The sequence below is a fragment of the Tiliqua scincoides genome, chromosome 2 (assembly GCF_035046505.1).
Source record: "Tiliqua scincoides isolate rTilSci1 chromosome 2, rTilSci1.hap2, whole genome shotgun sequence".
NCBI classification, from domain to species: domain Eukaryota; kingdom Metazoa; phylum Chordata; class Lepidosauria; order Squamata; family Scincidae; genus Tiliqua; species Tiliqua scincoides.
This window is the reverse complement of record NC_089822.1, coordinates 256,657,309-256,799,336: the sequence shown is the minus strand read 5'-3', so window position 1 is coordinate 256,799,336 and position 142,028 is coordinate 256,657,309. Positions and strand designations below refer to the sequence as shown.

Sequence of the window (142,028 nt, the reverse complement as noted above, 5' to 3'; positions counted from 1 at the left end):
TCCTTCCCTAGAAAAATCAAAAGGAAGAGAATAAAAGGAGTGTCAGGTCACTTATGAATGAGGCCCCCCAAACCTCCAGAGAAAGGCCTTGCTAAACCAGTAAGGGTGGCAGGCTGGCTTGGGCCATTTTGTTTTCTTCTTTAGTCATTAGGAAGCATAATACAAAAGAAGCAAAATCTAGGAGATGCTCACATTTCCATTCTGTCATGACACTCTCTCTCTCTTTTTTTCAGCACAGGGTCTTTGGTGCCTTAACCATGGGTCTGAAGTGATAGAAAATGAACGTATTTATTGCTATGCCTGTGAACAGGAACAATGTTTCAGAAGGGCATTCTACGTAGGTAAGATATTGTTACCCCCAATCGGCAGACTTAACTGAGAATTGGCATAGCTGAGTTGGGACTTAGATGGGGCTGCCCTCCCTTCTTCCAACTCCCTTCCGTGATGTTTACTGATCCCCTCGTTTCCAACTGCTTTCTTTTCCCATTCAGATAGCCAACGGTTTTTCTGGGTGACTGGCTGCACTCGGAGCATTGATATCAATGCATGTAACACAACAGTGACAGATCAGGATCTTGTAGTGGTTACCAAGTGCTGCAACACTGACAACTGTAATGAAAACACGCCGCCTTTCTACCACTAGTGAATAAGCCAGGCTTTCAAAAGGGCCCTGTCTGGACAAGAATCGCAACATGCCGTGTCTAACCCAACTGTACTCTGATGCATTCCACGCTCCTTCCAAATACACTCTCCTGTAACCAGCTTGAGGAACTCTGTGGCTGATTTCTTGTTGATCTGCTTCCTGGTTTTTTAAGTATCTTAAAAGCTCTTCAGTCTACTCAAAAAGTGCCTGAGGGGAGGGGGGACATGACTGAGATGTAAATTATGTAGTGGGTGGATAGAGTGGGTAGAGGAATGTTCTTATCCCTCTGCCACAACACCAGAACCAGGGGACATCCACTACAACTGACTTTTGGGAGAATTAGAACAGACAAAAGAAACTATTTCTTTACCCAATTACTTAATTAATCCATGGAATGCCTTGCCACAGGCTATTGGTGTCTAGCTTCCATGCCTTTAAGAGCAGATTGGACAGATTTAGGGAGAAAAGGACCATCACAGGCTAGAAGCCATGATGGGTACTTGCAGCCTCCTGGTTTTCAAAGTAGGCTACCTCAGAATGCCAGCTGCAAGGAGTGGCAAAGGGATTTCCTTGATGCATTCACTAGATGCAGGTATCTTGTCTTGTGTGCTCAGGGAAAGGCATCTGGTGGGCCACTGTGAGAAGCAGCAAGCTGGACTAGTTGGACCTTTGGCCTGATCCAGTATGCTCTCTGGAGCCTAGCATGGCATGGTGGTTAGCATATTGGGGCAACACAGTGACTGGACAGACTTGGGTTCAAATCCCTGATGGTGTGTAAAGCTCACTGGTTACTCTCAGCCGCACACCATCTCTTAGGTAGCCCATTAATGAAGTTAGTTCAATGGGTGCTTCAAGCAGTCGCTCAGTGCAGGTGGCATCCCAAGCCTCAGCTTGCATAAGAACATAGGAAGAGCCCTGCTGGATCAGGCCTATCTAGTCCAGCTTCCTGTATCTTACAGTGACCCACCAGATGCCTCACGTAGCACCCCACATCACAAGAGACCTGCATCTTGGTGCCCTCCCTTGTCAGCTGAACATAAGAAGAGCCTTGCTAGATCAGGCCAGAGGCCCATCTAGTCCAGCTTCTATATCTCACAGTGTCCCACCAGGTGTTTCAGGGAGCACATACGACAAAAAGAGACCTGCAATTTGTTCTTCCCATTTGCTCCCTTGTGCCTCTTCCTCCTGTATCACTCTGTGATTTGAAATCATCATCATCATCATCATAGAGTATGTGTATATATGTATACAAACACACACTGCAGTGAAAACCAAAAATCAGCGTTACTTCCAACTAATTATTCCAATGAGTAATTGAGTATTGCTGCATGGGTAACAGCCTATCCTCCATACCTACTTTACCCAGGCTTCGCGCTCTGGAGAGGACACTCTGTTCCAGAGCCACCATTCAGAGCGCGATATCATAGTCTTTCGATACTGAAGGTTGCCAACAACAAGTTCTAGCAAGTGGAAGCTCCTTGGCATCCTGGAGACCCTGGTTCTAACTAGTCGCATTAGAAACCTTAAGTACTGTTTTCCTGTTGGCTGTTTTCCTAAAGTACTTTCTGGTTTTTCATAGTTAGAACCAGGATCTCCTAAGGAGGGTTTGTGTCACTCACTTCTATGTTCTGCTCAGTGACTAACACACTGTCAGCACTAAGACTGCCACCCTATACTTGCTGACCTTGGGGTAAGACTCATTAAAGTCAGTGGGGCTTGCTTTTGAATAGACATGCCTCCTTGCCTGGGATTTTACAAAGTGCTTTGTGTTTTTCTGGGTGCTTTTTCTATCCTGCAAACACCTGCGCCTTTTAGTCTCCATCTGGAAGCAAGTTCTGAAAAGATTGTGGTGTGAAGATTAGCAGAGGTGCTAATTGTGGAAGCTGGAACTGGAAGCTGCCTGTGGGGGGATAATCACTGAACCATCCTCCAAATCTTTGGCTTTGGAGAAATGCCTCTCTTGGATGCTTTGCACTCCCTCTGCTGATTACTTGGTTCCCTCCACTCTTCAATAAACGTCCTCCGAGCAGTGACTGTTTTTCTTGTCTGGTCTATTCAGAAGGGGTGCACTGCCACCCCCCAGATCCTCCAGTTCTGCTACTGCTTGTTTTCACGATTTGCTTCTTCCCTTTTGCTCCCATGTGCCACTTCCTCCTGTATCACTCTGTGATTCAAAATAATAAGAATGTGTATATATGTATACACACACAAACATTGCAGTCAAAACCAAAAATCAGCATTGCTTCCAACTAATTATTCCAACTAGTAAAATCTAGAAACTTCCCACTGTTTTTGGAAATTCTAGTTCTAGCGAGTGGGAGCTCCTTGGCATCTCTGGAGATCCTCGTTCTAACTAGTCACACCAGAAACCATTGGCTGTTTTCCTACACTACTTACTAGTTTTTTCCTAGTTAGAACCTGGATCTCCTTAGAGGGTTTGTGTCACTCACTTCTATGTTCTGCTCAGCCCCTAACACACTTTCAGCACTAAGACTGCCACCCTAAGACTGAGCTTGGGGTGAGACCCATGAAAGTCAGTGGAGCCTGCTTTTGTATAGACATGCCTACATGCCTGGGATTGCACAGATTCAGCAGCAGAGGTGCACAACACCACATAAGCCCCTTCCTCAATCCGCCATCTCGGGTCAGAAAACAATGGGAGACTCACAGCCAGTCCTGAGCTGCCTGGTACGCGGGGCTGCAGCAGCACAGAAAATGGCTGCTGCCACATCCTGTAGGCAGCTGCCAGCGGCTCCAGTGGTGTCATATTTGATGGCTAGCAGTTGCTGCTTGGACCAAGAATGGCTGCATTCTGTGTTCTGTGGGGAGGGGAAAGTTCTCCTCATTGCCTTCCCCTGGGTAAAGAGAGTAATGCCACAATGGGGCTATTCAATTCTATGGCGACCCAAAGGTCAGCATACAGTCAATGGCTTCCATGTCGGGTGGCCAGCCCAACATGGAGGCTCTGGATCCAGTGGAGCAAAACTCTACCAGTCCTGCCTCCCTCCCATCCCACTCCCTCCTGCTGGCACAGCTCCTACTCACCCTCTCCCCACCCCCAGCCTGCCTCCTCTCTCCCCAGAATGCCTCCTCCCCGAATGCCCACCTGTCCTGCCTCCCTCCCCCTGCCTCCTCCCCGTCCTCAGAATACCTCTTCCCTGCCTCCCCCCAAGCCTTCACCTACCTCTCCACTGCTTGGCGGATCATACGACTGCTGAACGGTGGAGTTCCGGTGCTCACCTGGCACTAATACAGCATTGGCCAGCGCTGGGCTGGCACCGGTGCTAAGGCCTTCAAATGTGCCTTATGGCACGTTTCAACAGTGCGTGCCAGCAGTGAGCTGGTGTGCAGAGCTTAGGAGTGGGTTCTCAGTATTTCTGAGCACAACTCCCATCCCTCTGGCTAGCCGACTACACTCTGGCTAGCCGACTACAGAAACGCCAGCGATTCTGTAGAGTATTGAGGTTGCCTGAGAAAAAGATTGTTGCACTCTGATCCATAGTAATGTGTACCTAATAGAGGAACACAAATTCAATCTCTGGGTTCTTGGATTCTTTCTAGAGCAGCGGTTTTCAACCGCTGTGATGCAGCACACTGGTGTGCCGCGTGGCTGCCTCAGGTGTGCCGCGGGATCAGAGGAGGCAGGCAGCAGCTGCGTACGGGAGAAGCGGCTGCTTTGAGCCTCCTGCGGCAGGGAGAACAAGCCTGCTACTGAGCGCGACTCAGGCTGCAACCTGATTGTCACCTTCCTGGGAGTAAGCCCCATTGGCTACTATGGGGCTTACTTCTGAGTAGACATGCATAGGGTTGGGCACAAAGGCGGTTGTTGCCTGCCTGCGTGCTGATTGCCCAACCAGAGAAGCCCGGAGGAGCCAGGAGGTGGGAGATGCGGAGTGAGTGAGAAGAGGGAGCCAGAAGCGGGCAGGCAGGCACACAGCCAGCGAGTCTGCTGAGGCCCCCAACGTAAGGACTGGCTGGCTGAAAAGGGTTCCTGAAAGTCCCTTTTCCGTGCCAGTTGGCCTGCAATTCCCCAAAGCGACCACCCCTGCACTTTGGGGCTTTTAGAGGAAGGGCGCTGGGCCACAATCCTATTCACATTTTCCTGGGAGTAAGCCCCATTGACTATAATGGGCTGTCTTCTAAGCAGGCATGCATAGGATTGGGCTCTAGGGGTGCTATCCCATCCACACTTACCTGGGAGTTAGCCCCATTGACTATAATGGGGCTTACTTCTGAGCAGGCATGCATAGGATTGGGCTTTTGGTTGCACTCTTTTTTCTCAAATACACATGCAGGCAATTGGCATCTCTCCTCCCCCACCCCTTTCCCCAGGCATGTTTCCTCCCCCCCCCCAAAAAAAAATCTCACCATCACAGTTAGCAACTCTCTTACTGTCCCTCCCCTCACTTGTCCGCACCTTCCAAAGATACAGATTCACTGCCCCACATTCTCTCTCTCTCTCCCCCCCACCCCCAGTTTAATCCTGCACTTGTTTCAATCCCGTCTCCTCACTGCCCCTCACCCACTACGTGATCAGCCTGCCCTGTCCTTGCCAACACTTTCTGGCACTTTGGATAAGAATTTGAACAGAGGATTTTTCCTCAATTTCAGAAAGCACATACACTTCCTTCTCCATGCTTCTTGTCAATTTTTTTTTTTTGCCATGTAATGATTTAATTGTATTAATTTTATTAATTCAAGATTAACTGTAATGTAGTAATTTAATGGAAGTAAAAAAACTGGTAGTGTGCCTTGACAATTTTAGTGTCTTGTCAGAGCTGAAAAAGGTTGAAAATGGCTGTTCTAGAGAGAGTGCATCTAACATGTCTAGGAGGCTTTAAGCTCCCATGGGGCTGTATAAAATGTTTCTATGGTTTCAAACGTTGTGTGGAGACATGGAAATGTGTTTGGCACACTTGCGCATACGTTGCAGAATGGTAATATTGTTCAATCATTCTGGGCTGGTGCTCTGCATCTGTTCAAGATGCTACGTGACATGAGACTCCCAAGTCCAGTAAGAACCACATTGGGAGAAGTGTCTGGATATGTACAGTTAAATCCAGTGACATGCGGTGAAGTGAATGGCTGGGGAGGCGCTTGTGGGTGCTGCAAGGCATTCTGAAGGCTACCCAGAAGCCACAGCACCTGCATCAACACAGTGCAGGCTGAGCACTTGTTGCCACAGCTCCAGTCTCACAGCTCCTGCCTGCTGCTACAGGATTGCCACCCTACTTGCTAATGAATGTGAACATCTCTGCTTTCCCCTTCTTGTTTTCCTGCCCATCCTGTTCCTTTTTGGGGGGCTTTGACCCCTGGAGGCTTCCATGGTGTTTTGGCATCTGAAAGATTCCTGCAGTTGCCCTTGTCCTGTTCCAATCCTGTGACTGCAAGGACATGTGGGAGTCAAATGGGGGGGGGGCTGCAGCTACAGGTGACCACTCAGCACACATCTCCTGCTCTCTGCTTCCTGGACTTACTGGGTGGGAAACTTCCCAGGCTAAGGAAGCCCGGTGGGGGGGGGGGGGGAGTCATGTGGGTAAAACTTTCCCCTTCCACAGAACATAGAATTCAGCCATTCTTGGTCAAAGTAGCAAATGCTAGCCATCAAATATGACACCTATTGAATTACCAGTGAGCAGTGAATAAGCAGGGAAGAAGTCAATATATAATCATCAAGTTAAACCACAAAAGAAATGGGAATTCCAGATGACGGGGAAGGGGTGGAGAGGAGAACACCAAGCAAGCTGGCTGGTGAAAAATACCAGGCTCTGGTTGGAGCTGCCCAGGGAGGGAGCTTGATCAAGCTGGATGCAGTAACTAGCAGTGCTCAGCAGGGGGAGTCATGCAGCTCCTTGGGAGCAAAGCACACAAAATCCCCTGCTGTCTTCATTGTCTTCTCCTCCCAACTGATGTTCCCTTCCCAACTTTGAATCCGCATAACAGGAAAGGCGAGACCTTTACATGCCCCAGACAAAGGCTTCTCTGCAGTGCTGGATTTAGATTTGATGAGGCCAGAAGCTATATAAAGCTGGAAGGCTCCCGTTAAAAAAAAATCACACCAAAATTTGCTGCACAAGTCGCTTAAAAAAAAAATCTGTACACACACACACCTACCTTCTGCACACAATTTTAAAAGGCATCCACCATAAAAAATAAAAAATTCTGACTTTTTGAAGGCACCTGCAGAGTGTGAGCAAGTCTGGGCCTGCCAATGTCCCAAGAGCTGGGAAGGAGATGGGGAAGACCCCTTTCCTTCCCTGTGGCCAGTAGCGTAGCTAAAGGGGTGCAGGGGGTAGCATTTGCACCAGGCAACAAACATTAGGGGGACCACAACCTGAACTTGATACTAGTGGCCAAAATTGTGAAAACCTTGATATTTTCTAAAAATACCATCATGTTATATACCATTTAATGCAGAATACAATGAAAGAAGGACATCAGAATATCTCTATTCCATCAAACGTTATAGCCAAAAAACCAGAAAATAAAAACACAACTGCATTATGTAACAAAAACTGGATTTTCTTAACTCAAAAATGACCAATGAGACTGATTGTCTGAGAGCAAATTAGGTATTATTATGATACAGCAGGGAACCAATAAAGGCTTACTTCGGGAGGTGGCAGAGCAAGTGGGCAGCAAGCCGCTGGGGGAAGGAGATAGATTTTCCCCCATTTTCACTTTTTCCCATTCCCCTAGGGCAGGGGTGCTCACACTTTTTTGGCTCGAGAGCTACTTTGAAACCCAGCAAGGCCCGGAGATCTACCAGAGTTTTTTTACAATGTTCGCGCCATCATAACATATAACATTTATGTGTACAATGTATGTTGGTGTACCTTTCATAACCGCATGAGCCAATATTGCACAACACAACTTGCACTGCTGACACCACATCTACCTCCTCACCAGATCTTCCTCCATTCCAATACAAGTGGGGGGGGGCAGATCTCCATACCTACCAGTGCAAAATCAGGGGAAAGGTAAGTCAGCCCCAGCAGAGTCAAGGGGGCTTCATCCCAGGGATGCATGGACAGGAGAGCGGCTACTCTGCCTGTCTACTCAGGAGACAGCCCCAGTAGTGCAGCCCAAGAGCAGCCCCCAACGCAGCTCTGGCTCTAACAAGGCACCTTCCCCCCCTTCTCAGACCAGCCTCGCCTCTGCTCTCTGCCTCCATAAGAGGGGGTCAGGCAGAGGGCAGTCCTGCTGCAGAGCGCCCCTGCATTACAAGAGCAGCCCCTGACGCAGGGACTGCGGCTGAGGCTCTAACAAGTCACCCCCGGGGAGGGCTGCGCAGAGGCCATGGCTGCTCACCTCGCTCCTCACCTCAGCAGTGCTGCCTCTCCCGTGCCAGTTTGGAGAGACAGGGCTCCGCGATCGACTCATTTTGCCTCAAGATCGACCTGTCGATCACGATCGACGTATTGAGCACCCCTACCCTAGGGAAAGCCCCAAGCCCCATAATGGGGCTTCTCAAGTCTGCGCCGGCAATTTTGCTGGATCGAGGGAGGGATAAAGAGAGGATCTCTGAGTCTCCCTTCATCAAACTGGAGGATCTTCATTGGAGCTGGAAGCCCAGAAGGTGGAAATGGAAGTGCAGAGTTGAGAGGAATGTGCGTGAGAATGTGTTCTCCAATGTAAAAATGTTCGGTCCTTGCAAGAAACTCGTGAGTAAGCAAATGTGCCTTGGCTCCTGGTCAAGTCAGGCAAAGGGGAATTCATTTCAAATTCTGAGCAGCTTAGAGGAAGGGTGCTATGAAAATGAATGAATAAATTAATAATTAATTGAATAATTACGTCCTAAGGGGTGACAAAAATTTATGGGCCCTGGGTGTCAAATGACCTAGCTATGCCACTGACTGGAAGACAGTTGTCCCTTTTGATCGCATCCTGGCCTTGGCTGACAGGCTAATAGGACATTTCTCCTTTTCCTTTTAGAGCCCGATTTCATTCGCCGGCATTGCTCTGCATTTCAGCAGTGAAGAGTGGGCTCTGCTGAGTCCCAACCAGAGGCTGCTCTATGAAGAAGTCATGATGGACAATCCTGAAACTGTGATTCTGTGGTGGGGAGGCAGTCACAGAGACCTCCTCAAGGTATGGGAACATTTGTTCCCTTACCTCAGGGCTGCATTGCGGCTGAACCGGTGCTGGAAAGTTGGGTAGGACTGGGCCCTCTGTCTGATGTCTTGTCTTAGGATCCCCCAGCAGACTGTCAGTCTTCCCCCTCCCTCTGCAATAGCAACTCCAGATTCTTTTGTTAGATTTAGTCAGAGGATGCACTAACCCAAGGAAGTTGCCGTACGCAGAGGAAGGGGCTGCCCTATACCCCCCCATGCCCATCTGAGGCTACAGGGGGGAAACTATCAAACCAGGCAACAGGATCCTCACAGGTGGATGGAAAGGGATGACCCAGAGGCCCAGCAAGTAGGTACCATGAGTACAACATGGGAGAAACCCCCCTCCAACCTATGCCAGGAGCTTATTAATTAAAATAATTTAAACTGTAATTAAAATTTTAATAATGATAATGATAATAATAATAATTAAATTAATTACAGGTGTGCTGAGTGGTCACCTGTAGCTGCAGCTGCCCCCCCCCCCAATTTGGCTCCCACATCTCCTTGCAGTCACAGGATTGGAACAGGACAAGGGCAACTGCAGGAATCTTTCAGATGCCAAAACATATTTCCATGTCTCCACACAACGTTTGAAAACATAGAAACATTTTATACAGCCCCATGGGAGCTTAAAGCCTCCTAGACATGTTAGATGCACTCTCTCTAGAACAGCCATTTTCAACCTTTTTCAGCTCTCTGCACACTGACAAGGCACTAAAATTGTCAAGGCACTCTACCAGTTTTTACTTCCATTAAATTACTACATTACAGTTAATCTTGAATTAACAAAATTAATACAATTAAATCATGACATGACAAATAAATTGACAAGAAGCATGGAGAGGGAAGTGTATGTGATTTCTGAAAAGGAGGAAAAATCCTCTGTTCAAATTCTTATCCAAAGTGCCAGAAAGTGTTGGCAAGGACAGGGCAGGCTGATCACGTAGTGGGTGAGGGGCAGTGAGGAGACAGGATTGAAGCAAGTGCAGGATTAAACTGGGGGTGGGGGAGAGAGAGAGAGAATGTGGGGCAGTGAATCTGTATCTTTGGAAGGTGCGGACAAGTGAGGGGAGGGACAGTAAGAGAGTTGCTAACTGTGATGGTGAGATTTGGGGGGGATATTCCTGGGGAAGGGGGTGGGGGAGGAGAGGAGGGAAATGCCTGCTTGTGTATTTGAGAAAAAAGAGTGCATCCCAAAGCCCACTCCTATGCATGCCTGCTCAGAAGTAAGCCCCATTATAGTCAATGGGGCTTACTCCCAGGTCAGTGTGGATGGGATAGGTTGGGCAATCAGCAGGCAGGCAGGCAACAACCACCTTTGTGCCCAACCCTATGCATGTCTACTCAGAAGTAAGCCCCATAGTAGCCAATGGGGCTTACCCCCAGGAAAGTGATGATCAGGTTGCAGCCTGAGTCGTGCTCAGCAGCAGGCTTGTTCTCCCTGCTTCTCCCGCACGCAGCTGCTGCCTGCCTCCTCTGATCCTGTGGCACACCTGTATTTGAGAAAAAAGAGTGCAACCAAAAACCCAATCCTAAACTGTACACACCAGCTCACTAACAGCACGCACTGTTGCAATCATGCCATAAGGCACATTTGCAGGCCTTAGCACCGGTGCTAGCCCAGCACTGGCCAATGCTGGCTTAGCACCGGGTGAGCATGGAGCTCCACCGTTCAGCGGTTGCATGAACCGCCAAGCAGTGGAGAGGTAGGTGAAAGTTTGGGGGAAGGCGGGGAAGAGGTATTCTGAGGAGGCGGAGGTGGGCTGAGGATTTGGGGGAGGCGTACCGGGGGAGGGAGGTGGGACAGGTGGGCATTTGGGGAGGAGGAGGACTGACCTGAGCTGGTCTCCCGTTGTTTTCTGACCTGAGATGGTGGATTGAGGAAGGGGCTTATGTGGTGTTGTGCAGCTCTGCTGCTGAATCTGTGCAATCCCAGGCATGTGCAATCCCTATCCCACACAGTCTGCCAACTGATGTTCCCTTCCCTACAATGCAGGATGATGCTGGGATGGTTTGGCTTGCAAACAATGATCTGGATGGCTTTTTCTCAGTGCAGTGATGGGAACTAGAAGGCGAAACAAAGGACCCAAAGGAAGCAAGCAAAATCATACAGTAGGAGCAATAGTGCATCGTGCTTTTGCATGTTCCCTGTTCAGAAGTCACAAGATCTTGGGTGACATCATTTTCCCAAGTTCTTTGGCATCCCCCAGCAGGAGGGCTTCTTCTCTCTGCTGCTGCTGTCTTGGGTCTCACCTGGAAATTCGCCTCTGTAACTTCTGAACTGTGGTTTTTCTATTCTGTTTGTTGTATTCTTGTAGTTTATAAAATATGCACCACTGCAAATAAAGTGTGCTTTTTAAAAAATAAGTGCTATAGGTAAGGGGGTGCAGGTGGTGGCAATTGCACTGGGCAACAAGCTTGGGGTGTGGCAGCAAAAAGCTGAGTTTAGTGGCCAAAACTGTGAAAATCTTGGTATATATGAATACTACCATCATGTTATGTGTCATTGGGAAGGTAATTTAGTGCTGAATGCAGTAAAACAAACTGCTTTGGAAGGTCTGTATTCTATCAAAAGCCAATTACCCAGAAAACTATTTATTTTACTTACTTACTGACTTACTAAGAGCCCAATCCTGTGCATGTCTACTCAGAAGTAAGTCCCATTAGAGTCAATGGGGCTTACTCCCAGGAAAGTATGGATAGGATTGGGCTGTTACTTACTTACATTTGATTTCTTCCTGGAAGGGGGCTACAAAATCTTCTTTTGTCCTGGGTAGCAGATATCTTAGCTATGCCACTACCCCATTTTTCAGTTTTTTAAAAGTCTGGGGGTGACATCACTTCCAGGGCATCATTTTCATTAGCTACACCAGTGTTTTAAAGCACATCCCATTATATCATAATCATTATAACAGGCTGACAGGCAATAATACCTACCTCCCCTCTGGGGCTGGGGGGGGGGGAAGCTGTTCTGTGAATTCACAGGTCTTTGTAGTGAAACAAAAGTATAAATACTGTATATTAAACAGCCCCAAAACATTGACCATCAAACACACCTAGCCCTGGCCCATCTACATGCTCAATGATCTTGAAAAGTGAGGATTGCCATAGATCTGGCTTGGATCGCATGGCGAGGGAGTGAATGAAACATAAGAGCAAAACAAACCCCACAATTAGCTGCAAGAATAAACTGTTGAAACTTTGCAGATCCCTAATTGACTCCGAAAGCATTCCTTCAAAATCCATTAACCCATGGCTGGGCCCTAGGCTTTCAGGTGTTTTGGGCCCCTTCCGGGACTTCAGTAAGAACATAAGAACATAACATAAGAACAGCCCCACTGGATCAGGCCATAGGCCCATCTAGTCCAGCTTCCTGTATCTCACAGCGGCCCACCAAATGCCCCAGGGAGCACACCAGATAACAAGAGACCTCGTCCTGGTGCTCTCCCCAGTCTTTTACCCCACTGCAGCCTGACCCTGGTATGGTAGGTACTAGAACACAGTACATAGCCCGGTATCAGTGTTTCTCAACCAGTGGTATGGGTACCACCAGTGGTACTTGAGAAGTGTCTGGTGCCCTCCAAAATCCTATCTGCAAATAAAATGCCTTCTAAGTGACTGAAGAAGAAGAGGTCCCTCCTTTCTTTCTGATACGTTAGCTTTGTATGTGTGGGATATTTTTTCTTTTCATATATAAGCATTCAGCTGTGCCATCCAGGTTGTACTAGACAATGGGACAAGCCATTGAGTTGAACCCTTTTAAGTCCACAAACCTGTGGTTAGGCTCTCTATCCCCTGGCAGTATTTCTTCCACCTTTCCCTCCCAGAGCTTTGCACTGCCTCATCCCTGGCAGGCTGCTGAGCAAGCAAGTGCTTTCCAGGCAGGCTCTTTTTCCTCCCCTGTCCCCTAGTACATCAGCAGTAATGTGTGTGCCTAGGTTTTCTCAACTCTATGTGTGACCTGTACATAAACTTAAGAAAATCTAAAACTACCACATGATCATAGGTTTTCTAATTCAATTTCTAGGCTGATTACTGAGATGGGCTAGAGGTCATAAGAACATAAGAACAGCCCCACTGGATCAGGCCACAGGCCCATCTAGTCCAGCTTCCTGTATCTCACAGCGGCCCACCAAATGCCCCAGGGAGCACACAAGACAACAGACACAACCTGCGTCCCGGTGCCCTCCCCTGCATCTGGCCTTCTGACATAGCCCATTTCTAAAATCAGGAGCTTGCACATACACATCATGGCTTGTAACCCGTAATGGATTTTTCCTCCAGAAACTTGTCCAATCTGGACAGGTCCCCCTGGAAACATCCCCTGGCAGAGCTGTTATATGAAGTTGCCATCCTACCTGCACTCAGAAGTGAACTCCAGGAAAAAAATTGTTTGTTTGTTTGTTTGTTTGTTTGTTTGTTTGTTTGTTTGTTTGTTTGTTTGTTTGTTTGTTTAAAATTCATATATTCTTCCTGCTCTCACAGATTTCAGAACTCCTTCCCTGACTCTCATCGGACGCCATCCTCCTTTTGCAGAAATGGAAATGGCCACAGCAGAGCTGACAAAGGTATGAGGCATTTGGGGGATTGTGGTAATTTTTTGTGTATACTGGGGGCAAGGCAGTGTGTCTGTCTGTATTACATCATTTTCGGTTTTCTGCTGTTCTCAAGGATAATTTAGCTACCATCAGCAGATTCAAGTGGGGCATATACCAGGTAATGAGAGTCTGAGTAATTTTCAGTATTAGGTCTTAGGATGGTGGTGGTTTCTGTTGAGTTGAGACAGTGTCTGTAGCAGCAAGAATTGAATGGAGAGTTGTTTGCTTTTGCTTTCAGAGCCAAGTGACCTTTCAGGATGTGGCTGTGTACTTCACCAAGGGAGAGTGGGCTTTGCTGGATGCCAAGCAAAAGGCTTTATACCGAGAAGTGATGCAGGAGAATTATGACAATGTGGCCTCCCTCGGTAGAGGCTCTTTTCACACCTTGTCCTTCCCCTTCTTGTAAAGTAGTTTTTGTTTTAAAGCTGTACATCCTGCCTGTCTCCATAGCTAGGGGTGCTACCACTAATATTAGAAAACCCAAAAACATTAAACATGCAAGAAATAAAAGCAAAACAACACCACAGCTTAAATGCAGCAGCAAAAAAGACACAATTTTAATAATGACAGTGGCATTCAAAGCCTTGAGGAATGAAAACATGGGCTGGAGAAACAAATTCAACAACAAAATAAAATTAGTGTAATATGGCCACATGTCTTATTTTGGCCAGTAGTCTAGCAGCTCTATCCTGCACCAGGTATACCTTCCAAATCATCTTCAGAGTCTGTTTCATGTTGAGTAAATTCCAATAATCTAGTCTGGAAGTAACCAAGGCATGCATAACTGAGCCCAGGTTTGCTATGGCTAGATAGAAAGACAGTTGGCAAACCAGCCAAAGCTGCAGGACAGTGCTCCTGGCTACTGGTCCTCTGTGGATATCCAGAAAGTACCCCTTTCCTGACTTGGTTATCAACTATGTCAAGGCAGGGGTGTCCAAAAATTTTGGCAGGAGGGCCACATCATCTCTCTGACACTGTGTTGGGGGCTGGGGAAAAAAGAATTAATTTACATTTAAAATTTGAATAAATTTACATAAATGAATATATTAGAGATGGAACTTATATGAATGAATGAAGGTCTCGCAATAGTTCAAGGCCTATAAAAGACCTTGCACAAAGCAAGGCCAGCCTTTTCTTCACTGTCACTGCTGGATCACTGATGTGAAACAGCAAGTAGTTGAGGAAGCCCTCGTCCCACAGCTCAGGTGAGAGTCAAACAGTCGCCTTCAAAGGGAGAGCAGTTGCGTCAGCACAGGCTCCAGCAAGTCTCCAGAGGGCCAGAGGCTCGTTGGAGACTGGGGGCTCCCCACAGGTCGGATTAGGAGTCCCCAAGGGGTTTGGGCACCCCTGTTCTAAGGGTTAATGTTCTTCTGTCTCACATGCTAGTTTTCTGTATGCAAGGAAGTATTCTTAAAGAGGAGCATTCTGTCCCCACCTCCCATCTGAAGTGTTGAAGGATAAGGTTTACCATTTCTGTGCCTTGGTCTCAGTAAATTCACCCTTCTTTGTCTTTGGCTAGGGTTATTCTTCCATTACTTAAGGGAAGAGATCTGTGAGGCTCAGAAGCTGCCACAAATTCAAAAGCAGAGATCAGCCCCAAATAAAACAGCCCTTCCCTTTTCAAAGACAACTCAAACTGTAACAAGGGTTGAACAGTGATCCAAACAGGACATTTACTCCATGCATGTTTACTCCAAAGGAAAATCCCTCAATTCAGTGGGACTTTTTTCCTCAGAAGGGTGCTTTGGATTGCAGTCTTCATGCACTTGGCAAGGGGATTACAGTTATTGCTTTTGTTCCTGAACAGAATTTGCAGTTCTCAAGCCCAGCTTAATTTTCTATTTTGAACAAGGGAGCGAGCCCTGGATTTCAGATCAGGCAATTTTGGAGGAAAAGTAAGTTCCGTCCAACCATAGCACAGGTAAGAGAACAGAAAAAAAAACACCAATTGGTGTTTTGGATGATTTTGGATAAATATACCAAGATATATGATTTTGGATAAATATACCAAGATCTTCATCAGCATTTTTTGCTCCAAGATCAGTTCTTTTTTTCATACACCTGCTTCCTAACTAGGCTGACCTGGTATGATTATAAACCATCATAAAAAAAAGTGATCCAAAGGGTTCTGAACTTTTGGTTTTCTTAGGAAATGGAGATCTTTCACAGGCCACTTCAGGAAAGGAATGGATGTAGCAAATTCATGGTGTATTCATATCCTTTACTCAGAGTCTGGCAGACTGCTGAGTATAACATCAGATATAGTTGCAGGGGCAGTAGTTGTATATTAAGAACATAGTGAAAGTTAAGTATTGTATATAAGAACATAAGGACCTTGCTGGATCAGGCAAAGGGTCCATCTAATATAGCAGTATGTGCAAGTTGTTGAAAAGACTGGAACTAACTTCTACCACCACTAGATTCCAGATTGGAATATCTCCTTACATCTTCTTCTGCCTTTTGTTTGATCAGAGCTTCCTGTGACTGTCACCAAGGTGGAGCAAGAAGAAGAATCATGGCTTCTAGATCATCAACGTTTTGAGAAAAGTGAGATGTATCAAAGTTTGTGCTCAGGTGAGGAATATGTAAACTAAACCATTGTATATAGGTATAATTTTTCCAGTCCAGTTGAGAGGTCTCAGATTTGAGCCATCTCTGGCATGCTTCCTGGTGCCCTCCCCTTACTGTAGTCAAAATGGTGTGGAAAGGACTCTGCTGGATAGGACCAAAGTTCCATTTGCAGCCCAATCCCAATCACTGCTGCACCAGTGTTGTGTGTCACAAACATGCTAAGCACATTTGCAGCACCCTATGAGTAAACAGTGCTGGTGGGAAGGCCTGTGCCATCCCACTAGTGCTGCATCCAGGAGGACCACCTGACAGAGCAGGTAAGCGCTACAGGAAGTAGTGATGGTATCTTGCCTAGATGCCTTTAAAAGGAGATTGGATAAATTTCTGGAGGAAAAGCCCATCATGAGTTACAAGTCATAACAGGTATGTGCAAGCTCCTGATTTCAGAAGTAGACTACCTCAGAAGGCTAGATGCAGGGGAGTGCACCGGGATGCAGTTTGTGTCTTTGCTGTCTTGTGTGCTCCCTGAAGCATTTGGTGGGCCACTGTGAGATACAGGAAGGGCCTTTGTATGGGCCTTTGGCCTGATCTGGCAGGGCTCTTCTTATGTTAAGCTCCTGCTGAGCAGCACAGGGGTGAGAGAAGGCAGGATGGGGGCGGAAAAGTGGTATAACAGGGAGGGGAGGGGGCGATTCAGGCCCGGGAGGGGTGAGGAATCTGTGGCAGTGGCCTACACCATGTTCTATTCCAACTCCCTGGCCTGAAAACCCTACATAGTGCTTCTTAAACCTGCACCAGCAATTTCACTGAGGCAGATGTGTGTAGCCCCATTGAGCAGACTGGGGCTTGACACAGGGTGTAGGAATAAATGTTGGCCTTGCTGTGTAGGGGTGGATAGAATTGAGCTGCCTGTACCACATCCTGTTTCTCATAGAGACCCACATGATGCTTCTGGGAAGCCTAGATGCAGGACATTTAGACTGCAATCCTAACCACACTTTCCTGAGAGCAGGGCTTTTTTTGTAATGGAATGCACCGGAATGGTGTTCCGGCACCTTTTTTTCCCTCTCCTCTCTGCCCCCACCTTTTTCCCCCCCTGCCTGCACCACCCCGCCCCCTTTTTTTCCCTCCTCCTTGCCCCCACCTTTTTTCCCCTGCCTGCACCACCCCACTCTGCACTGCTGGCTAGGGAGGGATTCGAACCTCCAACCTTGTGCTCCACAGTCCAGCACTCTCTCCATTAGGCTATAGGAAAGCCTGCTGTCAAAGTGTTCAGAACTAATATATAAGGTCTTCAGCCCAGCTGGTGGCTATCAGTGCCTCAAGTATTAGTTCCAAACACTTTGAGCCTAAGACCTCTGGTGGTTCAGTGGTTAAATTATAGGTCTGTGGAGCCAGAGGCTTGGGGTTCAAATTCCACTGAGGAATAAATTTTTTTTTTTAAGGTGGGAAGGTGCTCCATGGCTGCAAAATATAAAGGTTGGTTGCTAGTTGCCAAAAGGGGGGCCAGTTGAGGCTGCAAAACTCCTCAAAGTTCAGTCCCAGGCAGGCTCTTTTTTGAACTTTTTTTTTTTTTTAAGTTCCAGTTAGGACTTAACCCACAGTTAAGCTCCTGGAGTGAGCCCCCTGCTGGAGGCTGTGGGTTAAGTCCTACCTGGGACTTAAAAAAAAAAAGTTCAAAAAAGAGCCTGCCTGGGATTTGATCTCCATGAACTCTGTAGAATTTTATCCTGTTTTCAGTCATCCCCAAAAATTTATTTATGGGACATTTCATCATTCTCTGTTCACTCCAACAGGCCTTGGGAGGATGAAAGACAAGGAGAATCTTCTGATAAATAGCAGAAAGCAAGTGGAATCCAACACAATATGGTTTAAAGGCATTTTGCAGGATGTGGAGAAGGTGGAACAGTGCAGATCAAAATGGGAGCAGAGAATAGATGGACAGAGAATAGAGAATCCAGGGAATAGATGGAAGAAAGTTTCCAGTTGTGATGGAATCAACAAAGACATCAGTCAAGCCCACATACAAAGGAGATTTCACAAATTTAGACAAAAATGCAGAAAGGGCCTTAATGAACGTAAGAGAAATAATACAGGGGGGAAGCGTTATCATTGTTTGCACTGTGGAAAATGTTTTACTGGCAATCTCAGCTTATTGATCATGAAAGAATCCATACAGGAGAGAAACCCTATACCTGTTTGGCTTGTGGGAAAAGTTTTTGGAAAAAATCAAACCTTGTTACACACGAAAGAATCCATACAGGAGAGAAACCCCATAAATGTCCCATTTGCTGGAAAAGTTTCCGGGAAAAAGGACACCTCATTAGGCATGAGAGAATCCATTCAGGAGAGAAACCCTATAAATGTTTGACCTGTGGCAATAGTTTTCAGAAAAAGTCAAACCTGAGTACCCATGAGAGAATCCATTTGGGAGAGAAACCCCATAAATGCCCCGTTTGTTGGAGAAGTTTCCGAGAAAGAGCATACCTAATTAGGCATGGGAGAATCCATTCAGGAGAGAAACCCTATAAATGTTCAGTCTGTGAAAATAGCTACCGAGATAAAGCAAGTCTTGTTACTCATGAGAGAATCCATTCTGGAGAGAGACCCTATAAATGTTTGACTTGTGGCAATAATTTTAGGAAAAAATCAAACCTTAGCACAAATGAAAGAATTTATTCAGGAGAGAGACCCTATAAATGCCCTGTTTGCTGGAAAGGTTTCCGGGAAAAAGGATACCTCATTAGGCATGAGAGAATCCATTCAGCAGTGAAACCCTACAAATGTTCAGCTTGTGAGAATAGCTATCAAGATAAAGCAACACTTATTATGCATGAGAGAATCTATTCAGGAGATACACCCTATAAATGTTTGACCTGTGGGAAAAGTTTCCGGAAAAAATCAAACCTCACTACTCATGAGAGAATCCATTCAGGGGAAAAACCCTATAAATGCTCATCCTGTGAGAATAGCTTCTGTCATAAATCAACTCTTATAAAACATGAGACGATCAATTTAGGAGACATATTCAATAAATGCTCAATCTGTGGAAAGTGCTTCGGGAAGAAATCAGCTCTTATTAAACATGAGAGAATCCATTCTGGAGAGAAACCCTATAAATGTTCAAACCGCAGGAAATGCTTCTGGAGGAAATCAGCCCTTGTTATACATGAGATAAAATTCAGGAGGAAATCACTATAAATGCTCTGTTTCTGAGAATAGCAACTAGCTAAAAGCAGCCTTATTAAACATAAGGTCATCCATTCAGGAGAGAGAACCCCCTGCAAATGTCTTTATGGCAAAAGGTTTCCAGTCAAAAACAGTTTGGGTTGAATTTTTTTTTCCTGCTCTTCTGGGTTTATTGCTAATTTGCTGAAGAATAGAAATAGGGCATGAATAGGGCATCAATTTAGGAGACACATTCAATAAATCAATTCATCAATAAATCAATAAATCAAATCAATTCATAAATTGATGAATAGAAATAGTTATCATGGTGCTGCCTGCGACACTGACCACTCCCTGGTGTGCAGCAGAGTGAAACTGCAAACAAAGCGACTGTATCACACGAAAAAGGAAGGAAGACCTCGCATTGATACCAGCAAGACCCGGGATCAGAGAAAAGTGGAGGAATTTGCACAAGTGCTTGAGGAATCTCTTCCAGGCCCGGCCAACGCAAACGCATCCAACAGATGGGAACATTTCAAGAATACCGTTTACAACACCGCCTTGTCCATATTCGGCAAGAAGACCAACAAGGCGGCAGACTGGTTTGAAGCCCACTCTGAGGAGTTGACACCAGTCATTGAGGAAAAGAGGAGAGCTCAAGCAGCATACAAGGCCTGTCCCAGTGAGCGCAACCTGCAGGTCCTCCGAACTGCTCGCAGCAAAGTCCAACAGACTGCCAGGAGATGTGCTAACGACTACTGGCTCCAGCTCTGTTCCGAGATACAGATAGCAGCTGACACGGGCAACATCAAGGGGTTGTATGATGGTATCAAGCAGGCCCTAGGTCCAACACAGAGGAAAATTGCCCCTCTGAAGTCTGCCACAGGCGAGGTCATCCAGGATCGGGCGCAGCAGATGGAACGCTGGGTGCAGCACTACTCTGAGCTATATTCCAGAGAAAATGTAGTCACCGAAGAAGCACTGAACAACATTGAGTGCCTGCCTGTGCTGGAAGAGCTTGACAGTGAACCAACCCTAGAAGAACTTCACGTGGCCCTGGACTCCCTTGCCTTTGGCAAGGCACCTGGAAAAGACAGCATCCCTGCTGAAGTCCTAAAATGCTGCAAAGAGATCATCGTCACTGAGCTGCATGAAATCCTCTGTCTCTGCTGGAGAGAAGGTGGAGTACCTCAAGACATGAGGGATGCAAACATCATCACGCTGTACAAGAACAAAGGTGACAGGGGTGACTGCAACAACTACCGCGGCATCTCTCTCCTTAGCGTTGTAGGAAAGCTGTTTGCCCGAGTTGTACTAAAGAGGCTCCAGGTACTTGCAGAGACCGTCTATCCAGAATCGCAGTGTGGATTCCGAGCCAACAGGTCCACCACTGATATGGTATTCTCCCTTAGACAACTGCAGGAGAAATGCAGGGAACAACGACAGCCACTCTTTATAGCCTTCATAGATCTCACGAAGGCTTTCGACCTGGTCAGCAGAGACGGCCTCTCTCCCCAAGATTGGATGTCCACCCAGGCTCCTCAGCATCATCAGATCTTTCCACAAGGACATGAAGGGCACTGTTGTCTTCGATGGCTCCACATCAGACCCTTTTGACATCCGAAGCGGAGTGAAGCAGGGCTGTGTTCTTGCACCAACCTTGTTTGGGATTTTCTTCGCTGTCTTGCTGAAGCAGGCCTTTGGAACTGCAACAGAAGGCATCTATCTCCGGACCAGATCAGACGGAAAGCTCTTCAACCTCTCCAGACTGAGAGCAAAATCCAAAGTCCAGCTAAAATGTCTGCGTGACTTCCTCTTTGCCGACGATGCAACTGTCACTACCCACTCTGCCAAAGATCTCCAGCAGCTCATGGATCGTTTTAGCAAGGCCTGCCAAGATTTTGGACTGACAATCAGCCTGAAGAAAACACAGGTCATGGTTCAGGATGTGGACTCACCTCCCTGCATTACAATCTCTGAGCATGAACTGGAGGTTGTCCATGACTTTGTGTACCTTGGCTCAACGATCTCCGACACTCTTTCTCTCGATACCGAGCTAAACAAGCGCATCGGTAAAGCAGCTACCACGTTTTCCAGACTCACAAAGAGAGTCTGGTCCAACAAGAAGCTGACGGAACATACCAAGATCCAGGTCTACAGAGCTTGCGTCCTGAGTACACTTCTGTACTGCAGTGAGTCATGGACTCTTCGCTCACAACAGGAGAGGAAACTGAGCGCTTTCCACATGCGCTGCCTCCGACGCATCCTCGGCATCACCTGGCAGGACAAAGTTCCAAACAACACAGTCCTGGAACGTGCTGGAATCCCTAGCATGTATTCACTGCTGAAACAGAGACGCCTGCGTTGGCTTGGTCATGTCGTGAGAATGGATGATGGCCGGATCCCAAAGGATCTCCTCTATGGAGAACTCGTGCAAGGAAAGCGCCCTACAGGTAGACCACAGCTGCGATACAAGGACATCTGCAAGAGGGATCTGAAGGCCTTAGGGATGGACCTCAACAAGTGGGAAACCCTGGCCTCTGAGCGGCCCGCTTGGAGGCAGGCTGTGCAGCATGGCCTTTCCCAGTTTGAAGAGACACTTTGCCAACAGTCTGAGGCTAAGAGGCAAAGAAGGAAGGCCCATAGCCAGGGAGACAGACCAGGGACAGACTGCACTTGCTCCCGGTGTGGAAGGGATTGTCACTCCCGGATTGGCCTTTTCAGCCACACTAGACGCTGTGTCAGAACCACCTTTCAGAGCGCGATACCATAGTCTTTCGAGACTGAAGGTTGCCAATACAAGAAATAGGGCAAGAGATTAGGCAGTGTTGCTAAAGGAGAACAAAAATATGGATGCCCTTTTTGCCATTCTGTTGATGAGTTTCTGTATTAAACCACATTTTGAGAATATACTTGACAGGGCTTCAGAGGATGCAACAATTCTTCCACCTTGGTTGGGAAACAAGAGTTTTTGTTTTATGTTTAGGTGGGTACTTTTCGCTCGGTGGAATGGATTTTTTTTTTAACTTATAATCATCTTTATAAAATAAACAAGCTTTTCCTTATAATCACTGTAGTTTTAAAGTTTTATAAGTATAAATCACTCTAGTTTTAGTGTGAATCAGGTTTCGTCTTTGGTACAGGAAGGAGGCACTTTTTGTGTCTTGTATTTACTATTTATATGGTTATGTTTCATCTGAGCTTGAAATGTTGAGGGCCATAGAGAGTGCAGTAAAATGGTCTCCTAAAATTGAAAGATCTTAGAATTAAGATTAAAGCTATGCCAGCATTTTCTACAGGGAACATTTAATTATTATTATTGGCAACCTTCAGTCTCGAAAGACTATGGTATTGCGCTCTGAAAGGTGGTTCTGGCACAGCGTCTAGTGTGGCTGAAAAGGCCAATCCGGGAGTGACAATCCCTTCCACACCGGGAGCAAGTGCAGTCTGTCCCTGGTCTGTCTCCCTGGCTATGGGCCTTCCTTCTTTGCCTCTTAGCCTCAGACTGTTGGCAAAGTGTCTCTTCAAACTGGGAAAGGCCATGCTGCACAGCCTGCCTCCAAGCGGGCCGCTCAGAGGCCAGGGTTTCCCACTTGTTGAGGTCCATCCCTAAGGCCTTCAGATCCCTCTTGCAGATGTCCTTGTATCGCAGCTGTGGTCTACCTGTAGGGCGCTTTCCTTGCACGAGTTCTCCATAGAGGAGATCCTTTGGGATCCGGCCATCATCCATTCTCACGACATGACCAAGCCAACGCAGGCGTCTCTGTTTCAGCAGTGAATACATGCTAGGGATTCCAGCACGTTCCAGGACTGTGTTGTTTGGAACTTTGTCCTGCCAGGTGATGCCGAGGATGCGTCGGAGGCAGCGCATGTGGAAAGCGCTCAGTTTCCTCTCCTGTTGTGAGCGAAGAGTCCATGACTCACTGCAGTACAGAAGTGTACTCAGGACGAAAGCTCTGTAGACCTGGATCTTGGTGGTTGGTAAAACCATGGTGGTTGGTAAAAGCGGTTTTTGTAAAGGTTTGGTTGGTAAAACATGGTTTGGTTGGTAAAACATGGTTGGTAAAACATGGTTTGGTTGGTAAAACATGGTTGGTAAAACAAAGGTTTGGTTGGTAAAACATGGTTGGTAAAACAATGGTGGTTGGTAAAAGCGGTTTTTGTAAAGGTTTGGTCAGAGATAGCTGTCAGTTGTATCTAGTTGTACATTTATTTCCCCGGCTCATCACAGTTGCTTTCCCTTACATTATTTTCTTATATCTGCTTCTCTGTTCTGTAAAATAAAAGTATGCAAAATAAATGTGATTTGTATCTCTGATCATGGTCATGTCTCGCTGACTTATCAGGTTTCGAAGAGGCTAGATCACCTGGGATGTTTGTTTTTAGTTTTTCTGTTCTACAAGTAGGAATCTTGTGGTCTTGTGGGTTCCCAGAGGCACTGTGAGAAACAGGAAGCTGGACTTAGTAGGAGCTTGACCTGAACCTCTCCCCACACCCCCACACATAAGGTAATCCATTCAGGAGAGGGATCATATAAATGTCCAATCTGAGGAGAATGTTCCCAGCAAAAGTAATGCTGATTACACATGAATCCATTTGTGAGAGTAACCCTATGTAAATGCTCAGGCTGTAGGAAATGCTTCCAATAGAAAGCAAGTCTTACTACACATGAGATAATCTTTCGGGGAGGGGGGGGAGACTATGCTCAAGATCAGACAAAATATCCAGGCATAAAGACATACAGGTGCCCAAAATACTCTTCAATCTTCCTGTTCAATGTAAATAGTAAGAGAGGCTTTGAGTTTTCCCTTCTTCACTTCAATTGTCCTCTCCCACTTCCTGTGTCTTTTGCCTCACACATGGCAGAAAATAGCTGAGGCACATAAGGAGAGAACTCTTCCAAAGCATCTGTTGCTGTTCATTCTGGGGAAGGGAAAATGAGAGAGCCTTTTCCCCCGCATCTCAGTCATTATGAGATGTTACATGAGCCATTATAAGTTAGCATAAGGGGGGCACACTGAAGATGCTAACAGATCAGGAGTTATGCTTGGGACCCAAGGTGAAGGTCCTAAACAGCCAGGCTGAGCAGCCCAGCTGGCAGTTCTCTATCCCTATTGACAGTGACCTGAAGACCAGGGTGAGCATTCACTGGAATCCTCACATAAGGTTCCAGTGCAAGGGTCCTCCCCTACTTTTGAAGAAACATGCAGGTACCTGACAGGAGAAGAGTGCAGGGATCAGTGGCTTCCAAACACAGGCTGTGTCACACTGAGGCAGTGGTGGTGGCTGCCACAAGTACAAAGTCTCTCTGTGGGTTGCCCCAAAGGAAGATGGCAGCACTAGCTTAGTCAGGAGTTTTGCCAAGCCAGGGAACTCAGAGCAACAGTGGGGCCTGCTGCGAGCCATCTCGTACCAATGTACAGAGATGCTTTATATGAAGTCAGACTGCTGTTCCAATTAGCCCAGTACTGTCTATTCCGAGTGGCACTGCCTCTCCAGGGTCCCTTCTCTGCAGAGGGTCCGCATTGTGTCAAATGCTGCTTGAAGATGGAGATCACAGTCCCGATCCCCATTGGTGTGGCGCATGACTGTAATACCATCATATGATATATCATTGGAAAGGAAATTTTTGTTGAGTGCAATGAAACAAACCATGCTGGAATACCTGTATTCTGTCAAAAGTTATGGCCAGTTAACCAGAAAACTTTTCATTTATTTACTTAATTAAATTTGATTTCATTGTGGAAGGAAGGGGGGGCTACAGAACCTTCTTTGACCCGGGTAGCAGATGCTTTAGCTATGCCACCGCCCCATTTTTCACTTTTTTAAAAGTCTGGCTGTAACATCACTTCCAGGGCATCATTTCGCACTCAGCACCGGACTACACTTTCATTAGCTACCCCTCTGCTCCAGCCCACCCTCTGTACCAACCTTTCCAAACAGTGCATCTTTCCCTACTTAGAGCCCAATCCTATGCATGTCTACTCAGAAGTAAGTCCCATTATAGTCAATGGGTCTTACTCCCAGGTAAGTGTGGACTGGAACTGCAGCCTTAGGTGCCCCCAAATGCAAGGACTCTCCCTCAAGCATTCCTTATACACGCAAAACAATTCTCGGATACAAAATTACCCTGTACAGTTTCCACAGGGTAAAAGGACAAAACGACACAGAAAAATGAGGACGGAAGTGACTTCAGGCAGCTCTTCTAAGGGAGGTGTGCTCATATGTTGCCCACACTTGGTGCTCACCGTTTTAGGGCCCGACAGGCAACCCTGAGCTGAGACCCCAAACAGCAAACTATGATCAGAGCAGACTGATGGAGCTATTTTCTCACCATCCAAGCCCAACTTTCAGAGCTGTTGCAAGGAGGACTCTCACCTAATGCAAATAATTGTCTGTGTTGCAGTGAGGCTTGGAGTCTTTGGGCTCAGGAAAGAGGCAGGCACCCCCTCCCCAACCCACCCCACTCAGCTGATCCATAGGTTCACTGTCTGCCTCCTCCCAGCCCTGCAATGCAGGATGCTGGGATGGTTTAGCTTGCAGACAATGCCAGGGATGCCATGATGGGAACTAGAAGAGGAAGAGAACAGCAGATAAAATAGCTGCAGAAGGTTGATTCTGAGCTCCTCTGGTGGGAAAGGTGAGAGACCACCAGGATAGATGAGCCCCCCTCCCCCATGGTGTATATCTTGGCATGATCTCCATAAGACTTCTGCATTCATAGTTCCCCCCCTTTTTTAAAGTGATTTCTCTTTCCCCCTTCTTTTCCCCAAAGTTTTTCTCATCCCCAAACCTCCAGAAGCATGTTCAATAGGGTAGGAATAATAAATAGTCGGTATCATTTGCATTTTGCCTTTAGACGCTAGTGCACAAACACCACCAGATTTGGCTCACCTAATTTTTCCAGGGTCTTTGGAGCCCTGGCATCCTCCAGCAGGAGATTTGTTCTCTCTCCGCTACTTTTGTTTTGCCTGGAATTTGCATCTGTAACTTGTGAGCTGCTGTTTTTTGTTTTCTATTTGTTGTATTCTTGCAGTTTATAAAGTGCATACAGCATATAAAGTATACAGCTGCGAAACAAAACACTTGTGCTCTGAAGCAGGTCCAGCATCATGTAACCTTTACCCCAACCTGGCAGGTAAGCAGGTATTATCACCTCCCCATTGCAGCTGGGGGGGCTGAACTGTACATAAGAACATAAGAAGAACCCTGCTGGATCAGGCCATAGGCCCAGCTAGTCCAGCTTCTTGTATCTCACAGTGGCCCACTAAATACCCCAGGGAGCACACCAGATAACAAGAGACCTGCATCCTGGTGCCCTCCCTTGCATCTGGCATTCTGACGTAGCCCGTTTCTAAAATCAGAAGGTTGCACATGCACATCATGGCTTGTAACCTGTAATGGATTTTTCTTCCAGAAACTTGTCCAATTCCCTTTTAAAGGCATCTAGGCCAGATGCCATCACCACATCCCATGGCAAGGAGTTCCACAGACCAACCACACGCTGAGTAAAGAAATATTTTCTTTTGTCTGTTCTAACTCTCCCAACACTCAATTTTAGTGGGTGTCCCCTGGTTCTGGTGTTGTGTGAGAGGGCAAAGAGCATCTCTCTATCCACTCTGTTCATCCCCTGCATAATTTTGTATGTCTCAATCATGTCTCCCCTCAGGCGCCTCTTTTCTAGGCTGAAGAGACCCAAACGCCTTAGCCTTTCCTCATAAGGATGGTGCCCCAGCCCAGTAATCATCTTAGTTGCTCTCTTTTGCACCTTTTCCATTTCCACTATGTCCTTTTTGAGATGTGGTGACCAAACTGGACACAATACTCCAGGTGTGGCCTTACCATCGATTTGTACAAAGGCATTATAATATTAGCTGTTCTGTTCTCAAAACCCTTTCTAATGATCCCAAGCATAGAATTGGCCTTCTTTACTGCCGCTGCACATTGGGCTGACACTTTCATCGAGCTGTCCACCACCACCTCAAGATCCTTCTCCTGATCTGGCACAGACAGCTCAGAACCCATCAGCCTATATGTGAAGTTTTGATTTTTTGCCCCAATGTGCATGACTTTGCACTTACATTGAAGTGCATCTGCCATTTTGCTGCCCATTCTGTCAGTCTGGAGAGATCCTTCTGGAGCTCCTCACAATCACTTCTGGACTTCACCACTCGGAAAAGTTTGGTGTCGTCTGCAAACTTAGCCACCTCGCTGCTCAACCCTATCTCCAGGTCATTTATGAAGAGGTTGAAGAGCACACGTCCCAGGACAGATCCTTGGCGCACACTGCTTTTCACGTGAAAATTGTGAAAATTGCCCATTGACACCCACTCTCTGTTTCCTGGTCTTCAACCAGTTCCTAATCCATGAGAGGACCTGCCCTCTAATTCCCTGACTGTGGAGTTTTCTCAGCAGCCTGTGGTGAGGGACCGTGTCGAACACCTTCTGAAAGTCCAGATATATAATGGACTTCCCCACGGGTTCTCCTGCATCCACATGCCTGTTGACCTTTTCAAAGAATTCTGAAAGGTTTGTGAGGCAAGACTTACCCTTACAGAAGCCATGCTGGTTCTCCCTCAGCAAGGCTTGTTTGTCTATCAATGATAGTGAATGGGACTTACTCCTGGGTAAGTGTGGGTAGGATTGCAGCCTAGGATTGGTAAAAATGTTCCTGCTCAGTGATCTCACTTCCGGTGGGTCGTGACAGATTCTCTTTCTAAAAAGTGGGTCCCAGTGCTAAATGTGTGAGAACCACTGCATATGTATTGCAACCTTCAGTCTCGAAAGACTATGGTATCGCACTCTGAAAGGTGGTTCTGGCACAGCGTCTAGTGTGGCTGAAAAGGCCAATCCGGGAGTGACAATCCCTTCCACACCGGGAGCAAGTGCAGTCTGTCCCTGGTCTGTCTCCCTGGCTATGGGCCTTCCTTCTTTGCCTCTTTGCCTCAGACTGTTGGCAAAGTGTGTCTTCAAACTGGGAAAGGCCATGCTGCACAGCCTGCCTCCAAGCAGGCCGCTCAGAGGCCAGGGTTTCCCACTTGTTGAGGTCCATTCCTAAGGCCTTCAGATCCCTCTTGCAGATGTCCTTGTATCGCAGCTGTGGTCTACCTGTAGGGCGCTTTCCTTGCACGAGTTCACCATAGAGGAGATCCTTTAGGATCCGCCCATCATCCATTCTCACGACATGACGAGCCAACACAGGCGTCTCTGTTTCACAAAGAGAGTCTGGTCCAACAAGAAGCTGACAGAACATACCAAGATCCAGGTCTACAGAGCTTTCGTCCTGAGTACACTTCTGTACTGCAGCGAGTCATGGACTCTCCACTCACAACAGGAGAGGAAACTGAACGCTTTCCACATGCGCTGCCTCTGACGAATCCTCGGCATTACTTGGCAGGACAAAGTTCCAAACAACACAGTCCTGGAACGTGCTGGAATCCCTAGCATGTATGCACTGCTGAAATAGAGACGCCTGCGTTGACTCGGAACCACTGCATAGAGCTGTAAGTAATTTGAACATTTGACTTTGCCTGTGCTACAATATTAGAAGTATTCTAAATACATCTTTAAATGTCTCTTTCATGTTGTCTAGTTTTTTCTCTTTTTTCTTCTCTTTTTACTGTGTTTTTCCTTTCCTTTTTCTTTTATTACGATTAAATAAATGCAAGAAAGAAAGGAAGGAAGGAAAGGAAGGAAGGAAGGAAGGTGATCCTTGAGGGACTGCAAACTTCTCTTTGCCAGGGAGGAAGTGATGAATTTGGGGCAGTCAGCCTGGGTCTGTTTTACTGTGGCTGCACACCACTCCTGCAGGGATGGCCACCCTATTGAAATGAAGGGCAACTGGACAGTCCTCCCTTCCCCTGCCGGCCCCCTGGAGGAGATGGAGTGTTGGTGCGCTCAAAGGGCTGGAGTCTCCAGCCGATGCAGCAGCCAGCCACATCCACTGGCTGCATCCATGTGCTCTGGGACGGCCAATGAATCCTCGCTTACCTCGATCGGGTCAGGGGGCGAGGAGGAGGAGGCGTTCCCGGAGGAAGGCGCAGGAGCAGCAGCAGCCACCGGGAAGTGACTTTCCCTGCGCTCAGATCCAGCCCGGTTCCTTTGACTCGATCGCGTTCCTGGGATTGATGGTAGAAGCCCAGAAGAGCATCACTGGCGCAGGTGAGCGGAGACTGCAGGAAAAACAAAGCGAGGAGGAGGAAGGGGGGGTATGATGAAGGCATACAAAGTGATGCAGGGGATGGATAGACTGGAAACAGAGATGCTCTTTTCCCTCTCCCGCAGCTCCAGGGGACATCCACTGAAATTGGGCGTTGGAAGACTTAGGACAGACAGAGGAAAATATTTCTTGACCCGGCGTGTAATTAGTCTGCGGAACTCCTTGCCGCAGGATATGGTGATGGATACCCTGGATAGAGAGATGCTCTTTTCCCTCTCACACAACACCAGAACCAGGGGACACCCACTAAAATTGGGTGTTGGGAGAATTAGGACAGTCAGAAGAAAATATTTCTTGACCCAGCGTGTGGTTGGTCTGTGGAACTCCTTGCCACAGGATGTGGGGATGGCATCTGGCCTAGCTGCCTTTGAAAGGGGATTGGACAGATTTCTGGAGGAAAAGTCCATCACAGGTTACAAGCCATGATGGGTATGTGCAACCTCCTGGTTTTCGAAGTAGGCTATCTCAGAATGCCAGGTTCCAGGGAGTGGTAACAGGATACAGGTGTCTAGTGCGCTCCCTGCAGTATCTGGTGGGCCACTGTGAGATGCAGGAAACTGGACTAGATGGGCCTTTGGCCTCAGCAGCAGCCAGCAGGGCTCTTCTTCTGCACCAGGATGCAGGTCTCCTCTTGTCTTGTGTACTCCCTGAGGAATCTGGTGGGCTTAATATGATTCAGGGCTCCTCTTGTGTAGGGAGAAATGTATGCAAGGTGTTCAGAGGAGCAAATGAGGAAGTATATGCTCCCAACTCTTCACCTGTGGCTGCAAGTCCCATGGGCAGATCTTGTGGTGGGAAGGAGGTTTTGTGGCTCCTGCTTGCAGGTGTGTGTGTGTGTGTGTGTGTGTGTGTGTGTGTGTGTGTGTGTGAGAGAGAGAGAGAGAGAGAGAGAGAGAGAGCCCACGAGTGAGAGCAAATGAGCTGACATAAAAAAAGTCTGGGAAGTTTTATTGGCATGGCAGGTTGGAGTTGAGTCAAGAATAGGGAAGGGGCTGCTGAAGAAAGGGAGATCAGAATATATTTCTGAAAAGGAAGCCTGAAAAGAGAGTGGATGAATGGGGTTGTGTGAATGATATTAAGGAAGGGATGGGAAGTGACCCTGAGATTTAATCTGCAGTAAATTGTATTTTTGGAGTATCCCACTTTATCACATGTTATTCCTCTCACCTTTCCTCCAACATGCCCAGGGCAGAGTGTATGTTCCCCCTCTGAACAGTGTGCAGTCAGAGAGATAGTGCTGTCTGAGGTTATCCATTATAGCTTCATGGCAGAGCAAGAACTGGAACCCAGGACTTCCTGAAGCTGTAGCCACTGCAAAATGCTGGCTTTCAAAGAATTTATGTATGCATTTATTTGCTTTTTTAATAGATTTGTGCATTTTGCATCTCCAAAGTTATTTGGTTGTTCAAAAAAGAATATATTTCACCCCCCTAAAGAAGATTTACCTACCATGCCTGAAAGTATTTGTGATCACCAATTCCTTCCCAATGCATATAACTGTGTTTCAGGAGCCTCTATTTGCTACTATGGCCTTTCCCTTATTTGTAAACTTTAAACAGTCTCTAATAAAAGGCTAATCTGCACTGCAACCAGGCAGGAAATCAATTTCAGACTGGGATCTCAGCATTAACTTTCTTTTGCTAATGGGAAAGATTTACAGAACCTCAGGGGATGTCAAGGAGGACATAACTCTGTTGCATTTTGCATATTCTCCTATGTAGAAGAGAACTACCAGAGCTTCAGATAAGCCCCTGACAGAGTGGGATATCAGTGTTTACTCTTTCTACTCCATATCACTGCCATTGATATGTTTGTTTCATACCCACCTCTTTGTTTCAATTTTGCATGTAGGCTCTGAGAGCTAGCAAATTGAGGACCCACTGAGGAGGAGGAAAAAGGAGAATTAAGGAAGACAAAGGAAAAAGAGGCCCAGCAGTGGTAATTATTAGTTCATCATCAGTGTAGTCCAATCTTAAACTGACAAATTATCTTGCCCTCCCCCCCAGTAAGTTTTTGGTACTGAAGAAGAAAAAGGGGAGGCGGATCTGAATGAAGTTATTTTGAGACAACTTTGTAATTTCTATTTTCTTAGCTTGTCTGCTGTGAAACTGACTAGACCCCATCAGACAAAGCGATCCTGCTCAAGATGGACTTTGTGTGCATCTACAGCAGTGGTTCCCAAGCTTTAGGAGCCCATGAATCACTGAGGCAAGAATTAGAATAGTTGTGGACTACATGCAATGCCACTGTGCGCAGTCTCCACCCTTTCTGGTGGTCCATGGGGAAGCATCTCCCAAGTGAGTCTCCCCCACAGGACCATCAGAAAGGGTGGAGAATGGAACACCCATAGCCAGCACATCGGAACCAGCTGTGGACAGTCTATTCTCCACCCTCTTTGGTGGTCCATGAGGGAGCGCTTGCTTGACAAGATGCTGGAAGTGATCAAAGGTGATTTTTTCCTGAGACCTTGCAGACCACTTCTCCTGGTCTCTATACAAGTGGTTCTCACCCATTTAACACTAGGACCCACTTTTTAGAATGAGAATCTGTCATGACTCACCAGAATATACATAGCAGCTTGTTAAAACTACAGGTCTGTAACATTTCCCCAAATGCAGTCACATACCATGGGAGCATCAAGTCTAATAGATTAAAAATAAAATATTGAAATGAATGGGGACCCACCTTAAATGGGCTCACAACCCACCTGGTGAGTCCTGACCCACAGTTTGAGAAACACTGCTCTAGACTGTAGAGCAGGGGTGCCCAAACCCCAGCTCTGGGGCCACTTGCGGCCCTCGAGGTCTCTCCATGAGGCCCTCAGGGAGCCCCCAGTCTTCAATGAGCCTCTGGCCCTGCAGAGATTTGTTGGAGCCCGCTCTGGCCCGATGCAACTGATCTCAGCATGAGGGCAACTGTTTGACCTCTCACGGGAGCTGTGGGGTGAGGGCTACCTCCACTGCTTGCTATTTCACGTTTGTGATGCAGTAGCGGCAGCAAAGGAAAGGCCAGCCTTACTTTGTGCAAGGTCTTTTATAGGCCTTGAGCTATTACAAGACTTTTATTCATTCATACAAGTTCATCTTTAATATATTCATTTATGTCAACTTATGTAAATTTATTCAAATTTTAAATGTAAATTAATTCTTTTTCCGGGGGGGGGGGGGAGGCCCACACATTGTCAGAGAGCTGATGTGGCCCTCCTGCCAAAAACTTTGGACACCCCTGCTGTAGAGTAAAGATGCTCTATCCTTTTCTTAGAAATAATTTTGATGTATCTTTTTGCAAGGCTGGTTGGTAGCTTCCTGACCTTGAAAACAATCATTTGAGCCCTCAAAACCTCTGCCAGCACTCTTTTAGCACTTCTGAGGTTTAGAAATGCAGATTGCTGTACTGGCTTTGAAATGCAAACTATGTCTTGTAGTTAATCATTGATAGCAGCATTGTGAAAAGCTAATTAACACCATTCAGGGTCACTTTGACTGCCAAAAATAAAAAAAAATGAAGCAACCTTCTTTCATACCCCAAGTGCAGGTTATCAGTTTCACTTGGGTTATAATTCCACATGGAATATATACAGGTGTGAGTCACATAGGATACATTGATTATTATGCAATTTGGTCATTAAGTGACCATTCATCCCAATCTAGTGCCTTTGTTGTATAAGCAGACACTCCCTGCCAGCTGCACAGGCTACTGAAAACAGATTGTTGCCTCTTTGCATTAACCCATTTCTGCCCAGCCCACAAGTGTACACATTTGATCCCTGTTGCATAGGGGCAGAAATAGTTTAAAAGCCTCTTTGTTGTGTAAACATACATTCTGCTGCAGGCTATGGGAGACCTGACTGCCTCCTTATGTGTATCTTTGTTGTGCTTTTGAGCATCAAGGTATGTGAATAAGAGCAAGTCACTGGAAGCCAGTCCCATTTGCCTCTAATTTCCCCCTTCTGTAATTCCAATAATATGCACAGCTGTAAATAGATAGGATTTATTAAAGGATAGAAAATAACATAAGACAGGCACTTTACTTAGGCATAGATTTAGGAATTTAAAGAGAACATACAATGCACACCAAAATTAAAATAATAAAAACTAACTCCTAACACTAAGACTATCACTCACCTAAATCTCAATCCACCAACCAGCCCTACCACGGTCAGTATCATCTATTTAGGAACAGCATGGTCAAAGCTCAGGCCAGAGAAGAACTAAGACAAAGGAGTTTCCTAACAGGTGATTCTTATACTGGAGCTCAACAGCCAATTAGAGATCAGTCGAATGTTCTAGTGGTGGACATGCAGTCAGGCCATTCACTCATGGAGGATCACCCCTCCTAACCTGAAACCTGCAACTGGAATGGATCTGCAATCAAGGTGTCCTTGGCCAATCAGCCACTCTGGGAACTGCTATCTCTTAGAGATGAGGGCCGGCTGCTCCCGCATCCCTCCCAGATGATAGCTCCTCAGGAATGTCCCAATTTACAACTTTCTCACAGCTGTGTCAGGCCAGCATGGTTCCAGGCAGTTAATATGGTTTCAGGAAGAGGCCTATACTTTGCTGTTACACAGTTTTTGCCTTTCTGTGACAAGGCCTTTTATCCTTGCCATGAAGCCCCACTGCGTATTCCACCCCTTCCCATCCCAAGGTGGCCACACACAAGCCTGCACACACCCTCGTCTCCATGATCATTGATGGCCACCCAGCCATCATTGATGGCCACCCAGCCACCAGATCATTGATGGCCACCTCTGAGGTAGAGCAGGATTGTGCAGGCACAGCCAAGTCCCAAACCGGAAGCAGCATGGTCCCATTTGCACCCGACTCAGGCAACTCCCATGGTGCTGCACCAGCAACAGTCTGCTTGCCAAGGCTCTGTCCAAGCTGCCCAGTGACACCACAGCCTCTGGATCTTGGGTGGTGGTGAGATCCCATAGCATGTTAAGAACATAAGAACATAAGAACAGCCCCACTGGATCAGGCCATAGGCCCATCTAGTCCAGCTTCCTGTATCTCACAGCGGCCCACCAAATGCCCCAGGGAGCACACCAGATAACAAGAGACCTCATCCTGGTGCTCTCCCCTACATCTGGCATTCTGACTTAACCCATTCCTAAAATCAGGAGGTTGCGCATACACATCATGGCTTGTACCCCATAATGGATTTTTCCTCCAGAAACTCATCCAATCCCCTTTTAAAGGCGTCTAGGCTAGACGCCAGCACCACATCCTGTGGCAAGGAGTTCCACAGACCGACCACGCGCTGAGTAAAGAAATATTTTCTTTTGTCTGTCCTAACCCGCCCAACACTCAATTTTAGTGGATGTCCCCTGGTTCTGGTATTATGTGAGAGTGTAAAGAGCATCTCCCTATCCACTCTGTCCATCCCCTGCATAATTTTGTATGTCTCAATCATGTCCCCCCTCAAGCGTCTCTTTTCTAGGCTGAAGAGGCCCAAACGCCGTAGCCTTTCCTCATAAGGAAGGTGCCCCAGCCCCGTAATCATCTTAGTTGCTCTCTTTTGCACCTTTTCCATTTCCACTATGTCTTTTTTGAGATGCGGCGACCAGAACTGGACACAATACTCCAGGTGTGGCCTTACCATAGATTTGTACAACGGCATTATAATACTAACCGTTTTGTTCTCAATACCCTTCCTAATGATCCCAAGCATAGAATTGGCCTTCTTCACTGCCGCCGCACATTGGGTCGACACTTTCATCGACCTGTCCACCACCACCCCAAGATCTCTCTCCTGATCTGTCACAGACAGCTCAGAACCCATCAGCCTATATCTAAAGTTTTGATTTTTTGCCCCAATGTGCATGACTTTACACTTACTGACATTGAAGCGCATCTGCCATTTTGCTGCCCATTCTGCCAGTCTGGAGAGATCCTTCTGGAGCTCCTCACAAGCACTTCTGGTCTTTACCACTCGGAAAAGTTTGGTGTCATCTGCAAACTTAGCCACTTCACTGCTCAATCCTGTCTCCAGGTCATTTATGAAGAGGTTGAAAAGCACCGGTCCCAGGACAGATCCTTGGGGCACACCGCTTTTCACCTCTCTCCATTGTGAAAATTGCCCATTGACACCCACTCTCTGCTTCCTGGCCTCCAACCAGTTCTCAATCCACAAGAGGACCTGTCCTCTAATTCCCTGACTGTGGAGTTTTTTCAGTAGCCTTTGGTGAGGGACCGTGTCAAACGCCTTCTGAAAGTCCAGATATATAATGTCCACGGGTTCTCCCGCATCCACATGCCTGTTGACCTTTTCAAAGAATTCTATAAGGTTTGTGAGGCAAGACTTACCCTTACAGAAGCCATGCTGACTCTCCCTCAGCAAGGCCTGTCCGTCTATGTGTTTTGAGATCCTATCTTTGATGAGGCATTCCACCATCTTACCCGGTATGGATGTTAGGCTGACCGGCCTATAGTTTCCCGGGTCCCCCCTCTTTCCCTTTTTAAAAATAGGCGTGACATTTGCTATCCTCCAATCTTCTGGCACCATGGCCGTTTTGAGGGACAAGTTGCATACCTTAGTCAAGAGATCTGCAACTTCATTCTTCAATTCCTTAATAACCCTTGGGTGTATGCCATCAGGGCCCGGTGACTTATTGATCTTTAATTTATCAATGAGGCATGTTACTTTAATTTATCAATGAGGCATGTTACTGATGCCATTGCCAGCCATTTCATTGGGGGAGCTGGCTACCAGCAAGTCCATGGTCAGACATTCATGTCAGATGAATAGTGAGATCATTAAAAACTGAACAGTAGTTTCCATCTGGATTTTTTTCTTCCTTTTTCCCAGTCAACTGATAACCATTTTATTCTTAGCTCCTTCTTTGTACAGATTTTTATTTCTTTTAGTCCCTTTGGTGAGAGGAAAATACCTTTTAAAGGATGTGTGTGTGTAGTTTAGCTTTGGAATTTTTCTTTTTCTCCACTCAAACTCAGGAATTTTCTGCTGGACTATAAGGAATATTCTCTTTACTTCCATGTTATTAACACTTGGTTTGTTCCTGGGGTGCTTTTACCACCCCAGCAGGTTCCCCCAGATAGAAAAGATTTTTATCCCCAGAAATGGATTGGTTAGTTTGGTAAGAATTAGAACCTGAAAAGACCTTTGCATGGGAAATAAGTGTATAATCAACCTGTTTCTTTAACAAATTAGGCACCTGTCCACAAATGAGATAAAGTGTGTTAACAACATCTTAAAAAAAAAACAAAAAACAAAAACACAAAACTGCTAAGTATTGGTAAAAAGGTACATGTAGTATGTTAATTCTGAAACAAACACTCAACTTGCCATTTCACTCAAATTTTCTGGCAAAAAATTTCTGCCGTATTGTGAAACTGACCATACATTGACCCAACAGGAACATGCAAAATAGCCTGTCTAAAGACATTCTCTCTCTGCACACACACACATATACAAAACCTGACTTTTATAAAAAAAAAATTCAGATTTTATATTTTTGCAAGGCTGGCTGCTAGCTTGAAAAGGTAGGTTTGAGCTCTCAGAAGTCCTGACAGCACTGATTAGCACTCCGGAGGCTTAGAAATGCAGATTACTGCCTTAGAAATACAGACTAGCCTTCTCTTGTGGTTAATTATTGATGGCTATTCTCAGAATGGTAGTAAGAGCTATAAAAGCTTGAGAGGAAATTGTGTGTTCCTTAGAACACCTGGGATTGCTGATGCCTACAGAAGAGTGAATTTAAGTTAGTTTTGGGAAGCAGTGGAGTTTGTGGAAGGACATCAGTGGGGTTTGTAACTCCATCATGCTTCAGAAGAACCCCTCCTGAAATCCTCCCCTTGTTCTTACTAACCCTCACAGACTGTAAAGCAACTTCCAAGGCTGCCCACCTCCTGAGGAAAGGGAGATGGCATTGCTGAGAAAGGTAGCCTGGGTTCCTATATCTATGGATCTAATTTCTGTTGAGATGGTAGAAAGGCAAAATGTACTTTATGCATATCCCAAATGCCTGTATTTCATTTTTCTGCTTGTCTCAAAGATGCCACAAAAGCTGTTTGAAGGATCAGGGAGAAAATAGTGTGGTAGCCCTAATGGATGGAGACAAATCTTCTGCTTTAGCAGTGGGAACAGGTGGATGGAAGGAGTCTGTGAGTGAGTGAATCCTTGCTGGGGCAGTAGCAGAGGATATTTATTTATTTATTTATTTATTTATTTATTAATTATCCTTCATCTAAGGAGGTCAGGGTGGTCCAGTACAGGGTCACTTGTCCTCCAATTTTATCCTCGCAAACCCCTGTGAGATGGGTAAGGCTGAGAGATGTCTGATCCAAAGTCATTCTCACAGAATCATGGAGTTGAAAGAGACCTACAAGATTGTCGTGTTCAACCCTTTGCCAAAGCAGGCTGCCACAGCTGCAGCATCCAGCCCATGAGCTTCATTGCTAAATAGAGATTTGGATTAGGACTCCAGTCCTAATCTGTCAAAATGACCACTTTGCCCCAATCCCAGGCTCTATCCTCATACTAAGTAGGGAACTCTTTGCTTTTTCCTTTAGGGCCAAGTGACATTTGGGGATGTGGCTGTGTATTTCACAAAGAACCAGTGAGCTCTGTTGACTTCTGACCAAAGAGCATTGTACCAGGCTGTCATGCAGGAGAACTATGAGAATGTGGCCTCTGTAGGTAAGGATGGCTTTTGCAGTCTCCCCCCACCTCTACTTTCGCAGGCCTCTTCATGCGTGCACTTCCTAGCCTCCTCATGCATGAACCCCCGGCAATTGACAAAACCAAGGCCAGAGGGTCTCTTTTGTTTCCTGAATTGGCTGGGGAAACTTCTAGCACATTTGAATGATAAAACATTCGAACAACACTGAAGAACTGTTGGCATGGAGATCCAGTGACATGGTGAATGTCAATAAATTTCAGTTTATGGCAGTTCCTGCTTATTGTCAATACCAACCAGATCTAAAAGGATCCACTGGCTTTGGAATTTGTGTGAAGGGATTGTTTGTATATACTAGGAACTGCGTGGCTGATCCTGATTTTGAATTCAGGTCTCATGTCTAAGTCCAGTATTCTAACCACTGCACACAACTGACTGTATCCAGTTGATAGAACAAAAAAAGTGCATTTTAGGCTCAATTTGAGTAGATTTTCAATAACTATATGAGCTATTAGAGTGTTGGCCAGGCGTGTAAGTAGCCACTTTCCACCCCTGCCCCTTCAGAAACCCATTCATTATTCTTTATTTCCTCGAGCTATCCTTTCTGCAAGCTGTTCAGGTTTAGCCTCGTAAAATGTAGAAGAACTCTGTGCAAAACACTTTGTTCAGAAGTCACCATTGACAGCTGAGCAGGGAAATCTAAACTCCCTGTTCTAAATAACAACTGGGATGACCACCTTTTTTTTTTTTTTTGCAGGACCTCCGCTGCTCATGCCCAAATTGATCTCTCAACTTCGGCGAGGAGAAGAGCCGTGGATTTCAGGTCAACCAGTCTTGGAAGAAAAGGGCATGCCTCTAAACCACAGCTCAGGTTAGAAAATGAAAATGCACACATTCCCATATGCCTCTGATGTTTTATCTTTCTTCTTGGTAGTGCACTGTCCTCTGTACCCGCTCCTGAAATTTGCCACCAGATTGCCCAACATGCTATGAATGTATGAAGCTGACCCAGATTATTGAACTTTCTAACCGGAACTGTAGTCTGAAATTTTGGGGTGAGTCGGATAATAATTTTACAAGAACCAGATTGATTCTCCATAAGGTAAAAGCTAGGGTTGGTATCCTTCCATGTGTGGAAGGGCTCCTGTATTCATAGAAAGGCCATTTTAGAGTTCGCACAAGAGGTTTGCATGAGAAAGAACATAAGAAAAACCCTCCTGGATCAGGCCAAATGCCCATCTAGTCCAGCTTCCTGTATCTCACAGTGGCCTACTAGATGTCTCAGGGAGTACATAACAAGATACTTATATCATGTGGCCACTCCCTTGCATCTGGCATTCAGAGATGGCCTCCTTCTCATGGCTTGTAACCTGTGATGGACTTTTCCTCCATAAATCTGTCCAATCCCCTTTTAAAAGTGTGTAGGACAGACACCATTACCACATCTTGTGGCAAGGAGTTCCACAGATTAATCACATGCTGGTTAAAGAAATACAATCCAAGTTCCTTGTGTTTATGCAAGGAATCCTTGCAAACAAATGGCAATCACCTTCTTCAGAGTAGGGGCTTGCATTTATTATTTGGGGGGATTCTTCTTTCTTTCTCTTGGCACCTCTGAGGACAGCTGCAACTGTAACAGAGCTCAAAACATTGATAATGTGTCCAGGGCCAGCTCCGATCAGTTGCTCCCCCCCCCAAATGCACCAGGGAATGGCCCTGTGTCAGTGTGAGAGCTTCCTTTTCACATTCTGTCGAAACCGCTGTGGCCTTCAGAGGCATGGTAAGCAAAAGGCTTTAAAAAGAAAAAAGCTTGCTTCTGCCATTTGTCCTGTGTCTTGCACAACTCAACTCATGGCAGAATCCCTTAGGCCTGACTTTCTTAATGAAGGCTGAGAATTTATAGAAGAGCCTGGAACGTGGGGAGGGGTGAGGCCACAGTCCTGTATTCAACTTCTCTGACTGGTAGGCACTCTCCAAGTTCTTGAGTAAAGTGCTCGTGTTAGATAGGACCTAGCAGGAGAGGCCCATGAACCACATTTGACTCCCAGACTGAGATTTGACACTTATAATATTCTTTTTCTATGCTGTAGATATGTCCTGTCTGATCTTGTGTTTTGACACACGGTAACCTGGATAATGAGGGTTAACCTGTTAAGAATATGTAGGCACTGTGGATTTTGCCTGACTTTGTTCTCTCGCTCTATGACTATCTCCTTCCTTTAATAGAAATCTAGATTTCTTTTTACATGGCTGGCTGCTAGCTTTCTGATCTTTGTGAGCATGGCCCATCAGACATCCTTCATTCCATTTATTCAGGCTGACCTTTCTGACTCTCTAGCAGCTGTGTGTAACTCATGCAAACTTTCCACTTAGAGCAGGGGTGTCAAACTTGTTTCATACAGAGGGCCAAAGTTAGCATTCATGATACCTGATGAGGGCCAGAAGTGATATCACTAAGCAGAAAGTGACATCGTTAAGCAGATGATAGCCAGAAACAAGCACTTTGTTCTCACATAGAAACTCATTAACTGCAAATAAGGGAAAATGTGCAAATCTTGTTCATATTTTCAAGACATAAGAGAGTCCAATTATCAAGCTGGGAGAGCCCAATTATAATAGGGGCTGGAGAAATTGCTTCCAGGGACCACATTCAGCCTGCAGGCCATATGTTTGACACCCCTAATGGAGTGATTTTCGGAGTGAAAATCACTGGAACGGAGTGAATCACTAGACCAGTGATTTTCAACCTTTTTCATCTCACAGTGCACTGAAATTGTCAAGGCACACCATCAGTTTTTTTATAATTGACAAGGCACACTGCACTGCTGGTGGGGGGGCTCACATCCCCCAATGGCTCTACTAATAAATAACCCCCCCCCCAAACTCCCACAGTACACTTGTGGACCATTTGCAGTACATCAGTGTGCCACTGTACACTTGCTGATAATCACTGGGTTAGACCAACCCTCTTTCCAAGCAATAAAAATTTCACCTCTTTTTAAGTACAGTCTGAGTTGGGTTTGTTTGTTCTTTTTTGTGCACATGGCAAATTCCATTGCATCAGTTTCTTTTGTCTGTGGGCAGGCTTTCTGGTTCTCAAATGTTGACTTGATCTCCTGGCTTCACGAAGGGGAGGAGCCATGAATTTTGGAATAGCAGGTGTTGGAGGGAAAGGAAGCTACATCAGATCACAGCTAATTCATTGCCACCAGAATAATAATGTTTTGTCCATAACCACTCAACATTGCTAATCAGGTCTTACCTCCTCCTTTTACATCTTCTGATCAGGGTTTCCTGATGTGATCATAAAGCTTGAACATGAAGAGGAAACATGGGCCCTGGATGCCAAGACATCTAAAGAAAACAAGTCCTTCCCAGATGCCCCTTCAGGTGAGCATTGTTCACTGTATTTTTTATTCTGTAAATGGTTCTGGTCACCTTTAAAATAATGTCCTGCAGCTGGAAAAGGTGGAAAGAAATAGAACCAAAATGTTCAGGGGATGGAATGCTTTTCCTATCTGAAAAGGCTAAAAGTTGGGCTGTTCAGCTTGGTTTTTTCTAATGTGGGAGGAGGGGAATCATGATAGAGGTTTATAAAATTATACACAGAGAGGAGCATGTGTGCTGACTTGAGTCAACCATTAGATATTGGGCAAAACACTGGGTTTTGATTGCACAGAAGCTGGTGGCTATCCAGCATCACACATCCTTCTCACAGCCTTCTCTTGTTCAGGGTTTCCAGAGGTGCCGATAAAGTCCGAGCCAGAAGAGGAGCCATGGATCCAGGATTACCAGGGGTTGGAAGACAATAAAGCATTGTTAGGTAAGTGCTGTTAAGATGGATGGAAGACAAAAATACATCTAGTACAACAGAACACAGCCTGGTGTCCCAACACTGTTATGAAACGTAGCAATGTGTGATACAGATTGGCCAGTCGTAGCTCTCACTATGTCTCATTGCATCTACTTTGTTGTTGTGCATCTTTCTTTGGTATCTGGGACCTAATGCCCAAGCACCAGAAATACGAAGATGCATTCTGCTGCGTAAGGCCATTGATCCATTTAGTTTCTGCAAACTTAGTAAAAACTGAACATTGAAGGAGGGGCCTGGAATATCCCAGAGGATACCCCCTCTGTGACTGCAGTTCTGCTTGCTTATCTGGCAGTCACTTTCCACAGTCTTCAGCAAAAGAAGGCCTTCTTGAAGGAGATCTACTTCTTGAACTTCTCTTTTGAATAGTGGATGTTGGGGACTGAACAGAGATTCTCAGCATGCACATGCGTAAATGCATATCTACCAATAAGTTACGACTGCTCACCAAGAAGAGGCAACTAGATGATGGTTGCACTAAGCCTGTAAAAATAAACCCATGAATAGGCATATTTTAGGTTTCTTATCCTGTTTCAAAAATGTCCAATATTCCTTCTGTAATTATCCTCTGTTTCTTCCAACAGGCATGGGGCGTGTGAAAGTGGAAAATAGTTCTTTGCTCGAAAGCACTAGGCACATGGAATCCAGTGGGACATCACTGGAAATCACCATGGAGAATGTTTCACAGTGTCCACAGCAAGACAACTTCACAGAGGTTCCAAGCAAAACACCAGTACAGCAGAGAAAACACCATGGGAGGAGAATGGTAACTATACAGTGTTTTGGGAAAGTCAAAGGCAAATTTCAAGAGGGTAGTCTTCTCACACCTGGGAAAATGCACATACCAGGCTGTGGACTTAAAACACACAGATGTAGAACACGAATCTTTCTTTGTTGAACATGAGAGAAGCCACAGTGGGGGGGGGGGGGAGAAAGCACTGTGTCTTGGATAGCTATGTTAGTCGTACATTGGCTGGACTGCACATGAAAGAACCCCCAGAAGGGAAAACCATAGTTTTGCTCCATTCATTGTAAAAGCTTCACTTATAATTTAGAGCTCATTGCATGTGACAGAATCCATTTAGGAGAAAGACTGTATGCATGCACTGTCTGGGGCAAAACATTTCAGCCAGAGGTCAACCCTAAGAGCCCAGTCCTGTCCTTTCCCCCCTTGATGGGGCAGCTGCACCAAAAATGGACACGCTATGTCCAGCAAGGGGGGGGGGGAAGCAGGAAGTTTCAGCAGGGAAAGGGGATTTAAATCTCCTTACCCCTGCATAAACCTCCCGACCCAGTGGCAGTGAGTGTCACCCTTTTTTTGGCCTTTTTTTTTTTTTACCTCAGAATGCCAGATGCAAGGGGGGGCACCAGGATGCAGGTCTCTTGTTGTCTTGTGTGCTCCCTAAGGCATCTGGTGGGCCACTATGAGATACAGGAGTCTCGCCTAGATGGACTTTTGGCCTGATCCAACCAGGCTCTTATTTTGTTCTTATGGTGATTCGTGTGTGATCCTGTGGATCGATAGCTTGTGCATGTTCCCTTGCACTCTTATTCACAAATTCACAGATCTGGAATGACTGAAAAGGGTTTATGTGTACAGTCAATTCTCGTTTTAACACGCACTCCGTTCCTGCAGATTTATTTATTATTTAGTTAACTGTATATTTATCCTGCTTTTCTCCTCCTATGGGGACCCAAAGCGGATTCACTTCTCCGCTGGAACAAAAGTGTTGTTTGTGTCGCAGCATTTGTGATCTCTTCATGGCCATGGTTCTCCATGTTGTTCTTTTGTCCACATTTTTCTTGCATGTGTACGTTGTTCTCACAGGTGTTTTTGTGGGTGTCTACATTCTTTTTTTTATGGGTCTCTCCATTGCTCTAGGAAGAGAGCAGACTTTCCCTGCCTTGCACTGAAACCGTACAATAGCTGCATTTAAAATGTAATTTTTCTCTTGTAAAGTTGCTGTGTGTTACCTGTTAAATGCTATTTTCAACAAAATGGCAACTGTCTGTGCATTCTCTGGGCTTCCAGGATGAAGGCCAAGAAGAACTGTTCAGGCTCTTGGATTCCATTCACATACAGTTCCTTTTATATTTGCATAATGTTGTTAGGAATTAAATAACAATTAATTTGCTAGAGTTAGAAATTGTTCCATAACAAAAAGTCATAACAATGTGGTATACTGGATACAAGATTGGCTCTGGATTGAGGAGATCTCAGTTCATATCCTCAATCATGAAGCTCACTGGATGAATTTAGATTGGACTGTGCTTTTCAGAACACTCCTGCCTGCTTTCAGTGAATGTGGGACAGAGAAGCTGGAAGATGCCCACTAGCCATACCCTTGGGTGCTGGTGCACCCAGTGACTGTGCCCACTCCAAGTTGCGTGCTTGCGTATTCAGGGTTTGTCTCAAAAGGCCCAAACTCTGTGCATGGAAGAGCCATCTATGTGCACAACTTTATTCCTTTCAGACCAACTCTGAATATGCACTTGCCTGGGGAGTATGGCTGGGCTGCAGGGGACAGGGCAAATGGGTGCAGTCCTGGTCTTTCCATAAGTGTGAGGGTGAACAAAAAAAGCGATAGTGATTATTCTAACCTACAGGCTGCTGTGAGAATTAAAACACATGAGAGGAGGAGGATGGATGCAGCAGTGATTGCTTTAGAAGAAGGGCACAATAAAAATGTACTAAGTATCAAGTTTTAGCATAAGTCCCTCTATTGCAGTTTACTGTATTTAAATGAGTGTTTTCAAATAGATGACAGGTGCATGATAATTTTTGGCTGGTCAATTGACCAGACTCTTTTGGTTTAGTCAAACGGCTAGTCTTAGGTTCTTAGAGTCTCTCTAGGATACTTTTGATAGTGTGTGTTGTCCCACAGAGCAGTGGTTTCTTTGGCCTATGGGAAACCTACATTACCTTGGCCTGCATTGTTTGTTTTGGCTGGTCTCCCAAAGACCATGAGTTGTTCTCATGGCTTATTAAGAAGTGGTTTATTCTGTTTCAGCACTCTATACTCTGGCTTACGATGGCAGCAAAGCATAGTGGTAATGAAAGTGTGTTAGCAAGTACTCCTAAGTAGAAACGCATTGTGATGAGCTTAATGGATAAGATTCATGTGCTTAACTTGCTTCGTTCTGGAAAATCAGTAGCATCCATAGGCAGGCAATTTGGTGTAAATGAATCAGCTGTCTGTTTGACCCACCAAAAAGGAAGATGATATTCGTAAATCTGTGTGTGAATTTGCTCCAGAAAGTGCTAAAGTGACTTCAGTGGTTTCTGATGAAGCCATGGAAAAAATAGAAAAGCAGCTTAGGAAATTGATAAATGAGATGGTTGGCCAGAAGAAAAGTGTTGTGTATACCACTAGTATAAGGCTCAAAGCCAAACACATTTATAAACATGTCACTGAAAATCAGGAAAATGTGACACCATTTTCTGTCAGTGCTGACTGGCTTGACTTGCACATTTTAAAAACAGATACAGGTTTGAAAATGTAAAACTTTCCAGTGAGGCTGGTTCAGGAGATGGGGAAGCAATTGGAGAATTTGTAAGTCCTGCCTAACCTCATCCAGGAGAAAGGGTACCTACTTGAGCAGGTATTTAACACACGTAAATCAGGTTTATTTTACAACCAAACAGGCAATCATACCTACATTTTAAAAAATGCCTCCGAAGTGCATGGCTTTAATGCATTTAAAGGTTGTGCCATCTTGCTTTTCTGCGCGAACGCTGGAGGTGACTTCAAATGCAGGCCTTTGATGGTGTACAGGGTTCAAAATCCACATGGCTTGATAAGGAAAAAATCTGAGCCACCCTCAGGAAACGGAACTGCAAAGCCTGCATGACTGCTGAGATTTTTTTTGGAACTGGTTCAAGAAACACTTCATTCCTGCAGTAGAACAATATGTCACAAGAAAGAACTTTGCATTCAAGGTTCTACTGATATTGGACAATGCGCCTGCTTGCATTCGTTAGGACTTTGAAAATGCCCACCCAAATGTTGAAGTCTTTTTCATGCCCCCAAACACCGTTTCTGTCCTCCAGCCACTGGACCAAGGCATTAGTAAGGCTTTCAAAAGCCATTATACCCAGGCGTTCTAGTGTAATGTGTGTCAGCATTTGGATGTGAACCATGTCTCCACAATAATGGATTTTTGGAAGTCCATCATCCGTGATGTGTTGGACTATGTGAAAGTAGCATGGGAAAAAGTTTCTCTGGCTACAGTAAACAATTGTTGCAAAAAACACCTGGCTGCAGTGTGTCACCAACTTCAAAGGCTTTCAAGGTGTCAATTCACAAATAGAAAACAATGGGCAAACTATCAGCTTAGCACAAAGAAATGGATGACATGCAGGATGCTGCTGAAATTGATGCAACCTGCCATCAAGCTTACCAATGAGGAATTGGATGCTATGGCTAAAGAGGTTGATGTTGACAGCGATGTTGATGATGACGACCATGATGATAAGGAAGCTGCTCTAAAAATTGTCACGCTCACCATAGCAAAACTTGAGAAGTGGGCTTCATTGTTCAACCAGGCTTTCAAGGATATCCAGATCCCTCAGTGGAACTCAGCCACAAGTTTAAATGTAAATCTAAGGGTATATTTTGTCCACATGCTAAAAGAACTGTGATGGAAATTGTGGCAAACACTGGCACAGTTCTTTATGCCAGTTGGAAAGAAAAAATTGCCATTGCCACAACCTTTAATGAGTTAAGGGATAGCCAGCACAGAGGAGGAAGCATCAGATATTGAGTTGCCCTCACTATCACCCAGCCCATAGACTTCAAGGTAAGATTCTGGGTCAAAAAATTTGTAGAGTGTATAGCAAACAGGGTCCATTGGAACCTAACCCGATTTTTCTCATAGGATCAGTGATTCATTACCTGCTGATCTAGCATCCGCTGGGTTTTTCAGAAACCTAACCCCAGCGGATAACGAGAATTGACTGTATGTACATCTAGAGATTTGGAGATGTTCCCTGCTGCATGGGAAAGTCAGATGTCCAACCATGGGAAAACTGGTGCTGGTGCCATTCTTTTGGCAAAAGGGCATGATCGCTCCACAGAATTTCTGCCTGTATCCAAAACTCTGTACTCAGGGCTATGTTTTGTTTGTTTTGCAGTCACGGGAAAGTACTTTGTTTGCCAGGAAAGCTCTGAAGAGAGTCTTTGAGAGCAGTGACAGCGAGGAAAACAATGACACCTCCTCTGGGGCAGGTGAGAATGACGAATATGTGCCAGCCACCGAAAGCTGCTCTGAACCAGAAGACCATGTTCCTTCTGAAATTTCATCTGCAACATCCACAGATGAAGAACAGCCTGTAGCTCCATCTGTACGTGGAAGAGACACACCCCACACCCAAAGTGATACAGGAGGCCACAGAAGGAGAGGTCAGGTGGCTGCAGTTGTATGTTCTGCTGGTCATCTTTCTCATGCAGCTGGAGAGAGCAATGATGGTGACATCATGAGAGGCAGAAATGGAAAGGAGTGGTACAGAAATCCACAGCCCCTTTCCCAGAGAATAGCAGGAAGCACAGGGCCAAGGTGTGACTCACTCAGAGGTTCAGTTAGGGAAATGTTTGAACTGTTTATTACAGAGGAGATTCTACACCTCATTGTACGTGAGACAAACAGAGAAGCAGAACGTGCATTCAGGCTATGGAATGAATGGAACCCTGATAAGGTCAAAGCATGGAAGGCCGTGGACCTAGCAGAGTTGAAGGCATACATTGGCCTTCTGCTCCTGGCAGGGGTTTATCATGCGCGTCACGAAACCTTGGAGGAACTGTGGGATGCATCTTCAGGGCGCCCTCACTTCAGGGCAACAATGAGCCTGAACAGATTTCGTGCCCTCACCAGGTACATCAGGTTCGACAACAAGCAAACCCGTGACAAGCGGAGAGCCACAGATAAATTGGCGGCATTTCGCAACGTCTGGACTCTGTTTGTACAGCAGCTTCCAAGATGGTTCACCCCAGGAACAGACATCACTGTTGATAAGCAGCTCCTTGGGTTCAGAGGTCGCTGCCCCTTTAGGCAATATATGCCCCGAAAGCCAAGCAAGTATGGGTTGAAGGTTTGGTGGTGCTGTGATGCTCAAACCTCATACCCCCTGAAAGGAGAGGTTTACCTGGGTAAGGAGCCAGGAGCACCTCTAGAGACTGACCTGGGTTCCCATGTGGTGACAACACTGGTTCAGCCCTGGTACCACAGTGGAAGAAATGTTGTGGGGGGCACCTTTTTCACAAGTTCTGAACTGGCCGAAGCTTTGTTAGCTAAAGACTTGACTTATGTTGGTGCCCTTCAACACAATAAGCCTGAAATCCCTCCTGAAATGCAGCCACATCCATGCAGAGAACTATTGTCATCCATCTTTGGTTTTCATGGACCGTATACGCTCGTTTCCTATGTCCCCGAGAAAGGACAAGCTATCCTGCTTCTGTCTACTCTGCACCACGACATGGCGGTGCAAGGAGATCAAAAGAAACCTGACATTGTTGCACATTATAATGCCACCCAAAGCGGGGTGGAGAATCTGGACCGCCTTACGCGGATGTACACTTGCAGACAGACAAATAATAGGTGGCCAATGGCGCTGTTCTATAACGTGTTGGACGTTGCTGCTTTGGCCAGCTATATCTTGTGGATCCACAGCCATCCGGAGCTGAAATCGAGAAATGTGAGAAGGCGCAAATTCCTGGCAAGTCTGGGGAAGGAACTGATTGACGGCCACGTGAGGAGGAGAATGCGGAATGAGCAGCATCTGAGCAAATCCATTAGAACAACCTTGACCGCTCTGGGTTATTGCTTTCCATCTCCCTCTGCAGAAACCGCCCCCAAAACTGGCCGCTGCGTCATTTGCACCAGGGCAGAGGATAAAAAAACCAGCCGGAGATGTGACTTGTGTGGGAAATTTGCCTGTAAACCCCACTCTGTCTCACAGGTGGTGTGCTCCAACTGCTTGTAGGCTGTTGCAGGGACAGGTATCTGACTAGGGGACATGTGCCCCAGACTGCACCAAAGGAAGTGTTCTTGGGGTGAAAAGTATGATTTATAGTGCACATGAATTGGTGGCAAGGACGGTGTCTCCTCACAGTTTTCAAATTGTAGAAATGACAGATTGAATTCAAAGTACTTTCTCTTGTTTTTAAGTCTTTTTTTCAATTCTTTAATAAAAGTCATATTGTGATGGTTATCTGCCCCATATATTTGCTGCTGTTAATTTTGAATTCACCAGATAGGGTTGGCAGCACCCCTAGGAGGCAGTCCTATTACACTTTCCTGGGAGTAAACTGGATTGACCACAATGGGACTCCTCTAAAGCTTAACTCTGTATGCTCCAGATAGAGCACTGGATCTCAAACTCACTGGGAGTTTGAGCCAGAAGACAAGACTTTGCGGGAGCGGGGAAAACAAGCAGTGACATGATCCTCAGGTTTGCGCTGCTGCGGGGGAGGAGGGGGCTTTGTTTTTACAGTCCCTTACCTGCTGCCAGGGTGCAGGGGATGTGGAACTCTTTGCCACAGGATGTGGTGATGGCGACTGGCCTGGATGCCTTTAAAAGGGGATTGGACAAGTTTCTGGAGGAAAAATTCATTATGGGGTACAAGCCATGATGTGTATGCGCAACCTCCTGATTTTAGAAATGGGTTATGTCAGAATGCTAGATGCAAGGGAGGGCACCAGGATGAGGTCTCTTGTTATCTGGTGTGCTCCCTGGGGCATTTGGTGGGTCGCTGTGAGATACAGGAAGCTGGACTAGATGGGCCTATGGCCTGATCCAGTGGGGCTGTTCTTATGGGAGCTCCATGCAGCTCTCTGCAGAGCTCCCTGCAACCTGTAGAAAGTTAAAAAAAAAAAAAAAAAAGCTGGCCAATGCAAATGAGAAGGAATGTGCCGATCCCTGGAAAAGGGGAAAAATGCATCCCTTTAAAATCAGTTAAAAAAACTTTTTCTTACTGTTGTAGAGAGACGGTCATGCAAGTGATCATGCCATTTGTCAGCTGAGTCAGGCAAAAGCAGAGGTTCTAATTGCTGGTGCTTCTCTACAACAGTAAGAAACTTTCAAACCACAATTGTAAAAGGATGCATTTCTTAATGTTTTTCCAACTGCTTTTATTTAATGCATTTTATGGTATCATCAGGGCATCCCAGAATCAAATCCCTGCGGATGTCAAGGCACAACCTTATTCCATTAGGAGCAGTGGGTCTTTAAATCAATTTTTTTCACTGTTTTTTATCTACACATTTTTTTTAATCCACTAGGGTTTTGGAACAAAACCTCAGCAGATAACGGGGGACGACCTGTATTTAAAGAACAGTTGGTTAGGATAAGAAAACAAGGGTAACCCCTGCTAACTGGGTAAGAGGCACTTTTCAAGTGGGTGCTTCTTTTTTTAGCAGAAGGAGAGTAACTCGCCCGCCTCACCCCAGCAGTGTTTTTTCTAGTGGCTGTCTGCTGGTTTTCTTTGCATCTTTTTAGATTGTGAGCCCTTTTGGGACAGGGAGCCATTCATTATTTGAGGCCCTAGCCTTAGAAAACTAGCATGTCAGGGAGAAGCTGTCAAGTTCAAAAGAAAGCTGGGCAATATGTCCTCCATCTGAAAAGTTGGTTTATTGGAAAGTGGTGCAAACATGGAAATAAGCAAATATGGAAAGGTTGCCTCTACAAAGGGGTATGTTCTACTTCCCAGACTCCTGAAAGGACACACATACCTGGCTCCAAACCAAATGCACATCACCCCTTCCCTCGCAGTGGGCTCCCTGTTTTGGTTTTGCCTGGTTATTTTGCAGGATGGTATATGGGGGAAAAATAATTCTGAGGCATTATCTGCCTTAGGGCGCAATCCATGTCCCTTGTACCAGCCGATGAGTGTTGTGAAAGTGCTTTACGGCCACTCTCAGAGGAGAAAGGCTGGCGCACCATGCCGATGTGGGCCCTGGGGCAGGGTGAGTTCACGCTGGTCAAGCTTGACAGGTGGGAGGGCATGGGGAGGGCAGAGAGGAGGCAGGGAGGTGTTTCAGGGTGGAGGGAGGTCGGTCAGTGGGTGGGACAGTGAGCAGCTGAGCAGGGAGTGGGAGGTGGAGCCAAGATCTGGCAGTTATGGGGCTAAAGAGGTGAGGCAGATCTGTGCAGCCTGGAGCTTCTCACAAGTGCCGGATCCTGGCCCCACCCCCTACTCACCAGCAGCCTGACCATGGGCCTGCCCACAACCCACCTTCCCCCCACCCTGAAACACCTCCTTTCCACCCTCCCCCCACCCCCAGAGCTTCCCCAGGTAACACTGTAGCAGCCCCAATGGGGCAAATCCAGTGCTCCAGGCTGCCCGAGTCTGGGTTTAGGATCCGGTACAAGTGCCGTATCCTGGCCCTGCCCCCCCACTCACCTGCAGCCCACCCATGGGCCTGCCCACTACCCGCCCTCCCCCCAGCCAGAAATACCTCTTTTTTCTCTCTACCCCCACGCCCCCAGGCCCCCTCGCCAGCCTCACTCAGCCAGCACAGGCTTACTGTTTGCACTGGCCCGCAGGGCTTCGGCTGGCCTTCCTCCTCACTCAGTGGTGCAAAGTTGCCTTATGGCACGTTTGTGACACCTCTGGCCTGGAGCAAGGGACTTGTGCTGGCCCATCTCCCTCTTGGGATTATGCCTTGAGTCAAAGCCAGCACTTTAAATCATGGCCAAAATTGTACACATGAGTGGGAAATTAACAGAGCAAGTACTTAGGCTAAATCAAGCTCTTTTGGTTCCATCTCATATCCCGCCCACCTCCCCCCCCCCCCAAGTTCCTGGTACACACACATCCAAAGTCATCCTATCACCACTGGTTTGACCTCATCTAAGATTCTGTGTACATTTAAGATGGGTGTTGGCAAAGTAGGAAATTTTCAGATGTGAGCTACAAGCATTAAGGATCTCGAAAGCAAATGCTGCTGGGAAAGCTAAAAGCATTTATGCTGTATTGATCAGTCTGAATGCAGCTGCTGCCCCACCCTAGACTTGGAAATGTGGCAGAGACAACTGAAAGCAAATAATAAGGTAATGTCATTAAGTAGCAGCAGAAATGATTGAACAAAAGCTGCAGAAATGCTTCTCCAGAGCTCAGTCAGTGCTTGAAAATGCAGAAGAGTGAATAACTTCGGAGGAACCTCTTAATTGGTGAGTTCTTGAGCCCACCTCATATACCATTCATGGTTATGTGATGGGAAAGTAGAAATACAGAGAGGGGGAGGGGAGGGAGGGTTGTGAGCCAAGTTGGAGGCTAAGGGGCAAGGAAGATTTTGGAGAACAGGGGCTCCTTTGACATTTTCTTCTGTTATGTCCAGGATCTCAAATCTCAGATTTACACCCTGGATGGAGGTTGAACTGGCACTGCTGAGTCTCTGGGGGCATTGATGTGGGGAAAAATGACCACCGTACTGGGAAACCTCAACTTGGCATCCTTGCTGTCCCTGCGGAGCAAACTGGACCCTAATAGTGAGCTTCTTTGCCTGTCTGGAGCTTGCCTTGGAGAAACTGAGACTGGTGACACCATGTGTAACAATGTCCTGCTTACCATTGCTGCTGACCAGAGTATGATGCAGTGGATCTGTGGAAAAGGCAAGTGTGAGATTGTGGTCTACTATAGCCAAGGCAATCCTGATTGTCAAGTCTATCTGGCTAAATGGGAACAATGTCTCTCCTACCTGGGCTCCTAACCCCAGGTCCTGAGCCTTGGGAACCTTCTTTGCACCCATAGCAGGCTGCGCTACTGGAGTTCTTCCATCAAATCTTCGTCATTAGCTTGCTTTGATGAAGCAGTGGAACGTTTCATAGTGGAGCCCACTGCTGTGAAGCAGGATGCCCGAATGTTGGTGGAGTGTGCTGAATGGGTGGTAGAATTGTCTCTGGTCAAGGATCCTGTGAGATCTCTGTCTTCTTAAAGGATGGTGTGCCAATGTACAACGTTCAAGTGAAGTATATGAACATGTTCTTAGCACGTGTCCAAGCAGGAATTGTGGAAATGAATTCAGAAAATTTAAGATTGGTGAGAGGGAGATTGGGAGAGGGAGTATTAAAATGTTGTTTTGACTTAGCTGTGTCAGGGTAAATCCAGGAACCCAAATGCATCCAGAAGAATGCCAAAATGCTGGTTAAGAGTAGTGGGGAAACACTTCCCATCCATCCATAAACCTTTATTGGCATCAAAAACCATGAATAACAGTAATAACAATAATAACAAGAGCCAATGCAGTGGCTATGTTACCAAAGAAAAAAATCGCAACAAGGAACTAATGAGGGGAAGGGAAACACTTCAGATGATTGCTGGGAAGGGGGAGAACCAGATCATAGTGTTCAGTCATGAAAATGGAATTTGCTATCAAGTATTCACACAGGGGTGGTGGGAGTTGCTAGCCAGGATTATGAATAAACTTCATTCGGCATGGCTGAGAGAGAAAAGTAGAAATAAGGAGTAAAAACAGACCAGCGCTTTATAGCTGGTCCTGCTTCAACAGCAATTCTCTGCCAAAGCAGGCCTTCACTCTTGTGATTCTTGTGATGGAAGGCCTTCGCTCTTGTGATTTTGTAACCCTCACCATAGCATGTGGCTCAGTGTTTTAGAGTGCGAGTCTTCAGGGCGAGGAGTTGGTTGTCCTTTTCACAATGTGTGCAGAAGGATGGCACTACAGAATAATTGATGTTTGACGTAATTTAGATGAGGTAATTCTGCATGGCAAACTGAATCTAGAATGCAGCCCTTGCCCCAAATAATTTATGCGCAGTTGTTATTAATCCTCATTTGGCTAATAACGCTTCAAAATGAGAGAGAGAGAGAGAGAGAAATTGCCTGCTTGCCTATCGGCCAACCACTCTCTAATCCTCACCTCCGTCTCCTTTCCTGTTATTCCTGTATCTTTGATGAACCTACTTTGCTTCTCTCAGAAAGTTGAGTAAAGAGAAACCTGGTCAGTGGGCGGCACAATGGTGTGAGAGCTAAGTGAGTACACTTTTATAAATTATAAACATCATTAATTGGAACCATCAGTAAACAATAGGCACTAGCCTTAACAGTATTTAAAGCTTCAGAGATTCTTATCCAAGGATATCTTGGTGGATATCAAGGATATCTTTCCCAGGCTTCAGGAAAGACATTACACACTCTGGTGGCTGTTGAAGTTGGTTGCTGGAGAAGAATTTAGAGGTGTGCAGGAGTGTTCCTAGAGCATAGCAGAAGGGACATGGGTATTGCTCAGACTGTTTGTATTCTGCTGATAGCTTGCTTTGATAACTTGAAGTTATTCACATCGTGCTTTAATAAATGGAAGTTGTTCCTCACTCACTGGTGTGTTCATTGCCTTTGTATCTAACAAAGAACCATTGCCCTGTGGCAAGACACAGGAAAAAATCAAAGAAGGCAGCCCACGGGAAACATGGTGTGAGAGAAATGGGGGAACAATCTGCATTCAATTTGGAATCAAGCATGTGAGGCCCTTCAGGAGAGTGGGAAGCAGAAGTCTTCCTGCAACAAGAACTTGGACTTGCTCACATTTGTGTATGCACCACTTTCTAACCAACATCTCAGACACAGGGCAATAATTCTTGCTTGCAAAGATCCCAGGTTAGCGTTAACATAAGAAGAGCCCTGTTGGATCAGGCCAAAGGCCCATCTAGTCTGGTTTCCTGTATCTCACAGTGGTCCACTAAATGCCCCAGATTTTTTTTTGGAATCCTGGCAAATGGAAGTCAATTTAAGTATGTGCTTTATTTCTGTGGTGAGTGTTGGTGCTTGGAGAAATCCTGGAAATTTGAGCCCATTTATTCATTCATCTAAGTTCCGTCTCTAATGTATCTATTAAATTTTATATTAAATTTTTTTTTCCAGCCCTCAACACCATGCCAGATATTTGATGCGACCCTCTGACTGAAAAGTTTGGAGATCCCTGACTTATAGTATTAAAACTTTTCTGTAAAACGGTATGCTGTGTGACACCAGCAGCAACCTCACACATCTCTTGAATGTATCCTTTTCTCTTGTGATTGATTTAATCTTGTGTTGTTTTCTTCCTCCTGGCCCCAAGCGTACAAAATCCACTGCTAATGTTGTCAGTAAGAGGCCACGTCGAGTGATAGACCTGGAAACAAAATTAAAAATGATTAAGGACTATGAAGGTGGAAAACCAGTGATGGCCATTGCTCGCCAGTCGGGCATGTCCCATTCCACCATAGCCACAATCTTGAAGAACAAGAACAAAGTGACGGAAGCAGTTAAAGGATCCGCTTCATTGAAGGCGACAAGACTAACAAAAGTTCGAGAAGGCCCCATATCAGATATGGAGAAACTTCTAATGGCCTGGATCGAAGACAAGACCCAGAAGGGCATCCCTCTCAGCACCATGATGATCACAGCCAAAGCAAGAAGTTTGTTTGCAATGTTGAAAGAAAAGGCTAGACCCGACTACGATGTGGAATTTACTGCTAGCTCTGGGTGGTTTCGACGATTCAAGAATCGTCATTCGTTGCATAATGTGAAATTGAGTGGCGAGTCTCCGACTGCTGATAAGGCAGCTGAAGAATTTGTGGAAACTCTAGATAAGCTGATTGTGGAGGAAAATTACTTGCCAGAGCAAATCTTCAACATGGATGAAACCACCCTGTTCTGGAAACGGATGCCTGAAAGGACTTTCATTCATAAGGAGGCCAAGTCAATGCCAGGTTTCAAGTCCTTTAAGGACAGGATAACAGTCTTGCTTGGGGGCAATGTCACAGGCTACAAATTGAAACCCTTTGTGATCTGGCACAACGAAAACCCCAGGGCCTTCAAGCATATCAATAAACACACACTGCCAGTGTACTATAGGAGCAATAAGAAGTCAAGGATGACGCAGCTTCTGTTCCAAGATGCCCTCCTGAATTGCTATGCCAGTGAAATGGAGAAGTACTGTTTGGAGAACAACATATCTTTCAAGATTTTGCTTATTGTTGATAATGCTCCTGGACATCCTTCTTTTATTGGTGATCTTCATCCCAATATCAAAGTGGTGTTTCTCCCTCCAAACACCACCTCTTTGATCCAACCAATGGATCAAGGAGTTATAGCAGCTTTTAAGGCCTACTACCTGAAGAGGATCTTTGCCCAGGCTATTGTTGCAACTGAGGAAGACGCTGAGAAGACACTGCTGCAATTCTGGAAGGATTACAACATTTATGACTGCCTCAAGAACCTTGCTTGGGCTTGGAGTGATGTCACCAAGGAGTGTATGAATGGCATCTGGAAGAAGACACTCAAGAGGTTTGTCCGTGACTTCCAAGGATTTGTTAAGGATGAGGAGGTTGCAAAAATCAACAAGGCTGTGGTTGAGATGGCAGACACCTTTAACCTGGGGGTGGACGAGGATGACATTGAGGAGCTCCTAGAAGTGGTTCCTGAGGAATTGACTAATGAGGAGTTGCTGGAACTGGAACGCATAGCTGAAGAAGAGGCAAGAGAAGAAAAAGAGGAAGAATCCCCCAAAAAATTCACAGTGAAGGGTTTAGCGGAAGCTTTTGCAGAACTCAACAAGCTCCTTAAAAAGTTTGAAAACATGGACCCCAACACTGAAAGGTTTTCACTAATAGAGAGGAATGTTCATGGTGCATTATCGGCTTACAAGCAAATTTATGATGAGAAAAAGAAACAAGCCAAGCAAACCACCATGGACATATTTCTGAAAAGAGTGACACCTCCTCAAGAAGAGCCCCAGGCGGGTCCTTCAGCAGGTATTCCAGAATGCATTGTTATTATAGGAGATGACAGCTCCATGTGTGCTTATTCCCCTGAAGACCTTCCAGTGGGAGAAGATGTGAAGATGGAAGACAGTGATATTGATTATCCTGACCCTGTCTAGGCCTAGGCTAATGTGGATTTTTGTGCCTTAATTTTTAACAACAAAGCTTAAAAAGTAAAAAAAAAAATCAATCAAAAGCTTATAGAATAAGGAAATAAAAATATTTTTGTACAGCTGTACAATGTTTGGTTTAAGCTGAGTTATTACAAAAGTCAAAGTTTAAAAAATTAACAGTTACAGTAATCAAAGGTTATTTTATTACTGAAGAATTTTTAAAAAATATATTAGTGTAACCTAAGTTTACAGTGTTTATAAACTCTATTGTAGTGTACAGTCACGTCCTAAGCCAGTTTTCTTCAGCTTGTCGATCATGACCCCAGTGGTGTCGCAAAGTGTCTTTTGGGGATCATCGAAACCGTTCAAAGCCTGTGCAAGAGAGGACTTGGATCCAATCTATATCATGCTTCTGCCTTATCAAAACTGAGTTCTTGATGCACAGCCTCTTCTTGCTGTCTTGCCCTGCAGCTCCTAAGGCTGGCCCTGCTTAAGCTGTTACTTCACATGGTTTTTGTGAAGGCAAGAAGTAGGGGGAAACCAAGGGTGGCAGGGGTGGGCAAATTGGGTACCAGGAAGGGGGGGATGGGATTGGTGGTGGGTCCCCAATCTCATACTTTATGTATTTAGTGGGGTTGTGGCACAAAAAAGGTTGAAGACAGCTGTCCTAAGCTTTAAACCTCATTCAGGCAAGCTCCATTCATAGTAAGTGCCTTATACTACACTCTTATGTTCACAAGATGATAAAATTGTCTAACACTGCATTTTTCAGAACATATCCCCATTGTTAAGCAATGCAAACCTGTATACGAAAAAAATAGTCTCCATAACACATTTTGTGAAAAAATACTTGGATGCAATTAAAATGATTGAACAGAGATGCTGAGTAATACTGAGTAGCACATGGTGATTCATAGTGAAGTGCAGTTGCATATTGGAAAGAATCCATTCCAGGTTTTTCAGGAACTAGAGCTTCAGATGAGCAGATATGAATGCACCAAGACATTTTGAGCTGCTTTGATATAGAGGAACCTGATACTGTCTTTATTGCCCTTCTCCATACCTTGAAAATGGGCTTTAGTAATTTGTTTCAAGGTATGCTGGAGAATGAAATGAAGGATTTGAGAATATCATTCAGCAGTACAATTAAGAGATTTGTGGAGCCAACTGCCTCCTACAACATAGAAATATATGTTGGCAACAGTAACATATTTTTATATCTTTTAACTAGGACATGAACCCTACAAGTTAAGCCAAGGCACTCAGGACAAATACGTTTATTGTAGCACAAGCACTGGTGGTCTATTTCATCAGGTGCATGAAATGTAGTTCACACTAGACAAAGGTGCACATCTATATTCACACACATTTACTTGGTTACAGAAAAAAAATATTGAACGCAGGAGATTCAAATGACAAGAAATGGAAGAGGCTTAAATAAAATGAACTTGTTTTATTGATTTCAGTGCTACTTAGAGTTTACTAATCTTTGGATACATAGATCTAAGTCTGCTTTACTTCAGGTTACACAGGAAGGTTCTGGTTCTCTTCCTGGCTAATGGTTATGAAAAGAAAAGCAACTCTGTTTTTCTCCCTTCAACCAACTTGTCTTTTCCAGTGCAATTCTGTATTTTTGATTGGGCCAAAAAGAGGATGCAGACAGCCGGTGGGCAGCCCAATCCTGAGCTTCCCAGAGCCACGAGGCGCTAAAAACGCTACCACTGTAAACAGCTACTGCTGCATCCCACAGGTGCCAGGAAGCCACCAGAGGACTTTCATCCCCCAAGGAAAGCCCACAGTGGGGCTTTTCATGTCTGTGCTGGCTATTTTGCCAGTGCAGACAAGAGAACCTCCATGTCAGGCTTTGCAGCCCAACACAGAGGACAGGATCCAGTGGAGCAGGGCTCTGCTGGTTACTCCCCCCCACCCTCCTCCAGAATGCCTCCCCCCTGCCATGAAAGCCCGCACTGCCATCTGGAGCTCTTACCTAGCTCCAGGTGGCATCCGTCCAGTGCTGGGCTAAGTGCCAACTGGTACTGGCAGGGCGCCGGCACTCCCTACTAAGATGGTAACATAAATGTTCTTTACAGCACATTTACAACACTTAGAGCCTGTGGTGGGGCCCTAAGTCACTGTGTGGACAAAACAACTCTCAATTGTTCAGTAAGAGTTTAAAAGTCAATGTTCATATAAGTACGGAGGTTGCGTTCCCAAGCCTTAGCCTTGGCCTCTCTGCGGCGGGCCTCCCGTCTCCCCAGTGTTGCTGCTCGTTCTGTCCTGGGTCTCTTGTCTCTGGGCTGTTCCACTGCACTGCTGTCATTGGCATCAAAATGGGTAACCTTGGGCTTCAGGCTTCTGGAGAACCCCAGGCCCTTCTGATCTCGTTTGAGGACGGTCTGGATAGGGAATTTGCGGCCAGTGCCCTCAGGTCCCAAGCCGGCTTCCTGGTTCCAACCCCCTTTGACCATCAGTTGGAAGCCCACATTGTTCTCGGGGATGTGGTAGCGGGTGGGGGGTAGCGGGTCACGCCGATTGAAAAGGTGAGCAGTAGACCGCTCATGGAGAGCCACCGTGTCCTCACTGTAGTGTGTCTGGCACACAGAACAATACTTGCTCTCAGCTGGTACATGCGAACTACAGAGAAGGAAAACTGATTATAGAAAGTCAGCCTGTATTCACACATATTGTAACCTTAGTAACAATCAAAGCATTGCTCATGGATACTAAAGTGAGGTGAAAGCAGAAAAGGAAACTATCTACTTCATCTTCCTGAACTGTCTCTCTGACTATCTTCCTGAACTTTACTAAAAGGATCATGCCATTCTTAGATTACTGTAAGACAAAAGGACTTTACTGATAAGGATTCTATTTGTGCAGTATATATGCAGAAACCCTGAGATACAAGATCTTTATAGCATTATGTACATTATGAGTACATGATCAGTATTGCTTTCAGCCACAATAGCTAAATGGCAATGATGTGCATAAGACAGTTTGTTATACCTGCAACTGCCTTCCAGAACACCTGAAGAATATTTCTTTACTCTTCTCCTTCAAGGCCTTGTTAAAGCCCATCTTTTCCATGAAGCTTTTTGGCACCACACCTTAGTCCCCATTCCATACTGTAAGTAAGTCTGTACACCTGCATACAACTTCCCTGCTTAGCCCTGCTTCCATCCTCTTTCCCTGTCTGATGTCTCTACTGTTGTGTCAGTGTATAGATTGTAAGCCCCTTGGGGCATGTACCTGCCTCTTCATTCTAAACAAATCACTATGTAAATTTATATAGTGCTATCAATTAACATGCATTTTCTAGACTATTCATACCTGGACATTTTTCCAATGCCCTACATTTAGGCAGGATCCAAGGTAACAGGTTTGACTTCTATTTAGTAAATGAAAGTAAATAAAAGTATGCCATATTAATTGTTGTGCTGTATAAACATCTCAAAAGTTTTTCTAACAGCCCCAAGTGTCAATTAAAATATTTGATGGGGCAAGATAATAAAAGCACATTTAACTTGGTTTAATTTATATTCAAAGCTTTACTTGGAAATGATTGGTTGGAATAATAATTCTAAATATTGGAATAATCTAAATATTTTAAGACATAATTCTATAGTACATCCTTTCCTTTCACTGTAAGTTTTTAGGGGGAAAAAATGGAAGGCACTGAAAACTGTTAATATATTATATTTAGCATGTCCAAAGAGCTATGCATTACGCAGTCAGGTACTTTCTAGGTATAGCCAACTGAAAAAAGCTGGTGACAACTTTGAAAATATAAAGTTTGACTAGTCAAATATTAAGTTTCCCTAATCTATTATTCACTCATTCATTTTGTGGAGTACTTTTTTAGGGAAAGGAAAATTTTCTGTTCAGGTTGCTGTTAAATTGAACCTCTATTGATAATACATCTCAGGGAGGAATATCAGAGATAGTATTTTGTTACTATAACTGTACAGGTTCTAATCATTCAGTGAGAGTCAAACCAAAGTGGAATGTTCGCATAAAGGAACTTTTAAACTTATACAGCCTGTTCACTCTTTGTTCTCAGGTTGAGAATCTCAGCCTATTCTTTATTGTTGGGAACCCAGGGTTTATGGAACAGTGCAAGGCAAAATTTAAAAGTAAATAGATAGAGATTTCCCTTTAAAAGGACCATTGAAAAATTCACAGAAACAAAAAAGCTCACCTGGAGGATTCCTCCTTTATGCAGGGCCTTTCACTCTCCCTTAGGACATCCACCACCTCCTGGTGCCCTGCTTCCTCTGCTAAATCCATAGCATCCCTGCCTTGTGACTCACAAACTCCCACCCAGGCAGCACCACGGCACAGAAGATACCTCACAGTCTCTTCCTGACCAGCATAAGCTGCGCACATAGTGGCTGTCCAATAAAAATCATCTCTGTAGTTCACGTCACACCCTTCCTTTTCCACCAAAGTCTGCAGGGACTTCAGATTGCCATCTTGAGCAGCTTTCAAGAGCTGATTCCCTTTGCGGGTGTCTGTCTTTCCTTGGTGGCTCTGGGTTTGACAAACTTCTTCTGCTGGTTGATGCGTGTAAGGTACTTTTCGTTTCCTCTGAGAAGATCTCCCAGAATCATTTAAAATCAGCAGGCTCTCATAGAAGGTGCGAGCTGCCTTTCCATCAATGCTGCCTTCTTCCTGGCCAGTAACTAGAGAGCTTCTGCAGCCTTTTTCCTTGACACAACCATCTTTCCAGAGATCTGACTCCTCCTGGGCTCGAGTGAATGCAATCAGTTGTGGACCACGATTCATGATGAAGCACTTTAACACTGACTACGAAGCTAAATGCATAACCAAGGTCTTCTCAGCCTATTGAGAGAGGAGGTCAGAGATTTACTTATATCAACAAAAACCAATGCTTTGTCATGCCCAAGACTGCAAATCCACAGAAGCACAGAAATATTTGTATGTAGGTTGAGAACACAAGCTCTCTGAGACAGGGAGAAATCTTCTCATTTTTCATAAAGAGGTACAGAGAGCTTGCTTTCTCCCTGTTTGCCAGAAAGCTCTCTGCTCCAACTGTCAATTGTCAGGGATTGCAGGCCTAAAGGGAAGCAACCTCTCATCTGTATCACAGCACAAGAAAGCATTATAATTTTGTATTTTAATGTACCGCGGAAACTCACCTATAAGTTGACCCCACAGATAAGTCGAGGGTAGGCTTTGATTTAAATATATATATATATATAATGGGATTTTATATGACCCTTGGATAAGTCGGGGGTTAAACTTAGGGGGGGGGGTCTGAGTCTGACTAATTTTGTCTGATTTTACCCAAGCCAGAGCCTGAAAAATAACCTACCAGTAATTGTTACCTAAGAACTGTACAGTCACTAATTTATTAAAAACATAGTATTAAAAACACAGTATACATACATAGTATGTATACATGTATACATCTATACATACATAGTATGTATACATACATACACTATTTTAATACTGTTTTTGCTATACTATGTATACATAGTATGTATACATAGTATAGCAAAAACAGTATTAAAAATGGTCTCTAATTTATTAAAAACTATGATCTATCTCATAGATCATAAGATACATTTTTATTCACTAATTTTTAAAATTGTACTCTTAACCATTTGTAAACACTAAGGCCACAATCCCATCCACACTTTCCTGGGAGTAAGCCTCATTGACTTTAGTGGGACTTAATTCTGAGTAGATAAGCCTAGGATTGGGCTCTAAGTACACTGGAAACAGCATACCAGTAGAACCATTAATGAAATCCTCCTTTAAAGTGCCTGGTGCTTTAAGCCAAAGGCTCTACATAGAACACACAACTGGGAGTGTGCAATGTAGTTTGCAGCAGAGAGACAAGCAACAAGGAGTGCCTGAGCAAGTGCAGCTGCACATCGTTGCACCTGATTTACTTGGAAGTAGATCCTCTGTGGAGGAAGGACAGCGGAGCCTCCCAGCCTCATGTGGAGTTCTTGGCAGATACACCTTCTGCCAGCCTGCACCCAGCTGCTCCCCTCATCTTCCTGGAGCTGGAGGACCCAGGGCCTGCGGGGCAGTCACCCAGGCAGACGAAGGAGGCCATTTGCACCTGGCGGGGGACTTAGTAAGAGGATGGGCAGCTGCGCCTCCCCCAGCCTGCACCCCTCTGGTTGTGCCTGGAGCCTCGGAGGAGCCCTGGAGGGGGGGAGGGCAGATGAAGGGAGGGCACCAGGATGTTATCTGGTGTGCTCCCTGGGGCATTTGGTGGGCCGCTGTGAGATATAGGAAGCTGGACTAGATGGGCCTATGGTCTGATCCAGTGGGGCTGTTCTTATGTTCTTATGAAGGGTGGCAGGAAGTGGGGCGGGTGCATCCTGGCAACAGATGCTGCTCCCTGGACCAACGGAGAACAGGGAGCACTTGGGAAATGACCTACACTGCCCCATGGCTGCAGCCAGAAGGGAGGGAGGCGCCAGGGAGCACCTGGCAGGGAGTGAGCAGTACAGGACGATCCCCGCATGCTCCCTGCCCTCCGCTGATCTGGCAGTGGCAGCGGCAGCCAGGATGTCCCCACTCTGCTCCCTGCCCCTGTGGGCGGAGGGCTCTGAGAGGGTGTGGGGGAGTGCCGGCGGGCAGGCTGACCCCCATGCTCTGCCTCCTCCGAGGGGCCAGGCGCAACAGGCAGGGTACAGGCTGGGGGGGGAGGCACAGCTGCCCACCCTCCTACCAAGCCCCCACCTGCAAATGGCCCCCTCCTCCCCTCTGTCCGCTGAGTGCGGAGATAAGACGAGGGGGGGGCGATTCTCCCATGAGTTTGGGGCACAAATTTATCACCCTATAGGCGAGTATCTATGGTACATTAGATGCTTTGTGGACATGTGAGTCAAAAAGTGGAGCATCAACTGTGCAACTAAAACACTTAAAAAAACAATTATATGCTTCTTTAAGACTGATACATAAAACCAGATTACAGAATATTCAAACACTTTACATATAGTACAGCAGTAATCTTTACAACAACCCATAAAATTGAATACTCCCTTTATACTGCAGGAAGAAGTGGAGAGGTAGTGACTTATTTAAAGCAGTGTTTCTCAAGATTTGTCCTCCACAGTACCACTTCATGTGATTCACCAGAAGTACCACTAGAAGAAACTGGTGATGACATCATCGCGAGTTACTTCTGGACTGGGAGGTCAGATGCAACACAACAAACACCAATAAGTTGTGTTTGCTCAGGGTAGATGAGAGGGCTTTTCCAAGCATGGAAAAGCGTGCTTTGGAGCTCTGCCCACTGAGCTAAGCCTCCTACTGCTGCTTGATGTGTCTTGCTGCCAGGTGCCCAGGGATCCTGTGAGTACCACCAGACACCACCTCAAGTACCACTGGTGGTATGTGTACTACTGGTTGAGAAACACTGATCTAAACCCATCTAAGGCCCAAATCCTAACCAACTTTCCAGCTCTGACATAGCTGTACTAATAGGGCATGTGCTGCATCCTGCAGTTGGGGGGCAGCCACGGAGGCCTCCTCAAGGTAAGGGAAAGTTTGGAACTGCATTGCCCATACCTTGGTGCTGGAAAGTTGGTCAGGATTGCGCCCTAAATGAGTTTATAGAAAAAGCCGAATCTGAGCTAGAGACTTCCCTAGTTCACAACTCAATCTCTTAGAAATATAAGAACCCGCCCAAAAATATGACACAAAAGGCACAAAAAGGCAAGTTCTTTCACAGGGCACATGACTTCCAATTCTGCCCTTCATATTTATCAGCCCTAGTTCTGCCCTAATCATTTTTTAGCAGAAGCTTTAAGACAGGGGTCTCCAAACATTTTGGCCAGAGGGCAGCATCAAATATCTGGCACAGTGTTGAGGGCCAGAAAAAAATTTAAATATAAAATTCATATAAATAAGTTAGAGATGGAACTTAGATGAGTGAATAAATGAATGAATGGGTTTATTCATTCAAACTCTCTGGCCTTTAGAACACCCTCCAGATGCAACCAGAGCACAGTTCCAGTCATGTTCGGTGAAGTGGCCAGAGGCTTTCAGGGGACAAGAGGCTGCCAGCGGGCTGGATTGAGGCTGGCTGCAGGCCGGATCTGGCCCCCAGGCCAGGGTTTGGAGACCCCTGCTTTAAGACAAACCCCAAGAAAGAAAAACAAGGGGGGGGGGGTGGTGTTTGCTTGGACAGTGAGTGGAGGGAAAGAAACATGCAGCAATAGCCAGATTAAGAGCCCCATCCTATGCCTGTCTACTCAGAAGTAAGCCTCATTATAGTCAATGGAGCTTACACCCAGGAAAGGGTGGGTAGGATTGCAGCCTCAGTGCATATGTTGAGGGTCAGACAGAAAGCACAAAGGGGGGGGCAGTCCTGGGAGCAGACCAGGCAAGTGGGGAGGAGAGAAGGGTCCCTGGAGAAGGGGGGAAGCCCCATCCCAATGACTCAGGCACCCCACTCACTTCTGACCCTCTGGGTGGCTCAGCATAGTTCTCCTAACAGGCGCCTTCCTTCACCATCAGAAGCCCCCAAGGCTTCCCATATCAGCTCCCTGTCGACAAGAAGAACCCGGAAGTCGCTTTGTAGTACTCTATACAGGGATTCCACCAACGTAAGCGTCACGAACGACCTCTTCCGGTTTGCGGTGGGCAACGCCCCCTCGCTGTTTCCGGTTAAGAGGACTACCAACATAGAGATGAGGCAGCCCAGACAGGCATCGCCACCTACCACAAAAATCTTGGCCTAGAGCGGCTCCTTGTGTTTCTTTTAAGTTCAGCCAGTCTATGACTGTCTGGAGTTGACACATGAAGCCCTGATAAGGCGCATGCGCAGTTGTGCCTCCCGCTCAAAGCTATGGAGGTTTTGTTCATAGGGTTTCTGAGGCTGCAACCCTATCCACTGTTACCTGGGAGTAAGCCCATTGACTCTAATTGAACTTACCCAATCCTATGCATATCTACTCAGAAGTAGGTTCCATTTGAGTCAATGGGGCTTACTCCCAGGTAACAGTGGATAGGGTTGCAGTTTGAGGGCGCCACCCTATGCATGCCTACTCAGAAGTTAGTCCTATTAGAGTCAATGGGGCTTACTCCCAAGTAATGGCGGATAGGATTGTAGCCTTACTTCTGAGTAGACATGCATAGGAGTCCTATCCACAGTTACCTGGGAGTAAGCCCCCATTGACTTTAACGGGACTGACTTCTGAGTAGGCAGCATGGCGTTGGAGTGTTAGTGACAGCTGAGGCTTTGAAGTGACAGGGTCTGTCACGAGGAGGCTCCCTCAGATCACTGATAAAATGTATTAATTAAATTATGGGGGGGGGGAATCCTGGCTTTCAACAGTGGGTGAGGCGAATGCGCATGCGCATGCGCATGCCATCCACGGCTTGTATGTGCGCTGAGTTGTTCCTTCCCCGTGCTCTTTCCCGCCTTTTTTCCAGCTCAAGGCGACGCTGCCGTTTAACTGTCTTCTCCGCGCAGCCGTTCGCCTCATTTGCATAACGGTCGCTCCCCTCCTCAGAGCCCTCCTCTCTCTTTGCCCAGTGAGGGCTCCTAAATGGGGGGTAGATTAAGTGAGAGACAGGCTGCTAGGAAAGGAACACCATGCTCTGTCAGTATTTTGAGATCACTTTCACAAGGGCTTTTATATATATATAATTTACATACACACAGACAGTATAGATATACACACACACAGTATATACACACAGTATATATATATATATACACACACGCAGAGTATATACATACAGTGTGTGTGTATATATATATATATACACACACACAGAATATATATATATATACTGTATATACACACACAGAATATATATATACTGTATATACACACACACACACAGAGTATATACACACACAGTGTACACACACACACACACATACTTATTTTTCAAGGTGTTTACAAGGCTATTTCCTGGTCATGTACTGTTAAGAAGTAAGGGGCTGCAATCCCCTTAGGCTGCAATCCTACCCACACTTACTTAGGAGTAAGCCCCACTGTCTATAATGGAACTTACATCTGAGTAGACAATGCATAGGATTGGGCTCTCAGGGTGCAATCTTAGCCATGCTTATCTGGGTGTAAGGCCCATTGACTATAATGAAACTTCAGAGTAGGCATGCATAGGATTGGGCTGTTACTTGGTAGTAGCTTTCAGTGAATGTTACCTTTTAACTTTGCCTTGGTTTTATTATTAAGAGTATTTATATACCGCTTTTTAACAAAAAGTTCACAAAGCGGTTTACAGAGAAAATCAAACAACTAATGGCTCCCTGTCCAAAAGGGCTCACAAATCTTAAAAAAAAAAAATCAGGACATTAGGATATTAGATTTATATTATTAGGATATTAGAATCAGGATATTACTCTATTTCTATTCCACTTTTCTAAAAACCCAAAGCGGTGTATAGACAAACACATAAAAACTAGAGTGTTATCTAGAGTTGGTGTTTTATTTGGTGGCTTTTACTACTGTGGTTTCTTTTGTTTTGTGGTGTGGTATTAGTCTGTAATGTAAGCTGCCTTGAGGTGCTTGGAAGGATGGAAAGGCGGTATAAATGTTCTAATTGACAAAATAGTAACAACAGAAGGAGCCTTCCAAATAAACTGGCATCTGAGGGCCCAATCCTATCCAATTTTCTAGTGCCAGTGTAGCTGTGCCAATAGGATGTACACTGCATCCTTTGGTGAGGAAGCAGTCACGGAGGCCTCCTCAAGGTAAGGGAACATCTGTTCCCTTACCTCGGGACTGCATTGCGCCTGCACCGGTGCTAGTAAGTTGGATAGGATTGGGCCCTAAGGCTGCAATCCTATCCACACTTATCTAGGGTAAGCCCCATTCACTATAATGGGACTTCTCAGTAGACATGCATAGGATTGGGCTCTAAATGTGCTGTCAGACTTCTAGCTCATACCTTTTCATGCCTATTTAGAAGGAAGCCACACTGAGTTCAGTGGGACTTGCTCCTAGATAAGTAGGATTGTAGCTTTAGGACCAAATCCTATCCAACTTCCCAGCACTTGTGCAGCTGTGCCAAGGGGGCATGCACTGTATCCTGTGGTGGGGGGCAACCATGGAGGCCTCCTCCAGGTAAGGAAATGTTTGTTCCTTTTCCTCAGGGTTGCATTGTGGCTGCACTGGCACTGGAAAGTTGGATAGGGTGTAGATATTTCCCTCATCTACACATACAAAAAGAATTAATCTAAAGAAATAATAAAGATTTAAAAAGTTAGGTACCTGTAAAACTAATTGAATGCATTTTAACATTCTACCTTGGGTATCAATTACAGAAAAAGAAGTTATCAAATGATATAAGCAAAAAAGGACACAAATGATTTAAATACTAATCTAGGCATGTGCCCAATTTTCATTGTGTATTTTCATAACTGATCTTTTGATTTTACCTCTTTTGTTAAACAGGCATGGCTAATTAATAGATTGGCTAATGAATAGATCAGACAATTATATCAGCCATGTTGCGGACTGGCACCACAGACAGAATGAGTCGGCGAAGCAGCACCAGCATCAGGGATGGTAATTTTATTGGAAGGCCAGGGTTGGAAAACATGGAAGAGCTAATGTGGTACGGTTTTTAGATTGTGAGCCCTTTTGGGACAGGGAGCCATTAGTTATTTGATTTTTCTCTGTAAACCGCTTTGTGAACTTTTAGTTGAAAAGCGGTATATAAATACTGTTAATAATAATGTTAATAATACGGTTGTTAGTGTGTCAGAGCAGGGTGGTGGGTGAGATCCTGGTTCAAATCCCCAATCAGTTTTAAAATGTAATTGGTAAGGATGGGCTAGCCTCATGCTAACCCTACCTATTGGTTTCATTGTGAGGGGAAAAAAAGCACAAAGATCTCTGAGCTCCTTGTTGGAAAGGAGGGAACAGAAATATCAAATAAATAAGTGGATCAGTTTGCCTTTCATGAAGTGCTTGGCTTAAAATTAGGGAGCAGACTTTGCCCAGCCTACAGGTGTACACAGTTGGTCCCGTTGCCTATATACAACTGGGCAGAAATGGCTTTAATTACTATTTCAGTATCAGCTGAACTTCAGCTGCTGAAAACCTTTTTATTTCAGGGGACCTTCTGCCTTCCTGATTATAGCACTGGTTTCTGTCTGCTACTCATGAACTGCTCTTAGTATAGTTCATTTGGTTGTATTCCCAGTGATTTTATTTTTGTTTATAAACTTCCCTCTAATAGGAGGGAGAAGTACAGGATGTATTTTTTTTTGTAAATACTATTCTTAGAAGACAATGAAAGCCATGATTTGAATAAAATAGGAGACCTTCAAATGAAATCCACAATTTTCTCCAACCCCCCCCTGTGAATTTACAGCTCAATCCTATCCATGTCTACTCAGAAGTAAATCCCATTGTAATAAGTGGGGCTTACTCTCAGGAAAATGTGGATAGGATTGTAGCCTTAGTACAGTACTCCAACTGCTTGGTGCTTCCCATCCATGAAATAACTAATGTTGATATTGGAGCCCGCATCTGGATTAGATTATAGAAAGTTAATTACACCATTGAAGAAGCGCTAATGTGGGTCACGCGGGTTTCCTTGTGGAGCAACTTTGGTTACTCTTTTAAGTCCCACTATTTTTTGTAGCAGGGGGTTCATTCTGAGAAAGAGAGTGCAATGTATTTCACCTGAGTTTTCTCCGTAATTGTGTGCCCATCTCATTGCATCTATTAGTGTCTCTCAAGCATTCATCATCCATCCAATTTTTTTCTTCTTGGATTGTCAGTTAATTTTGAAAAAACAACACTATAATGCGGGAATTCTTTCCTTTCTCCCCCCGTTTTTAAGGAAAGGGGGGCACCCGATTTACTGGTGGGAAAAATAACCTCCTCTTTAGTTGCTTTGTCAAGTTTTACAGGGATAATTACCCCATCTGCATCTCCTGCAGTGATGCCTCTCTCGCTTTTCTGATCTGTGAAAACAGCTCCTCTCTTCTATTTGTTTCCACCGATAACTGACTTTTAACCATTTTTGAACTTTTTTCTCTTCCCTCTCCCACTTCTATTGCTTCCTGTAGATCCCCCTTCGCCTTCCTCTTCCCTTCTGATCCATTTAGCGTGATGAAGCAGGAACTAGGACCACGGCACAGCTCTGAACCAATGAGCAGCACTTCTTTGACGTTTCTTGCAACTTCTCCCTGTGCCAATTGACAGCCCAATCCCATGCATGTCTACTTAGAAGTAAGTCCCATTGGAGTAAATGGGGCTTATTCCCAGGAAAGTGTGAATAGGATTGGGCTATCCCAATAGTTCCGGACGATTGCTCCTGTAATAAAGGGTAGTTAAGCATGTTTCTTCCAGTCACTCATGACCATAGTTCTCTGCAAGCCCTCCTATTCCTTTAAATGCGAGAGGGCATGTGGACTACATTTACCACAATGCACTGCGGCTTCTCATCGCGTTTGCACCGTAGAGATAGCAAGTTTTCCTTAGGTCTATGGTTTGCAAAACGTGATTGAGCCGCCTCTCACTTTTTTTCCGGAAGTTGTAGTTCTAGTGTTCCCTGTTCAAAGCAATTAGAACTTAAAGAGTTTTCCGCCCCCCCCATACACGTCCCAGCGTGCTCAGCGGCAGAATACGGCCCGACAATTTCCTCTGCCAGTGCGCTCTAGGACTTGTAGTTCTTTTCCTCCCATTCTGTTCTTATACTGAAAGTACGACAATCCCGTGATGCCCTTTTCTCGGCGGGAGGCGCGCGTGCGCGATTGAACCTGGCAGAGGCCTGAGAGGTCCAAAGCTTGTTTGCACCCCGTCTTCCTCTCCTTGAGGCAATTGGGTCCCCTCGGGTGAGTTTTTGGGTGTCGACTTACGAGAGCTTCTGCGGAAAGTCCGGGGGGTGGTGTGGAATTAATGGGGATAGAGCTTGCTGCAGAAGCTTAAGGGAGGGTGTATGGGGATTGTGTCAGGTTGAATCAAGAAGGAAGAAATGTAGAGTGACATCGTTTCCACACTTCTCTCTGAAAGGATAGAGTAATGATAGAGGTTAAACTATTATGCAAAGGGAATTCTTTCTACTACTAGCACGGGGGAGGGATGCCCTTCAAGCAGAGGCATATGGGTTATGAACTTTTCTGTTCCTGTTAGTTCTCATGCACAGACGAGGGAGGCTTCTTTTTTTCTGCTAGGGGGCGAAGAATCTCTTGAAAATAACAAACAGAAATGCTTTGCCTGGGAGGTGTTTCATAAATAGTACACAAAGGAGTTATTTCCCAGTAATGCTGGACGTATGGGTAGTGGTGCAACTGTATGTATGCTGATGCCCCTCTCTTTTTTCTAGAGGACGGGAAGATGAGTAGTTCAGAGGAAGTATCTTGGATTTCCTGGTTCTGTGGCTTGCGTGGCAATGAGTTCTTCTGTGAGGTGAGATGAGAAGGACATTCTCAGAGTGCAAGTATGCTTTGCCAGTGAGAGACTGGGAGCCAGGACTTTTTTCCCCATTGTTTGAGATGGTGTGTGCTTTAAGGGTACTTTTTATTTATTTTTCACATTTTTATACCATCTTTCCTCTAAAGCAATGGTTCTCAAACTTTTTAGCACTAGGACCCACTTGTTAGAATGACAATCTGTCAGGACCCACCAGAAGTGCTGTCATGGCTGGAAGCAGGAAAATTTTTAAGCCCAATCCTGAGCTTGGCGTGCTGGCTTACCGCCAATGCGCACTGTGGCAAATGTGCCATAAGGCACATTTGCGGGCTCTAGTGCTGGATGAGCACCAGTGGTTAGCACTGGGCAGGCGCCTGAGCTAGGCCACTTGGTGGTCGCATGGACCACCGAGCAGAGGAGAGGTAAGTGGAGGTGTGGGGGGAGGCAGGGAGAAGGCGTTCCGGGAGGGAGGAGGCTGGCGGAGGGCCGGAGGCATTACTGGGAGGTGGGAAGAGGGTAGGGAGGAGGTGTCCCAGGGGGAGGGAGCTGGGAGGGAGGAAGATGGGAGAGGTGGAGCAAAGCTCCACCAGATCCAAAGCCTCCACTTTGGGCTCACCGCCTGATACAGAGACACTTGATTCACTGCTGACCTTTTGGTTGGCAGTGAATCAAGTAGCTCCATTGCGGGGCTATTCCATTTACCCATAGGAAGGGAGCAAAAGCTTCCTTCTCCCAAGGAGCCGGTGGCGGCTGCCTGGGGTACACAGGATGCGGTGGCAGCCATTTTCATTGTCACTGCAGTCCCTTACCCCGGGCAGCTCAGGATTGGACTGTTGGGCTGCAATCCTATCCACACTTACCCAGGAGTAAGCCCAATTGACTATCCTTCTTAAAAGCATATATGTAGTAGCCTGTTAAAAATACAGATCTGTCACACTTCCCCAAATGCAGTCACATACCATGGTAGCGTTAAGTCTCATATATTAAAAATAAAATTTTGAAATGAATGGGGATCCACCTGAAATTTGCTCATGACCCACCTAGTGGGTCCCAACCCACAGTTTGAGAAACACTGCTCTAAAGAGCTCAGAGTGGCGTACATGGTTCCTTTCTCCTCACAACTCTGTGAGGTATAGGGATAGTGACTGGCCTAAGGTCACCCAGGAAGCTTCATTGCTGAGATGGATTTGAACCTGGATCTTTCAAGTCTAAGTCCAACACCAGAACCACTACTGTGAGGGGTTTGACTCCTGGGTTTTCTTTCTTGGGCAGGCTCCCAATGTTGAGTTATAGAAGGAGTTTAGTAAGTTAGTTTACAGAACACCTTGGGAGATAAATGGATTTAGGGATTTTTAGAAGTTGAAATGATGACTTGGGTAATCCTGTGCTTGGGTAATTTTGAATCTCTGTTCTAGGTGGATGAAGATTATATCCAGGACAAATTCAACCTGACTGGTCTCAATGAGCAAGTGCCCCATTATCGCCAAGCTCTGGACATGATTCTGGATTTGGAACCAGGTGAGAGAGTGCACTTTTTAATGTATAGAATGTGACCATGTCTTGGATCCCTTAATATCAAGTGAGTTGAGATGTAGTCATAAGTAGGGCATATAGCACGCACTACAAGGAGCTCAAACTGTATAGTTATGGAAAACCCTTGTTAGAGACTTATATCGATCTAGAATTTCTTATGTTTTTGGTATCATTGGATGGCTAGTCTTATGGAGTCCTATCTCACAGTAAGAATTTATATGACCTGAGGAACAAGATATATTATTAGCCCACATGAGCTATTACTTAACTTCAGAAAGGCCAGCATTGATGGAGAGATTAATAATTTGAGGCAATTTCTTATCAGAACTTCAGAATGGGGATAGCTCTAACAATGCTAGTATTTAACTTTTAAAAAAATGTGCACAGCACTTAGGCATTTTGTCAACTGCTGCCTCTAATTATCTGCTCGCATTAATTTATGTGAAATTGAAGAGTGGTTTGAGGTTTCTTTAGGAGCAATGGCTAAGCATTTGTGAAGAGTAACAGTGATGTAAATTGTTAGTTCTGTTACATTCAGTGACTAGAACACCTTGCTTTACAAGTTTACCAACTTTGGAAATTCAAATGTTGTGTGTACATGTTATTCAGGGCTGAGATATATATTGAACTTTTAAAATATTAAAAAGTTTCTGATAAATCTGGCAAATATATTTTCACTGAGTTGTACTGTGGCGTACAATTAAAGTTTGAGGAGGCAGTAAGGGAGTCCTAGACAGGGAGACTGAAGGCCTGGTCCTATCCAACTTTCTAGTGCTCATGTTGGGCCAACAGGGCATGCGCTGCATCCTTGCAATGGAGAAGCAGTCATGGAGGCCTCCTCAAAGTTAAGGGAATACTTGCTCCGTTACCTGAAGGCTGCTTTGCAGTTGTACCAGCCCTGGAAAGTTGGATGAGATGGGGCCCTCAAGCTACTGCTGTATGCATACATATGTATCATGTATGCAAACATATGTATCAAGTGCTTTTAAAAGTTATTCATATATCATGTTGCTTCAACAGTTGACCTGAGTGAATGATACAGTGACTTTTTCCCCTCTCCATCAGAGACTTTGTGACATCCCTGTAAAGCTTTCTGATGCTTTTTTTGTTTTAATGATTGCCTTCTTATCCTCTTGCAGATGAGGAGCTTGAGGACAATCCTAACCAGAGTGACTTGATTGAACAGGCAGCTGAGATGCTCTATGGGCTCATTCATGCCCGCTACATCCTCACAAACCGTGGCATTGCCCAGATGGTGAGTAACCATCCTTTGTGTAACCATCCTGTAATTACACAGGCCAACACACATTTTGCTTCCTTAAACGTTACACCAATTCCTGGGTATATTTGGGGTGCCGATTCCAAAAATGGCATCCGTTTTGCCCTATCGCATCTAGTTTTGGAGACACGGCATAGCCTCTTTAGTGAATGGTTCAAGCAGCTTCCTCATGAGGAAACCCACACCATGGCTTCCTCATGAGGAAGCTGCTTGAACCATTCACTAATGAGGCTATCTCTAAAACTAGACGTAATAGGGCAAAACAGATGCCATTTTTGGAATCGGCACCCCAAATTTATATCAAACCACCATAAAGTTTGGGAAAAACTTTTCTGACCCTCAGTTTTGTAAACCTGTGTTATTCCTTAACACTGAGGCAGCCACTTCCAGGTCAAAGGTAGTGAACCTGAGAAGTGAATGACCCTTTATTCCATATTACAGTATTTTTCTTGATGACTGGCTTAATTGGCCAGTGCTACTTCAGATTTGGCATGTTTTAAATGTCTCCCTGATGCCCTTTTGCACCAACCAATTCTATTTAGAGTTATCATTCCATAACGGAGACATCCTAGCTTCCTTTGATTTTTCTTTCTAGCTTGAGAAATACCAGCAAGGAGACTTTGGCTACTGTCCTCGTGTTTACTGTGAGAACCAGCCAATGCTGCCTATTGGTGAGTGGGATGGGGGGAGTGAATGTTGGATAAAACTTGGGGATGATCTAAAGTTGGGGAAGTACATACCAGAATTCTTAGGTGGTTCAGGAATGATTCTAGTGAGCTAGAGAGGCTCAGTAAAGATACTGGGAAGGATTCTTGTGTTCTTAAGGAGAAGAATAAAGTTTGGGGTAGAGAATACTCAAGAACCCCTTGAGTATGAGCTATTTCAGAACCACACTTTTATTATTTATAGTTGCTATTGATATTTATGTCACTAACAGTGAGACAGCAGTTACCTGCCTCATGCAGCTTACAATCTAGATCAGCAATTTTTCAACATTGTGCCATGGAACATTGGTGCTCTGCAAATAATCTGCAGGTGTGCTGTGGGAGTTTAGTGGAGGGTCATATATTAGTAGGGCCATTGAGGGATGGGCACTCCAGTTGGCAATGTGGTGTACCTTGTCAATTGTCAAAAAACTGATGGTATACCTTGGCAATTTTAGCACCTTCTCAGTGTGCCATGAGATGAAAATGGTTGAAAATCACTGATCTAGATGTTGTTATGGGAGGAGGGGAATGGAGACAGGACTAAATGGTTGAAGCATGGTTTCAGTTATATATGGGTAACTGACAGCACAATCCTATCTGTTGCTGCGGTTGGTATAGCATCTGTTGCACTATTGCTCGCCCTTGCAAAAAGGCCGTGAAGCACGTCTGTGACGACTAGCATGTAAACAGTGCCACTGTGAAGGCCTGCACCATATTGCTGGCACTGTATCCGAAGGAAATGTCCCTGGCAAAAGTGAGTACTCCACTGAGCAGTGCAGGGGCTGGGTGAAGGTAGAATGGATATTGGGATGGGGTATTTCTAGGTGGGGGCAGAACAGTCCCAGGAGGGGGACGGGATCAGTAGAACTCTGCTATACCTAGTCTCCCTCCCAGGCTTGGAGGCCTTATATGGGGCTTCTCGGACTTGCGCCAGCTTAATACTTGGCGCATATCTGAGCAACTTCGTTGAGCAGTCCTGAGACTCAACTCAGGGTAAAGGGACAAATGACCTTTACCCAGTGGAGACTTCCAACCTACTCCTAACCTGCACTGGATACAGCATAGGCCTGTCAGCCCAGATGCACCAGCACAGGTTAGGGCTGTGAATTACAGTAGTGTAGAGGACAGGCAGCCCAATCCTAATCTGCCCTGGATCAGGCAGGCAGGCTGGCTGGCTGGCCTACACTACCTCCAGAGCAGTGTTTGGGCTGCCTATGGCTCAGCCTGGGACAAGGGGAGTTCATTCCCCTTATCTCCGGTAATGCCGCAGCAGCCCCAATGGGGCTACTTGGGTTTCCGCCATCTGAAGAGGTGGCACAGATCCAAGCAGCCCAGAGCTACTCCGTACTGCCTGGGACTGGGGTTAAGATCCTGCACAAGTGCCAGATTGTGGCCTGCCTGCTGCCCACTCTCCCCATGCCCCAGACTGCCTCCTTCTTGCCCTCCCCCCAGACCCCCATGCTAGCCTAACTCAGCCAGCGCAGGTTTACCTTTTCGAGCTGGCCTCCCTCCTCACTTGGTGGTGCAAATGTGCCTTACGGCATCTCCAGGCTAGTGCAAGGGACTTACACTGGCCCATCTCCTTTTTTTGGATTGTGCCCTAAGATAAGGTGCCAAATGTTTTGCAGAAAAGGTGTGTTTTAAGAAGGGATTTATAAGAAGTGAGTGAAGAAGCATTTTTCAGATGTTCCAAAAAGCTGTTCCACGTGTAAGGTGTAGCAAAGGAGAAAGGATGGTGGTATTTGAAGGAGTGGGAAATGTTTGGACAGTTGAGGATGGTGGAATTGGAAGACTGAAGGGTATGGGCAGAAGTGTGGCAGGACACACGGGCTGAGAGACAGCAAGAGGAGAGATCAAGGAAAGCTTTGAAAGTAGGAACTTCAGGGGTGAACAGTAAATCAGTGAAGAGGTTTAAGGGAGGGACTTGATGTGACTATGATATTGAATTCTCTTGTTTAAAAAACTTGCAAACTGCTAGATTATGGGTGGTGCAGAAGTTATGTTGGTGGAGCCGATCTCAGAAGCTGCAGCACCTGGGTCAACTTTGAGCAATTTTATTTATGAACTTTGCTGCATTCACTCTTAGGCTTGTCTGATATCCCAGGAGAGGCTATGGTCAAGCTGTATTGCCCCAAGTGCATGGATGTCTATACCCCCAAATCTTCTCGCCACCATCACACAGATGGGGCTTATTTTGGAACTGGCTTCCCCCACATGCTGTTCATGGTGCACCCTGAGTACCGGCCGAAACGGCCAGCCAACCAGTTTGTCCCCAGGTAAGTCGCTTCCAAAAGTGTCAGGTGGAAATGTATTTATCTTAGAGGTTTCTATTTCACATTTGTGTCGTTATAATGGAACTGAAGGTGAAATTATCCAGGCGTGTATAAGAACAGTGACGTAGCGATGTCTTCTGGAACCGGGGGCCGGGGAACTTAGAAGTAATGACATGATGTCACGTGCTGGCGTGATGTCATGATGGTACTTTGGGTTCTCCCCAGAATAGAAAGTGGCAGCTTTGCAATGTTGCGGCTCAACCTTCAGAGGAGGAAGGAAGCAGTGAGCACATAGCAGCAGCTTAGCAGTTTCTTCCCAACCAGGAAGAAGCCACTCAGTCAAGTTCTGACTGGTCGCTTCTTCACCTGGCCCCTTCTGGCACCCTCTTCTGGTGTGTGAAGAAACAGCCCCTCAGAGCTGGGTCAAGTTGCTTCCTCAGAAAATAGAATGAGGTGGCAGCTGCCATCTTGCGTGGACTGCCCTGGACACTCCCCCATCTGGGGTGACAATCTGGGGTGAAACTGGGGCAGCCCACCACCCACTAACTATGCTACTGAATAAGAAACATTTGTTTGAATTTGTTCTTCATCTGAAGTTGAGCCTTCCAGATCTAGATTTTCCTTAGTTGTTTCATTGGGTCCGTATTTTCACAGTTTATTCCATATGAAGTTAAACAGAGAACTGAATTTTCTTCCCATTCATGTTTCATTGTATAGGCAGTATTCTTTTCAGTGGCAAATATCTCATTATGTATTTTTCTTTACCCTGTGTTTTTGATCAGCAGTGGCCTAACTTCTTCATTACAGGAACCAGACCTTTCCTAGACAGACTGCTTCAGGAGTAACCACACGCAGCCATGATATTGCTATTTTCCCTGTACATAAGTTTCCCTTGGCCAAAGAGAGTCCAGTCCCTTCACTGAAGGCTTCTGTAAGGACTATATAATACAGTGCCTCAGAAGCTTCTGTAGTAAAGCAGGAAGGCTAAAAATCAAGCTGCCTTCTGACCAGTCCAGCACCACTTTCAGCTATCTTTTCCACCTTATTGACACCCTATTCTAGTGCTAGAATGGAATGATATCCCAGACGCATGGATCTCTTGGCAGGTTTTCTTTCCCCTTGAGCCTACAATTTGTGGGATTTGACCTTATTTGGAGCCCTGAAAGCCTCCCTTTCTCCAGTTTTACTATCTTCATTTCTCATTTCAGACTTTATGGCTTCAAGATCCACCCTATGGCTTACCAACTGCAGCTTCAGGCTGCCAGCAATTTCAAGAGTCCAGTCAAAACTATCCGTTGATCTTCTGCGTCCAGGTGCTCATGGTCCTTCCCCGATAACTCCTTTTACTCCCCCAGTCAGGGCTGTTCATACTTTGATTTTGGTGACGTCCTCTATGGATAATTCTTTGTCACCTCCCAGCCTGATTTTTAGTCTCATTTCTGGTGTGTGGTTTAAATTAATTAGCAATTCCTGTTAATTCCCAGACACACAGACTATGACAAACTCAGTAACCAACTTGAATGTCATGATTTTGTGGGGTTTTTTCTTTTTAAAAAATAAACAACATTAAAAAATTTAACAGAAGAACTTGATCTTTTCCTTGCTCTGGGAGAATTAAATAATGAGAAGAAAGGATAAAGCATGGGCAAGAAGGCAAATGAATCAATCTCTGATCACACTTGAAATATATCGTGAACTGAAGGCTTTGAACGAATCTGGTAGAGCTGTTGGATAATGTAACATTTATTCTGCAACAACTTCTAGTGCTAGTAATGTGGTGCTAAGTGTCAACCCTTTGAGCTAAGCACTAAATTAGTTTTTGAAATCATACATTGGAGAACTACTGTGCTTGGGCTACTCTCGTTTTGATGCAACTTCCATGAAGTTCAGCCATAGAAATACATTGGTTTGGATCAGTCTTTTACTTATGAAATGGCATGGGGGATTTTCTTGAAGAGCTGAATTCAGAATCCCAAAATCATTAATCATAAATCTCTTGTAACAGTGAACTACTGTTCATCTAAGCATCATGCTAAAAAAGCACCACATTGTAGTGTGACCCCTAAAAATTCAGTAGGTTGTACCCAGGTCTCCTTGCTTCAGAAAATGCCTCATGATCTATTTCACTTTGTCCTGATGGAGGGAGCAGCTGCAAAGTAAGAAATGTTACAACTCTATGCTTTTCATAATTCTGGCACCACCTACTGATAACTTGTTGAATTTGGTGGATTCTTCCCAGCACAATTACTTGTGGCAGTTGTTCCCAAACTCCAGGAGTTTTGGAACCAAGATAGGTGCTTGCGGGGCATGGGCAAAGGCCGTGATATGATCGCCAAGATCACATTGCTACTGGAGCCAAATGGTTTTTTAAGACTTACCCCCAATAGTGACCCTCTGGATGCTGCATGGAGTCTGCAGATCCCTCTGAAGGTCTCCCCAGCCTTTTGAAGAGCTGTTGGGAAGAGCTATTTGAATCCTGTGTTGAAGCATGACATTTCTTGAGAAATGTATGCGCATGATAGAACAGCTGTTGAGGTTCTGTGTATTGTTCACATTTCAAGTTATCTGTAAACATCCCCCTGCTGATTCTGATTTCAGCTTTCCCAGGACATAAAACAGTGGGTGGCACAAATGCCCTGCCCTCATAGGACGCCACCTTTGATTGCTGGAATTTCTAAAGGTTCTTTGTAGTCACTGTGCAGACACATGTACACACCCACAGAGCTGTCTTCAGAAGCTTCCAGAGTTGCTTTGAGTGTTCTGCTCCTGGTCGTGAGTGGAAGAACTCTGAGCATGTGATGTGCTTTCAACTTCTTTTCAACTGTTGCTTCAATAGCATCACTAAGAGAATACTTCTAACTTGTCCTGTTCTCCCTCATCTTGGAAAAAGAAAAAAGAATCCATTAGCTTGGTTTTTACTTGTATTTGCTTTATTAGTTAGTTTAAAAAAACAAGAGAAAGAAAAGCGCTGTGTGTATATTGTTCCCTACTCCACCATATGCCAAGCAAGCTAATTTTTTAAAGAATGAAAAAGAGAAGACTTCCTCCCCAGATGTATTCTCCTACCATTGCTGTAAGAAGGAAAGGAAGATAAAGAACAAGAGGTGGCGGTGGTGGTCTCTTCAGCATTCATCTGAATCTCTCTGCTTCCATCAGTTGAAAAAAGAAAAATTCAGCTTGCAGAATGAACTGCATTTAGGAACTGAAACACAGGCCTATACCTTCTGAATTGAAGCTGCTTACATAGGATCCATTGTGAAAAGGTAATCTTAGCAACAGCTAAGTACAATAAGCCAAGTATGATCATCCTACAGTAGATGTGGGAGTTTGCTGAGGCTGAATGAAGGCTTCCAGGTGAGTTCATGGCTGAGATGAAACTTGAGTTTAGAAGTTTCTGGCTCAGCTATTTGCCGCTACTCCACACTAGGCCTGTTTTAAGATATGACCTCAGTTCTTCACCCAGAAGCATAGGGGTGGACAGAAACTAAAGACCCTTGGTTAGAATGCAAGCCCATTACACTCTTCCCTCTTTATCAGTATATCTGATATAAGGATTTTCAGTAATCCAGTGATTCTCACACATTTAGCACTGGAACCCACTTTTTAGAATGATACTCTGTCAGGACCTACCAGAAGTGATGTCATTACCGGAAGTGACATAATCAAGCAGGAAAACTTGACAATCCTAGGCTGCAATCCTATCCACACCCAGGAATAAGTCCTATCATTGTTAAAAGAATATACATAGTAGCTTGTTAAAAGTAAAGGTCTGTAACATTTCCCCAAATTCAGTCTCATACCATGGTAGCATCAAGTCTAATAGAATAAAAATGAAATATTGAAATAAATAGGGACCCTCAGTTTGATCCACAGACCACACTGCATGAATCCATATTGTACGTATTAAGACCATCCCTCCTTATCTATAACAAGGTCCAGCAATGGGGGCGGGGGGAGAGGAGCAATCCCTCATGGAGGGAAGGTTGACCTTCCATTTACCCATTGGGTAGAACTTTCCTCCATTTTCAGCTCTGGACACACAGACAGAGATGAATTTGCCCTACTTGTTCAGAAAGTTGGATCAAATTTTTGATTTCTCCTGATAGGACAGAGGTCTAGAAGGGGCCCCTTTTTCAGGTGTGATCCTGCAGGCTTTAGGGGAAGTGTTCTTCAAGACTCTTGGAGGAAGGAATGCAGCTCAGGAAGAGGGATCCTCCTTCATGTGAGACCAGTGGTGTCGCTAGGGGCTGCATGGGGTGTGGGTCGCACCAGGTGACACACATGGGGGAGGTGACACCACTACTTGCCAAAAATTTTTAAATCTTGGTATATTTGAATAGTACCAATATAATTCAATGTGAAATTTCATGCAGAATGCAATGAAGCAAACCATGTTGAAATATCTCTATCAAAAGTTATAACCAAAAAAACCAGTGGGGGGTGGTACATTACCACACCCACTGTGGGGCGTTGCCCTGTCCACTGCATGGGAGGAGATCCATCATAGGGATGACATGCTAGCCTTTTGTACCAGGTGGCGCAAACCCTAATGACTCCACTGTGTGAGACACACTGCCTGAAGTGCGTCCCCACACTTTCAAGGCACATGCATTACAAGCTCCCTTTTACAGGGTGTCCATTTTTGATGCTGGAGTGGCACTTTGCTTGGCCCACTGCTCTCACCAAATGCCTTGGATATGCAGCTATTTGGCTTTTCATCAACCCCCTTGAAAATGCGTCTAATCGTGCCAAAAAAGAAATGCTAGACCAGTGTTTTTCAACCAGTGGTACTCATACCACTGGTGGTACCTGAGATGGTGTCCATTGGTACTGGCGGGACCCCTAGACCCCCTGCCAGTGAGACCAGCAACGCAACACTACACAACAAGCAGAGTAGGAGGCCCAACTTGGTGGGCAGAGCTCTGGTGTGTGCATTTTGTGCACTAAAAAAAGCCCTCCTGTCTGACCTAAGCCTCTTACCGGTGTTTGTTGTGTTGCGTCTGGCCTCCCAATGCAAAGAGGAGGATATAACACTGTACTAGACAATTTAACAGTGCTGGGGAAGATACAGAGTAACTGTTGTGCACATGTAAGGTTTCAAGTTCAGACATTTTCAGGTAGGGCTGAGAAAGCTCCTGTCTGACTAGCAACAGCCCTCTAGGGCTACTTTTTTCATCTCATGGCACACTGAGAAGTTGCTAAAGTTGTCAAGGCACACTGTCAGTTTTTTGACAACGACAAGGCACACTGCACTGCTGGTGAGGGGGTTCACATCCCCAATATCCCTACTTATATATGACCCTCCTCCAAATTCCCATGGCACACCTGTGGACCCTTTGCAGCACACCAGTGTGCCATGGCACAGTGGTTGAAAATAGTTGCTCTAGGGTTTCAAACACTATTTTAAAGTTTGTAGATGGCATGAGCTCAGATGCTCCCTTTCCATATTCTTCTTTCCTGTTGTCTACACTCCACCCCCTCGCCCCCGCCCCAATGATTTGTCTCTTACCTGCCACTTTGGCAACATTTTATCCAGCCACGTGGTTCACAAGCACTGATTCGACTCCATTTCTACAATGGAATAGGATCAGTGGAAAGAAGGCTGGAGCCTCGGTGACTACAACTCCCGGAATCCCCCTGTACCAGGTTGCCTGCTTTAAAACCTCCAAAGTAGTAGGAGACGAAGAGACAGGGACTACGATTCCCAGCACCCCCACGACTGGTGGCCAATAGCATCGTTGCCTTTTTTTGTTCGGTAGTTGCTGGGATGAGAAGTGCAACAGACCATGGAATGGGTTGTTGCAAGAGAGGAGAAGGGAGATCTCTCCTTTGCTGGAGGATCCCCTGCCTGGGAGCCTCCTGGGATCTCTCTGGCAGCAGGAAACCAATCGGTGCAACATTTGGACTTCAGCTGTGCAGGCAAGAGATTGGGGTGATCTGTGCAGGCAATGAGATTGGGGTGGGGAGGATTCATATCTGTTTCTCTCTGGGGAGGAGGGGGAAATGGGAGCAAAGGAGAGAAATTAGGATTCCCCTTTATTCCCAGCCTTTTCCCTGTTGGGCTGCTGGTGGTGCTTCTTTCTTTTGTCTTTCTGGGATGGGGGCAATGCTAGCACAGAAAGGGAAAGGGGGGTAGAAATCAAGGAAGGAGAAGAGGGATGGGGGAGGAGGAGGAGGAAAAGGAGAATTGGATGCAGGGTCTTGTTTGAGGAAGGAGTGGACTGGAGGAGATCCATATGTGAATGAGGAGGGGGTGTAAGGCAATGCCACAGAGCCAGTTTAATCAAGGAACCCTTAGGCTTTTGCAAATCAAGGGAGGTGTATTGTTGCACCTCTAAAAGAGTTCTTGTAACTAAAGGATTGAAATGCAGATCAGTCTCTCCTTCCCCACTTTTCTCCTGTTACAGCAGTTTTCAATCTTTTTCATCTCATGGCACGCTGACAAGACACTGAAATTGTCAAGGCATATCATTAGTATTTTAACAATTGACAAGACACACCATGCTGCTTGTGGAGGGGGTGGCTCACACACCCCATTGGCCCTACTAGTAAATGATCACCCCCCAAATTCCCATGGCACACCTGCGGACCATTCGTGGTACACCAATGTGCCACAGCACACTGAATGAAAATGGCTGTATGTTCAGTGCTCATCCATGCTTCTACGTTCCTAGTCTCTCCCACCCCACCCCCTGCCCCCCAGCAGATCTCTGTCCAAAAGTGATGCATGCAGGACTTCAGTTTTGGAAGAGATGGTGACGACACTTCTCACAGTCTGAAATCATTTGCTGTTTGAAATGCTGTTAACAGGAGCAAGTGCTTTGAAGAATGGTGAAAACCATTTTATTAGCAATTGATGTTAGGCACTTGGGAAGAGGTGATGCAAAGCAGTATTGAGTTGGATGGCACTGACTGAAGCACCTGTCAGGAATGCATTCCCTTGGAGATGGGGTCTGCCAGCACACTCTTGCTGCCCTTCATGGTGAGAGATTATGAGAGCCTTTAAAGCTAGGACTGTGTCAGCTTGCAATCAACTAAAGACTTTACTTGCTAATGGCTCAAGAACAGGGATGTCAAACTCATTTCATAGTAGCATTTATGATGCCTGCTGTGGGCCGAAAGTGACATCATTAAGCAGGAAGTGACATCATTCAGCAGATGATGGCCAGAAATAAGCACTTTGTTCTCTCACATAGAAACTCATTAGCTGCAAATGACAGAAGAGAAAATGTGCAAATCTTGTTCATATTTTCAAGATATGAGAGTGCACAATTGTCAAACTGGGAGAGACCAATTATAATGGCGGCTGGAGAAATTGCTACTGGATCCTCCATTCAGCCTGTGGGCCTTATGTTTGACACCCCTGCTCAAGAGCATACATGCTGATCCTATAGCTTCAGATTTCTTGGCAGAAGGCGAAGTTTTAGAGGAAAGGAATCTGAAATCTTTTCTTTTGTCTGCACAGGTGCTGAAATGTGGTCCACCTTTCAGTCAAGTTCAACACATCCTTCTTGGACTAGGGATAAGGACATAGTAGAATCTGCCCAGGTGTGGTATATTGGGGAAATTCTGTTGGTTTATGTAGTGCAGCATTTCTCAAACTGTGCGTCATGACTCTTTGGTGGGTCATGACCTGATTTTTTTGGGGGGGTCGCACCCTCTCACCTGCAATCTGAAATAATTGAGTACATTTCTGCTGCTTCAGATCTCCTTTCCCCAAGCTGCTGATTTTTCTTCTCCTGAGGGGATTTTTTTTTTTTTTGTATAGCTGAGACTGAATAGCTGTTGTTTCTTCTCTTTCAGGGGCTGGTGACCTTTGAAGATGTGGCTGTCTACTTCACTAAGGGGCAATGGGATCTGCTGGATCTGAAACAAAAAGCCTTGTACAGGGAGGTCATGCAGGAGAATTTTGAAAATGTGGCTTCCGTGGGTAAGAGGCAGTTGCTTGATTTATAGGAAGCTGGGAATCTTTGAGGGGCTTGGGTGCATCGCTGGCTCCTAAGGGTTTGTAACGAAAATGTTCATGTAATTCCAAGAAGTTGTCATTTAATGAATGTAGATTGGACATGTGCCCTGGTTCTGGTGTTGCGCAAGAAGGAAAAGAATGTCACTCTGTCCATCCCATGCATAATTTTATGTAGGGATTTTAGGGCAGGAGGTCTGGTCTAGAGGGTAGAGCCTCCGTTTGCCTGAAGATAGCATCCGCAGGTCGCCAGCTCGAGGCCACCGGCACCATGAATGGTGAGATTTTGAAGCAGCTGACAAGCTGAACCAAGTTATTCCACCTGCTCTTTGGTGTGAGCAAAGAAGCGTCTTGGCTGCCCTCCATGTGAGAGATGAAGGAGCTGCTTGTCAGCTTGCGTGGGAGGAAATCGGAGGCCAGAATGTGATACCAGATCAGAAAGATCCATCTGAAATGTTGTGGTTCTTGAAAGATAGAACCTTCTTTCAATTGTAAAAATTCCTACGGGGATTTAGAACAGCCTGCCCATGTAAACCGCCTTGAATAAAATCTGAGGAGAAATCTGACGACCAAGAAAGGCGGTATATAAATACCTGTATTATTATTATTATTATTATTATTATTATTATTTCTCATTTATCTCCCCCCCCCAAGGCTCTAGACTGAAGAGCCCCAAACATTGTAACCATAAGAAAGGTGCCCCATCCCACCGATCATTTTGTATGCTTTCTGCACCTTTTCCAGTTCCACTATATCCTTTTTATCACCCTGGTGGTGCTTCCCTGGCATTGAAGCTAATTGGATATGGTGATTGGCTCCTTGGAAATCACACCAATGACACTCAGATGTCATACTGATGTGCCAATGTCATGGCGATGACACACAGAAGTTGAGCTGACGTACTGATATGGCATCAGGATGCCTCTCTATGGATGATGAGCTGTGTTGGTGTTTCCACGGATGCTAGGAGTGCTACTGGGGCTGCGCCAATGTTGCTTTTCCAGGAGAGACTTGGCATGTGGTCCTTGTTGCACTGGCATTGGTGTGCCATCAGCATGGTGTTGCCACAATGGGTTTAGGATATGAAGGGCATTGCACTAGCAGCTTCTGTGGGCTGTGGGCAATGTCTCAATAGGATTGGGCCTTTAAAAAGTGCATTTAGTGAGTTTTGGGAAGGGAATGGAGAGATCTTTGTTGACATGATTTGCAGGAGCAACATTTCCTGAGCTTAAAGTTTGGATGGGAGCCCATATTTTGATTGTGCTACCCTTTCCCCCACCTTATCTCCTCTGTTTTTGGTCAATTTCAAACAGACTTTCCAGTTGTCAAACCTGCATTGATTGTCTGGCTTGAGCAAGGAGCAGAGCCTTGGATTCAAGATCAAGGAGAAAGGGCAACCAAAGGTGAGGGGCTAGGGCAGTGGTACTTAAAACTTCTGGCCAGTGGCTCCCTTGACCCCCGTGGCTGTTGGCCATGACTCCCCATCATGTTCCTGAGGGCTGGAAGTGACATCATTAAACAGGAAGTGGCCAGAAATATTAACTATATTAAATATATTAAATGTAATATTATAATATATTTATTATAATATAATATTAAATATATATTTAACTATATTAATATTAATTATATTAATATCATTGATTAAATGCAGATCTTAAAAATATATTATTAATACACAGCAATATATATGCTTTATAAACGATCAGCTGCTGATCACTGTTGGAGACAGGATGCTGGAGTAGGTAGATTTTGTCTGGTCCAGCAGGACTCATTTTTTTAAACTTTGTAAGCATAACAATAGAATTGTTTTATCAAATGAACTTTGTGAACAACCAGTCTGACCAACATTACACACACATACCCCTGTGGACCCCAATCCAACTAGTCATTTCTCCCATTCTCCTTGGATAGGATTGAACCCTTTATTAATTTAATGAAATTAAATTTTTCCAGCAGCTGGTGGGGAAAACAAAAATAGACCACGAAAATATATCAGAGCTGATAAGGGTTTGGTTAGGAAGCTGATTTGTCTCCTATACTAGGAGATGCACACCTCAAGCCTATGCATGTCTACTCAGAAGTAAGTCCCATTAGAGTCAATGGGGCTTACTCTCAGGAAAGTGTGGATAGGATTGGGCTGGCAATCACTTCATCAATGGCTGATAAGTATTCCCTTCAAATAGCAAGATTCATCACCTTAAAAATTCAGCCTTTCCTCTTCAGTCAAACAATAAGATTAATAAATCACTTTTAAAACTGTTCCCTTTTTCTGCTCCTGGCCAAGTAAAGTGTGTGCTTGTCTCTCCCCTCCCCCTTTGCCAACTGCATGGAAGCAACTTTAAGACCCCTGGTGACTGGTAAAATAGGAAGCATTTTATTTGGGGCGGGGGAGGAAAGCGGGAAGGTTTGGAGATTGAAAGGGGGGAGTGGAACAGGGAGGGGGTTGAAAAGAGAGATTTCACTTTGATGTGAAGCGATCCCAGGCTGGGAACTAGGAACCAACCAGACAAAGATCAGCAAGGGTTAAGGACTGCAAACTGAGCATGCTCAGAAGAGGGCGGGGTGGGGTGGCAGCAGCCACTCTCGCAGCTGCCTGTTTCTTCTGCTTTAAAAAAAAAAGCACAGACAATGGGCAGAAGATGGGCTCATATTCTACCCAGGGGTGTGACTGTATCGCTGCGAGAGGACATCCTGCGCCTCCCCTTTGAGTTCCTGGTGCCTCCCTAAAGAGCTGCGCTGCACAGTTTGAATAACACTGGGCTAAGGAAATCAATATGGTGACAATCATAGGGGTAGGTTAGGCTCCTTAGGGTGCAATCCTAACTTTGTGTTAGGCTGTCGCAAGTCACTTGCACTGGCCCAGGAGGGTCACAAACATGCCGTAAAGTGTTGGCTGGGCCAGAGACGTGCGCCACTCCATGGAGGCTGCATCCAGCCTCCACACCGACCTGGGAGGTTGGGGGAAGGTTGCATTGGCTGAGCTTAGTCGATACAGGGGTCTGGGGAGGTGGGCAGGAGGTGGAGCAGAAGTGGGAGGGAGGCATTCCATGGCAGGGAGAGGGCATTCCAGGTGGCAGGCAGGCGGGCAGGGAGTGGGAGGTGGGGCTGGAACCTGGCACCTCCCATCCCCATTTTCTGAGCAGTGCAGAGCAACTCAAGGCTGCTCCATAATCCTTGCACTTGTGCCACTCCCTGAGGTGGCACAGGTCTGAGGAGACCAATTGGAGCTGTGGTGGTTTACCTGGGAGTAAGGGGAAAGAGTTTCCCCTTGTCTCCACGTGAGCCATTTCTGGTCTGAATCTTGTGCTGGATACAGCGCAGGCCTCCTGGCCTGCCTGTTCCAGCACAAGATAGGATTGCGCTGCACATGACCTCCAAGACCCCTCACAACTCTCACATTCTATGATTCTAGTGAGAGACACTTTGGGCACAATCCTACTCTGCGCTAGAACAGGCAAGCCAAAAGGCTTGTGCTGTATCCAGCACAGGTAACGGGCCAAAAGCAGCTCAGCCAGGGGCAAGGGGAAACTTTTCCATGGGTCTCCTTGGACTTGCGCCACCTCTTGAGGTGGCGCAGGTCCAAGGAGGGCGGAGCAGCTTGAAGCCGCTCTGTTCTCCCTGGGAACAGGGGGTGGGATCCACAATAAGTGCTGGATCCCAGCCCTGCCTCCCGCTCCTCGCCCGCCCACCCCCAGGGCTGCCCACTGCCCGCCCTACCCTGCCCAGGAACGCCTCCCTCCTGCCTCCTCCCTGCCCACCCCAGACACTTACGTAGGCCCAGCCAGACTGACACAAGGTTTAAAGGAAGCCGGTGTGGAGGCTTATGTCAGCCTCCACAGGCCAGCGCTCTTGTGAGCAGCCACCCAGCTTCCTCCCAAGGAGGCTCAAACATGCCTTACGACCCTTATGTGCCTTATGGCCAAGGGACTTGTGCCGGCCCATGCGTGCCTCTGGATTGCGCCCTTTGTCTGGTGCAGACAACCCCTGCAGCATCTCCACCTTTCCTTGAAAGTCTCCAATAAGGGAGAGCCCACAATTGTACAACTAGTTCACATTGACAACAAATAAAATACATCCTAATAAAAACAACTATACTAGTAAATGGTACAACTATCTTCTTTCCCATTTCTTGGGATCTTTTCTTTTGGCGGGGGGGGGGGCAGTACATTCAGAGTTATGTGCATTCTTCCTCTCCAGTGAACACATGTGTGTTCACAGGCACATGTGAACTGGGTTTTAGCAAAGATATTTTCTTGTCCGTCCGTCCCCCCCCCCCAGAAGCTGATAAGAAGCTAATGAAGAAGAAGGCAACTTGCCTCCTGTGTGGAAAATCAGTCTCTTCTAAATATGCTCTTATTGGACACATGAGGACCCACACAGGAGAGAAACCTTATGAGTGTCCAGAATGCCAGAGAAGATTTGCTCTGAGGAAGAATCTTACCCTCCATCAGAAAACCCACCTGAGTAAGCAATCGTTATCAACTAGTAACTGACAAAAGGCTCAGTGTGAGCAGGGTGGAGGGAGGGCCCCGTATGTGTTATGGGAAGTCCTGGCATGTGCCCATGCACGTTCTGCAAACAATGTGGCTATTACCCATTGAAGTGTTGTTCATATGTGACACCCTGCCAAGAGACAAGGAGACTTTTACCATCCTTTGCATGCACAGGTATGGCAAAATGTGGACAAAATGATAGCTCATCTACTCATTGTTCACACAATTGAGGCCTATGGATTATATCAAAAGGAAGTGAGTCAGGACTAAGGACCACAGAAATCAAGGAGACAAAGTAGTCAAGACTAACTTCATAAATTTCAAAGGGGCTTTGTCATAGCCAGCTTGCTTTGGACACAAGCCAGTATCATAGCTGGTTGGTGTCTTGAATTTTGTTTCATTTCCGAGACAAAATATTCTCTTGCATCGGGAAGGGTTGCTGGATTAAATGCAAGTGATCTGTTAAGCCCCATCTAATTTTCATGATTTGAAATGTGTGTGTACGTTGTTTCCCTGCAGAACACCTTGTGTCAAGCTCCCAGGTAATCCAACAGAGTTCTCCCTCTGAAGAATTAGCTTTTCAACAGAACCAGCCAGGAGGTACAGAACTTCCAGGTAAATGCTTCTCTTTATGAATTAATGTGATGCATTTTTACCCTGCCTTTCAGGACGATGTCCTCACAAGGCCCCTAACACACTTTGAAACCAGTCAGAACATATTAAATATATCATGACAGCAAGACAATAAACAAATGACAAACAGACCTTGCAGAACAAGAAGGTTTTTATGGCCTGCTTCAAGACAGAGAAGATGGGGGCTCGAGGAATCTCCTCAGGGAGGGAATTTCAAAGCTGCAGTGCCATCACCAAACAGACCCTTCCTTGCCTGGTTTCCATACTAAGCTCCACCTAGTCCAGTTCAAGAGACAGGAAGTTGTAATGTTCTACATTGTAGAGACGGGGAATGTTGCCCTTCTCCCATATATTAGATTTCAGTTAGCCCATTTCAAGACAGGACTCCCACATAATTACTTCAGAAGCTGCTGAAAACAGGAGGCCTGCTTGCTAGATGTTCTCCAGAATAGGCAAATCTGAGGTTAAACCTTAAAGTTGAGGAGCCTACAAAAGAGGACCCAGACCATGCTGGACAGTCTGTTCAGCTCCCATTCTACATTTTTTGTTCAATTAACTAGAATTTCCCAGTGTCATAGTATGTCCATTTTGGCTCCTGCATTTCTGCAAAATAGTGGGGTGGCAGCAACAGTATGGGAAACAATGACAGAAAGTTCCTTTTCACATGCTCCAACCGTACCTCAGAAAACAAACATCGTTGGTTCCAGTGCCAATAACTCCTAGAAAGGACTAAATGTACTTTATGTTTGAATCTTTAGGCAGGAAAATCTGCCCTCCCTTCCTGTAGTAGTAAATATTTCTTTAAACATCTTCTTTCTCCTCAGATTGTCAAGAGACAAAAATTGAAGTGCCTCAGCCGAGCTACCTGGGAGGTGAGTGCCCTATTGACAGAGAGCTGCTCCTGGGCTTATTTCCTACACTGAACCTAATGATAATGTAGTAGCAATTCAGTTCCTAAGAGATTTTAGGTACCCCATTATGTGTTTGGTGGGCACCCCATGTCTTGTGTGGGCCGCTATGAGATACAGGAAGCTGGATTAGATGGGCCTATGGCCTGATCCAGCGGGGCTGTTCTTATGTGTTATGGTAAGGAGGAAGTGTTCCAATGCTTGTTCAGTCTGTGTATCAATTGCTTTCCCCCCCTTTTTAAAAGCTTGGCCAATAAACATTAACACTTGAGGCAAGGCCGGGGCAGATAGCTAGCACAAGACAGAGCTGAATTTCTGTGGCAGCAGTTTCCAGCTAGGGCAGTTTTGAAGCTTTGGGGGAGGGTGTTCCTCAGCAAGATACCCCCTTACTCCTTCTCCTCCCTTGCACCACTGTTGTCTGTGGCAGAGGCTGCTCCATCTTCAGAGGCATCTGTTTGCTTCCCTAGGGAGCTATGCAGGTGACCACAGCAAGAAGCTGTTGTCGGTGCATGGCTGCCTAAGAGGTTGGGCAGTTGGCAATAGTAATGGACAGCAGTGGTGGGGCAGGATACCATCCTGTGGTTGTGTGTGTCCTGGTCCTATGGGGGCCAGCACCTGACAAGCTCAATCAGAGGATTTGGTGATCTAAATGTAGGAAGCCACCACCTCTTGAAAATTACCCCCATACTTTTTGTGGAAATTTGGGGGCATTGAACAGTTACGCTGCCTAGGAAAGATCAGGCATGGCAAAATCCAACCCCCCTGTTATTTTTGTTGATCTCAAAAGGAATAATCAAGGTTGAAATGGTGGAAGACCCAGATGGACAAGATCCAGCAGACAGTTACTCTCTTTCCCTATGTCCTCCAGCAGACACATGGACGCCAAACTCATTTCCAGACAGCTGTGGGAAAGAAGGAATTGTGAAAAAGACTTTAGGTCCCCGATCAATTCAGAAGTCATGGTTTTCACAGTTTCCATGGCTAGAGGCCGACAAAGCTCAAACCACGTTGTACTGTGTTGTGTGCAAGGAAAAGCCGCCTGCTCACGGTCCAGTTTCCAAGTTAGTCTCTGGATATAAGGGACCGTTTAAAGTGGAAACTCTCAAGCATCATGACAAGAGCAACGCCCATAAACTTTGCGTCAGAGCGTTAGCAGCGAAGGAAGACCCTGATGGTGCTCCAGCAGCTGAGCGGATGACCAAAATGTCCAGCTATGTGCTCAAAAATATGGAACACCTTTTCAGTACAGCCTATGACATTGCCTACCATTCAAAACCACTGAACGATTACGAGAAAGCTTTAGATCTCTTGCAGGTGATGGGAGCCCCCATTATACCGAGGTACAGAAACAGAGTCGCGTGCACCCTCTTCATCAAATGCATTGCAGATACGCTTCTGAAGGGAATTCTTGATGATATATGCCAGTCTCCCTGTATCAGTATTCTCTTGGATGGCTTCACAGATTCCACAGATCAGCCATGTGTGGCGATTTACATCAGGTATATAAAAACAACAGAAGTGAAGGAATCCTATATCTGCTTGGCGCCACTGCCCAGTGAAACGGCAGATGCCTGTTTTGCCACAACCATTTTTGCCTTAGATGAACTCCAGATCCCATTTAGAAAGCCAGGGTGGGTCGTGGGTCTCGGGATAGGTGGAGCGGCCAATATTGTGGTCTGTAAAAGTGGTCTTGTGACCAAGTTCCAAGAGATAATCCCACAGCTGTCATCAGCTCATTGTGTCACTCACAAGTTACAGTTTGCAGTCATTGATGCCTGCTGCAGGGAAGTGGACTTTGTGAAGGACTGTGAAAAACACATCCAGGCAATGTTCAAGTTTTACCAGTCCTCGCCTGAAAGGCTGGGAGAGCTGCAGGTTGTAGCCTCTTGTCTGGGCCAAAAGGTTGTGAAGTTGATGGAATCAAATAATGTCAGGTGGGTCATAAGCAAAAGACAAACTTTAAGCGCCCTTCTAGAAAACTTACCTGCCATTGTGAACCACCTTGAGCGCTTGTCAAAATCCAGTGGCCATGAAGGGCAAAAAGCCAAAGGCATGTTGACGTTTATGAGAAGCTTCCATTTTGTAAAATTTTCCCACTTCCTGATTGATTTTCTTAGTATTTACAAGCCCCTCTCAGAAGTGTTTGAGAAAGAAAACATTTTACTCAGGCAAGTGAAGTCCACACTGAAAAGCACCTACCTTAAACTGCAAACCCTTCTCCAACAGCCAGGACCAAAAGAGGACGAGTTTGAAGCAAACATGAATGATGGCTGTTTCTCGGGCATCCCCTTGGACATGGTAGAGGTGGGAGAGTGCCAGTTTCAAACTAATAGGGCAAAAATTATCCTGACTGGGGCAGAATACCTGCACCAAAGATTTGACACTGAGAAATCACGCCATTTATTAAAAAACATGGAGGTCTTTGATCCCACATCTTGGCCTGATGGGAGCCATCTTGCCCACTTTGGAAATGCAGAGGTTCTTGCTTTGGCTGAACATTTTTGGTGCATTCCTGTGTTGAGCAACAGTGAGGAGAGGCTGTTGGGGGAATGGTATGAACTCAAAATGGTGGCAGAGAACCTTTCATTTTCCATGCTGTGCAAGAAGGCTATCGCTGAAGGCCAGGACTTTCCTTTGCTGAGTAAACTTGCCTCAGTCTTGGCGTGTATTTGCAGTTCCACTGCAAACTGCAAACGAGGGTTTGCTGTGATGAATCTGATAAGAACGTACGAGCGACTGAAGCTTTCCAATGAAGTGGCAAACTCTCTCATGATGGTGGCTGTTAATGGGGTGGCCGTACCAGAATATGACCCGCTGCCTGCGATTGAACACTGGTACTTAACGTCTTCAGGCCGGCGTTGTTAACCATTTGACTGCTGTCACAAAATGCTTCTATATTGTCAATACAAACATTTAACAATGTAATTGTCTGAAGCACTGGTCAGAACGTGAAAAAAGACATTATCCCTGCTGGGAGCACTTAAGTTTGCAAATCTGAATTAAAAATGCTGTCGACCTAACGTGTGGCAGCGGTGAAGAAGGCTAATTCTATGCTTGTCATCATTAAAAAAGGTATTGAGAATAAAATGGCTACTATTATAATACCGTTGTACAAATCGATGGTAAGGCCACACCTGGAGTACTGCGTCCAGTCACAGGTTACAAGCTGTAATGGGTATGTGCAACATCCTGATTTTAGAAGTAGGCTACCTCAGAATGCCAGGTGCAGAATGCCCTCTTTTCACTGAGTGAGCCCCTGCAGGCAGCGCATACCCTTCTTGTAACTAATGAATTATATGTAATATAGTTTTAAATTTAATAAGTAATATAGGGGACAATCCAAACTCGCCGTAAAGTACGTTTGTGCCTCCTCTAGAGTTGGCTGGGCTGGCGCAGGGACGCGTGCTGGCCCACGGAGGCTGCATCCAGCCTGCGTGCTGACTCAGGCAGGGTGGTTTGCGTCAGCGAAGTTCGGCGGAAGCAAGTGTCTGGGGTGGGCGGGGAGGCGGGCGTTCTAGGGCGGAGGGAGGGCAATCTGGAGGAGACCCATTGGGGCTGCGGAGCCATACCTGGGGGTAAGGAGAAGAGCTTTCCCTTGCCTCTGGCTGAGCCACTTGGGGCCCCTGTCTTGAGCTGGATACAGTGCAGGCCTACTGACCTGCCTGTTCCAGCGCAAGATAGAATTGTGCTGAGAGTATTTCAACTCACCACATGACTTGTTTTTAGCTTTTATTTTGTCATGTCCTACATTTTTCTTGATATCCTACACTTTGGGGTGCTTTGTCCTCTTTTGCTGTTATGACATCTGGTCACCCTGGGAATTGAGGTGTGGACAGAAGGTGGCTCTGGGGAAAAAAGGACACTCCCAGTTTGTGTGCCAGCAGGGCAGAAGGGATTGCTATGACCAGACCTTGTGTATCCTTGCATGGATGTATTGTATATAAGCACTGTGAAAAGTGACAACCAGGCAGTGGCGCAGCTAAACGGGGTGCAAAGCTTTGCAGGGATCCTCAGTGCAGTGTGCAAGGCATACGTGTCCATTTTGCTCTAGGGGCCAGAATGGCTCCAAAGGGGATGTGGAAGGGCTGCCTGCATGCTGCGGTGAGGCTCCCTGCAAAACGTAGTGCTTTGCCCCCTCTGGCTACGCCACTGGTGGTGAGGCTCCCTGCAAAACGTAGTGCTTTGCACCCCCCCCTCTGGCTACGCCACTGCAACCAGGTAGATCCAACGTGCTAGCTCTACAGGGCAGCGGCTCTCGCTGCCGCAACGACTGGCTGAGCGAAGCCCCCTGCACAGCCCCGGGGTCTGCAACACGCTCCCACCCCGCACCGGCACTCCCGCTGCCTGCAGACACTTTCCAACCCGAAAGAGAAAGGTCGCTTCGCGAAAGCACAAGCGAGACTTTTTCATTGGCTACAGGAGCGACCGCTCTCGTCCAATGAGAATCACCAGCGCCTCTCTCCCGCGGAGGGGGGGAACGACGTGCTACAGAGACTCCAATTCCCATGGAGCCCTGTCCCACCTGGTGGGATGGGGAGAGAGGGCGCTGCTGTGCGGGAGCTTGACGGGAAATGTAGTTCCTTGGTACTCTACTAAGAAGAGTGCGGTGAGGGCGTGGCCAGAGACCAGGGGGCGTGGTTTAGCGGTTAAAAGGGAGGTCCTTGCAGGTGTGAGTGGTTTGAGTGTGTCTTACTGGGGTTTTGGCTGTTGCAGGGTCATTGGCGCTGCTTCTGTGCTTTTGGCCCAGGAAATCCCTTTGCAAGGTCTTCCTTCCGCTTGTCCATCTGTTGATGTCCTAGTGACTAATCTATTGTGAGTGCAATGAATGAATGAATGAATGAATGAATTATTTATTTATTCTCCACTTTTGCACCCTGCTTATCACTTTCCCATTTTCCATGCAGTAGCTCATCCTGGGAGCGGTGCTAGCTGAGATGTCACTCTGAATCTTTGCCTGCTTCTCCCCACTGAGTTCATGTATTTTTTGTTTCAGGCTTATAGCAGTGGCAAGATGTAGTGGTTTGTGCTGGTGCTGTTATGTGCCAGTTATGCAGGGGATGGATAAAGTGGAGGGAGGGGTTTGTTCTTTTCTTTCTCATATGACATCAGAACCAGGGAACTTCTACTGAAATTGCATGTTAGAAGAGTTAGAATAAAGAAAAGAAAATATTTTTTATCCACTGTGTAATTAGACTGTGGACCCCTTTGTTGTAGGAGATGCTAATGGATAGAGGGAGGCTCTCTTCCCTCTCGCACAACACCAGAACCAGGGGACATCCACTAAAATTGAGTGTCGGGAGAGTTAGGACAGACAAAAGAAAATATATTTCTTTACTTGGCATGTGGTTGGTCTGTGGAACTCCTTGCCACAGGATGTGGTGACAGCATCTGGCCTGGATGCCTTTCAGAGGGGTTTGGACAAATTTCTGGAGGAAAAGTCTGTTGGAGGTTATAAGCTGTGATGCATACGTGCAACATCCTGGTTTTAGAAGTAGGCTATCTCAGAATACCAGATGCAAGGATGGGTACAAGGATGCAGGCCTGATGTGTCTTTTGTGCTCATAGAGGCATCTGGTAGGCCAATGTGAGGTACAGGAAGCTGGACTAGATGGGCTTTTGGCCTGTTCCAGTGGGGCTATTCTTATGGCATATAGTGAAGCAAGAGGTTTGTGCCACCACTTTGTCCCCAAGTACTATCATAGTCTCATGTTTTACCCTTTCTAGGAATTGGAGGGTAGCCAGGCTTGGCCCTGGTCAAGAGCCCATCACCAAGAGAGCGTCTTTCTGGGCAGGTTGACCTCAGTGGCTGTAGCTAGTGCATTGTTAAGTGATGGGTGGGGGCACCATGCAGTCAGTGAAGGGCTTTGTCCTACGGCCTCCAGCAGTCTCCTGCCAAAACTCACCTTCTTCTGTAATGTGATTGGGACATCAAAAGGTTTTGGAGGTTAAGCAATTGGAAGATGGCAATCACTTTCCTATTTCTATTTTCCATTTCCCCTAGACTGGAGCTCATTCCTTTCCAGAAAGAGGACCTCTCTGCCACTTGTCCCGCAAGGTTCTGGTGGTGAAGGACAGTGAAGTCGGTTCCTTAAATTCTGGTTTTGGAGTCATGTCTGCCAAGAGCGCCCTGAAGAAATTTCAGCTGGAAGCAACTTGCTATATTTGCTCAGGGTATTTCATTGATCCAGTTGTTCTAGACTGTGGGCACAACTTCTGCCATACCTGCCTCTTTGACTGCTGGAGGGACTTTTTCAAGGACTTTGCCTGTCCGCAATGTCCAGAGACCCCAGGGGATAGGAACATCATTCAAAACAAGCATTTGGCCGGCCTTGTTGACTTGATCAAGCAGCTGAGTGATGCCTTCAGCCAAATAGCAGGAGAGGTCCCTGTCTGTCAGCAGCACCAGGTCCAGGAGCCCCTGAAGCTTTTCTGTAAGAATGATCTGATTCCCCTCTGCTCAGTATGCGAGCAGTCCCTGGAGCATCAGGCTCATGTTATTGTCCCTGTGGAAGAGGCGGCTGAAGAGTACAAGGTGGGAGCTCTTTGTGGGATTGAAGGATAACTGTGGCATATGTGGTGGGAAATTGAGAAATGCACTGGTGGGTGGGTGTGTATTTGAGATGTTTACCACCAAAGCTATAGCTGGTTCAGTGGTGTACCTGGGGGGATAAGGGGGTCAAATCCCTGAGTGCCAGGCTGAGGGGGGCACTGCTGTGCCACCATCCATTTTCCCTGCAGCGCCTCTGGTGGCACTCAGTTGGCTACTGATTGTGTCAGTGTACCAATCTGAGGGCCTTCCCCCAGAGGTGTTCTGAGGGCCGGGGAAGCTGCGCACTTATATCCTAGCTCTCAGAATGCATTCTAAGGGCCGAAAATCTTCACATCTGGTTTTTGGCCCTTAGCAGGCATTCTGAAAGCTGAGGAAGCAGTAGGCAGCCTCTCTGGCCCTCAAAAAGCCTGTGGGGGGAGGCAGCGGGCATGGGGGCAGCACCTTCAGGTGGGGTGTGTGGCCCCAGGTGCTCAGTGGCTAGGAATGCCACTGAGCTGGTTGCATAAAATGTAGCAATATGGGTGGGAGCCATATTGGGCTTCAGCATAACTAGTTAAAAGAGATACCTAAACAATAGACACTCAGGCGCAGCTGGGCTGCCCTAGCATAAGACTTGACAGAGAATAACCTACATTGGAATGCAAGCCTATCGGCAGGCAAATCAGTGAGCAAAACACAAGCTACTTGCCTGTCCTTTGACCCAACTTCCCTGCCTAGAATATGCCAGAGCTTCACTTCTGCTTAGAGGCCAGTAAAGATGGAGAGGCCTCTAAGTGGCTAATTGAAAGCGGCAAAATCTATTGCAAAAGGAGAAGAAAAAGACCTGTAGTCTTTGGTCTTGAAACAAGCTTAACACAATGAGAAGTCACAACTGATGATGATCTCACTGCAATCTTAAGTTAAACAGAGGAAACTGGGAACTTGGGTGTGTTGCTGTCCCATGCTACCAGCCCCACCATGAGGTGAGGTGGATTGTATCAGTGGTGGATTATGAGGGGTCTGAGCGTGTAGTGGATTTGGGGTGGATGTACCCTGCCATCATCTCCCTCCAGCCAGTTACTGATGTAAGCTGAAGTGCTGTGCTTCCCACTTGTTAGAGCATAAGAACATAAGAGCAGCCCTGCTGGATCAGGCCATAGGCCATCTAGTCCAGCTTCCTGTATCTCACAGCAGCCCACCAAGTGCCCCAGGGAGCACACAAAACAACAAGAGACCTACATTCTGGTGCCCTCCCTTGCATCTGGCATTCTGACGTTAGCCCATTTCTAAAAATAAGAACGTAGGAAGCAGTTGATCCACTGCCTTATATTGTTTCCCGTGTATTTCCTTAAAGCTGGATATTCAGGCTCCAACTCTGCTTATAGGGACAGCAGGCACCATCCCTTAAAATAAAACCGGAAATCTTGCACCAGGGTTTGATGAAGCTGGGTTAGAAGCATGGCGAGGAGCCTTTTTCCTTATCTGCAGTGCTGTGGCAGAAGAAGAAATCACTTCCTGAGGCAGCACAGTGTTTCAGGTCAGGCTGTCCCAGCCAGTTAACCAACTTTCCAGCACTGACATAGCTGTGCCAATGGGGCATGTGCTGGATCCTGCAGTTGGATGACAGTCACCAGGGCCTCCTCAAGGTAAGGGAATGTTTCTTCCTTTACCTTGGAGCTGCACTGCCCTTACCTCGGTCCTGGAAAGCTGACTAAGATTGTGCCTTAAGTCTCTTTCCTATAATTTTAACCGAAGTTTGTCATCATTTAGTTTGGGACTAAATTTTGCACTCAGAATTTTGCTCCTAGAAGCTGCTTTGGGGCCCCGAAGGTGGTGTTGCAGAAAATGCCACTCATTGAGGGCCCTTAACAACTTCAGAGGTGTGTTCTTTAACTTCAAGGTTTTTCTGCTGAAGAACTTCATTCTTCAAACTTGGGGTCCCTAAACAGCTGCCATTTGAAAATATAAGCAAGCTCAGCAATAGGCAACAACATATTTAACATTTGGCCCTGGTTGTCACAAAGTTCCATTTTTCTCTGCTGTGATGGGCTGAAGACTTTGAGGGATTTGTTTATCATGCAGGCCCATCAATTAGGCCAAGTGAGACAATTTCCTTAGGGCAGCGGATTGGTGGGGGGTGCCTTTCTCTGTCAGCCTACTTGCCTTCGTTCCCTGAATTCCATCCATTCCCTGGACTGAACAACAAAGGGGGACTGCGAGGAAGAGGAAATGTGGATGGTGAATGCTGGGCTTGAACATTGCAGATTGGGAGGAGTCTAGCACATCATTGGATGGCAGCATTTGGCATGTCTCTTCAGGCGTCGGGAGGTCTTGGGCTGGTTCTGCATATAGATGCACTTGCCGTGCAGCGAGGAAAGAATTGGACAACTTCTTTTGGTTTGTTCTTCTTTGTTAATCTCAATTGTATTGTATCAGTGGCGGTAAAGCCTCTGACTCTCATTGACTGAGCTGGGTTTGGACTTGGAAAGTTTTCTTGTGTTGCCGCACACACAGGCGGTAGTCTAATCCCCGATAATAACAATAATAAAAAACCCAAATAGTGACTGCACCATTGAGAAGCATGATAGTATATTTGGCAAAAGAGGGTTTGAAGTAAAGAAGCAATTCTTTGGCTACACGCCTGGAGCATTTAATAACTAAAACAGATTTTGTTTTTCTTTCAGCATTGTCTCTCTAGGTGCATTGAACCTCTAAAGGAGGAAAGAGAAAAGATGCTGGTTCACAAACAGAGCATAGAAGAAGATTACCAAGGCCTGGTTGTAGGTATTGTAGGTTTGTAGGAAAAAAGGTTTTCAACTGAAGAGCATGGATGTAGTTCAGCAGTTAAGAGCTTGTGTTGTGAGACAGGAGTTCAAATTCTACCTTGGCCATAAGTTATTAGGGTGACCTTACACATGAGCTCTCCACATTAGCAATGCGATGTTCAACTGCTGCAGAGTTCTGTAAAAATGACATTGAGAAAGCGTACTAATGTTAAATGGTGTTGGGAAATGCCTTTCCTGTGAAAGTCACATCAGAACGCTGTAGGGTCTTTGGTCTAGTTTTTTCTTAACCTGGCTCTTCCTCTTTCCATCGGCTTGTTGCAGAGAGAGACCAAAGCAGGCAAGAAAAAAATGAAGGAATACTTCAAGAAGCTCCATGAATTTCTGGTGCTTCAAGAAAGCCTCCTGAAGACCAAGTTCCAAACGCTGCTGGGTGAGATTAGGAAGAAACGTTCTGAATGCTTTGCCAGGATCTTTAAGGACATCGTCTCTTGTAACAGAATCATTCTGGAGCTGGAAGAGAAGTGCCAGCAGCCAGTGTGTGAATTTCTGCAGGTGAGACTGTGAGGGACGCATCCAGGCTGCTCTCCAGCAGAAGGCAAATACAGGTGGGGCCTCCGTATCCCTTGGACCTCTGCTGAGCCAGACTTGGCCCAGCCTGAGCCCTCCAGCCCTCAGAATACCTTAGAAGTGCAAAAAAAAAGTCACTTCTGGTTTCCCAAGGGAAACTGGGAATCGTGTTTTTTTCCATGCTCCGGGGCCATTCTGAAGCCTCCGTAGGTGACCAGAGCGCACAGCTCTAGTCACCTTTGGAGGGTTTAAAGGGGCCCCAAACTGCATTATTCTGTTTTCAGTATCCATGGGAGGGGTCCAAGAACGGATGCGCTATGGATACTGAGGCCCCACCTGTACTGAAAGGTTTGTGCATCTCATCACTACTTTCTAATGTGAAGTGAAAGGGGACTATTGTTGATGCACCTTCTGCTGCTAAGGAGGGCAAGAGGGCTATATGTGCAGGCACATTTGATGGATATATAGGGTTAGCTGACTGCTTAGTGAATTTTGACAACAATCTTCAAGAATGTTAATGGATGTTCTTGCTACTCTTTCCCTTGCTTTAATGCTCTCTAGATAAGTTCTTTTTCATGGCTGGAGTCGCTCCCATTTTAGGCATCCCTCTTTCTTTAGGAGGTCTCTCTGCCTCCCAAGAGAATTCGTTTAATTTGCTTGCTCATAATAGAGAGCGCAACCTTAGCTTTCACTATCCTTCTCCCCATCCCCGTCTGTCAACTTCACACTAAGGGAATATGTTGAATGCTGAGCATCCTAAAACACAGTTCTATAATAAGGCATTTCTGTACTTGGGGAAAGGCTTGTAGGCCTTTCATGGTGATTGAACTCCAGGTTCTCATGGTTCAGAAGCTGTTATGCAATATTGTGGGGGGGAAAGACAAGATGGGGTATCCTGGCTGCTGCCATTCAGCATTGTACATCTGTTTCTCCTCCCTGTCCCCCAGAAGAATGGCAGTGGTGCTTCTCTACCTGGTGCTTCTCCTAAGCCTTGGAGCAAAGAGCACACTGTGCTAAATGATTCTTAATATTTATTTGGTATGTGACTGTCTTGTAACTGTGTCCAAGACCAATGCTTGTGCTCTCTCTTCCCCCCATCCCATTACTTTCCCTAAGGTTTTCCCTGAAAGTTTGCTTGTGGAGCATAAGGACTAGGCACAGGTTGGGTGGAAAGGCCAGGTGTCTTTCAGGACAAGGCAATAAGGTGGTCTTGAAGCATGATGTGGAGTGGCAGGAGGGGAGAAGGGCCATTTTGGTTTGTGTGCCTGGCTCCCCAATGAGTCAGAACTCATGGTGATATACTTGTGGAGAGCCAGGATGGTGTCGTGATTTGGGAGTTGGACTAAGACCTGGAAGATCCAGGTTTAGATCAAATCCCTGCTTGGCCATGAAGCTTCCTGGGTGACCTTAGGCCAGTCATTACCTCTCAGCCACCTCACAGGGTTGTTGTGAGGACAAAGGGAGGGAGGAACTATGTACACCACCCTGAGCTCCTTGGAGGGAGGGCGGTATAAAAATGTGGAAAATAAAATGTTTCATGTTTTGAGAGCCACTGTGTGAGCAGCACTTGCTGTCTCTTTAACCTACCTTGCATGATTGTTGGGTAAAATGGGGAAGTGTCCCCCCACCCCCCAACCAAATGCAGCCCTGAGATTCTGGGGAAAGAGCAGGTTATCAACATGAGAGGTTTTTAAGGCTTTAGAAGGGCATGGCATTTCATGGTGTTTTTGTCCAGATATCCAATTGACGTACTTTGCCATCATTTGAAGGTGTGCCTCTCATCCTTTTCACTGGTGGTATATACTAAGCAGGCTGAGCCCAGCAGGAGATGAAGTGGCCAGATTGTTGCCTCAGGTATTTGAGAGGTACCTGAAGAATGGGCTGTGGCAGGTGCTGAGCTCCCTCTTTTCTTTTTTTCCTTCTAGGATGTCAAAGGCACCATGGAGAGGTAAGTGGACCCCCCAAAAGTACAAATGCCAGATAGATAGCAAAGCTGGTTAGTCCGTATCCCAGGCAAGGTTGGGGGGGGGTCAATATTTAAAGAAATTGGGAAGCCCACAGATTTTGTTTAGGGCCTATGGCTCTAAAAATGGTAGACAGCAAAACTGAGGAATAGTTTGTATGGGGAAAGGTACACCTCGCCCCCATTTTTAAATTCTTCTTGGCTATAAGAAGCGGGTTTTAAGAACTGTTTTATCTTGCCTTTCCATTTAAAAAAAGTCATGAAAGCAACCTAAAATGGCAGGAATAAGGCAGACTGTATATAATATCACATTTCCCAATTTCCTCTAATTGGCATGCCAAAGATCACATGTGAACCCAGTTTCAGCCTTTTGTTCAACCTGGAAGTCCCTAAGTGCACATCTTGCTATCCAGTTCAGCTTTCTGGGTACCTAAAATGACTGTAAAGGTTTGGGGGAATATAGTCCTTGAAGTCTATTTCTAGGGAGAGTCTGGGTAAGGTCTACATACACCATTTTAATTTGGGGATATGAAGATTACCTCATACCAGCAAACAATGTTCTTCTGCAAACCTGGCAAGGGTTCTTGCAAAGTTGTGAAAAAAGGTTTCAAAACACTTTTTGCAACCCACCAAAAATTGGATTGTGACCCACAGGTGGGTCCCAAGTCACAGTTTGGGAAACACTGATCTAGAGAGATGGGACTACAGTAATATGCTTAAGGGGCAGTTATGCTGTCCATCCATTTTCATGGACAAGGAACTGGGAAACTGGCAGCAAATTCTTCATCAAAGACTGCAATCAAGACTGTCTGAGGAGGTTTGGTTCCTTGTTCTTCCTGTACTGGTTTGGGAAGTTCTGGAATCATATAAGATTGGAAAGTTCTGGAATATTTAAACGTCTGTTTCTCTCCAGGTTTATGAAGAGTACAAGTTCTGAGGATCGAGTGCCCTTCGCATTGGAACTGAAATGGGAAAGCTTGGAATTGTGTGATGTAAATCCTCTTCTAGAGGCTGTCATAAATCAATTCAAAGGTAATGGAACAACTGCAAAAATTGGATAGCGACTGCTAGAGAACTTACAGTAAGAATGGCGAGTTCTTGGGCAGTTGTAGTGCTAAATGGTGAAGAATTTTGAGTACCATTTGGAGAAGGTTGGTTTGATTGCATTTGTCCTTCTCTTGCACGCTTTAATGGTATTCAGGATCCTTGTACAAGGGCTTCGACAACTCTGACTAGTTTTGCTCTACTGTTCCTTTCCAGCTTGGAGTAGGAGAGAGCAGGGGAAAAAATATTAAGTTATTTAAAATTAATGAGGAAGAAAAGAGGCAGTGGTGTGGTGCTTAAGCTCTCTCCTTTCCTTCTTTAGACATACTGAGACCTGGATATCTGCAGTTCAAAGGTAAGTGTCTAAGGCAGGGATGCCCAAACCCTGGCTTGGGGGCCATTTGTGGTCCTTGGGGACTCCCAATCTGGCCCACGGGGAGCCCCAGGTTCTAATGAGCCTGTGGCCCTCCGGAGAATTGCTGGAACCCATGCTGGCATGACGCAATTGCTCTGTGTGAGGGCAACTGTTTGACCTCTGGTGTGAGCTGTAGACCAAGGGCTTCCTTCACTGCTTGCTGTTTTGCATTTGTGATGCAGCAGTGGAAGTGAAGAAAGGCTGGCCTTGTTTTGTGCAAGGTCTTTTATAGACCTTGAGCTATTGGAAGACCTTCATTCGTCCATAAAAGTTCTGTTGCTTAATATATTCATTTATGTAAATTTATTCAAAATTTGAAATATAAATTAATGCTTTTCCCCCCAGCCCCTGACACAATGTCAGAGAGATGATGTGGCCCTCATGCCAAAAAGTTTGGACACCCTGGTCTAAGGCGATAGGGGAGACACCCACCCAATGCAGTAACCCCAACCTCTTTCTACTATCCAACTGGGGTAGTTCTATTCAACTGACCAGTGGCTTTCCTGGGGGGGGGGGGTAAATGCCCCAACATGCCATGTCTCCAGCAGTGGTCCCATCTTCCTTGCCCCGTACCCCTGTCCAGGGACCTTCTGAGAGCCTGCGAGGCCACACCCAGGCCTTCAAATGCCTTCTGAAGCCTCAGGAAGGCCAAAAATCATGTCTTTGTTTTTGGCTGAAAACCAAAAGTAGTGATTTATTTGCTTTCCTGAGGCCTCAGAAGGCATTGGGAGGCTTGGGGAGACAGCACATGGCCCCCCAGGCTCTCAGAATACCCCTGGACAGCAGGGGGCAGTACTCGATTGGGGGTGGCACACTGCAGTCCTGGCCCCAGGTGACACAGGCCAGGATTGCCAGTACAATTGACCTAATGAACTGTGCCTACAAAGTTTTGCACTTGGGAGGCTTGAGATGCAATTTAATGTTACTACATGTGTTTTCATCCAGTCAGATTCCCCTTTTCCCAGCTCTTCTTACTACCCTCATTTCTTTCTCTTCCGACCATTGCAGCAAGTATAACTTTGGATGCAGAAACAGCTCATCCCAGGCTCATCCTGTCTCTTAAGGATGTGAGACTAGGAGATGAAGATCAAGATGTGCCCATGGGTCGTAAGAGGTTCAATGAATGCCTTTTTGTGCTGGGATGTGCAGAGTACTCAGCAGGCAGATACTCCTGGGATGTCCTTGTGGGGAGTGAGGAAGACTGGGCTGTGGGGGTGGCTAAGAAGTCAGTGAGGAGGAAGGGCCCGGTGTCCTTAAGCCCTCAGGCAGGGATCTGGGCTGTGGGGAAACAGGAAGGTCAGTATGTGTTTTTTAACCCCCCGACCTTCCCTCGCCTGCACCTGAATGCAGAACTCAAGAGGATCAGAGTGTTCCTGAACTGTGAAGGGAGGCGAGTGACTTTCTTTGATGCTGACACAGCTGCCTTTCTCTTTGCAACTTTCATAACTGCAACCACCAGAGAGTCTTTTTTGCCCTTTTTCCATCTGCCCAACGGAGGCCATCTCACAATTGTTCCCTAAAGCAGGCATAACCTGCTCCTTCTCCCCCCCCCATTCCAGATTCTGAGTCCTGATTTTGTTCCATTTCCCTCTTACCTTCTCCCAGCTGCAAAGGTAACAGTCAGCAAAATCACATCTTGGTTGCTACTTGAGGAGGCTGATGGGACACTGTAATCCAAAGCTCTCTATTTAGACAGTCACTTGCCTTGGTACTGAGCAGTCCCTTAAGCAATGGGGAGCCTCTTAGACGGTCCCTGTCGGAGAAGGGAAGTCTGGATGGAACCCACTGAATCCAAGGGAGGTTATCCTGAAGCAGGACACACACCTATTGATTCAGTTCTGTGATGTAGTCAATGGGAAAAATGGAGCTGGATGGCTCTTTGAACAAGAGAACCTCCATTTGCTATTTTGTATAATGTATCTGAATGTATATACATGATGTCTCTACTATGTGCTACTATTAATAAAGGCATGTCTTTCTATTGCTTTTGTGTTTCTCTGCAAACTCAATCGTACTGCTCACTTGCATTATCTACCCAACCTTCTCTCTGTTCATTAGTGTGCTTTATCCTCCAAAGAGGATCAGAGGTGCTGAACTACAGGCACCCAACTCCACTTCCCTGCTTAGCCATGAATCTGGGCCTCTCCAATTCAATGCTATATCTTGCAAGCCGTGGCACCAGTGGGAGCAAAACAGTACACTGGAGGCAGCAATCCTAACCAACTTTCCAGCACTGACATAAGGGCAATGTAACTCTGAGGTAAGGGAATATTTGTTCCCTTCCTTGAGGAGGCCTCCATGACAGCCCCCCAACTGCAGGATGCGTTCCACTGCCATAGCTGTGCCAATGCTGGAAAGTTGGTTAGGATTGTGCCCTGGCCCTAACACCTCCATGCAATTCAGCTGCAAGTGGTATACATCTGAAGCAGGCAATTTGCCCAAGATACACTCTTTATCGCAGCCTAGATAAGCTTCTCATGAGTAAATGTACTTATTTTAATACTGCTTTTCAACAGAGTTCACAAAGTGGTATAAGTAGCAAGATGGGAGGTTGCCTAATCTTAAAGAGACAGGAGACATCACCAAACAGTTATTGGAAAAGATGCTAGGCAAACTTATAAAAAGCCACCTCCCCCTCACTCCTAGAACTTACAAATAAATAACAGAGAAGCTGAGAAACATCCAGAAGCTACATTGGCAGCAATGAAAGCATGGAATAGCGTTTGGTTGTCATCTCAAAATGCAGGGAAAAGTTTGTGGGTAAAGTTATCCACTAATCATCAAATATAGGAGCAAAGTGAACTAAAGAGGGCAGCTGGAGTATCCTAAGGGAGGACTGTACTTGGCCACAGCCTCAGGGCCCATGTCAAAAGATTGCTGAGTGTCAGATTTTTGCCACCTCATAAAATCAAGGAGAAGGTTTTGAGAAGAAGGACCTTTGGTTGAGGGGCCAGAAACAAGGAAGCAGAACATTTTCTGACAGCCCAATCCTATGAATGTCTACTCAGAAGTAAGTTCCATTACAGTCAATGGGGCTTACTCCCAGGAGAGTGTGGATAGGATTGGGCTGTGACTTGAGTATTTGTGCTATGAGCACCACTCCAATGGTCAGTTGCCTCCACCCATGAGTCACCAGGTACAGTTGGGTTCTGCACCTTGAACCACAAGGTGATGCTAGCTGCTGTGTGGTCTTAGGTCCTACCCTTTACTTCATACTGCTAATGCCTGAATCTCAGCCTCATTAGACCTGGGAACCCTATTTGGTGATCAGATATACTTGACCAGTTGGATCCTCTCAAAGAAAGGAGTCAGGGTGTTATACTATAGGCAATGGAAGCCTGAGCCTCTTTCATTCTGAACCATGGTAGAAACTGCTAGAAGATACACAGCCCAGGAGTATGCTCTCACCTGCATGACTTTCCTAAGGTGATCATATGAGGTTGGGTTCTACTGCCACCAAAAATGCAGAATAAGGGTCATGTTTCCACCCCTCAATCCAGTTAGACGTCTGCTGCAAATAGACAGCCCTCATGTTGAGTTCCTGAGAAGGAAGACAGAAGGGGGGGGAATCTTAAGGGACCTTCTTGCACTACTTCTTACCCAGGCTTCCCATACCATCAACCACACTCCAGCCTTTTCTGGGTAGTGTGCAAGGCTGAACAAGGTATCAGAGATAGGAGGTCAAGTGCTCTGTGGATTCCAGAATGAGGCAAGTTTATTTTATTCAAGGAAAAAGAACACTGGGGATTGAAATGGAACAAAAGTAAAGATCATACAATGAAGTCCAGTGCTTGAGATCAAGATGCAAAGTAAAAACAGAGTCTAATGAAGACTTGCCTGCCTGAGCAGCTCTCCTATCCCATACTACAGAACCTAGTGCCCCAGGTTTTAAGTTGACATTCAAATTTCCCACTCCCATATCAGCTGAGCAAAAGTGGACCAGCTACAGCTGGGCTTCAGTCAAGGCTGTTGTTCTCTGTTGATACCAGGTGGTCCTGGAACTCCAATTTACACCTGCAAGAAAAAAGCTATGTGTGATCAGAGCTGTAGTCAGAATAAAGCCTGACAGGCCCTCGTGTGCACAGACAGGGGGAGGAACAAGACCCATTTTTTGCTATAACAGATTAACAGGGTTATTTGGTGCTTAAATGATGGGAAGGGGGAAGGAAGGAGGGCACTTAATTAACCACACAGTCCCTGCCCTATGACTTCCTCCAGTCTCATCCCACTCCACCTTATAAAAAACAGGGGTGGGGAAGTTGTCCCAATGTATTTGGATTGTGATCCTTCTTCCCTTCAGTAGTTGAAGCCCTGCTGTGTATTTTGTAGTGGACTCTAAATATTCCTTTTCACTGTTTTCAGCTCTACCAGGAGGAGCCCAGCTATTTGGAAAAATAGCTTCAGAGAAGAGAAAATCTAAAGTGATCTCCTTGCTGGGTGGTGTTTGGACTTGAGCCATGGCTGCTGATGTCCCAAAGAAGATGCTCAAGGATGAAATTACATGCTCCCTTTGCCTAAAGTTCTTTACTGACCCAGTGATGTTGGAGTGTGGGCACAACTTCTGCAAAAGCTGTATTGTCAAGTGCTTGGGGGAGCCGCCTGCACCCACAGCATTTTGCCCACAGTGCCAAGAAACAGTTCATTGGAACACCTTGTGGCCAAACAAACAGCTGGGAAACATAGTTGGCATTGTCAGGGAGCTGAACGATCAGGTGATGAAGGAGGCAGAGGAATGGGGGGTCTGTGAGCGCCACCAGGAGCCCCTGAAGTTCTTCTGCAGGGATGATGAAGCCCTCCTCTGTGTTGTGTGTTCGAGATTCAAGAGGCACCAGGAGCACCATGTGGTTCTTGTGGAGGCAGAAGCTGAGGTGTGCAAGGTAAGAGCCACCGGGCCTTAAAACTGGGAACCTTCATTGTGAGTTTCCCCTGCATAGAGATGAGAGGAGCTTGGTTCCCTTGGGTATGGTGGGTGGCCTGGCTCAGACCAGAGATCCCTTTAGAAGGACATCTCTGCTGGGAATGCTTGTAGGAGCAGGAACTGCTTCCTTCTGCCTGCATCTGGAGACCTCTGCAGGGCAGCTTCTGGAGAGGTAGTGGTATCAGTCTGCTGTGGGGGTAAAAAGAATCTTCTAACAGCTTAAAGACAAACAAGTTTATTTCTGCATGTGATTTTCTTTGTGTGTGGGAAGAAAAAGCCCCAGGAATATAAAGGGCATGTATATTATTATAGCACCTCCCCATGTCTACTGTAGGTGTGCGTTCTGGTGTGCCTGCCTGGCTTGTGCTTCTTAGGACAGTGTGGCTCCAGCTCGCCCATTTACAAACCCTGCAGTAATGGATTCAGATAATGGATCAGTATTCTCTTAATTTGTTTTTAAAAAAATATAAACCACTTTCCAATGCTCAAAGCATATTACAATTAATATAATAAAACCTAGCTAAAACATATATAAAAATAAATCAAATAAAAATGATTGATGGTGCTAGAAGCAGCTAACTAATCTAATACAGCAAGAATAAAACTATAGAAGCAGCACAGCAATAATCTATTGTAGTACTGCAGAAGCACGCTTTAGCTTTAGTGAACGTGGCAACCTGACGCAAGCACACTTCCCCCCCCCCACTCGATACAAACCTTGAGCGGGCCCTGTTCATGAGCTGAAGCCAGTAAACAGCATGAGATAGCATATTAGAGAGAAACAGTGTTAAGACCTTACGAATGCTGTTATCTAAGAATGTTATTATCAGCGACCTGTATTGCGCAGAGGGAAAAAAGTGAATAAAAGGCAGGGCTGCTGGCTGGAAAAACAAGCCTTGCCTCGCTCCTGCCTAAACCTTGAAACCTGACTCTGTCTTTTAATTTGCCTCTCCGACCTCATCATTGCTACAATCTATGAGTATACCCAATAATTAAAAATAACTAATTACAATAACAATTATTAATAATGAGAAATGAGGTTGCAAATGAAATCATTATTCCTTGAAAACTCTTTTCCTTCCCACCTTTTGTAGCCTTCTGTAGTTGCATTCCCTACCAAAAAAGTGAGATCTGCTCTCTAAAATTTCCATTGGGCACTTTTACACCTAATAGATCAGCTGGGACAAAACGGGACCAACAGAGTGTGTAATGGAGGCTAACAGAAACCCAAGGTGCCTGTGGTTGGCCCAGCATACAAGGCCATGATAATTTGAGGAAAGAGAGCCGCCTTCAATACCTTGGGGTTGGTGATGGGGTGAAATGTCACCAATACGCACATGGTACATGTCTGAGATGGCCAGGATTGTGGGGTTTTGTCTTTCCCATGCACAAAATCAAAAACTTTCTGTAAAAGCCGCGTAGGTGAAATGTGCAATACTTCACTATCTCTTGCAGTGAATTGGCTACTAGCTTCCTCCCTATGTACAGTATTTTGTAAGCATACACTGCTTAAGTCACTGATTCTACTGGAGGAGCATCCCGAAAGGCAAGGGAGAAGCTCCGCCTCTCTGGCTTTCATGGATAACCAGCTGTAATTCATTCTGGGGGAAACTTCCTGCTTGGAATCCTGCTGGGGACCTCATATTTGCAAGAGGGGTTTTCTCTCAAGGGAGTCCTGCTTCCTCTGTTGAAGAACAGAGCTGCAGAATGTGGGGGAGAAACCTCTCTTGTGAAAGTTAGCAGAGGATCGCATGACATGTCTAAATGTGGATCTTCCTTCCCTTGAGAAGGGTGAAGTGTTGGGGGAAGCTCCTGGCCCTTTCAGTGGTAGGTGGTCCTGGAACTCCTGTGGACAGAGGCTCACTGATGCCTGAGACTGTGAAATTGAGGTGGTCTTAAGAAGGAAGTAGAAAGTGAAGGAGGCCCCTAAGGGTAGGTGGGAGCGTGTTGTTCAATCTGTTTGTCACATTGATGGGTGGGATACCATTTAATATAAGGAAAATGATTAGTGAGCAAAAAACAGTTTCCAGGGGACTTACACTGAACTTAGATGTTATCATGTATTTGCTCATGTAATAAATCCCTAATAGCAGTCATGCTTGAACTTCTCCCCCTTCAGGGTCAGATTTATATCTGTGTGGAGAATCTGAGGGAGGAGAAAGAACTATTTCTGGCATGTAAAGAAACTGTAGAAAAGCAAAGTCAATGTCTGCTTGTAAGTATTGATGATATGAGGTCTGGATTCAGTTCTTTCTTTTGAATATCAAAATTTGGTTTAAAACTTGAGCTCAGAATTTGATCTATTCAAGCAGGGGAGGAAAAACACTTTGGCAGGAAGGCCACATCATCTCTCTGACAGTGTGTTGGGGGGTTTGGAAACAAGAATTTACATTTCAAATTTGAGTAAACTTTAACAAATGTATACATTAGAAATGTTAACTTGAATGAATTTTACTAAGCTTATTTATAATACACATGAGAACTATAATACAGGCATGTAGAACCGCATAGCTATGAACTGTTAGCCACACACCTCCTGCACAGTGAAAACATACAGTCCAGCCAGAAACACAGAGACATGGGTTGTTCAGAGGCAATGGGAGGAAAGGGGTTAAAGTAATAACAGAAAACGCATGGAAAAATGAACTGATGCGCTTGGAACAATTATGGATGTGCTGTTGCCAGACATGTAGATCAAGCTAGAAAAGTGAAAAGGGGGGGGGTATAAATAACCCCACCCAAGACAGCAGAATAAGAAAAAATAAAAGCAGATATATCTGAGCTCAAGGTCTATAAAAGGCCTTGCTCTAATTCAGCCCACAACTCCTGTCTGGCGGTTGTGACTGGTAGTCATGGGCTAGCATGGGCTCCAGAGACTTAATGGAGATTGGCCAGAGTGGGGGACCCCAAGGGCCTCAAATGGCCTGCAGCCCAGGGTTTGCCCACCTTGATTTATGGGGTTGTTTCGGATTGGTTACTGTTTCTGAAATAGTGGCCTAAGGCAAAATACTGCTGCAAGTCAGTTATTGGATATTAAACATTGCTGCATATCACAAATCAAACTCAATGTGGGGCTCTTCTTATGCTCTTAATGTTGCACGTTAGCCGTAAAAGACATCAGGTACAAAATAATACTGCGTGTCAACTGTCCAATAACAACTAATTAATGTCCTATATTATGCAATGCCCATTTATTGCAATTTTAAATGTTTTATATAGTTGACCCTTGGAATCCATAGGCAATCCGTTCCCAGACACCCCGTGGATACCGAAATCCATAGATGTTCAAATCTGTGGGGTGGCCCTCAGAAGGCATCCCAGATGTCACTTCCCATCGCATATGGCAGATAAGCTTAGGCCTCCCAAATGCTGATGGGGACCCGTGATGAGTCAAATCTGCGGTCCCAAATGTGTGGATAAGGAGGTGCCACCTGTACATACATTTTAGTGTATATTGTACAATGTCTATAAAATATATTTGTTAAGATATGATGTCTTGGGAAATAAAATCCTAATATTGAGACTGAGAACCTATGCATACGTACCTGAGTGAAAGCACTGTGAGCAGCCCTTCTCTGGGAAGAGGAAGGCCTCTTCATAAGTGACACAAGGGCTGGCCAGTCAGGGCTATGAGATTTAAAAAAAATAATTAACTTGGGTACTGTCAGAGCAGGGGCATAAATGACCTTGAAGCAGCTGACAAGCTGAAGCAGAGCTATTCCATCTGCTCTGAGCATGGGAGGATGGAGGCCAGAATGTGAAGAGAATGAAACACCTGAATGCAGTGGTTCTTGAAAGAGAGAACCTTCTTTCAATTGTAAAAAATCCCTATTTAATAAGGAATTTAAATAAAGCCTGCCTATGTAAACCGCCTTGAATAAAGTCTTGAATAAAGACCAAGAAAGGTGGTATATAAATACCTATTATTATTATTATTATTATTATTATTATTATTATTATTATTATGTACGTCTGGAGGCAACCATCAAACCCCTCCTTTAAAGCTCAGCAAGCCTGCCAGCTGCAATTCCAAGGACTGTTCTATTTCTGATGAGCTGTTTTTGCCTTCTTTCCATTGATGTGTTGCAGAATATAGTTGAAAAAGAGAGGCAAAGGATATTGGCTGCTTTCAGACTTGTCCGGCAGTTTCTGGAGGAGGAAGAGAAACTCCATTTGGCCAAGATGGAAGAAGTAGACCAGGAGATTGCAATGAAAAGGGATGAAGGCCTAGCCCCGCTTTTGGAGGAAATAGCCTCTCTTGAAAATAATATCCAGATGCTGGAAGAGAAATGTGAGAGTCCCCCAGGTGATCTCCTGAAGGTAAGACTGTAGCCGGACTAGCCTAGCCTATATTATACATCAATGGTCCTCAAACTGTGGATCCAAGACTCTCCAGTGGGTCATGACCCAATTTTGGGTGGTTTGCAAAACGGACAAGGCAGATCAGGCCATGTGCATCAAGGGTTATATAAGGTGGTACTTGGGTGGGAAGCGATGCTGCCCAATCACCATTATAGCCACACCCCTTGGCATTTATAAATAAGTCAGCAGACTCTAAGACCTCTAGAATTCTGAGAACCACTGTTTGCAACTTGAGTGCTGCAAAGGGAAAATGGGGCAGACAGGTAAGAGGGCATGGGAAAGCAGGATTACAGAAGGTCCCATCGGAGTTGATGGAGTTGGGCTGGCTGTCCTGTTATGTCTTGCTCCCTTTCCATCATAGGCTATTTTGGGTGATATTTCAAACTAGTTCCATCCATCATGTGGGGGAAGGGTGTGGACTTGCATCTCCCCCCACCCCAAGTAGTACTGGTGCCTAACGGCTAGGTTGGGAATGGTTCTTCTGACCCATGCCTAGTGGGTGGTTCTGATGACCCATCTCCTGGTGGGTGCACGGGGCCCCTGGATGGTTGAACTGGCAGCACTGAAGCACCCTATGATGGTGCAGCTTTTGCGTAGCCTGAGCCCTGAGTTTGCAGAGCATGTCATGCATGGGCACAATGCCTAGACAGAATTGTGTGTGGCCTTAGTATCGCATCCAGTTGGACCTATTGTGATGTCTTCATAACTCTTCGAGATCTTGCCTGTTGATTTAGAGGTGACATTTTTCCCCTGCTTTGTGAAAACATCCCCTCAGCTCAGTTCTCGAGTAGTACGTTAGGATGTCTCCCAGCATCTTGATACAGGGGGGCATGTGGGCACTGCTATCCAGGAGTCTCCCTAGAATTGAAATTGCCTTGTCTACACAACTGCGTCAAGGTCCAGGAGCACTAAAGTGGAAAGGCTGACCACCCCTGCCCTAGAGCATCCCAGGCTTCATCTTGTTCTTCTGTTTTCCCTCTAGGATATTAAAAGCACGTTGAAGAGGTAAGCTGATCTCGCTCATTGCTCTTCCTGTTGGTGGGTACATTCCTGTTTCAAGTAACAAGCAGCATTTTTTTTTCCATGGTGGTCTATTTAACTATAATTAGTTTGAAATGGTAAAATGAATGACATTCTGAGAATCCGTCTGCAGCCTGCTTTGCAACGGCCCATGGAAGCTGTTAAAGCGCAAGAGCTTTGCAGCCAGGATGATGACTCTGCCATGAAGAGAAACATCTGGAGAAATGGAGGATCCTCAAAGTTTCTGTAATGGAATAAAACTTGTAAAAGCCCTGTTTGGTCAGCCTTCCTCAAAAACCACCTTGATTCTATGTGGCTCAAGTCTATGAGACTTCGAGAAAGGTGGTATATAAATACTGAAAGAAATAAGAGTAGATCCTCTGTTTCTATCAGATTGCCTTCTGAGCTTGTGAGTCATGGTCTGTTTTGAGATTGGCTAATACACTTAGAGGGTAAACGAGAATAACCTGTTTCTTCAGAAACTGAGTTTATTGACCAAGTATTGAAATGATCAGGTACAAGATACTGTGCAATTGAATCCTTTATTAAGAAATCTTTATAGGAAAAACGGGTCCCATTCTATTCAGTGGGATACAATGGATGTGTTGGCTGGAGAGCACCAGTGTGTAATGGGGGCTTAATGAAACATGACTATAAGTAATATTTAAGCAATGTGGTGGGTGTTCAGATTTTTTATATCTTAATCTTTAAACAGTCTCTTAAGTGTGTTCATATTGCAAACCTCTATTTCATTCCATCTTTCCAAATTCAAAAATAGTTTTTGAATATCACATTTTTCTCGTTCTTAGCATTTTGTTCCCTGTTCTTTGCGTCTTCTGTCTGCCTCTTCTATTTATTGCGAACTTAAATAACTGACAGCCCAATCCTGTCCACACTTTCCTGGGAGTAAGCTCCATTGACTTTAATGGGATTTACTTCTGAGTAGGCCTGCGTAAGATTGGGCTCGGAGTCCTCAGTGGCTCTCTTGCGTCCATAGTAGACTCTCCCAGCCCCAGGCATTTGTGAAAAGCAGTGCCTCCCCATGTCAGTATGTCTCCTTCCAGCAGCTGGGACAATGCTGGCAGGTAGGGAGCAGGAGTGGACTAGGGGAATATGACATCTCTATTGCCACATCACTTAAGCAGGCAGGCTACTGAAGGTGCTTAAGTGATGTCTTGCACCATAATGTCATATTCCTCAAAGGAGACTTGGAATGGGAGCCATTAGTCATTAGAATGCAGGACAATGTGCAAGGAGACCTGGGATGAACTCCCATTCAGGTGCGAAACTCCTTTAGATGAACCAGGGCCTGTCATCTCTTCATTCTAACCTTCCTTACAGAACTGCTGGGAGGTAGTAGGGAATGTTGACTAACACATGGCAGCTCCATGTTATGCACAGATAGGGAGTTCCCAATAGGGTGATAGGGTCCTTTTCACTACAGCACTCCATATTTTCTATACTACTTTTCTAAAAACCCAAAGAAGTGTACAGACAAGATAAGGATAAAACATAGGCTCAAATATTAAAATGGAAACCATTAAAACAATTTAAAAAATAACAGATGAGCAGATTAAATGTCAAATAGTGTACAGCAGCGTGAAAGTTAAGAAGGGGTCTCTAAGGAGTGCCTCCCTCCCCAAAAGCCAGTCAAAACAGAGGGGTCTCCAAACCCCGCCAGTAACCATATACTGAAGAGGTTACCCTTGGATCTACTGGCAGATGATTCCAGAGATGTGGTGCCACAACCAAGAAGGCCCTGCACTTTGCTGTCATCCCCCTCACTTCAGATGGAGGAGATATCCTAAGTAGGGCCCTCTCTGATGTCTGCAGGAAATGTGCAGGAATTATGGGGGAAAGCAGTCCTTGACTGCTTGTTTTGGTCAAACCAAGCTTGCCTGAGCCTCATCAACCAGCTTAATCCCACTACAATGAGATTAATTGAACCTATATCTGTACACTTTGACCATGTTGTTAAAGAACTAATAGGTAAACATAAAAAAGAACCATGAGTATAGAGGTAGCTTTGGCATTTTTGCTTTCATAGAAATGTATACATGGAACCTAAAAGTGCTTAACTTGTAGAACAAATCATTTTCATTATTATTTTACACAAGAGTATTAAATTTACATTACAGAGTAAATGGTCATAATAATATGGCTAAGTCTCCATTTTTAGAAGGATTTGTAGTGCTGCAATGTACTGTATCACAATGTAAATAAAATATTAATTTCAGGCTGGAGATAGTCCAGCCCATGCCATTGTCATGAAACTGTTTCATGTAGATCTTTACTTTCCTTCCATTGGGATTAGAGTAGTTGGGATTCCTCAGGTGTAAAGAATACAGGTGAGAAGGGTTGGGCCTATTAGTACAGAGAATAAACCCCTGTGGAGAAGGAAACTTTGTTGCCTCCTTGGTTGGATGGGATCTGGAGGAGAATTAGCTTTATCTTGGTACTGTGAGTTAAACTACTCCTGGCTAGTCAGAAAAAAGGGTTAGACTGTGTTAGGTTTCTAATATTTTCTTTGCAGTTGTTTTCTTGGCCAGTTCATAAAAGGGTGTTTTGCCCCGGGGGGGGGGGGGAGTCTTGCAGGTTTAGGAGCCTCCTAGTGCTTTAGTAACTGCATATTGGATTTATATTAAAGCTTTTTTTATTTGTTAATTGGATGCTAATAAACCCTGTGTTCCATGTTCCCTTTTGTTTGGATCTTATTGAGAGCCCTGAGACTATTACTCCCTTCTTTTAGAGGAACCAATGTGAACCCTGAAAACCATGCAGGGCTTTAAAAGCTTTTGGCAGCACCATCTCTACGAGAGATGAATTGACTATCCCCTACATCACTGACCTACCCTGGTCAGAAGATAATAGCCACTATGTTGTGCCAGGGTCAAGAGGACAAGCAGCAGGTCTCACACTCCAGAGAATCTGTCCACATCCTCAGGCTGTATAAATGGAAAAGAATCCTAAATAACAGGACAAACGGTTGCCTCAAGGCCATCTATAGATTCTGAGGAGAATCTACCAGAACAATGTGGGACAGCTCCACTGGACGCCATTCTGCGGTGGCAGTGGTGGCAGAGAAGAATCCTTCTTTGCTGCCATCGATAGTTGGCAACCTTCAGTCTCGGAAGACTCTGGTATCGCGCTCTGAAAGGTGGTTCTGGCACAGCATCTAGTGTGGCTGAAAAGGCCAATTCGGGAGTGACAATCCCTTCCACACTGGGAGCAAGTGCAGTCTGTCCCTGGTCTGTCTCCCTGGCTATGGGCCTTCCTTCTTTGCCTCTTAGCCTCAGACTGTTGGCCAAGCATCTCTTCAAACTGGGAAAGGCCATGCTGTACAGCCTGCCTCCAAGCGGGCTGCTCAGAGGCCAGGGTTTCCCACTTGTTGAGGTCCACTCCTAAGGCCTTCAGATCCCTCTTGTGGATGTCCTTGTATCGCAGCTGTGGTCTACCTGTAGGGCGCTTTCCTTGCATGAGTTCTCCATAGAGGAGATCCTTTGGGATCCGGCCATCATCCATTCTCACGACATGACCGAGCCAACGCAGGCGTCTCTGTTTCAGCAGTGCATACACGCTAGGAATTCCAGCACGTTCCAGGACTGTGTTGTTTGGAACTTTGTTGCCATCACTGCTACAGAATAGGTATTAATTAATACCCCTGCTAATTGGGTAAGAGGCACTTTTTCAAGTGGGTGCTCCTTTTTTTAGCAGGGGGAGAGTAACTGGCCCACCTCACCCCAGCACTGTCTGTTCTAGTGGCTGTCTGCTGGTATTCATTTGCATCTTTTTAGATTGTGAGCCCTTTTGGGACAGGGAACCATTTAGTTATTTGATTTTTCTCTGTAAACCGCTTTGTGAACTTTTAGTTGAAAAGCGGTATATAAATACTGTTAATAATAATAATAATAATTTGTAATTTGCCTGAGATTGTTCCGATTCAACTTGAGTCTTTCTCCAGCATTGTTCTGGACATCTGTTGAAATGCTTCACTGTTGAACCAGTGAAAATGAGATCCAACCTGTGCCCAGCCACGTGCGTTGGAGGCTCCAGTGGTCAGTATCTCTTGATATAAATTGCTAATGGCAATGGAAGAGAGTTCCACCCTCTCCAATGCTTTCCTTTCCCACGTTAATAGTTTGAGGGTAGGTGGATAGTGAATAGGTTTCTCTCTTTTTAAAAATTTTTTCCAAAAAAAACACACATAACATAAACACAATATTAGAGGGTGCAAGATATCATACATCACTATAACTAATAAATCATTACATATTTCCTAATCCAGTTCCTCTTCTACGTTAGCCCCTTAATATCATTTATCATATATATAATACATTCATCTAAATACCCTATCTTATACTTCTGCAACTTTATTTTCAACCTGTTGATCCAAGCTCTCTAAAAATCTGTCCATTTCTGCCACATTCATTGTTTTCCCTATTAATTCATCTTTCATTGGGATCTTCATGTCTTTCCAGTATCTAGCATATAAAATCCTCACAACAATTAATATCATAATCCAATATCTAACATACTAAATTCTAGCAACTTTTAATATCCTAATAATTACATATTTCTCTATAACATCCAAAATTAATATATCCTCATGACTAAATACATAAACATATGCGTAAACATCCAAAACAATATCACTAAAATTAATTCTGTTAAAATTATCCTCTAAAATTCTAACATCTATTAATATCAAGCTAACTAAAATTTTTATACATATTACCTATAAAGCTTATATAAATTCTCATTGATAGCTAATAAACTTTAATTTCTAACATACAAAGCTAGCACATTACTGTCTTTGTTTATTCCCTTGTCTACAACTTAAATAACCACAGGTCTGCCAAATCTCTTCTCTAGACTTTTCCATCTTTTTTTTCCTAATAAATTTCACAGAATTCCACTTAACAGATCATGGTTTAATGTACTAGCTCTTCTTTCTAACTCAACATCTTGATGAGTCATCTCCTTCACTTGTTCATTCCAATCTATGTCAGTTGGTTGAAGTATTTCTTCTTCCTTCACTTGATCAATCCAATCTGCATCAATTAGTAGAAGTACTTCTTCTCCTTTCTGGTCTGGTGACTTTTGAGTCTTTATCTTCCAAGCTATCTCCATCTCTTCCAATTGTTTGTTTTGTCCTGGCTCCAATGTTTTGGATTTATCTTCCATTTCTTTTCTCTTTTGTTGATCCTCTCCTGTTTGTTGCGTATTAAACTCATTTGTCGAATTACGATTTCCAGACTAATTTGGATTTGTAAATATCAATTTGCTTGTTGCTTTCCCATTTCCAGTACTTTTTTCATAATCCTTTGTTTTTTTTCTCATGTGATTCGGATAGAACATCTTTGAGTTGCACATTAAGATCATTTAATTGTGTAGTTAACGCATCCAAACTAGCTTCAACCCACAGATATTGATTCATTTGTTGCTGACCCATTGCCACTAATTTCTCTATATTGTCTTGTCTGCTTCCATTCTTTCCCTTTCGGTTCCTCTTGTGTTAGTTTTCCCAAGCTGGACAGGAGAGCTCCTAACTTTCACTCCTTTTCCTGTCATTCTTTTTCTTCCTTCTTATATCTTCTTTCTTCTTACTACACTTGTCAAGTCCTGTTCTTTTCCTTGTAGTGCCTTTTTTAGTCCACTAGATGTCCCTGAGGTTCTTATTTCTGTTTATATCTTATTTCTACTATTTATATCTGTTTCTATGTCAACCGCATTCCTTTCCAGAAGATAATCAAAGGAATGTAAACAATCAACCACTTTTGCAAAAAAAAAAAAAAATGCAGGTCTCTCTACAGGCACTCCACAAGCTCTCCACAGGAAAACAAAACTGAACACTCCACAACAATAATTGTATTCCAAGACGGTTAATTTGTAATTCAACAAATTTTAGATTTATAAAGTTAGAGTTATGTGCTCATATATCCATAACAAGCTCGGAAGCTCTCCTCCAAAGCTGCTTCTCACATCAACAAACAAATAAGCAGTGAAAGCCTGCCCCCCCCTTCTCCTTCTCTCGGGCAAAAGCTTAATGAGGCAGTCAATTAGTCATTTAATGCCAGACACACACAACAGAACAACACTCACTTGCTTCTTTCAACTTCCTTCCCTGCTTGGAGCCTTCGGCTTAATTTCAACATTGAATCCTCACCATCACAGACATCGATGGCTGGGTTCCCTTGGAGAAAAAACATAAGAACAGCCCCACTGGATCAGGCCATAGGCCCTTCTAGTCCAGCTTCCTGTATCTCACAGCGGCCCACCAAATGCCCCAGGGAGCACACCAGATAACAAGAGACCTCATCCTGGTGCCCTCCCCTGCATCTGGCATTCTGACATAACCCATTTCTAAAATCAGGAGGTTGCGCATACACATCATGGCTTGTACCCCATAATGGATTTTTCCTCCAGAAACTTGTCCAATCCCCAGTCCCTGGCTGGACCTTTCTTCTCTGAAACCGTACACCATCAGTAGGATCAAGGCCTCTCCTGACCACTGATCCTTGGATCTCATCAGACCCGCAATTTTGGGAATTAATAGCATGCTTTCCAAGAGCTTTCTAGGAGCTCAGAAAAACATGACTACTCAGCCCCCTCTGACCCCGCCCCCTCGTATCGTGTATCTCTTTTCAGGTGTGTGCTGAAGCGGAAAGAAAAGGTTGAGCATCCAGTGACTTTGTCTCCTGCACTAAAATGGAGAATCTGGGAATTATGGGATATCAGTCCTGTTTTTGAGAAAGCCATGGAGGACGTTGAAGGTAATGGAAGTACCCTGCCAAGTTTTCAAACTGGTTTCGACAAAAGGGGGTGGAATCGTTGTATTAATGTGACTCTCTGCTCAGGTCAGGTAGGGACGAGCAGGCTGAATTTCACTTCTGCCAGTGGCCCATTTTCCTTTGTCAGCAAGTACCTACTGCATGCTGAGTCTTTCAATTCTGTTGGCATGTGATTTTCCCTTGGGGAATAGCAAGTGCCCCAACACCACATCTACTGTTTTGGTTACACATGTTGACCTTTGTAGACCTTGAGCCTTGTGTGCAAGGAGAGGGCAGCTGGGAAGGGTGGTCATTGAGGCTGTGGAGAGCAGCCTCTGGTTGCAGGACGCCTCTTGCTCCTTTCGATCCCACTGAAGATCTCTCAGGAAAGAGAGCAGGTGGCATTTACTAAGTCCATGATGGGGGCAGGTCTCCTCCTGCTTTGTCCTTAGCCTGGGTTGTGGTTCGTAACTGTGTATAGAACAGGGCAATACCAAGGGCATGAAGGAAGGTGCTGCCACTGCCACCATCCCTGAAGTGTGATGGAGCTTTGTGCTGCTGTTTGTCAAGAGCTGCTGGGTTTGCAGTTGCAGAGGAGCCATTCCTTTATCACCCGATCTGGTACACAGTTTGTTAGTCTTTGAATATTGGCCCAACCTAACTTCTCACAGAAGTTTCAAAGGTTAGATCTGTGAGGATGTGCTAAGAACATAAGAACAGCCCTGCTGGATCAGGCCAAAATTCCATCTAGTCCAACTTCCTGTGTCTCACAGTGGCCCACCAAATGCCCCAGGGAGCACACAGGACAACACACAACCTGCATCCTGGTGCCCTCCCCTGCATCTGACAATCAGAGGCAGCCTACCTCCACCTTGCATATTCCTACCATTACTTGTAACCTGTGATGACTTATCCTCCAGAAATTTGTCCAGTCCCCTCTTAAAGGCATCTAGGCAAGATGCCATCACTACTTCCTGTGGCAAGGAGTTCCACAGACTTATTACATGCTGGGTAAAGGAATATTTTCTTTTGTCTGTCCTAACTGTCCCAAAACTCAACTTTAATGGATGTCCCCTGGTTCTGGTGTTGTGTGAGAGGGGAAAAAAAATCTATTTACTTTATCCAACCCCTGCATAATTTTGTATGTCTCAGTAGTGTCCCCCCTCAGGCACCTCTTTTCTAGACTGAAGAGGTCCAAATGCTGTAGCCTTTCCTCATAAGGAGGGTGCTCCAGCACAGTAATTTTGGTTGCTCTGCACCCTGCACCTTTTCCATTTTCTTTTTGTGATGTGGTGACCAGAACTGGACGCAATACTCCAGCTGTGGCCTTACCATCGATTTGTGCAATGGCATTACAACATTAGCTGTCTTATTCTCAATGCCTTTCCTAATGATCCCAAGCATGGAATTGCCACTCTTCACTGCTACCGCACATTGGGTCAACCCTTTCATCGAGCTGTCCACCAGCACCCCAAGATCTCTCTCCTGATCTGTCTCAGACCGCTCAGAATCCATTAGCCAATTTGGGAAGTCTTGATTTCTTACCCCAATGTGCATGACTTTACAGTTACTTACAATGAAATGCACCTGCTCTTTTGCTGCCCATTCTCCCAGTTTGGAGAGATCCTTCTGGAGCTCTTCACAATCGCTTCTGGTCTCCACCATTTGTAGATGTTTATTGTCAACCACAAACTTGGCCACCTTGCTGCTTAGCCCTGTCTCAAGGTCATTTATGAACACGTCGACAAGTACTGGTCCAGAGACAGATCCTTGGGGCACACCGCTTTTCACCTTTCTCCGTTGTGAAAATTGCCCATTGACACCCACTGTCTGTTTCCTACTCCTCAACCAATTCCTAATCCAGGACAGGGCCTACTCTCTAATTCCCTGACTGTGGTCCCTGATAGGCCACTGTGTTCTTGAGATGTTCTCAGGAACAGGTGTCTTGGATGTAGCAGCTTATTTTCTTGGAGAAAAGATGTGAGAGGATCTTTGTCATAAGTCTTATCTCTCATTTTCTTCCTAGGCTACCTGAAAAATCAGTATCTACTACATAAAGGTAAATTTCAGAAACAGAGGGTCCTCGCAGGGGGAAGTTCTCAAAGATGTCCTTGTTTGTATTGGAATTTTATCCATTATTCTAGAGTGCCTGATATTATGTAAATTATTGTTGCATCCTATGACTGCTGGCTATTGGCAAGCTACAGGAGGAGGTGGGTTAGAAGAGAGGATGAATAAATAAAATTCCTTGGTCAGAGTGTAACTTTCAGGGAGCTTTTAGAGACAAGTTAGGCGTATGTACAGCGGTCAGCTTTGTTTTAGACTTGAACCTCAAAGTCTTCCAACTGGAGCCAGATGCAAACTAATGCTGGGGCAGAGTCAGGCATATGCTTAGAATTAAGGAACGGGGTGCTTAATGAAAGAATGTGCATCAAAAACCTTCTTGTTGCTAATGCTAAATGGAAGGTAGAGAATCTGGCTGATCTACTGCAAATCATCTAGGTCAGTGTTTCTCAAACTGTGGGTTGGGACCCACTGAGTCGCTAGGCAATTTCAGGTGGGTCCCCGTTCATTTCAATATTTTATTTTTAATGTATTAGACTTGATGCTATCATATGTGATTGCATTTGGGGAAATGTTATAGACCTGTACTTTTAACAGACTACTATGTATATTCTTTTGACAATGATAGTAAAGGAAACTTACTCCTGGGTAAGTGTGGGTAGGATTGCAGCCTAGGAGAGTTAAAAATTTTCCTGCTTGATGATGTCACTTCCGGTCATGACATCACTTCTGGTGGGTCCCGACAGATTCTCATTCTGTCCCAGTGGGTCCCGGCGCTAAATGTGTGAGAACCACGGATCTAGGTGATTTTGGTCAATCTTGATCTAGCTTCTGTGTTCTTATTCTATACTTGGTTGGCAACCTTCAGTCTCGAAAGACTATGGCATAAGCCTACAGCACCTGGTATTCCCAGGCGGTCTCCCATCCAAGTACTAACCAGGTCTGACCCTGCTTAGCTTCCGAGATCAGACGAGATTGGGCATGGAAAGACTATACTTATGTTAAGGAGAAATCATCGGGGGGGGGGGGGAGGAATGTGGAGCTCTTGAAATACCAAGGCAGCTTTAAAGCTGGGCATCAATATTTACTGTGCAGTCAAGATGCAAAGGAAGAAGCCATGTTTATGGTCTTTCCAGCTGCAGCATATGGAGGGCATGCCCATGTGACTCTTCATTGCAACCTAGAACACTGAGAAGCAGCAGAAACGTAGAGCTTCTTCCACCCCATAGCCGAAGGTCTGCAGGTGGTACAAAGGAGCTTAAATTCTGTTGGCTTCTGTTTCTCTCCACTTTTCCCAAAGAGAAGAGCATAGTAACTGAACCCTGAGTATCTCCTCAATCAGAATTAAGAACATAAGAACAGCCCCACTGGATCAGGTCATAGGCCCATCTAGTTCAGCTTCCTCTATCTCACAGCGGCCCACCAAATGCCCCAGGGAGCACACCAGATAACCAGAGACCTCAGCCCTCCCTTGCATCTGGCATTCTGACATAACCCATTTCTAAAATCAGGAGGTTGCGCATACACAACACAGGCTTGTACCCTGTAATGAATTTTTCCTCCAGAAACTTGTCCAATTGCCTTTTAAAGGCGTCCAGGCTAGACGCCAGCACCACATCCTGTGGCAAGGAGTTCCACAGACCAACCACACACTGAGTTTCTCCCTGACCTTGGCAGCATGCCCCTCTGTTTAGCAATTGTGCAACCGTGTTTATAGAGAGGAGGTACCATTAGCCCACTTCTTGGTAAGGATTTGATCTCGTTGCTTGTCTCCCGTAGAAAATGTGACCTTGGATCCAGGGTCGGCTCATCCGCGGCTGCTTGTCTCTGAAGATGGAAAATGTTTGACCTGGAGTGACAAACCACAGAGCCTGCCTCACAGCAACTGGAGATTTGTTCGCCATCAGGGTGTGCTGGGTTCTAAGTGGTTTACGTCAGGCAGACATTACTGGGAAGTAGATGTGGGAGGAAAGGATGGATGGGCTGTTGGTGTCTGTGTTTTTCCTTGTCAGCATGATAAAGGGCCTGAGGAAGGAGTCTGGGCCATTGGAAAATGGGACGGTGAGTACCGGGCCCTCATCAGCCCTTCCTATCCTGTACTGCTTATGCGTAATGAACCGACGAAGATTCGGGTGTTACTGAACTATACGGGGCATCGGGTGGCCTTTTTTGATGCCAACACAGCAGTCTTGCTGCACATTTGCTCTATACCTGCTCATCATTCCTTTACATATTATCCTTTCTTTGGTCTGTGGTCAAAATGCTGTCTCAGACTTGATCCGTAACTGAGTATTGGAATACCGAGTACTGAAACACCCCGTGTTTCAATCCTATCTACTCACTTGTGGGAGATTGTAGGGACTGTTCCTTTGTGCTAGGATAATATCTTTAATTCCACTGGCATCTCTCTGCAAGTGAAGAGTCTCCAATGGAGAAGACCAGGAAATTCAATGAGACAATTCTAGGGATTAGCCTGTTTAACTGGGATATCCCCATTTGATTGTGTTGATAAGAAACTAAAAATGTACTGTTAACTGGGTGAAATAATTCATTTTGGGATGCATGGACACACTGTGCTTTAGAGAAGATTTCACTACCTGGATGGGTGGGGGCAGCTAACTAATTTTTTACTACTTGTTGCTGAATAAAGTTATTCTTTTGATGAATACACTGTATAAGGTGTTGAGCTGTATAAGGTGTTGAGCTGACCACTAGTCTTCAGGGACTAGTGGTCAAAGACGAATATTGGTTTCAGGATGGAAGGGACATGGTGGAAGGGAAAGGGGCTATACAAGTTGTACAATCATCCAATTTACTGCCATTTTCGGCAGCTGTTCTTGAAAGACAGTTCTCGCGGCTGAATATATTCCTGCAGAGCTTGAAAGTGATTGGGAAATGCCTCATGAGATATCAAAAGTGGACGATTCTGCTAAATATATTTTTACATAAGAAAAAGTTGCAGTGAAACTCTGAACGTTGTAAGCCCAGGTAAGAGGTGCCAATTTTTAATGACTATACACAGAAGATTTTTTAATACCTAAAAAGTCTTCTGCTTCTGACAAAACTCAGAATGGGAAGAGAGAGGTGACCTTCACTAGGGAGACTGTTCCTCCAAGTGGATGCCAGGAGCCCTGTGTGGGGCCTTCTAGAGCAGCCTTCTGTGAAGGGCAACATGGATAGCAGAGTCTTGTTCTATGTCAATACCCAGGGTAAAGGTTTTCCTAAACAATCCAGCTGGAGAATGGGAGTATACTGAAGAAGGTAGCTGTTGTAGTTTGGACTAGATGGGCCTATGGCCTGATCCAGTGGGGCTGTTCTTATGATCAGCGCCTCCAATGATGGCAAGGAGACGAAGCAAAGGACTGGGCTAAGGCAACACACTGAGTGTTATGGGCATCCCTGGAGCTCTGGCGCCAGGCCTCTTTAGTCCAAATTCATCACACTGCCTCTCAGTATGCCTAAAATCCTACACCTAATCTAAACATTGGGGAAAAACAAGTACAAAGTGTGCATCCATGAACTCCCATTTACTCACAAGTAAACGCAAACCTCAGTTTTGCTTTCCAATAGGGCTCAATTCATTTGTCAGCTAGGGGGAAGCACACTTCCACCTTGAGTGTTTTTTGGGGCCTGCGTTCATTGGATCAGGACAATTCTGGTGGCATTGCATTCCTCTCACCATGCCCTTTTCAGTGCTCAAAGAAACATTTGCATACTTTTGAATAAACAGAGTGTGGCTCAGTTTCACTGTCCATAGGGCTCAGTGCATTTTCCTTGTCAGCTATCAGATTGTCACTTATCAATTCAAACCTAGTGCATCAGCTAGATCAAAGCCCAGTTTCCTCAAGCTCTGACAGGCTGGTTTTAACTCAACTGATGTTCATATTTCTCACACCCAAGTCAGCTGAGCAAAAGTGGATTAATTCAGGTAAAAGCTGAATTTCAGTCAATCCTGTTCTCTGGTGCTAGGTGGCAGAGAAAAAAATCTCGTTCTAAAAAGATGAGCGGGGGAGGGCTCTCACAGCATAAGGGGGCTGCATCCCTACTGACTTTGCCTTAATTGGAGCACTGTGGCATCCCTTGTACTCTGACTGGACTGAATACAACTTCTGTCAAGAAAGGACCCTACACAAATATTCAAAGCTTGGTGCTTCCTTCATCTGCATAAAAAAGGATTGTCTTCTGTTGGTAGCTAGGTCTATACCACTAGGCATGAAGGAATGCTTATGGCATTGTGGCATGTGGCAACAGACGGCTATGAATAGCAAGAGGTGAACACTGGAAAACTTAGACAAGATAAACAGCTCACAAGCTGCACATCTTGCATTTTGTGTCTCTCCTTTAGCCCAAGGGTCTCCAAACCACAGCCAGGGAGCCAGGTGCAGCCCGCGGCCAGCCTCTCATCCCCTGAGAGCCTCTGGCCCAGATGACTAAACACAGCCAGAGTTTTGCTTGTGGGGTGGGGGAATGGGGGTGCATTTAAGTGTGTGCTTTATTTCTTGGGCTGTGTTGGTGCTTGGCAAAATCCTGGATGTTTGAGCCCATTCATTAATTCATTCATCTAAGTTCCATCTCTATTTATTTAAATTTTATTTTTTTTCCCGACCCTCGACACTGTACTGGATATTTGTTGCAGCCCTTTGGCCAAAAAATTTAGACACCCCTGCTTTTAAGCCCATGAGTTTTCTCATTGTTTTCTCTTCCTGTTTCTTCCCCCCTGCTTGGGCAATATCTACTTGATGAGTGAGGATAGCCTTATGCAACTGATGAACTGAACTCCAGCCCACAAAACTTGTGGTGACCCAGTGGTTCATTTTTGTCACAAGCATCTTTCTTTTCAGTGCTACATCCTGCTCTATAAGATGATTGGAACGCCAAGGCCATCCCCTTCTTGCTCCATGACTAAAATACAATCCTTTCCTGTTATTCTGGGAAGAGGCATGTCTGATAATTTCTCCAGTCCTCTGCTCAGTGAAGAAGTTATTTTGTTGCCTGGTGGTGTTTTCCTTTGAGTCATAGCTTCTCAGTCCAAAGGAAAGGGATGAAACAACTTGCCCCTTTGCCTGGACGTCTTCACAGATCCATTCACCTTGGAGTGCGGGCACAGTATCTGCAAGCCTGCATTCTCAAGTGCTGAGAGAAGCCACCCATGTCCACAGCATCATGCCCACAGGGCTGAGAAACCATCAAGCAGTCTGGTCCTTGAGGCCAAACAGTCAGCTGGCCAATATGGTGGAGATAGTCAAGCGATCTTCCAAAGTAGGAAGCAAGAGGGTGGGAAATGAAGCACCAGGAGCCCCTGAAGTTCTTCTGCATGGTTGGTGAAGCCTCCATCAGTGTGATGTGTGAGAGATCCAAAAGGGACAGAGAGCATCATGTGTTTCCTGCTGAGAAGTACAAGGTAAAGGTCTCCCCAGGACCTGCACCACAAGTTTTCACTGTGTGGAGACGAAAGGAGCCTGACCCTCTTGGGGAGGGAGCCAGAATATCTTGTCTTGCAGGTTGTACCTGTTGTACCTAGTTCTACCCTCAACTGCCTCTGAAAGTCGAACTAGATCCAATGGGTATAAACTCTAAGGAAAGAGATTCCACCTGGAAATCAGGAAGAAATTCCTGATGGTAAGGGTGGTTTGGCAGTCAAACAGGTTGCAATGGGAGGTGGTGGATTCTTCCTCTCTGGAGATTTTCACAGAGAGGCTTGATAGAGCACCTGCTAGGGATGCTCCAGGAGGATTTCCTACTATACGCAGGGGGTTGGACATGATGACCTTGTAGGTCCCTTCCACCTCTTTGTTTCTATGACTGGCTGGTTCTATGACAAAGGAGGTCCCTTTGAAAGGAAGCCTCTGGCAGAAACATTTGCAGGGGCAGGAAAAGGGTTCCTTTCTGTAGGCACCTGGAGGCTGCTGTAGGGCAGCTTTTGGAGAGGCAGTTGTGTCAGTCTGCTGTGGGGGAGCAAAGATTCTTGTAACATGTTAAAGCAGCCATTTTCAATTTTTTTCATCTCACGGCACACTGACATAAGAACATAAGAACAGCCCCACTGGATCGGGCCAGAGGCCCATCTAGTCCAGCTTCCTGTATCTCACAGCGGCCCACCAAATGCCCCAGGGAGCACACCAGATAACAAGAGACCTCATCCTGGTGCCCTCCCCTACATCTGGCATTCTGACTTAACCCATTTCTAAAATCAGGAGGTTGCGCATACACATCATGGCTTGTACACCATAATGGATTTTTCCTCCAGAAACTTGTCCAATCCCCTTTTAAAGGCGTCTAGGCTAGACGCCAGCACCACATCCTGTGGCAAGGAGTTCCACAGACCGACCACACGCTGAGTAAAGAAATATTTTCTTTTGTCTGTCCTAACCCGCCCAACACTCAATTTTAGTGGATGTCCCCTGGTTCTGGTATTATGTGAGAGTGTAAAGAGCATCTCCCTATCCACTCTGTCCATTCCCTGCATAATTTTGTATGTCTCAATCATGTCCCCCCTCAAGTGTCTCTTTTTTAGGCTGAAGAGGCCCAAACGCCGTAGCCTTTCCTCATAAGGAAGGTGCCCTAGCCCCGTAATCATCTTAGTCGCTCTCTTTTGCACCTTTTCCATTTCCACTATGTCTTTTTTGAGATGCGGCGACCAGAACTGGACACAGTACTCCAGGTGTGGCCTTACCATCAATTTGTACAACGGCATTATAATACTAGCTGTTTTGTTCTCAATACCCTTCCTAATGATCCCAAGCATAGAATTGGCCTTCTTTACTGCCGCCGCACATTGGGTCGACACTTTCATCGACCTGTTCACCACCACCTCAAGATCTCTCTCCTGATCTGTCACAGACAGCTCAGAACCCATCAGCCTATATCTAAAGTTTTGATTTTTTGCCCCAATGTGCATGACTTTACACTTACTGACATTGAAGTGCATCTGCCATTTTGCTGCCCATTCTGCCAGTCTGGAGAGATCCTTCTGGAGCTCCTCACAATCACTTCTGGTCTTTACCACACGGAAAAGTTTGGTGTCGTCTGCAAACTTAGCCACTTCACTGCTCAACCCTGTCTCCAGGTCATTTATGAAGAGGTTGAAAAGCACTGGTCCCAGGACAGATCCTTGGGGCACACCGCTTTTCACCTCTCTCCATTGTGAAAATTGCCCATTGACACCCACTCTCTGCTTCCTGGCCTCCAACCAGTTCTCAATCCACGAGAGGACCTGTCCTCTAATTCCCTGACTGTGGAGTTTTTTCAGTAGCCTTTGGTGAGGGACCGTGTCAAACACCTTCTGAAAGTCCAGATATATAATATCCACAGGTTCTCCCGCATCTACATGCCTGTTGACCTTTTCAAAGAATTCTATAAGGTTCGTGAGGCAAGACTTACCCTTACAGAAGCCATGCTGACTCTCCCTCAGCAAGGCCTGTTCGTCTATGTGTTTTGAGATCCTATCTTTGATGAGGCATTCCACCATCTTACCCGGTATGGATGTTAGGCTGACCGGCCTATAGTTTCCCGGGTCCCCCCTCTTTCCCTTTTTAAAGATAGGCGTGACATTTGCTATCCTCCAATCTTCTGGCACCGTGGCCGTTTTGAGGGACAAGTTGCATACCTTAGTCAAGAGATCTGCAACTTCATTCTTCAATTCCTTAATAACCCTTGGGTGGATGCCATCAGGGCCCGGTGACTTATTGATCTTTAATTTATCAATGAGGTCTGAAACATCTTCTCTTTTAACCTCTATCTGACTTAACTCCTCGGTTAGGAGGGGCCGTTCGGGCAGCGGTATCTGCCCAAGGTCTTCTGCCGTGAAGACAGATGCAAAGAACTCATTTAATTTCTCTGCCATCTCTAAGTCTCCTTTTATCTCCCCTTTCCCTCCCTCACCATCCAGAGGGCCAACCGCTTCTCTGGCGGGTTTCCTGCTTCTAACATATTTGAAGAAGCTTTTATTATTCCCCTTAATGTTGCCGGCCATGCGTTCCTCATAGTCTCTCTTGGCCTCCCATATCACCTTCTTACATTTCTTTTGCCACAGTTTATGTTCCTTTTTATTCTCCTCATTAGGGCAAGACTTCCATTTACGGAAGGAAGCTTCTTTGCCCTTCACAGCCTCTCTAACTTGGCTGGTTAGCCATGCGGGCACCCTCCTGGATTTAGTGGAACCCTTCTTTCTTTGCGGTATACACCTCTGCTGAGCCTCTATTACTGTTGTTTTAAACAGCCTCCATGCACTCTGGAGAGATTGGACTCTTTTTACCCTCCCTTTCAACCTCCTTCTAACCAGCCTCCTCATTTGAGGGAAGTCCGCCCGTCGCAAGTCAAGGGTTTTCGTTAGAGATTTGCCTGGTATTCTTCCCCCAACGTGCACGTCAAAACGGATCGCAGCATGATCACTGTTCCCCAATGGCTCAGTAACGTTTACATCTCTAACCAGGTCCTGCGTACCGCTCAATATTAAATCCAGAGTCACCTGTCCTCTGGTGGGCTCCGTGACTAGCTGATCTAAGCCACAGTCATTTAGCACGTCAAGAAATCCGGTTTCCTTATCGTGACCAGAACACAAATTGACCCAGTCATTATGAGGATAATTGAAGTCCCCCAATGACCAGGCACTAAAATTGTCATGGCACACCATTGCTTTTTTGACAATTAACAAGGCACACCATGCTGCTGGTGGGGGGGGGGGGGCTCGCATCTACTCTACTAATATATGATGATCCCCCAAGCTTCTGCAGACCAGTCTCAGCACACCAGTGTGCCATGGCACAGAGGTTGAAAATGGCTGTGTTGAAAGACTAATGAGCTCACTTCTGCATGTGATTTTCTTTGTTTATGGAAAGAACAAGCCCTAGGACTTCCCAGGGCAAATATATTAAACCACCACCCCCCATGCATATTGGGGGTGCAAGTGCTGGTGTGCCTGCTGGCTTGCTCTTCTGAGAGTGGTGCACCTCCAGACCCTCCACTTTCCAAACCCTGCAGTAGTGTGTCCAGGGCTGGGTTCTTTTGATTGATTGAAAAACTTAAAACCACTTTTCTGAAGTATCAGGCAATATACAAATAATATAAAAGAGAGGTAAAGATGTACTAATAATAAATAAAAATGATTAACGATACCAAGAGGAGGTAAACAATTGAATACAGCAGAGTCACTCAAGCTGCGGCCTGGGGTCTTGACCTGGTATTCGTGCAGATCCATCTGCCTGGTCAGCGGACCTTTTGGTTCGGGAGCTGCCTGAAGTTCCCCTCGCTTGGGGGACAGGGATGCTCTGGGCAGCTGCCTGCGCTTGACCTTCCTGTTGCATGGCATTCTGGGACACCAGGCTGATGACACAACTGCCCAGAGAGTCCCAGTCATCCGCATGAGGAGGACTTTGTGTGTTGCCCAAGAATACTCGAATATGGTCTGGATGGGGACCGCATTTCCTGTGTGCCCTGGTCATAACTTTGAGCGCTGCTGGAATACAGCAAGAATAAAACTATAAAAGCTTCACAGAGCAATAAAATCTATCCATAATAATATGGGGGTTACTAGGGAAACCATTCCTCCTCCAAAGATCTTTGTCCTCATTTTTCACTACTGGATTGATGAGTTTCCTTCTTTACCAAAAGTGGCTTTCCCCGGAGGGGATCTACTCTTTAAAAATGTCATGGTGCACCTTCAGGTCTACTAAATCTGCTGGGATAAGATATGACTAGCAGAGACATGCTTAATGGAGGCTAACAGAAACCCAAGATGTCTGTGGTCAACACAACCCATGAGGCCAGAGTAATTTGAGGAAAGAGAACCACCCTGTAGCGTTCCTGGGGGGAAGCAAGGGGGGCAAATGCCCCAGGGCGCCTCCCCTCAGTGTGTGGCGCCATCTTCCTTCCACTTCCACTGCAAACCGGATGCTGTGTTAAAGGCTCTCCAAAGCCCTTTGGAGGCATCCAGAAGGTCAAAAATAGCCACTTCCGGTTTATGGCCAAAAGCTGGACGTGGCTATTTTCAGCCTTCTGGAGGCCTCTGAAGGACCCTGGACAATGGGGGTGGGGGGTGGGGGCGGCAGCATTTGGCGAGGTGTGTGTGTGTGTGGCACTCTGCAGCCCTGGCCCTGGGGCCACAGGGGCCAGGATCATCAGTGACCCTCAAAACCTTAGGGTTGGTGATTGGGTGAAATGGCAGCAACACAGACAGTACATGTTTGAGGTGGCAGTGGTTGTGGGGATTTTCTTTCCCATGCACCAAAGTGTTCCTGTAAAACCAGAGCAGGTGGAATGTGCAATTCTTTACTTCATTCCCTCCCTGTTGCTGCCTTTTTCTTTTGAGAAGCCCCCTGACCGAACTCCTGCTGCAGAACCCAGACTTGAAATGTGGGGAGGGGTGCACTCCACCAGCCTCCAGTGAATGTGGCAGCCCATGTAGTCTGGTGGCTGAGTAGAAGGCTGGCTGAAAAATGCTAAGCAGGAGTGGTCCTCTGGTTGGGAGACTGAAAGTTGATAAAGCTGTTGTGAGACAACAGAGCCAGGAAGAGTCGCTGTTTACAGCTTGGCTGACCTGAAGCTGCTTCTCCTAAAAGTTTGGAAGGCGTACCCAGATGCCACCATCTGTGAAGGATTCCATCTGAAAGAGAAGGCCTCTATGTTCTGTCCGTAGAACAGTTATCGTAAAAACTTGTTTATACTTTCCTGTGGAGCTTTGTAAGCAACCTTGGGCATTTGCTTCGGCACGGGAAAGGCAGAATATAAATCTCTCTAAATAAATAAATTATGCGTGATCATGGATTTGGCCAGTGGCTTGCACAGATACCCAGCTGTACTATTCATTCAGGGGGAAAGCTGACATGCGTCTTTGACATGTGTGACCTGAGTTCGCATGAGTCAGTTAAAAATGCCTGTTTTTGTGTCTCTGACTCAAGTAATTTAACTCAAGTTCCCATTCCTGCTACACTGCTGATGGACAGAAATTAGGGTTCATACTGATCGCACTGCACAGTCAAGACTCAGGAAGGTTTTTCTAAGGTTTTATTCTTACAATTATAATCCAATTACGAGCCAATTTTTCACAGATTCTGGGTACAAAGTACAAGTTTTGTCATCCAAAACCACACCCCAAACCAAACATTTTTATAGACTAGCACAGGGGTGTCAAACATAAGGCCCAGGGGCTGGATGTGGCCTGCAGAAGCTTTTTATCCGGCTCTCAGTGGCTGAGCAGTGCTGAGATACTCCTGTAAGGGCAGCCCACATGAAAATTGGCTCTCCTATATCTTGAATAATGACATCACTTCCTGCCAAATGACATCACTTCTGGCCCTCAGCAGGCATCGTGAATGCAGTTTGGCTCTTGGTATGAAACGAGTTTGACACCCTTGGACTAGCATCAACAAGTTACCCATGTGCCATCCTATGTTGTTTCCATGTCCTTATTTAGCCTATTATACAGGCTTTTGGCAAATACATGCATCTTGGTTCACCATTAGACTGCAATCCTAACCACACTTTCCTAAGAGTAAGCCCCATTGAGCAAAATAGGTCTTACTTCTGAGTAGACCTGGTTAGGATTGTGCCTCCTATAGGACCCTATGGACCTTTCATGTAGATGTGATTCAGGGCTATATCTGCAAACAATATTTCACTGGGTCATTCTGACCCTAGACACAATAGTCCATGTGCAAAACAATCCCCAGAGATGATGATTTTACATGTCCATTGGCCCTTATTTTTCTCTTCTAATAGAAAAGAGAATTAACCATTTAGGACCTCATCTCAAAGTCAGTTAGTGGCTAGTGTATACAACTAAGGCTGCAATCCTAGCCACACTTGCCTGAGAGTAACCCCCATTGAACACAATAGGACTTACTTTTGAGTAGACCTGATTAGGATTGTGCCCTAACTTGCATAGCTACCTAGTGCAGGTAATTATTTCCTTAGTGTCACCTTCTTGCTTCACATCTTGCCCATGCATCCTGTACCATCAAATGTACTCCAGCCTTTTTTGGGTAGTGTGCAAGGCTGAACGAGGCATCAGAGGCAGGAGGCCAACTGCTCTGCACCAGACAAGCTGATTGTATTCAAATCAATGGGAAAAAAATTTATTGGGGATTGAAAAACCAGAGAATCAAATTTTGTGCTTGAGATCAAGAGGCAAACTGAAAAAGGAGCCTAAGGAAGACTTCCCTGAGTGGGCAGCTATCTTATCCTATACTACAGAACTTACCCCCCTACCCAAATAGACTGGTTTTAAGTTTACTGACATTCAAATTTCCCACTCCCAAGTTAGGTGAGCAAAAGTGGACTAGTCCCAGCTGGGTTTGGGTCAAGACCATGGTTCTCTGTTGACACCAGGTGGTCCTGGTTGTCCAATTTAGACCTGTAAGAAAAAGGCTGTGTGAGATCAGAATGAAGCCTAATGTGCCTCTGTGTGCACAGACGGTGGGGGGAGGAACAAGAACCATTTTTTGCTATAACAGATTAACAGGGCTCCTTGGTGCTTAAATGAGGGGGAAGGAAGGCAGGCACTCAATTAAACCCACAGTCCCCATCACCTGACTTCCTCCAGTTTCCACCCACTACACCTTATAAAAACAGTAGTGAGTGGATTGCCATAATGTATGGGGCCTTGGTCCTTCTTATTCTCTGTAAATGAAGTTTAGCTGTGTAGCTTGTAGCAGACTCTGACTATTCCTTTTCATTGTTTTCAGCTCTTCTAGGAGGAACAGTTATTTCTCCATTCCTCAGAGCAGGGAAAATCCAAGCTGATCTCCTTGCTGGCTTGTGTGTGAACTTGAGCCATGGATGCTGATTTGATTAGGAAGAGGCTCTTGCAGGAAACAACATGCTCCCTTTGCTTGGATTTCTTCACAGACCCTGTGATGTTGGAGTGTGGACACACTTTCTGCAAAGGCTGCATCTTTGACTGCTGGGGGGAGCCACCCACATCGCTTTGCGTGCAGTGCCAAGAATCGGTTCAGTGCAATATACTGAGGCCAAACAAACAGCTGGTAAATATAGCTGACATTGTCAGGCAGCTGAATAATGAAGTGATGAAGGAGTCAGTGGCATGGGGGGTCTGCGAGAGCCACCAGAAGCCCCTGAAGTTCTTCTGCAAGGATGATGAAGCCCTCATCTGCAGTGTGGGTGAGGGATCTGAGAGCCACAAGGAGCACCATGTGGTACTTGCTGAGACCACAGCCGAGGAGTACAGGGTAAGAACCCTACCAGTACTTACAACTGGGAACCTTCATTGTGAGTTTTCACTGCATGGAGGGGCCTGGTCCTGTTGGGGAGGGGGCTTGGAGAAGGTGGTCCCTTTGGAAAGAAGCCTCTGGAGGGAATGTTTGCAGGAGAAGGAAAAGGACGGCTTCTGGATAGGCAGCTGTAGGTGGGACAAAGAACTTTGTAACATCTTAAAGTGTATTTCTGCATGTGATTTTTCTTTTGTGTGGGAACCAAAAGCCCAAGGAATATAAACAGCAGGTATATTATTAGAGCAGCTCTTGTTGTCTACTGGGGCAGCATTTGCCTGCCTGGTGTGCACTTAAGGTGGTCTGCCTCCAGCCTCCCCATTTGTAAACCCTGCAGTAGTGGAGGGAGGGAGGGAGGGAGGGAGGCAGGCATTTTAAAAATCACTTTTCCAATGCTCAAAGAGGGTACAATTAATATAATAAAACCTAGCTAAAACATAAATCAAGTTGAAATGATAAGCAATGATACAAGAAGCTGCTAACAAATCTAATTTTTTATATTATATTGGCAACCTTCAGTCTCGAAAGACTATGGTATCGCGCTCTGAAAGGTGGTTCTGGCACAGCGTCTAGTGTGGCTGAAAAGGCCAATCCGGGAGTGACAATCCCTTCCACACCGGGAGCAAGTGCAGTCTGTCCCTGGTCTGTCTCCCTGGCTATGGGCCTTCCTTCTTTGCCTCTTAGCCTCAGACTGTTGGCAAAGTGTCTTTTCAAACTGGGAAAGGCCATGCTGCACAGCCTGCCTCCAAGCGGGCCGCTCAGAGGCCAGGGTTTCCCACTTGTTGAGGTCCATCCCTAAGGCCTTCAGATCCCTCTTGCAGATGTCCTTGTATCGCAGCTGTGGTCTACCTGTAGGGCGCTTTCCTTGCACGAGTTCTCCAGGAACAAATTCTCTCAGGAACAAATCTCTCAACACAATAATTAACAATGAGGTCACTAGTGAAATCATTGCTCCTCAAAAGCCCTTTTCATTTCCACCTTTTACCTTTTGTAGCCTTCTGTAGTTGCATTCCTTACCAAAAAAGTGAGTTTCTTCAGAGGGCTTCTACTCTCCAAAATTTCCATCGGGCACCATCAGATCTAATAAATTGGCTGGGATGCAACGGGACCAACAGAGTGCTTAATAGAGGCTAACAGAACACCCATGGTGTCTGGTTAACCCAGCATACAAGACCACGACAATTTGAGCAGAGAAAGAGAACCAACTTCAATACCTTGAGATTAGTGATGGGGTGAAATGGCACCAAATACACACACGGTACATGTCTGAGGCAAACAGACTGAAGCAAAGAGGCAAAGAAGGAAGGCCCACAGCCAGGGACAGACTAGGGACAGACTGCACTTGCTCCCGGTGTGGAAGGGATTGTCACTCCCGGATTGGCCTTTTCAGCCACACTAGACACTGTGCCAGAACCACCATTCAGAGCACGATACCATAGTCTTTCGAGACTGAAGGTGGCCAACACACGTCTGAGGTGGCTGTGACTATGGGGCTTTTGTCTTTCCCATGCACAAAACGTTCTTGTAAAAGCAGGGCAGGTGAAATGTGCAATTCTTCACTACCTCTTCTATTGAGAAGCCCCCTGACCTTGCTCTTGTTGTGTTATCCCGAACTTGAAGAATGGGGAGAAAGTAGAGGTGTGCATTGCCAGCCACCAGTCTGTGTGGCTGGATTATCTGCAACCATTGAATTGGTCAGTGGCTTACAACAGTGAAGTGCAGTGAGGTCCAGGTTTGGGGAGGCACAGCTTCAGGAATACTGCCTCCCCTGCTGCTTTGAAGAGCCAGGTCATGCAGACTCCCAGCTGTTTTCATGGCTTTCTTCTTAACAAACTTGAGGCAACTCTGCCTGCTGCCTCCCCAGTGCTTGTTGGTGCAGATGCCCTTCCTATCTTTTCATTGGAAGCTAGCTGCCCTGCCTTTTTGGATAGGAAGCCAACCATGATTGCAGTGAATTGGCTACTAGCTTCCTCCAGTATTGTGTGAGCATAAGTCACTGATTCTACTGGAGGAGCAGCCAGAAGAGCAAGGGAGAAGCTCTGCCTCCCTGTCCCACATGGATAACCAGTTGTAATTCATTCTGGGGGAAACTTCCTGCTTGGTATCCTGCTGGAGAACTCATACTTGCAAAAGGGGTTTTCTCTCAAGGGAGTCCTACTTCCTCTGTTACAGAGCTGCAGAATGTGGGGGAGAAACCTCTCTTGTGAAAGTTAGTAGAGGATCGCATGACATGTCTAAATGTGGATCTTTCTTCCCTTGAGAAGGGTGAAGTGTTGGGGGAAGCTTCTAGCCCTTTCAGTGGGTAGGTGGTCCTGGAACTCCTGTGGACAGAGGCTCACTGATGCCTGAGATTGTGAAATTGAGGTGGTCTTGAGAACACCATTAAATGTAAGGAAAAAATGGTCACTGAAAGAAAAACAATCTCCAGTGCACTTGCAGGATAACATCTAAGGTAATTGTATTTGCTTGTAATAAATCCCTAAAAGCAGTCATGCTCAAACTTCCCCCCCTTCAGGGTCAGATTTTTATCTGTTTGGAGAATCTGTGGAAGAAGAGAAAAGAGCTTCTGGTGTCTAAAGAAAACACAGAAAAGGAAAGTCAAGATCTGCTCGTAAGTGTTGATGTTATGAGATCTTAATTCGGTTTTTCCTTTTGAATATCAAAATTTGGTTCAAAACTTGAAATTTCATGCATTTCAGGGGATGTGTCTCATTGGTTGCCCTTTCAGAAATGGTGGCCTAAGGCAAAATACTGCTGCAAGTCGGTTATTAAACACTAAGCACTGTTGCACATCTGAAGTGAAATTATGGATGATTGTTGCTTGTCAGGCTATAAAAGATATTACTGCCTTTCAACTGTCAGATATCAACAAGTAATGTCCCATATTGTACAAATGTCTGTTTATTGCAATTTTAAACATGTTTTATATAGTTGGCTCTTGGTATCCATAGGCAATACATTCCAAGACCCCTCATAGATACCGAAATCCATGGATATAGAAATCTATGGAGTGACTCTCAGTGACCTCCCGGATGTTACCGGAAGTCACTTCCAGTCACATTTAGCAGATAAAGTTGGGCCTTCCATATGCTGGTTGGTACCCATGTTCAGTCAAATCTGAGGGTCCCAAACCTATGGATAAGGAGGTCCCACCTATACATTTTAATGTATATTGTACAGTATCTATAAAATACATGATGTTGATAAATTCATGAGAAATAAAAAACCCAATATTGAGGCTGTGATCCTATGTGTACATACCTGAGTGAAAGCACCGTGAACAGCCCTTCTCTGGGATGGGGACGGCCTCTTCATGAGTTACACGAGGGCTGGCAAGTCAGTGCTATGAGATTTTTTAAAAGAAGACAAATTCACTTGGGTACTGTCAGAGCAGGGGCATAAATGACATTTTATACATCTGGACGCAACCATCAAACCCCTCCTTTAAAGCTCACCAAGCCTACCAGCTGCAATTCCAAGGACTGGCTCTATTTCTGACTTTGAGTTGTTTTTGCCTTCTTCCCATTGATTTGCTGCAGGATATGGTCGAAAAAGAGAGAATGAAGACAGTGGATTCATTTGCACTTCTCCACCAGTTTCTGGAGGAAAAAGAGAACTGTCTGTTGGCCCAGATGGAAGAAGTGGACCAGGAAATTGCCAAGAAAAGAGAGGAGGACATAGCCAGGCTTTCGGAGGAACTCTCCTCTCTTGAAAATACTATCCTGGAGATGGAAGAGAAATGTTTTAGGGCACCATGTGATCTCCTGAAGGTAAGACTGTAGCAGGACGAGCCCAGTATAGATCAGTGTAGTATAGATCAGTGGTTCTCAAACTGTGAATCTGCGAGCCACCTGTGGGTCATGACCCAATTTTTGGTGGTTTGCAAAACTGACAGGGCAGATTAGGCCATGTGCATCAAGGGTTAAACAAGCTGCTACTTGGGGGTGAGCACTGCTGCCTAATAACCATTATAGCCACATCTTTATATCTTTATATCATTATAGCCACATCTAGACTTAGAGACCACTCAGAGACTCCCTGACTCAGAGACCACCTAGAGACTCAGGCAGTGGTCTCTAGGACCTCTGAAAAGCTTGAGAACCAATGTTATAGATCATGATAGTTTACACCTTGTTCACAAGCTGCAAAGGGAAAGTGAGAAAGAGGTAAGAGATGTAAATCAATTTATCTTGGGCAGTGCATCAGACAGTTTTGCATGGGACCTCAACAAGATAGTCTCTCTGCAGCAGATGGAGGGGGGTGTTGACTTGGCTGCCTCATCTCTTCCTCAAGATGTTCCTGGTTATGACTGTGGATGGGGAGACCTCTGAACATTGGAAAGTATGATTATGGAAGGTCCCATCTGAGTTGTTGGAGTTGGGCTGGCTGTCCTGTATGTCTTGCTCCCCTTCCATCAAAGCTTTCCTTTGTGGCTTCAAACTCATTCCATCCACCATCCCCTCCCATGTTAGTCCAGTAGCCCTAAAGTTGAAAGGCTGACCACTGCTGCCCTAGATCATCTTGGGCTTCATCTTGTTCTTCTGTTTTCCCTCTAGGATATTACAGACACGTTGCAGAGGTAAGCCCATCCCACTCATTTGTCTTTCATGTTGCTGTGTACATTCCTGTTTCAATAACAAGCAGCATATTTTCCATGGTGGTCTGTTTAATTAGTTTGAAATGGAAAAAATGGATGACATCCTGAGAACCAGCCTGAAACCTGTTTTGCAGCTAACCATGGAAGCGTTCAAAGTGCAAGAGCTGTGCATCCAGGATGACGACTGTGCCATGATGGGAAACATCTGGGGAAATGGAGGATCCTATGAGTTTCTCTCATGGAATAAAAACCTCATTTGGGAAAAAAATGGGGTTGATGGCCAGCCTGCCTCTGTAAACTGCCTTGCTTCTACATAGCTCAAGTCTACAAGACTTCGAAAAAGGCAGTATATAAATGCTAAAATAAATAAGATTGGATCCTCCTTTAGCAGAATGGCATCTGAGCATATGGGTCATGGTCTGTATAGTGAGATTGGCTTTTACATGTGCAGCACAATGCTGAGAATTTCTTAGGCTGGTGCAAGTTCGTAAGGCACGTTTGCGCCTCCTTGTGAGTCGGCTAGGCTGGGGCCTAGAGGCGTGCCGGCCTTCGGCGGCTGTAATAAGCCTTTGCACCGATGGAGGCACCGAGCCTTGCGTCGGCTGACAGAAGGCTCTGGGATGTGCGAGGAGGAGGTGAGGAGGACAGACTGGGACCCAGCCAGTGGCGTCGCTAGTGTTCGTGTCACCCAGTGCGGGATGCCAGCATGTCATCCTCCCGTGCAGTGGGCAGGGCAACTCCGCCCCCACTAGTTTTTTGCACTCAGGTTTTTTGGCTGTACCTTTTGATAGAACACATTCTGCATGAAAATACGCATTGATTGATATATAACATGATGATATTATTCTTCCAAATTGTGATTTTGGTCACTAGTGGTGTCACCCCCCCCCCCCGG

The 142,028-nt window shown here is 45.6% G+C and overlaps 6 protein-coding genes across 13 annotated transcripts; 5 read left to right on the top strand and 1 right to left on the bottom strand.

The window, feature by feature from the left end:
- The first annotated feature begins 18,056 nt into the window (after positions 1-18,056).
- On the top strand, positions 18,057-19,127 carry LOC136639082 (zinc finger protein 271-like). The gene has a single exon (XM_066613106.1). The coding sequence runs from the start codon at positions 18,057-18,059 to the stop codon at positions 19,125-19,127; it is 1,071 nt and encodes a 356-aa protein (XP_066469203.1).
- A 10,014-nt stretch (positions 19,128-29,141) lies between these two features.
- LOC136638488 (tigger transposable element-derived protein 1-like) lies at positions 29,142-56,810 on the top strand. 4 transcript variants are annotated; one of them, XM_066612528.1, is made up of 8 exons: positions 29,142-29,255; positions 31,165-31,251; positions 37,848-37,974; positions 38,712-38,825; positions 41,243-41,344; positions 41,688-41,777; positions 42,410-42,591; positions 46,960-49,045. In XM_066612528.1, exons 3-8 carry the CDS (start codon positions 37,941-37,943, stop codon positions 48,802-48,804), a joined length of 2,367 nt encoding a protein of 788 aa, XP_066468625.1. In that variant the 5' UTR covers positions 29,142-29,255; positions 31,165-31,251; positions 37,848-37,940; the 3' UTR covers positions 48,805-49,045. The 4 variants fall into 4 exon arrangements, with proteins under 4 accessions (XP_066468625.1, XP_066468626.1, XP_066468624.1 ...); XM_066612529.1 differs by lacking the exons at positions 31,165-31,251; positions 46,960-49,045 and adding an exon at positions 54,894-56,810; XM_066612527.1 differs by lacking the exon at positions 31,165-31,251.
- Positions 56,811-58,131: 1,321 nt separating this feature from the next.
- Positions 58,132-65,239, bottom strand: GPANK1 (G-patch domain and ankyrin repeats 1). Of its 2 annotated transcripts, none has more exons than XM_066612531.1 (3): positions 65,139-65,239; positions 60,889-61,532; positions 58,132-59,327 (listed from the first exon to the last, which is right to left on the bottom strand). In XM_066612531.1, exons 2-3 carry the CDS (start codon positions 61,473-61,475, stop codon positions 58,865-58,867), a joined length of 1,050 nt encoding a protein of 349 aa, XP_066468628.1. In that variant the 5' UTR covers positions 61,476-61,532; positions 65,139-65,239; the 3' UTR covers positions 58,132-58,864. The 2 variants fall into 2 exon arrangements, with proteins under 2 accessions (XP_066468628.1, XP_066468629.1); XM_066612532.1 differs by having other exon boundaries at positions 65,146-65,239.
- A 5,117-nt stretch (positions 65,240-70,356) lies between these two features.
- CSNK2B (casein kinase 2 beta) lies at positions 70,357-78,456 on the top strand. Its single transcript, XM_066612533.1, has 7 exons — positions 70,357-70,506; positions 70,998-71,080; positions 72,499-72,601; positions 73,756-73,871; positions 74,491-74,566; positions 76,689-76,878; positions 78,084-78,456. The coding sequence occupies exons 2-7, from the start codon at positions 71,009-71,011 to the stop codon at positions 78,172-78,174; spliced, it is 648 nt and encodes a 215-aa protein (XP_066468630.1). The 5' UTR covers positions 70,357-70,506; positions 70,998-71,008; the 3' UTR covers positions 78,175-78,456.
- Positions 78,457-82,652: 4,196 nt separating this feature from the next.
- LOC136638487 (zinc finger protein 862-like) lies at positions 82,653-93,921 on the top strand. Of its 4 annotated transcripts, none has more exons than XM_066612526.1 (8): positions 82,653-82,794; positions 84,341-84,423; positions 84,679-84,805; positions 86,152-86,241; positions 89,120-89,305; positions 89,854-89,934; positions 90,792-90,839; positions 91,744-93,921. In XM_066612526.1, exons 1-8 carry the CDS (start codon positions 82,662-82,664, stop codon positions 93,738-93,740), a joined length of 2,745 nt encoding a protein of 914 aa, XP_066468623.1. In that variant the 5' UTR covers positions 82,653-82,661; the 3' UTR covers positions 93,741-93,921. The 4 variants fall into 4 exon arrangements, with proteins under 4 accessions (XP_066468623.1, XP_066468620.1, XP_066468621.1 ...); XM_066612523.1 differs by having other exon boundaries at positions 91,663-93,921; XM_066612524.1 differs by having other exon boundaries at positions 89,854-89,949.
- Positions 93,922-96,984: 3,063 nt separating this feature from the next.
- Positions 96,985-103,990, top strand: LOC136639080 (zinc finger protein RFP-like). The gene is made up of 4 exons (XM_066613105.1): positions 96,985-97,407; positions 100,512-100,742; positions 102,683-102,705; positions 103,981-103,990. Exons 1-4 carry the CDS (start codon positions 96,985-96,987, stop codon positions 103,988-103,990), a joined length of 687 nt encoding a protein of 228 aa, XP_066469202.1.
- Positions 103,991-142,028: the final 38,038 nt, after the last annotated feature.

Coding starts and splice junctions, on each gene's coding strand:
- LOC136639080 (XM_066613105.1), top strand. CDS start 96,985: ATGTCTGCCAAGAGCGCCCTGAAGAAATTTCAGCTGGAAGCAACTTGC. Junction 97,408..100,511: donor AGGCGGCTGAAGAGTACAAG/GTGGGAGCTCTT, acceptor GGCTTGTTGCAG/AGAGAGACCAAAGCAGGCAA. Junction 100,743..102,682: donor CAGTGTGTGAATTTCTGCAG/GTGAGACTGTGA, acceptor TTTTCCTTCTAG/GATGTCAAAGGCACCATGGA.
- CSNK2B (XM_066612533.1), top strand. CDS start 71,009: ATGAGTAGTTCAGAGGAAGTATCTTGGATTTCCTGGTTCTGTGGCTTG. Junction 73,872..74,490: donor ACCGTGGCATTGCCCAGATG/GTGAGTAACCAT, acceptor TTTTCTTTCTAG/CTTGAGAAATACCAGCAAGG. Junction 76,879..78,083: donor GCCAACCAGTTTGTCCCCAG/GTAAGTCGCTTC, acceptor TTCTCATTTCAG/ACTTTATGGCTTCAAGATCC.
- LOC136638487 (XM_066612522.1), top strand. CDS start 82,662: ATGGAATGGGTTGTTGCAAGAGAGGAGAAGGGAGATCTCTCCTTTGCT. Junction 84,806..86,151: donor TGAAAATGTGGCTTCCGTGG/GTAAGAGGCAGT, acceptor AATTTCAAACAG/ACTTTCCAGTTGTCAAACCT. Junction 86,242..89,119: donor AGGAGAAAGGGCAACCAAAG/GTGAGGGGCTAG, acceptor CCCCCCCCCCAG/AAGCTGATAAGAAGCTAATG.
- GPANK1 (XM_066612531.1), bottom strand. CDS start 61,475: ATGAATCGTGGTCCACAACTGATTGCATTCACTCGAGCCCAGGAGGAG. Junction 59,328..60,888: donor ATAAAGGAGGAATCCTCCAG/GTGAGCTTTTTT, acceptor CCTTCTCTGTAG/TTCGCATGTACCAGCTGAGA.
- LOC136638488 (XM_066612527.1), top strand. CDS start 37,941: ATGCAGGAGAACTATGAGAATGTGGCCTCTGTAG. Junction 37,975..38,711: donor TGAGAATGTGGCCTCTGTAG/GTAAGGATGGCT, acceptor TTTTTTTTGCAG/GACCTCCGCTGCTCATGCCC. Junction 41,778..42,409: donor AGACAATAAAGCATTGTTAG/GTAAGTGCTGTT, acceptor TTCTTCCAACAG/GCATGGGGCGTGTGAAAGTG.
- LOC136639082 (XM_066613106.1), top strand. CDS start 18,057: ATGTTTTACTGGCAATCTCAGCTTATTGATCATGAAAGAATCCATACA.